Source organism: Thalassophryne amazonica, chromosome 10 (genome assembly GCF_902500255.1).
Source record: "Thalassophryne amazonica chromosome 10, fThaAma1.1, whole genome shotgun sequence".
In the NCBI taxonomy this organism is placed as follows: domain Eukaryota; kingdom Metazoa; phylum Chordata; class Actinopteri; order Batrachoidiformes; family Batrachoididae; genus Thalassophryne; species Thalassophryne amazonica.
The window spans coordinates 36210775-36315524 of NC_047112.1; the positions used below are offsets into that span (position 1 = coordinate 36210775).

At 44.2% G+C, this 104750-nt stretch overlaps 2 protein-coding genes and 1 pseudogene across 4 annotated transcripts; all 3 read right to left on the reverse strand.

Moving 5' to 3' along the window:
- Positions 1-673: 673 nt before the first annotated feature.
- On the reverse strand, positions 674-88812 carry LOC117518610 (SH2 domain-containing adapter protein D-like). Of its 3 annotated transcripts, none has more exons than XM_034179793.1 (7): positions 88691-88812; positions 87759-88137; positions 84928-85078; positions 67043-67261; positions 15772-15949; positions 10973-11092; positions 674-2960 (listed from the first exon to the last, which is right to left on the reverse strand). In XM_034179793.1, exons 2-7 carry the CDS (start codon positions 88089-88091, stop codon positions 2774-2776), a joined length of 1188 nt encoding a protein of 395 aa, XP_034035684.1. In that variant the 5' UTR covers positions 88092-88137; positions 88691-88812; the 3' UTR covers positions 674-2773. The 3 variants fall into 3 exon arrangements, with proteins under 3 accessions (XP_034035684.1, XP_034035685.1, XP_034035683.1); XM_034179794.1 differs by having other exon boundaries at positions 15772-15946; positions 88687-88812; XM_034179792.1 differs by having other exon boundaries at positions 88687-88812.
- Positions 5687-6703, reverse strand: LOC117518611 (ETS translocation variant 4-like). Its single transcript, XM_034179795.1, has one exon. The coding sequence runs from the start codon at positions 6701-6703 to the stop codon at positions 5918-5920; it is 786 nt and encodes a 261-aa protein (XP_034035686.1). The 3' UTR covers positions 5687-5917.
- A 9790-nt stretch (positions 88813-98602) lies between the features above and the next one.
- Positions 98603-104750, reverse strand: part of LOC117518086 — a 6301-nt pseudogene continuing 153 nt past the window's right edge.

Sequence of the window (104750 nt, forward strand, 5' to 3'; positions counted from 1 at the left end):
TAAGTATGTGTTTCAGTATTTCTATTGAGTAATAATTTAGAATTATTTTATTTGTATGTTAGCACTGTTGGCACTAATGAGCAGGTATCGATAGCTTGGTGACATTTAGTACATTGATGGTGAAATGGTTATAGAGGCAATATGTTGGTCATAGTTTTGAATACCCACACTAACCCTAACCCTGTTATGAAAACTGCTGCCCAGTCTGTTAGCCTTAGCTAGTAAGATAATTTAAATAAAGGTTGATGAATTTGGGCATCACTTGTCATTCACATCATGCCAGTCTTAGCTACACTCCACCTCTTTGCTCATATATGAGTTGGCTAGGAGTTAGGTGGAGTTAATGCATACAGAGCCACCCCATTTGAGTTGCAAATTTCCACCACACTTTTTAGAAAACCTATGGGTGACACCACTGAGCATTTTTCCTGTATATAATTAGTCTATACAAAATACCATAGACTGAATATATACTGGACAGAGCCTCCATATGTGATGGAAAAAGTCTGAACACGCCCCCCCCCTCCCAAGTGCAAGCTAACAGCTAAACTGGGTTTGGGTGTTTATTAAATCATACTATTGGGAACTGCACAGTGGTTCTTACAACGGTTTACTTTGGTGTGGACAGAAAAAGTTATCCGCCATGTATTTCCTCAGTAATTGTGTATTACCGACAGCTGCTAAAAGCACTAACACCATTAGCATACAATATTAAATAAGACGAAAGTTTCACTCAGCATGAATATTGCAACAGGGACGTCTTAGATGATGCGTTAGGGTGTTTTACCATACAACAAGACGTATTATTCCAGGTGTTTGTAATAAAATACTCCAAACAGAGACAAAAGCAAGGGCTCCATTTTGGTCAGAGACTACAAGAGGAGTCCCCTATGGACATAGGCTCTGTCACTCAAATCAACCACGCACACAATTATATAGAATTTTATTAATTGAACATCTTAAACTAAGAACTTAGAAAAAAAAAAATCACCCATTCTACAGTTGTCATAGAGGAGGAAAGTATCTATAGAGACTAAAACCATTTTGTTTTGTTTTTGTTTTTTTGTTTTTTGACCAAGCTGTACACATGTTTATTTGTACTCTAAATTTGGATAGTTTAAGATGGGTTTATATGGGAATGAGCTATGTTTTGGAGCCAGCCTCAAGCAGCCACTCAAAGAACTTCACTTCCTGGTTGGGGTCAAAATGAGAGCTTGAGTGTTGCCACTTGCAAAAAACGCATTTGTCACATTGTTTATACTGCTATTATTATGGACTGGGCATCTAGATATGAGGCCGTTACTTGCATGTGAGAAAGTGTTTACGTCACGAAACAGACATGCACCATTTTTAGTTGTGACCCAAAATCCTACTATGTTTAGACTGGAAACCATGAGTTCCCACAAACATATACTATGTTTTCCGATTTATTAAGGGGCTTCCTGAGCTGGATGTTAAGAAAGGTTTCCTTTTGACTGGAACAGTACAATTTAATTTATGTTTCTTTGTCTCAGTGACAAATTAGTTAGCATTAGCATATGCTATGATGCTAACTGCAACTGATGCAAACCATTTGGATGCATCAAAAGAACATCTTAACAGTAACTGCTAACGTGTGTTCACATATGCTAATGGTAAGCACTAACGTGACCACATATGATAACATTAGTCATGTCAACAGTTTCTTTTATATGGCCTATCTCTTTTTTCAGAAATTATTTCTCATGGGGGAGATGTGCCCAAAAACTGGGCAATTTGACTGTTTTTGTTCAGGGACACTTCAACCCTCAGCTCTCCCTGCAAACCCGTGTAACAGAGGCTTTATAGGAAATCAAACCCTCGCTTCATTATCCAGAGGTGATGATGTGAAAGTCTCCCACTTGCTGTATTTCATATACTGAAAAAAAAAATCAGCAAACTAGGTTTAACTACATTTTCATCTGATGAATGCAATACAAGAATAGCAGCATTTTAATAGTCTTTCACGAATCTTCAGTAAACGGGAGCCACTTTCAGAATATATAAATGTTCAATCAGATGCATTTCAATGAGCTGTGAAAGAAATTACATGAAGTCGAAATTTTTTCGATGCCCTGGAGTCAGCCAGCTTGATTCAGGATGGAGATGAGCTAGAGAGAGCACGAGAGAGGAGTTACTGCAAAGATGTGTTCAAGTTCCGGTGTTAAATTTAATGTAAACTGACGTTATGGGCATTTGGCACATGCACAGCAAAAGTGGTGATGGTGGTGATTCATGAAAAATGGTCCAGTCCAGCAAGAACAGGGCACTGGCATTGCATGTTGAAAATCCTTTTAACAAAATGTAAATGTGTGATTGCAGTGCAACGATGCAGGTCCGGGAGTTGTATTCATGTCAGACATGTCCATTTGCATGGAAGACAAATGCAAACCGCTGTTCCAACACTAAAAACTGCACGGCGGCATATCTCTGCTGCAAAAAGTGCGTTGCTGGTCTGCAGGAAATCACGATAACATGTTCAAAAGTACATGCAGCAACGATCAGCAGCATATCAGTATGCTGCTGCACAGTAAACACGTCCAGTACAATGCAGCGGCTCATCAACAACAAACAGCTCTTTACTGTCAATACAGTGCAATAGAAATAATCCAGGGCATGTTGGGACACACCAAGTAACTGGGAATTCTGAGTGACCAGTTTTAGAAACCATCTGGAAAGTTGATATCATCACGTTCAGCTCTCAACTTTGTGGAAATGTTCTTGAGCTTTTTCGAGCCTTTGTGGAAACGATGCATCAGAGTGTCTGCACGAGCACAGGGAACAGCAGGGAAAGGTGCTCGGCACCTCGGATCGGGAGTTTGTGTGTGGTGTAGAAGTGGATGACCTCTGGTATGGTGTCAAAGGGTGGACTGTTCTGTCCTAGAACATATTTACCATCTTTACACTGTGTGAACTTCATGTGCATGAAGCCCTGGCAGCTCCTGCAAACAAAATTGAGAAGAAAAAAAGAAGGGATTGAGAAGCGAGACAAAGAAAGAGGAAAAAGTGCAGAGACATGGAGTGCGGGATATAAAGCATCATGTAGCCTGGCACACATATTTCACATAGTGACAGCGGGAATGGCCATCAGGATTTATGCCGGCTCCTTTTTCTGCACTTTCAGGAGTTTTTGGGAGCGAAGATTTAACACCACGTGACAAATGAGTTAGAAAGAAAGGCATTGATGAATGGATGAGCAGGCTTAATGGCACTCAGAGGGAACGACAAAGGCGGAGAGAAGGAGAGATGGGAATTCAGTGTGAAAGTTAGCAGAACGCATCAGATTAGTCCTTCCTTTTTTAGAGCAAGGCAGCCAGTCCTGATGGAAGACTAATTATAGAAGCAAAGGGAAACAGGTGGAACCGGTCACCATAAGGCCCTGCGCCTGTAACAGCATAGGATTTGGACAGCAACAATGTAGATGAGTGGCATTTTTATTGTGTGCAGACAATACTGTAACTCAAGAATAGATTTTAAAATTTGATTATTTGTTTTTAAAGGGGAACAGAAACGCTTTTTTGAGAATTTTGTGCATTCCTTGGTAAAAATTAAGTGTTCTTCATACACTTGCAGAATGTTTGAGCGCAGTATAGATAATATTATTTGAATCAAATTTGCTGCTAAATTGACATGTAAATTGCCATTGGCTGAAGTCAATGGAGGGCACTTCCGGCTGACGTCACTGGTTGGGGTCTCCTCTGCTGTTTACTGAGCTCGCTCATTGAAGTTCTATTAGTCTCGTCAAGAAACAGGTGGAATATGCCAGAAAGCTGCACATGTTGGCAAAGCCACAAATGGAGGAACAAGGGAGACAATATTTCCATCCATAAGTAAGTGGTTTTGGTTATTCTTGTCACTTTGTCCATGACATTTGGTTGATGAACAGGTGTATGTTTCGTGCCTGTGCCTGTGTTAACTATAGCACTCAGTCTGGAAAAATGTGCAAAATTAAAAAATAGTGAATTAGTGAATTTTATTGCTCCTTTTATGACTTATTTTAATGATAAAAAAAATAAATCAATAAAATTCAGTTTTTGCACATTCTTCCAAACTGAGTGCTGTAGTATAAGCAGCAGGAGACCACTGATGTGTTCAGTGAATTTGGTGACACCACACCTGAATTTATTGAATATTTTTCTGGTGTCTTGTTTTTACACTTTGTAGACGGGCCCTGCACTTCCGTTTCCTCCTCGTTCAGGTCAGCATTATTTTTTTTCCAGCTCAGAGGATGGCTCATATGGATAAAAATAAGGTTGTAGCTTGTTGTCTACCTTCCTGAGGTTAGAAACTAGTGTTTGTTTTTTTTACAATGTTTGTTTTAAGATTATTGAGCCATTTACCGGAGGGAGACGTTTCTGTCCTCTGTGAGTTTGACAGGTGGACCGTCCCTCACCTGACACCGTCCCCGGAGCGGGACGCACCCAGCAGGGTCAGGCGCACCACACCAAAAAGAGCTGCTCAGATCACAGGCTGGAGTGACCCCCCCCCCCAAAAAAATAACATTTTTGTGGAGATCGGGTTTGCGATCAAGATTTTCTGCAGCAATTGAGCCATAATCTGAAATCCATAAACTACTTAAACTGAAAAAAAAAAAAAAAAAAAAAAAATATATATATATATATATATATATATATATATATATATATATATTAACGGTTTGCGACTAATTCACGATTTGCAGCTGATTCACATTTAGGGGTTAACAATGGCATTTTGACACAAATTTTGTGAGTGTTTTTCTGTGTGTGTTCAGTCACGAATCCCCATTGAAAATGCATTAACATCCGGGAACTTTGTCAATATTTTGGCCAGTTAGGAGGCGTCATGTGTCTGTCCATGAAGGGACGTTCGCGTTTCGTGGGCAGCATTGGGAGTGCAGACTCTAGTAGTCATATATAACCTCTTTGTTGGTGCCCCTGGCAGGGAATCTCAGAATCTCAGTGACGTCACCCGCCTGACCTGCATAAATGGCGGCAGCCAGCTGATATCAAAGCCTCTCAGACCACGACTAAAACAAGGTTTTCTGGAGCTGTTTTATGGTCTTTAGTGTTTCTTGAACAATCAAGAGAATGCATTTTTTTGTGTTTATTCATGCTATAAATAATCCATGGGTGTTTCTGTTCCCCTTTAAGGCTCTTAGTGGCCTAGCCCGCCAGTACTTGGCTGAGCTCCTTCATGTCTATGCCCCTGCCAGAGCGCTGACATCCACGAATCAACTGCTACTGGTCACCCCAAAAATGAGGGTAAAAACTAAACTAAAGTTGACTTGTGGCTGTGGCCCCTAGGCTCTGGAATAGCCTGCCCTGGCATATCCGCTCTGCGGGATCGATCGAAGTTTTTAAACCTTGCCTAAAGTCTCACCTCTTCTGTCTGGCTTTTAATCAAGTTTAAGTGGGCTTCTGGCAAAATTTTATTTAAATTTTATTTGAATTGAATTTGAATTCATTTATTCAATTCTATTTATAGCACTGTGTTATGTATTTTATTACTATTTATTGTAATTGCTGCATTTTATTGATTATCCTTTTTTCACATGTACAGCGCTTTGGTCAACCCCGGTTGTTTTAAATGTGCTCTATAAATAAAGTCACGTCAAACTCAGACATGTTGCTGTGGTGCTCTGATCGCTCCCCCGCCTTTTTTTATGAAGACTTTATGTGGAAATCTCTTCAACCACAGTCGTGTTTGTGGATTGAATAAGCCTCAGACATAAGAGGAATGCAGGTCTTAAAAACTCAAAAAGGAAAACAAACAAACAAAACCCTAATGAGATTAATTTAAAATAAAAACACCATAGCCTTATATACAAGTGGGTGGGTTGGGCATGTGCAAGAGGTGCATGGGGGCGGGGTGTATGCTGATGGGTTGTTACAACAGGAAGATTCTGGGAGGGGTGGCCTTAGTACATGTAGCCTTTGGAGTAGGGCTGGGGGCCCACATTTTGTGGGGCTTGTTGTGTGGTGTAGGGCACGCCCTCGTCCAAGTGGGACAGGGGCACCGTGTCCTCCTCGTTAACATAACGCTCAAACTCGGCCTTCAGGCTGGGCCGCTGATTGTCAGGAAAGGCCAGGGAGATGAGCACCTCGGGCTCACAGACAAACTTGTAAATGTAGCGCTCCCCAGCCACCTTCTGCATGATTCCCTTCTCGTAGTAATAGCGCAGCGAGCGACTGAGCTTGTCATAGTTCATGGCTGGACGGTTCTTCTGCATGCCCCACAGCCTGGCCAGTTTGAATTCCATGCCGCGCTCTGTCCAGGCGATGAAGTGGGCGTTGCCTGGGTCATCCAACAGGGCCACTAGGAACTGCCAGAGCTGCAAAGAGCCACGGCGCTGATACGGTGTCCCTTCTCGAAAAACTCCGCCCCCTTCCTGCTTTACCTCACCTTCGAACTTCTCTGGAACCACACGGGAATCACTTTCAAACAGATAACCTTCATTGCTGTGCTGGGGATTTGGGTAGACCTCGTTGTGGTGGTACATAGAGGGACATCCAGGCACATCGGGATCGTAGGAGTAGTCTGTGGGCTCCTGCTTCACCATCATGTGGGCTGATGGGAACCGGTGCGGGTGCGAGTGAGGATGCGGCGCGTGTCTTGGTACATGTCCGGGCCCTGGCATATGAGCCGCCCGCTCATAAAGAGAGTCCAGGTATTCTTGCTTAAAGCTCTGCTGCAGGTACGGCATGCAAATAATTGTTGTACCAAAGCTTCAGATATCTGTCGTTGAGATAGATTGGTGGTGAGATCACAACAAGTACAGCCAGGGTTGGGAGGGTTACTTTAAAAATGTATTCCGATACAGTTACTAGTTACCTGTTGAAAAATGTAGTCAGTAATGTAATCTAAGTACCATAATATTAAAGTAATGTAATTTGACACTTTCAATTACTTCTGGATTACTCCAATATCAAATATGCTAATACAGACAAAAGAAACTAAATATAAATAGTCTTGACCACATAGTACAGTTTATTAAGCAAAAATAAAACTGTTTCTTTTACATGGGATGCTCTGTTTTACTTCACATTATGAATTAAGAGCGCCACAATATTGTTTTAAACACACCCAGTGTTCACTTGCTAAATTTTCACCAAAAAATGCCAAACAAATGAAGGATAATGAAAACTCAGGCGTGTGCGGATGAATTTGTAATTAAAAGTGGCTTGCAGAACAATATACAAAACAAAACAAAAAATCTGCTACTTGTTCAGTAAACATAAAATTATCTTACTTTAGTCTTTCACATGGCATTCGCACCATGTTTAACATATCAGTCCACTTATTGAACTTTCAAAATAAGAACAAAAGCATAATGAAAACCATTAAGTAAATACTGTCAGTAAGGAGGCGTGATCGCCATTTTAATTCCAGGCAAGTTAGTGATTTGCGTGCATAGAAGTTCAAGAAACAGGTGGAATATGCTGGAAAGCTGCGCATGTTGGCAAAGCCACAAACAGAGGAACAAGGGAGACAATATTTCCTTCCATAAGTAAGTGGTTTTGGTTATTCTTGTCACGTTGTCCGTGATATATGGATGACAAACAGCTGTATATCTCCTGCCGTACCTGTGTCGGCCGATGACACGGACCATTAACTCTTCACTTATGTCTAGTTGATATTTTCCACTGCTAGACCAATGTCTAGTTAAAATACTTGTCGTTAGTGATTAAAACTGTTTGACAAGACTGGGGATTTCTTTTTAATTTGCACCTTAAAATAATGAGATTATAATGACCCGCGCTGTGCCGCTCACCGTCACATCCACACATAGAGATGTGTACACACACCACTGACTTCAAGAATGAAACTCGGTCAATAAAGGATAATTGTGTAAAAATATAATATGTATATAAATATATTGTAATGGTTTTAGGAGCCGCGCTGCGTTGAACAGCTGCAGCAGGACGCCTCAGCTCAGCAGCTTGAACAGCGCAGATCCGTGTAACTTTCAACACTAATATTTGGGAATGTGTGTGTGTCAGAGTAAGTTTAATACTTTCCTGACATAATTTAATTTTACTGGCTCGATATCCAGGTAAAAATGACATTTTAACACGTATTTTGTGAGCATTTTTCTGAGTGTATTCAGTCGCAAATCTCTATTGAAAATGCATTAACATCCGGGAACTTTGTCAATATTTTGCCCGGTTAGGAGACGTCATGCTGTCCACGTTTTTCTTTCAAAGAAAAAAAAATATTATATACAGATAATATCATAAAATGCATTAAAATTGTAATCCTGCGAACTAATCCCCATTTTTACTAAATATACCTGTAATCTGAATACATCTTTTTTCTGTAACTGTAGCGGAATAGTTACCTTTTTTTGTATCCTAATTACGTAACTCCGTTACATGTATTCCGTTACTCCCCAAGCCTGAGTACAGCACACCATCGGTTGCCACTAACACACCATACACCCACTTTCTGTGTGAGAGTAGCTAAAGGCGCCACACAGGTTACGTCCCAAGCCAAGGAAGATACATATTTGTAGTTGGGTGTTCTGAAGCAATGCAGATGAAGTGTCTTGTATAAGGACACAGACAGGTAGCCTGACTAGGAATCAAACCAAGTCTACATATTGGGAGCCAAACACATCCTACTGAGCTACCTGCTCTACTTATAATAAGGCATATGAATTATATCTCTTACAGGTGCAACTCTTTCCAAGTAAAATTATTTCACATTTTTGCTTATCTGGCCTAATATTACACAAATATATATTTTTTTGAAATAAATAGGTATCAGGTTGATATTCTTAACAGTGTTAAAATCTTAGGGCCCCTTCACACATAGTATGAGTAAGTACAACTCAGGGCAAACCACGAAAACATCAAGCTGATGGGCAGGCATGAACGATGCTGCTGCGACGGTTTCGTGCACGTGGGAACACAGTGCGAGCAGCTGCAGCATGTGTAACCACATCAGGCAGCTGCTGTGAAAAAAATAAATATATGCCACCCACGGGATTCAAACCCGCAATTTCCAAAAGCTCTGATTGCCAGCCAGAAATGTTACCACTGAGCTACCATTACTGCCCTGTAAAAGGTGTGGGAAAATGCCTGATATCAAGGACATGGAGGTATTTAAGAAAAATAAAACCACACACCATATAAAAACACAGCATTTCATTGAATCCCTGTTATCAAGCAGGCAATACAAATATGATCTTTTATCATCTTTAACTGGTGCAGACAGGACGCCAGAGGGGCGCCAGAGGGCATGCTATTGTGCACAGAGAATTTTGAAATGTTCAAAAAATCTTTCACGCGGAAATGTTGTGCTATGTGGCGTGATCTAATCTTCAACACGGCGTGCAGCTCGTCACGTGGAGTAAACAAGAAGTGAATAGAGTGAGTGGTGGATCGCATCAGAGCGCAGCTCATCTGATGGATTATAACAAGAAGTTAAATCTGTTATAAACATAAAAATAAATACTTTAACAGCTGCACACAAGAAGGAAAAAACACACAACGTTTTTTATCAAGCCATGACAAAGTAAACAAGTCAAATAATTACCTTTTTAGATGGCTCAAAATGCTTTCTGCAGCTTGTTAGGTGCGCGCGTGCACGCGAACGGCTCCAGCTGCAGCCTCCTCTGTGATTCAGGAAGTGATTAGAGCTGCTTTCAACAGCCAATTTGCAGAAAAAATGATTAATCCACCACAAAGTAATTATTTTATATACACAGCATCCAGCACAGAGCACGTAGCAGCTGGTAGAACAAAGAACGGCGTCCAGCTGTGAATATGGCGGGTGGGATCATCACGACACAGGTTGTGTTGCTGCGTGAATCAAAAACATGCTCGTGTCAGGGCACCTTTCGATGTTCGTGTGTATCAGCTGGAATTTGGCCGACACCTGCCGGGAGAAGGTTTGATGGGCTCTCACAGCGCACACTCTGTCTTTCAGCCGCTGATGTGTGCAAATAGTTGTAGCAACAGGTGTATGAGGCGCTGGAGGTAGCTACGATTTTACACGTATTGCATACGATTCTGCTTCATGTGCAATATGACCACATTCATACTATGTGTGAAGAGGCCTTTAAACCAAACAGAAAACCTGTGACAACACCCTTAGCTCTTTATCTAATCTAAACACAAAGAGATATTTGCCAGCAAAACAGGCGACATTAAGCTGCAGCCGTGAACCGTATCTGAGATTTAACCTTTGATAATATGCTTCGAATGCCACGTTACTCTTTCTGAAGGTCGGGACTCACTGTGAGATGTTTCTGTTAAATGAAAATAAGCAGGACTGTGGGACTTTGACTTCTTCTGGTGTACTGGGGCCATTTGTGACCTTGGCGTTTAATGAAATATGCGAGAATGTGTAGATGTGTGCATGTCAGATCCACTCTATCCATCAAAATGAGCAACACATGAGGATGTTTGTATGTCAGCACAACACGGCGACACTCCCCCTCCTCTCTCTGTCCCCCTTCCCTGCCTGATCCTGTTCTTCCACAGCCCACTGAAGGTAATTCATATTCATTAGTGATTATGGGGAGGATGATGTGTGCACTGAAGTGTGCTCTACCTGCTTGATTACCACTTAGAGGGCCCGCTGGGGCCAGGGAAGAATGCCACAGACAGAGGGGCCAAGGATGAAGTGAGCACTGAGGGATGATGGGAGAGTGGTGCGAGAGACCAAGGTAGTAGATCATCGGAGTAATTACAAAGGAGAGCTGATAAGCAGAACTGTAGCCTGAAAATGAGCATCAGGAGAGGAGTCGTCGCAACAGTGATCTTAAGTACGGGTCACGGACAAGAGGAAGAGGAGAATATTGGAGAGAGATAGATGGAAAGGTAAAATCAGCAGCTGCAGTGTCTTCACACACTCCTCACACACACGGCACAAAAATATGGTTAAATCTCAGTAAATAGGAAGATAATCATGAAGGTGGTTTGGTGTTTCCTGGTTTGTTGTGGCCATCGTGGTGTGACTATCGTACCGTAGTGACAGGGAATAGTCAGAGCGGTTGTTCTGGCTGCTCCTCACCAGGTAGCTGCATTCTTTACACAGCGTGAGCAGAGACTCTGCTTCACAACGTGACAGCGAACCGTGGTACCAGCTGACAGACATGACACACACAACAACATGAACGAGAGAAAGAGGTTAAGTGTCGCTTTGCCATCTGTGGAAAACTTCAATCACATAATATCCTATGTTTGCCACCCAAAAAAAAAACCTGTTTCAGTTGAATTAAATGTTATACAGATATGTTTTAAGCCTCATGTTGACCGAAGTTGTTGTGCCTACTATTGATGGCAAGTTGTCAATGGTGGGAACAGCCAACCTACAACTTACCTTGTATGACTGCTAATCTGCTAACGCTCAGCTAACCTACAATTTAGCTCCGATAACCACTAATCTGCTCATGCTCAGCTAACCTAAAACCTAGTGTCATAACCGCTAATACGTTAACTGAACAGTTAAACAAAACAGTGCTAAACTGAAAAACTGCTTAAACATTTAGATAACTGCTAACTTCTGTTACATGAATTTAGCTTTGGCCTGGGTTTTTTAACACTAGAATCTTGAACAATAGACAAATGAACTGAACTTTAAAATGTTGAAGTGTAAACATGGAAGTTCCCAAAAATGCTTAGCATGCCAATGTCAGATGATGATAAAGATGGATATAAACAATAATATATTTCACTTATTGGATTAGTGTATGAACTCCAACAGGAGCAAACATGAATGATTTTGCTGTATATATACAGTGTTATTGACTGTTAAACTTCATTCAAAAAATATCAGCTGACTTAAACTTAGCAAAACTGCAATTCAGTGGAAGGTAATTCATTTGCAAATTGTTTTCTCAAAGTTAGCTGTAAAGCTAATCTGCTAACGAAAATGTTCACTTCGCTAATTAGCTGATTAGCTGAACTGTGCCTAACACACACTGGAAATACATTTTTAGATTAGTCAGTCACAGACAAATGTTAAGCAGTAACATGGTTAACAGTATTTCCAGTACGAGCATTTAACTGTATAAACATTCTTCAGTATTCATATTTAAAATTCACATTTTACTGCACTGAATGCTGCCGGTTGACACTGATGCTGTTTGTCTGTTTAAAAAAAAGCTGGACGGCACAGTAAACCTCACAGCAGCCTTTAAAAGAACATCAGGAAGTAATGGGCCAGAATAATCAACTCCCATTCTCAAGTGTAGTTTTACATGTCTGTGTGTTTGTGTATACAGCTGTGTGTGTGCATGTAAATGTGTGCTTAAAGAATGCCGTGTTTGGATTTCATTAGTAAAACGGCACTTTTATTTGCTCAAAAACTGCACATAAATTACATCAATGATGTCTGAAATTACTAGACCACAGTAATTGTGTGTTTTTAAAGTTCTGACTTAATTAGGTCTCATCCTAACCTTTGCCAATTCTCCAAGCTTTGGTGAGTGCTGTTTAGCTGAAACACGTAATTGTTACGTTTTAATCTGTCCACACCTTTCATAAGTCACAGTGATGCGGTAAAATTGATTTTTGGCTTTGTTTGTGGGATGTAAAGGTGCTTTCTCCTCAGTGAAATGACTTTCATAGCAATGATTTGAGAATTTAATAGGTGGAACCAATTGTATTTACATGCTCAAACAACTATATGCTTAATACATTGTAGTTATTCAAATTACCTACATCAGTTTGATGTAGAATAATTCTCATGTAAACCGCTTTCAGAACTTTACATGTTTTTCTTTGCTGAAGAGGTTTTTGTTTTGTTTTTTTGCTGATGTTTTTTATTTCTGTCTATCTGCTTATTTTATTTCATTAAAGTGGTTTGAATTATATCTTACAGGTTGGACACAGCTTGTAGATGGTACACTATCCAGTGCTCAAGAGTATATTGTGTGGTGTGCCTCAGGGTTCCATTCTTGGGCCTCTTCTATTTATGATATATGTAAATGATATGAAGGCGTCAGTGAAGTGCAAACTATTGATGTACGCGATTGACTCGGTTTTGTTGGTGTTAGGAAAGGATGTATCAGAGACTGAAGATGCTATGAGAATGGGCCATGAATCTGTGCATGAGTGGTTGACCCATAATAGGTTATTATTACATTGAGGTACGATTATTGTCTAAGAAATAATCACAATTATAACGATTATTGTGCAATAATTAAACCTCACCAAAAAAGTACCAGAAATCACAGGAACAATGCACAATTTCTTATGTTTGTTATTTATTGAATATAAACACGCCACAAGATTGTGTTATCGAAAAAGATAATGCAATGGCTGTGATTAATTTCTGCTATAACTGTGTCTTTTCAGCCATCTTGGTGTATTAAATATGAATCAGTTTTAGGGTTCTCTTTTAATATTTAAATTTATAGTGTAATACAATAAAAAAAGGCTTTGTTCTATGTTGTAATGTTCAGAAGCAATGTTAACAAAATATTAAGGCAATAAAAATGAAAAATGAAATCAGTTATGACATTGTGAGACTTTATATTTTGTACTAAGAGTAAACGGTTTGGGAAAGAGTTCTTTTATGTATACAGGAAATGATTGGTATGTTGGATAGTTCAACTTAGTGCTTCAAGACACGTTTTTAAAAAAACAAGTTAGTTTTTATGGAGTAAAATAGAAAATCAGCCAGAAATGTGTATTTAAAAAACTTTTGTTACATTTGGTGTTTTTATTTTAGCCTGTTTGCTGTGATTTTGATTATACTATTTTAGAGCATTTTTATATTTATATATTTATAAATACATTTATATTTTGCATTTTATGTATTTCTGTTATTTTACTTAAGTATTTATGTATTTTATTTGATATCATTATTTGTTGTTATCAAGAGGACCACATTGAAAATAAGTGTGTTTTACACTTTATGTGTTGCCCTTTGTAACTTATTTGTATGTGTATTTTACATGTATGAATTTTGTTTTTTACCAAATCAAAACCAAACCAAAAAAGTCAACAAGATATCTCAAAAGCATGAACCAATTTCAAATAAATTTGGTGGTGAGGAAGACTGGAGGGCTGAGTTTAGAGAAAAACAGCTCATATTTGGAGATGCGCTTTTTCTCTGCATGTGATCCAGTATGACGTTGCCTCAATGTTGAGGACTCCAGCAGCCGCTGAAAGCCAAGAGGACGCTTATATTTTACCTGACCACAGCAAGCAGATGGTTACTTTTGAGCGGTGGGGATAGACTGATTGTCTACCTGGATGGTTGCCATACAGCATACAACATGGTTCTGTAGTGTGGTGGACTCTACAATGTGATGCTACGGAATCACCCTTGGGCATTGATGGAAACTATCCAGGCAGTCATCCTTCCCCACCTCCCAAAAGTAAAACTCTCTTAGTCCCCTTCTTGTTATTTGACGTGTAATTTGTGTTGATTTTTGACGTACTGTATTTGTGACATTCGTGTCGCCAAAAATTGTTTAGATTTCTTAAAATTTCTTATTTTTTAACAACCAACATTACTCTCTGTCAGCAACAAGCTTTCCTGAGAGCTAATTTGAAGGGTTTTTTTTATTATTATTACTAATATATCTACTCTGTCTGGTTGGAGGTGTGACTATCTGTAGGGGAAGCTGGGGCACAGTGGATCAGAAATGTTGTTTTGTGGCAGCATAAACACATTATGCATAGGTTTAGGTCATTCTATTGTGGATTTAATACAGCAAGTTATTGTTTATAAGGCTGTGTTATTTATGTCTCCCCAAGTGTAATTTACAGGTGTTTAAAACTGATTTAAAAAATTTTGATTCACTGTGCCCCGTGAATTAGTGTAGAATATAATAATAAAAATAAAAACATGATTATAAAGAGTTTTTCAAAATTATTAAATATATGCGGATGCATATACAAACTATAATCCAGCAAACCAGCTATGTAATGTGTGAGTGTCTTATATAGTGATATAAGTCCTTTAGAAACTATTATATATACAACTGTCATAATTTCTGTTCAAACTTGAAAACAGTTGTTTATACACACAAATTATAGAAATGATTTGTGGAAAAATAAATGTATAAGCTTCAACAAGTAATATTTGTCATCGACTTGATACTGGGGCTTAGTAAATCCCTTTCTAGACTGATTCACTGTGCCCCAGGTGCATATGACACACGAGTCATGTTGTCAAATAGCTGATTGTCTGGAGAAGACATAACACATTTGGACGGGGTAGTCTTCTAACTAATAACAATTTTTTGGGCCACCTTTCCTCTGTTGTGAGAAATAAATACAAAGACACTGACATCCACAAAATTTACTTTTTATAGGAAAAAAAACTGGCTTCACTTGCCATTTAGTTTTACCCTTACTGTATCCAAAAACAAAACACTAATTTATAAGGGGGATGTATTTATGCATAAAATATGGCATAACTGCTGCAAATATATATGTAGTTTTGCAGATATAGCTACTGATTCAATGTGCCCTAGTTTCCCCTATACTTGAGTCATGCATTTTCCCTAAGTCCTGAGTTGCCATGTATTCAGTTTGACAATGTATTATGCACTATTTAGCCACGCATGAACTGCTAAATAAAAGTCATATATAGGCCTGTGATCGATTGGTAACAGTGTTTATCCCGGATTCTGAAACGTGAACTGAGTACCTGTTTTACATTAAAAAGAAAGTTGTTTTTTTTTTTCGAATGTATCCACACTTTACTTACTCACACGTTACTTTAAGGGCTGCAATGGATCATGGAATTGGTGAGATCAAGTGAAAACTACGTTCATGGTCCTTGTAGGATTAACAGCATACATACACCTGCTTCGCTAGGGGAAGGGTCGGGTCCACTCGCTCCCCCATCAGGGCGTGGCCGTCTTGTGGCATTCGGAACTTCATCCCATCTCCTGCCAGCGGGCTGGACCTGAGTCCCGGAGGACGCAGTCGCTCTGTGGGAGATGAGGAATGGTCCCACTCTGCTCCATCAAACTGCACTGCTGGTGTACAGGCACAGAAAAAGGACAAGTTATTTACACTGTATTCTGACAAAGAGGGCTTAACCATTACAGTCAGACCAGGGTGAACATCAGAGATCCTGCTCCTGCAAAAACCACTCATGCAACTCAGAGACATCTCACTGATTAACAACCATTAGTCTTCCATGGCACACAGACAGACACAAAAAGGAATTCCCAACTTCGTCCTGTGGAATCTTTGAGACACATTACTTCCTGCTTTACACAACAGCTGCTTGTCTCCCAGCTGATTGGATCAATCCAAATTATTTAGTTAATTAATTGATTGGGTTTGAGAGGTACAGAATGGACAACTATTGCCGCATTCCAGTTGCACCCGAAGTCATAATTTGCGACTGAAAATGACATCACACCCAGCTTAAATGTGTTCCAGTTTTCACAAAACACTGCATATCGGATGCTTCCAAGAAAGCCTTTATTGTGCTTGTTCTTTTGGAGTACAGAGAGCTACGAAACAAATATGACTTCACCAAAGACCAGTCACCGAAGAGGACAGATGCTACAGAAGGTATGCCAGCGTTTGTATTTACTGCACAGTTTGTAGCGTGGTGTAGTTGTTGTTAGCAACACAGTTACACAGTTACACAGTTACACAGTTACACAGTTAGGTTATATTAGATTAGTTCATTACACTTAACCACAGACATTCAATGGACAATACATATAGAACTGAGTACTTTAAAACCATGGTAACAACAGAAAATAGACAAAAACACCACAAAATGAAAATATACCACAAACATCAAATTACTGAAAATGTTAAAAACCCACTAAACTATTTTTCTAATTAGCACTAACAATACTAAAAAAAAAACAGGTATACAGCACCTGTGCAAGCCATCCCGCCAAATGCCAAAAGAGTGAAAAATACGAAAGGAAATATTTTAATTTTTATTTAGTTATATTTAACAATGTATTATTGTTATTTATTCAGAGATCATTTATATGAAAGTAAAGATTAAGTTGGTATAATTTGAACAGTGGCAGAATGATACCCACATACAACAATTCGACACATCATATTCTGCACTGAAATGTTATTGGTTATTATGTTGTTAGTATTGGTTAGGCAAAAATAATCAAGGTACCACTTGATAAACGACACATTATGCAATTATTTCACACAGAAATACTTGTCCATAGACAGCAGTATAGGATAGCACTGTGTGTACGGCTTTTTAAATTGGACAAAACAGAGCGAAGTGCTTAAAACTCCATAAAAACTCCAGCTTTCCCTCAGTGTTGATGTTTGGGTTATGAACTCAGGGTTATGTGGTCTTCAAATTAGCTGGAATTCAAACATTTTACTCTTAACTGGGTAATTACGACCTTTGAGTGCAACTGGAATGCACCATTCTCTCTTTTTTTTTTTTTTTGGCTGATTCTCCAATGGTTGTCTGGGTTGCTGTGGCAGCACACTAAGCAGCTCAACCCACACTTCCTTATTATTGGCCAAGTCTCCTAACTCTTCCTAGGGGATCCTGATTCATTCCCAAGCTAACAGAGAGATATACTTCCTCTATGTCCTAGGTCTTCCTCGAGGTCTCCTCCCAGGTCTCTTCACCAGTTGCCCAAACCACCTCAGCTGGCTCCTTTCAATGTGAAAGGGCAGTGACTCTCCTCCAGTTGCCAAGTTACCCAACAATCACTAACAAAAGCTCATGACCATAGGTGAAGATAGGACTGTAAATTGAGACCCTTGCTTTTTGGCTCTGCTCTTTTTTCACCATGACGGTCCAGTAGATTATCAGCAGGAAGCTCACAGGACCTCAGATGCGTCATGTGTGCACACTGCATGCATTCAGTTCAATCAAGACCCTCAGTAGGTGATCCTAGCTGTGATGAACCTCTCTTTTTGTGCAGTGTGTGCTGCAAACTACTCGCTGCAAATGCTGCACTGTGCTCATCCTATTCTGAAGCACATTCAGTGTTCCTCTGTGCCTAATTTTGGTCGAATGAAATCCAGAGAAGCAGTGATTAAAGAGTACCACAAAACTCCCGGGTCCTTTTTTAACATGAACAAGGCAGACGACCTAATTCACAGGGAACTTCCCCGTGCATGACTGGTAGAAAGAGGGAGTGCTTTAAATCTGACAACCACAGCAGACGGGCAGATGCAGGCCACTTTGACGTAATGATACAGCAGATGTGCAACAACAGCATGGGTCATGGAGCACAGGGCGAATGCGGGTGAGTGTGTGGTGAGGTGATAAAGGAAGGCGGCATGGGTGTTGTTCGGGGTGACAGGTCACCTTGCTCTCTGATGGGAAGCTCCTCCTCCATCTGGCCCACTGGGGCGGGCCAGGGCAACTTTGGAAACTCCTTCATTTCTAAGCAGGTGGAGGCGTGAGAGAATAGAGTGGAAGAGAAACAAATTAAGGTGCATGAGAGAAGCGATGGCGATCAAGAATCAGATGCAAGATTTAATTAGTGTTTGCAGAAAGGAAAATCATGTTCTAAGTGAAAAGGGAAGCATGCGGTTGTTTCTCTGTGCACAGACAGCAGGGATGTGGTGTCACGAAACGTAGTTAACGACAGGTCTGATGAAGAGAAGGAAAACACATTCTGAGCTATTTCGGAGCCTATATTTAGTCGTTCATCACATAAGAGCGTGCAAAGATGATAAGACTGAGTACAGCAGGAGTCAAAGGCTGCATTATTTATAGGCATCTGAACGACTCCACTTCTCCAAATTGCCCGGCAGCATTAGATGCAATGCCTCTTGTCGAGACATTCACTTATCACGGCAGTGACATTCATGTCTCTGGGCCCTCGGTATCCTACATGGAGAAATGACTGGAAAGAGTTTGTGGAGTCACAGCGGTCGCTGAGCAGAAGCATTTGACGATACAGAGATCTTATCAGGAGAATGAAGGTCCACGTTTTAAGGGCTCTGGAGCCTCGTTAAAAACAGTGCAGTGGATTCATGCTAAAATATATGTACGGAAAAAAGAGCCAAACAAATTAGAGTTATAAAATTGTTTGTATGAACACCTGCAAGCAAAATCCACTTCATAAAATACACACTACTTAAAACTGCACGCAGGTGGAGCTGCCTCGTAGCCGCACTCTACACGCCCACAAATCAACCATCAATGCAAAACACCTCGTGGATATTCAAAGATAGACACAAAGCCCAACAGGTGTACTTCTCATGGTAACCGTAAGGAAGAGGAGGAAAAGAAACGTTTTCCGAAAGAGAAATCAAGGTAGGCTTGTGCAGTCACAGCAGTGGGATGATTAAAAACAAACAATAAATGGCTGATGAGAAGTCATCAAGGAGTTTTCTTCCCAACCACTTGTAACAGCCATTCACTCATGGTTCTACATTTAAGCTGCAAAAATGGTGTGGGCCTATTTTAAACATAAAATTGCAGGAAGGAAACGATTTGCTTCATGGCAGTATTGTAGCAGGTACGACTTCATACATTGCTCAAATGATCACAATAATTCCGTCATGTCCACCACTAATATAATAACACTAGTGCGTTGCCCGTGGGGATCCATGGGCTCTAGATAGGGTGCAAAGTTTCTGTAATAAGTTGGAATGGTGTATGAATCCAGAAAGTGTTTTGAACCTTTCAAAGCTTTTATTTCCTGTTAATTTACTGTCTTATTGTATTTATAAATTGTTTAGGTTCTTGTTATCATATACACACTATTATTATTATTATTATTATTATTCTTATTATTATTATTATTATTATTATTATCATCATGTTATTATTATTGTAATTATCAGTGATATTATTATAAATATTATTCATATTTTATTTTATTATTACTTCTGTTTTGTTATTTGATTTTTAAATGGACCACAGTGGAAATAAGTGTTTTCACTTTCTTGTGTCATCCATTTATTTTTAAAGTATTTAAAATTATATTATGTACTTACACTGAACTTCCATCCATCCATTTTCTTCCGCTTTATCCGGAGTCGGGTCACAGCGGCAGCAACTCAAGCAAAGCCACCCAGCCCTCCCGATCCACACACAACTCCCCCAGCTCCTCCAGGGGAACCCCAAGGCATTCCCAAGCCAGCCAAGAGACGTAGTCCCTCCAGCATGTCCTGGGTCTTCCCCGGGGCCTCCTCCCAATGGGACGTGCCCGGACAAGATGCCCGAACCACCTCAGCTGGCTCCTTTCGATGTGGAGGAGCAGCAGCTCGACTCCAAGCTCCTCCCGAGTGACCGAGCTCCTCACCCTATCTCTAAGGGAGCGCCCAGCCACCCTGTGGAGGAAACTCATCTCGGTGGCTTGTACTCGCAATCTCGTTCTTTCGGTCATGAGCCAAATCTCATGACTATAGGTGAGGGTCGGAACGTAGATCAATCGGTAAATCGAGAGCTTTGCCCCCCTGCTCAGCTCTCTCTTCACCACGACAGTCCGATACAGCGACCGCATCACTGCAGACGCCGCACCGAAGAGGGCAAGGCACCTTTTTTTGGCCGAGAACCATGGCCTTGGATTTGGGGGTGCTGATTTTCATCCCGGACGCTTCACACTCGGCTGCAAACCGCCCCAGGGCAAACTGAAGGTCCTGATTTGACGAACCCAACAAACCACATCGTCCGCAAATAGCAGAGATGAGATTCTGTGGTTCCCAAACCGGACCCCCGCTACACCCTGGCTGTGCCTAGAAATTCTGTCCATAAAGGTAATGAACAGAACCGGTAACAAAGGGCAGCCCTGGTGGAGGTCAACGTGCACTGGAAACAGATTTGACTTACTACCGGCAATCCAAACCAAGCTCCTGCTGCGGTCGTACAGGGACCAGATAGCCCTTAGCAAAGGACCCCGTACTCCCGGAGCACCCCCCACAGGGTGCCCCGAGGGACACAGTCGAGCGCCTTCTCCAGATCCACAAAGCACATGTGGACTGATTGGGTGAACTCCCATGAACCCTCGAGCACCTGATGGAGGGTGTAGAGCTGGACCAGTGTGCCGCGACCAGGATGAAAACCACACTGCTCCTCCTGAATCCAAGGTTCGACTATCGGTCAAATTCTCCTCTCCAGTACTCTGGAATAGACCTTACCGGGGAGGCTGAGGAGTGTGATCCCCCTGTAGTTGGAACACACCCTCCGGCCCCCCTTCCTAAACAGAGGGACCACCACCCCGGTCTGCCAATGCACCTACACTCACCTGCTCCTGCCCTCCCCCCGCCCCCACCTGGTCCCCGCACCACTCCACTCACTGTAAAAGAGCATGATGTCAGGCGAGTGTTCCTCACAGTGAATCCCAGGAAAGCTGCTGGCCCAGACGGAGTACCTGGCAAGGTGCTCAGAGCGTGTGCCAACCAGCTCGCCCCCACCTTCACCAGGATCTTCAACCTCTCCCTGGACCAAGCAGTCATCCTGTCCTGCCTGAAAACCTCCACTATAATCCCGGTGCCGACGAAGTCTCCCATCACCAGCCTGAATGATTACCGCCCGGTGGCCCTCACTCCAGTAATCATGAAGTGTTTTGAGATACTGGTTCTTCAGCACATCAAGGACCACCTAACCCCAGTCCTCGAGTCTCACCAGTTTGCATACAGGGCAAACAGATCCACAGAGGACGCCATCGCCGTAGCTCTCCACTCTGCTCTAAACCACCTGGAGCAGCCGCAGAGCTACGTCCGAATGCTCTTTGTGGATTATAGTTCTGCCTACAACACAATAATCCCAGACAGACTCACCACAAAACTGGATACTCTCGGCTTCCACCCTCTCACATGTGCCTGGATTAAAGACTTTCTTTCCAACCGTCCCCAGACTGTGAGACTCGGCACCCACCTCTCCTCCACCTGCACGCTGAGCATCGGCTCTCCACAGGGCTGCGTGCTGAGCCCCCTCCTCTACTGCCTCTACACCTACGACTGCAGACCGGCCCACAAGAACAACTTATCATCAAGTTTGCAGACGATACCACAGTGGTCGGTCTCATCTCCGGAGGTGATGAGGCTGCCTACAGAGAGGAGATCCAGCAGCTGGCAGCCTGGTGCTCAGAGAACAACCTCGCTCTGAACACTAGGAAGGCCGTGCCCCCCTTTTCATCAACGGCAAGCGTGTGGAAAGGGTCCACACCTTCAGGTATCTCAGCGTTCTCATCTCAGACTGCATCTCCTGGTCCAACAACATCTCCTCTATCCTCAAGAAGGCTCAGCAGCGGCTACACTTCCTGAGAGTCCTCAGGAAGTACAACCTCAACACCAACCTGCTGCTGGCCTTCTACCGCTCATCCATTGAGAGCCTGCTGACATACTGCATCACAGTATGGTTTGGCAGCTCCATCGCTGCTGACAGGGAGAGAATGCAGAGGGTTGTTAAGGCAGCACAGAAGATCATCGGCCGCCCTCTCCCCTCCCTGTTGGATATTTACACCTCCCGCTGCCTCAGCAGAGCCAAAGCGATCTCCAAAGACTGCTTTCACCCTGGCTCTGCCCTGTTTGACCTGATGCCCTCAGGGAGGCGCTACAGGCTCACAAGGACAAAAACAAACAGACTGAAAAACAGTTTCTTCCCCAAAGCCATAACCACATTGAACTCTAGCATGCACTGATCCTCCTCGTGCAGTCCTAACCATGTGCAATAACCCAATCACCCATGGACAATATATATTTCTGTGCAATATATTTATATCCTAGTCGCACCTTGCACTAGTGTCAATTGTATATATATATATATTTTTCCTTATATTGTTGAATTTTTCTTTATACCTTGTTTTTGATACATACTCTTGCACTATTTTTATCTCTTTTCTTGCACTATTTTTATTTTTATTCTATTTTATTGCACTGCAACTGGATGGCCCTAATCTCGTTGTACCAATGTATAATGACAATAAAAGGCATTCTGATTCTGATTCTGATTCTGATCCTCCTGAGGCATTGAATGGTTTGCCAGAATTTCTTTGAGGCCAACCGATAGTCCTCCTCCATGGCCTCCCCGAACTCCTCCCAGACCCAGGTTTTTGCCTCTGCGACCACACAGACTGCAGCACGCTTGGCCTGCCAGTACCTGTCAGCTGCCTCCGGGGTCCCACTTATCAACAACGCCAAGTAGGACTCCTTCTTCAGCTTGACGGCATTTCTTACTTCCGGCGTCCACCACCGGGATCGGGGATTGCCTCCGCGACAGGCACCAGAGACCTTGCGACGACAGCTACAAGCGGCTGCATTGACAATGGAGGTGGAGAACATGGTCCACTCGGACTCCATGTCTCCAACCTCCCCCGAACTCTGGGAGAAGCTCTCCCAGAGGTGGGAGTTGAAGACCTCATTGACACAGGGTTCCGCCAGTCGTTCCCAGCAGACCCTCATGATACGTTTGGACATGCCAGGTCTGACCGGCTTTCTCCCCTACCAGCGGATCCAACTTACCACCAGGTGGTGATCGGTTGACAGCTCAGCCCCTCTCTTCACCCGAGGGTCTGAGACACGTGGCCGAAGGTCAGATGATACAACTACAAAGTCGATCATCGACCTCCGACTAAAGGTGTCCTGGTGCCACATGCACTTATGGACACGCTTGTGCTCAAACATGGTGTTTGTGATGGACAAACTGTGACTAGCACAGAAGTCCAACAACTGAACACCACTCGGGTTCAGATCGGGAAGGCTGTGCTTCCCGATCACCCCTCTCCAGGTCTCACTGTCACCGCCCACATGGGCACTGAAATCCCCCAGGAGAACAATGGACTCCCCAGTCGGAGCACTATCTAGTACCCCTCCTAGGGACTCCAAGAAGGTCAGGTAGTCTGCACTGCCCCTTGGCCCCATAGGCCGAGACAAAAGTGAGAGACCTGTCCCCGACCCGAAGGTGTAGGGACGCGACCCTCTAGTTCACCAGGGTGAACTCCAGCACATGGTGACTGAGCTGGGGAGCAATAAGCAATGCTACCCCAGCTCTCCGCCTCTCCCCGTGGGCAACACCAGAAAAGTGGAGCGTCCAGCCCCTCTCCGGGAGTTGGGTACCAGAGCCCAAGCTGTGCATGGAGGTGAGCCCAACTATCTCTAGTCGGTATCTCTCAACCTCCCGCACAAGCTCAGGCTCCTTCCCCCCCCAGTGAGGTGACATTCCACATCCCAACAGTCAGGGGCTGTGAGCGCGGACTGGGCCACCAGGCCACCCGCCCTCGACTGCCACCCAATCATCTCTGCACCTGACACCCATGGCCCCCTCTGCAAGTGGTGAACCCACAGGAGGGCGGGCCCACGTCGCTCTTTTGGACTGAGCCTGGCCAGGCCCCGTGGGCTAAAGCCTGACCACCAGGCGCTCACGTGCGAGCCCCAACCCCAGGCCTGGCTCCAGGGTTGGGCCCCTGCTCCACCATACTGGGCAACGTCTCGGTGCTTGATTTTGTACTGGTCATGGGAGATTCTGAACTGCCCTTAGTCTGACCTGTCACCTAGGACCTGTTTGCCTTGGGAGACAATTGAAATTTACTGGGGCACAAAGCGGGGGCTACATTGAACTTACTAAAGAAAATCATGCGTGTACACATATACACACACAGACGGCACCTTGCTTTTAATATATAGATGATTTACTGCCCCCTGCAGGAATGGCGTGTGAGTCCAAAATGTAAATATCACAGCAGCATTATTTTGTAATCACAAAATTCTAAAAGTCTGTCTTCATCCACCCACCCATTTTCTATACCTGCTTACTCCAATTAAGGGTCACAGTGAGGCTGGATCCTATTGCAGCAGTCATAGGGTGTGAGGCGGATACACCCTGAACAGGACGCCAGTCTATCACAGGGCCACATGTAGATGAACAGACATATTCATACCTTCAGCCAATTTAAAGTTTGCAGTCCACCTAACCTGCATGTCTTTGGATGGGGGAGGAAGCCGGAGCACCCGGACGGAACTCACACAAACACGGGGAGTACACGCAAACTCCACACAGAAAGAACCAGGTGGAATAATCTAATAATGTTCGTACACATGGGTCACATGGGTTTCCATACAGATACACACATTTTGCCATCTAGTTTGCTGTTATAAATCAAAATGTATGTGTTTAAATTATTGTGCACCTCTTTTAGGGTTCTGTTTTGTGCATACACGATGGTTACCAATCAGTATGGTTATGAGTTGTTAACCAGTGATCTAAGGTGACGGCTAGTCTTGAGCACTAGGTCACTTCGGCGGTTCCTTGGGTACCTCTGGAATGATTTTGTGTCACATGAGCAGTTATTTTGGGAGATTCAGAGCACAGACTTATAAAGTGAAGGAACGTCAGCTACAACAGTACAGAGGCGTTCCAGCACACACGTGCCTCAATATGGAGGGTGTCAGTGGATGAAGAAGACCGGGGGACACCTACATTTCAGATAGCTGATTACTTTCATAAGATGGGGATGGATCAAGTGTCTGCCTGGTTGGTTGCCATCTAGGACCCAAGGTGGTTCACTGGTGTGGTGAATGCGGCACCAGTGCACGCTCGCAGAATTGACTTCATTAGCTCCAATGACAACAAGATGTGACTTTGGTGCACACTGGGACCTGATGGCCACCACCCAGTCAACATAATGCTCCATTCACCGTCCCACCTACAGCAGGTAGGAGGCCAGCAGAGACTCCACCATGAGACAGACCTGAAAATAGCTTATTATCTCCCGAGGAGGGTAAACATCTACTATAACAGCCATTAGCAGCACCAAAACGCACACGCACACACATTACACAAGTGGCCTGTTTCACACGAAGCTTTCATTCGTTGCATACAGTAAAGACAGGATTACAAAACAAATAAGAGGAAAAGAGCGGTGACATCTTAATGAGCCGACAAATCTGAAGACCCCCCCCCAGGCCGGGGACATCAAAGCCCATTTGAACGGGCTTTTGGTGTAAGACCCGGCCTGTACACACATGGCGCACTCCTCCTTGGTTAATTATTAAAGAGGCAGACACACTCTGCCACTTTCTCTGGCTCTCTGTGAATTATTGATGCACAGTGCAGTACAATTGCCCCATCTAGAGCGAGCCACACCTCCGCTAAAGCCAGGATTAAAGTGTGGCCCGGCACCCCTCAGTTCTGTACGTGTACAGGCGTCGAACGTCCCTGAACGCCACACTCTGCTGCCCGTCCCCTCACAACCACATCACATTTCACACCTCCACATTTTCAGGATCCACGCAAGGAAGCAGAGGGGAGTAAATAAGAAGCACAGAAAATGAAGTCAAGGGTAACAAGAAAAGGGGGAGAGAAAGGAGACGGCCAAGGCGATTACAGATGGGAAATGTGCTCAGCCATCTGAGCGAGAGATAAACGTAGAGGTGGAGGAGAAAATTCCATTTGTGTTTGGGTGGCTGCTCTCCTCCTTTATGTCATTTTGTTCCCTAAAATCTGACAATAATGAAGAAAATCAACAGGATTTGATTCTTTAATTTCAAATGCAGTTGTGTTTGTTTTTTAGTCTAAGGCTGTTTTCACACCTGAAAGGGCCAAAATCCACTATAATGTTGATGTTTTAAATCCTTCCATTTGATAAACTTTTTTTTTGCATCTTGTCAAGTTGACTCTTCTTCTTTGCACCAAATCACAATTAAAAACGTTGTCTTTTCCTCTCTCCATGTGCTCCCATGACTGATTTCTTTTTTCTTCTACTTATCAGGCTGGATGGTCAGGAATGGCAGGACACAAATGCACAGCTCAAGCAGACAGCTCTGGTTTTCAGAAGACTTTATGAATGTGGTTAGCAGAGGTCGGTACACGAGTAAGCAGTCCAGGAAAAACAACAGTACAAAAATCATCAGGCAAGCAAGCATGGTCAAAGCAACAGGCGGGAGGTCAGGTACACACAAGGAAGCAGGCAAAAACTATGGAACACGGATACAGAGCTGGAATGAAGGCACAGGGCACGACAAACTGGCGAGAGACAAACAACCTCAGTGAGCTTATATCACCCCAGGTGGCAATCAGCAAATCAGAAACAGGTGTGCCAGGAAAGCACCAGAACCAGGGCGTGGCCAGAGAGAGAGAGACAGACAACCTCAAGCAGAAAAACCCAGCAAGAGAATAAACAAACCAGGCCCAACGAAATACACAAAATAACAGAACAAAATAAAACAGACAACCAAAAACTCAACTCCTGACACGACTGTATAATGCCCTGGTTCTCAACCTGGGGTTTGAGTCCCCCAAAGATCACAGGGGCTGCCAAAGGTTTTGCTTGCTCTGAAGTTATCAACATTAAAAGTTCACCTATTTGATAAAATCATAATAACACACTTGACAATCAAAACTAATTAAAATAGATAAAAAGATTATTTTCTCAGGAAGAACTAAAGAGAAAAGGGGAAAACCTATGTCTACTCTCCCCTTTCTTAAGTCCGTGTGTGTGTGTGGGGGGGATCATTGGTTTAAGGAACTGTTCCAACTTCCTTTTCTTTTCTTCTTCTGCTGCTTCATGGGTTCCATAACCTGCCTTAATGTCCTGTAATTGGTCAAGAAAGTCTAAACTATCAAAAAAGCTTTTTCACATTGCAAATGAAATAGACAACCACAGTTCAGTTTGAAATGGACCGAGAACATCTCTTTTTGTCAAACCAAATTTTGCTCCTTTGGTCTGGAGCGCAGGCAAGGAGCAAGGAGGTCATAGGACTGATTCCCACCTGTTGCCTTTCTGTGTGGAGTTTGCATGTTCTCCCCGTGTCTGTGTGTGTTCCGTCCGGCTTCCTCCCACATCCAAAGATATGCAGGTTAGGTGGACTGGAAACTTTCAATTGTCCATAGTTGTGGATGTGTTTGTTTGTCTATATGCGGCCCTCTGACAGACTGGCGTCCTGTCCAGGTTGTACCCCGCCTCACGCTCCAGGACTGCTGGGATAGGCTCCAGCCTCCCTGTGACCATTATTTGCAGTAAGCAGTGGTAGATGAGTGAGTGAGTGGTTTGGAGCATAGTTCGAGGCAGATTTCACTCCTGCTATTATGATTCACACCAAACTGAAAAGTCTGCTGTTCTGGCTCAACCACGGTAGGTGTGAAATCCCTCTGATAGAGTGTTTGTTTGTTCTCGACCAAAAATCAAATGTTTCGATGCTGTACTTTTCCAGTGGTTCTGTTTACTTCCACACAGCAATATTTCCAAGAAAACCAAAACCTGTAAGCAAAACCCACATGGGGACACATTGTTCCCCCACTGGACGGAATGTTTCTGTTTCTATTGCAGGATATACGAGGTCTGTTAGAAAACTATCCAACCTTTTTATTTTTTGCAAAAACTATATGGATTTGAATCATGTGCGCTTGCATCAGCCAAACTTGAACCTTTGTGTGTATGTGTGAGTTTTTTCACGCCTGTTGGTTGCGTCATTCGCCTGTGAGCACGCTTTGAGTGAGCAGTGGTCCACCCCCCTCGTCGGATTTTCATTGCGAGGAAAATGTCTGAATGATTTGAAGCTTTGCTGCATTAAATTTTTCCAGAAACTGTGAGAGACAGCCAGGTGGAAACCATTCGGAAGATTCAGACGGCTTTCAGGGACGATTCTATGAGGATCACACAGATTAAGGAGTGTTACAACCGGTTTAAAGACGGAGCACAATGGCGGAGGGCGCGCCGCGCTCCGAGCGGTGATCGACAGGCTGAAACGACCAGATCATTTCCAAACTGAATGCTGTGTTGATCCGGGATGTTGTCTGACTACCAGAGAAATGGCAGAAGATGTGCACATAGCACCTTTTCGCCACATTCCACTGTTACAGGAGTATTTGTCATGAAAAGACGTGCGGAGGAATTAGCGCGTCGGGACGGAGCCGCTAATGGCGCGGGACAAAAAACAACGCCGTGATGAAGCCTCACAGGACATGTTGTGGCATGTCCAGCTCGTCCACAATTTCTCAGATAGTCACACGACTGAAAAGCCACCGAAAGCCGTCTGAATCTTCCGAATGGTGCAAGAGCTGGACATGTTACAACATGTCCTGTGAGACCAACACGGAGGTGCTTTTGTCCCGCACCATTAGCGGCTCCGTGGCGAATTCCTCCGCTCCTCTTTCCATGACAAAAACTCCTGTAACAGTGGAATGTGGTGAAAAAGTGCTATGTGCACATCTTCTGCCATTTCTCTGGTAGTCAGACGACGTCCCGGATCAACACAGCCTTCAGTTTGGAAATGATCTGGTCGTTTCAGCCTGTCGATCGCCGCTCAGAGCGCGGCGCGCCCTCAGCCATTGTGCACCGTCTTTAAACTGGTTGTAACACTCTTTAATCTGTGTGATCCCCATAGAATCGTCCCTGAAAGCCGTCTGAATCTTCCGAATGGTTTCCACCTGGCTGTCTCTCACAGTTTCTGGAAAAATTTGATGCAGGAAAGCTCCAAATCGTTCAGATATTTTCCTCGCAATGAAAATCCGACGAGGGGGGTGGACCACTGCTCACTCAAAGCGTGCTCACAGGTGAATGACGCAACCGACAGGCGTGAAAAAACTCACGCATGCGCACGAAGGTTCAAGCTTGGCTGATGCAAGTGCACATGATTCAAATCCATATAGTTTTTGCAAAAAATAAAAAGGTTGGATAGTTTTGTAACAGAACTCGTACAACAAATGTAACTTCAGGAAACTGTTAAAAAGAGATACTCAGAGTTTTTGTGAGCCTTGACTGTTTTCAACAAGTTATTTTGTTTTGTTGCATGATATCACACTGTGTTACAGACTGGAGAAAACTATTCCGAAAACTATTCAACTATTTTCTCAAAGTAGTTCACAAAACACTTTATACAGTGGCTACAGAAATTCTAAATACTTTTGGACAATTATACATTTGAATTGCTTTATGCCATTTAAAAAAGAATTCCATCCATCCATCCATTCCAATTATGGGTCACAGGGGGCTGGAAAAGGGGAAATTAATAACTTAGTGACTATGCAAGTAGGAGACTCATGAGAGAAGCCATTTGGACAACATGACAGCTCTGAAGGGGTTAAATTATCTGGCTAAGATTGCAGAAAGTATAGGAACTTTTATATTTTGCATTCCAGTTACATAACATCATGGTGGATTTTCTTAAAAAGAAGTCTTGAAATTTCAGATTCAGTTTGCCAGACGTGAGTTTAGATTTGTTCTGTTTCCTCGTATGAAACTCTTTTTCTGTTCCGCTCCACTGTGATGCTGCGACGTGATGCAACAGACAAAAGTTGCATTATTCCCACTAAACCCCAGAGCTTTCCTAGTGCCACTTAAAGATAACTCCTTCTGCTCGGAGTCGACACTAAAATTATCATCTACTTTTCTTGTCATTTTAGTTGTGACAAGAAAATTAGAAGTTCCTGAAAAACGGCATGACTGCATGCATGTTTCAGTCTGTTTGCAGGTTATATTTTGTCTTGTGTGCGAAGAATGAAGATAAATAGAAGCCAGATATCAAGAAGACAGGAAAAACAAGCCAGGAGGAAAAAAGTGAAAGTATGCTGATGTACTGGGAATGGTTGGGTGATTGCTCACGCTGTCTGGATCCTGGACCAAGGACACTGACTGCACCTGTGTATGTCTTATATATGTTTGAAAAAGTGAATTTGCATATGTGTTGACAAAGTAAGACAGATTCATTGCTGCGTGGAACTAGTGAAGCTCCAACTTTCACATTATACCAAAAACAAGGAAGATTCTGATTGCATTTGAAATTGTTTCCAAGCAGCAGCGGCCTTGACGGGAGCAGCAGCCTTCAGTGCTGAAAAATGAAGCCAAGTGCCAAAACCTGCAGTTTCTTGAATGACCACTTGGTGGTGGCTCTAAGACTAAGTCACTCCCCATCTCCAATTTTACAGCAGATAGATATAAACATGTTTACAGCCTAGTAGAAAAACTGGCTTTTGGTCTCTGTAGGGGGACTTTTACAGAAATAACTTATCTGTATACAGTAAAGTTTGCAGAGTAAAATATACTCTGCCAGGATAACATTTGGTCCCAGTCCAAATAGAGTTAAATATACTCTACGAGGTCTGTTAGAAAAGTATGGGACCTTTTTATTTTTTCAAAAACCTGATGGATTTGAATCAGGTGTGTTTGCATGAGCAAACCTTGAACCTTGCAAGCACACATGATTCAAATCCATCAGGTTTTTGTAAAAAAGGTCTGATACTTTTCTAACAGACCTCGTATCGCAGTGCTAAATCAATTCTATCACAGTGTAAAATCAACTCTATCATGCTGTGAATGACTCTTATTAGACTGAAAAACTTGATTTGACAAGAAGGTAGAGCTGATTTCACTCTATAATAGAGTGTATTTAACTCTATTTGGACTGGGACCAAATGTTATCCTGGCAGAGCATATTTTACTCTGCAAAATGAGCTATTTCAAGCCATAAAGTTATGATTCTAATCCAATTACATTTGTTCTGCAAATCTGATTGGTTAATTGTGTGAGATTTCAGACCATAAAATATCACCGTGATGGTGGCAAAATATTCGACCGTTCCACATTTGATGTATTACTTCGCGCCCTGACCGTGTTGCTATGCAGGTGTCAATAATGGTGCAGTCAGCTGAGAGTGAGAGAAACTGGTGGAGCGATGATGATGCAGAAATGTGTGGATTTAAGCTACCATACGAAAGTATTGATGTGGATTCTGATACAGAATTACTCAATGCAGCCAACAAAATGGAGAAATCTGTGGGTCTGCTCACAGAATTTCCAGTTTGGCATGAAGACGCTGTGGCTACGGTAAGCACTGACTAGCTGACCACACCCTTTGACAACTTACAGAAAAATACACCATGCAAAAGATGGAATTGGATGTGTCTGATGATTAGCGGACGCTAATGCTGGATTATGGTCGCAAATATCCATTTACCGGCGCCGCGTAACATGGATATTTGCAACCGTAACACCATGAGACACAACAGGGTTATTCCCTAAATAATGAAGGTGCTCTTTTCGAGTGACATCTAGTGTTCCGGGTTCAACCTCTAGCACGCAACAGTTTTTGTCCTTTCTGAGTGATCTGGGTGATTGAGGCAATATTTTTTAATAGCCACACCCAAACCTCTCGTTATAAGAACCACCACCCATTCAGCAAAAATATGTGTCAATCAAATACCTAAAACCACGGTTACCTACACTCACAGAAATATTTAACCCTAACTTTTAAGATTTATGTAATTTTATTACATGACTAATTCCCATTTACTTTTTTAGATAATTTTAATACAAACCTAACAAATAAACCTTACATGATGCATATTCATTACTGTAATAAATCCTATTCATTTGAAATGCATAATCCTCAGCTTTATGTATTTAGTATTAATAAAATCTAATTACTCTAAATCAATAATAATGACAGTATTTATTTAAAATACATAAAGTATATTGTCTAATTGCATAATTATTATGTTACCTATACAAGATAAATGGCATAGGGAACATAATTATTATGCAATTCAAACAATATACTTTGTAAATACTGTCATTATTATTGATTTAGAGTAACTAGATTTTATTAATACTAAATACATAAAGCTGAGGATTATGCATTTCAAATGAATAGGATTAATGAATATCCATCATGTATGGTTTATTTGGTAGGTTTGTATTAAAATTATCTAAAAAAGTAAATGGGAATTTGTCATGTAATAAAATTACATAAATCTTAAAAGTTAGGGTAAATATTTCTGTGAGTGTAGCTTGTTAGCTTTAGCTAGATTGGTAAGTTCAAGACAGGTGAATGCATTCAGACTTCATTTGTCCTATTCAGGTCAAGGCAGTTTATTACATGAGTAAAAAAATAAACTTGCTTTTGTAATTGACCTGGTGCATCAGTGTTCACCGAATTATAATCAGTTTATCCACATCACATGCCCTTTCTGCCATGGAGATGTATAAGATGATGTAATATATTATTTTTGAGTTATCATGTTAACAACCTGGAAGGGATAGACTCATCTATCTATCTATCTATGGATTTTGATTTTATAGGGTACAAATCCAGTTTAAGACTATTAAAATAATATATTTTACATAATTTATTTTTGCCAAATTCATGCAACCAATCCTAAACCTGCAGATCACCCAACCCAGCAAGTAACTAGTTGATTTCTGTTGGGGTGTCAGGTTGCAACACTGACTACACAGCTGGGAGCTGTTTCCACTGTAACAAGAGAGAATAACAAGAAACATGTCACTCATTCACCAGCAGTGAACATCTGGCTTCCATTCATTTCTAATGAGAACCTGTGGATCTGTGCAGGCTGTTAATGCTGTGCTTTGTTCTCCAGTTCGAGACAATGAGACACAATCATGGTCAAAGGACAAGCGTGCGCTCACATCGGTGCTATTAACCTATATTCATGAACTGCATTCATAATCTAAGAAAGTATATTCATTATTCATCATGAAACTGAATTTTAAACAAAATTTGTTCTCGTTTCTATTTTAAGCCATCTGAAAAGCAGGTGAGAGTAATTCAGTCATTTGTGGTCTGGCAAAAATCCTACGTGCACCTGGGAGAGGCGCAATTACCAGAAATGATCTGAGGGGGAGGGAGCGCAATGAACAGGTTTCCCTTCCCCAACGCACACAGGATGTATTGATTTGACTGATGGATGAGTGACTTTCCGAGTGCACCGGCTGCTCGCTTTATTGTCCCTGCAATAAAGGAGACGCAAACAAAGACAATGCAGCAGCTTCATCACGTCCATTAATGAAGACATCTGTTTTTCAAACAGCCCTGGCATCCCGTACTCTCGCCTCACACAAAGACCCTCTGTTGAGCAAAACGGACCCTGAAGATTTGACATTTAACAGCTTACACCAGTGCAACAAAAACATACAATCAGCAACGTTTGCGTCTCATTACACGAACACTCGCCTTCTGATTTCAATATAAAAAGCAGCCCACATTCCACTCATCCATTTTCATGCATTTTGCAGATGTTCAATCTATCCATTCCCACGTGGCGTCTTGTCATGCTTTTTTTACTGAACATCCCTCACACCATCTCTTCCTTCACCTATCTCTGTAAGTGGGGCATTATGTCTCTCTCTCTCTCTTCACATTCCCATGCTCCTGTCCTCACTCGCCCTACTCTACTTCCATCATCTCTCCCTCGTCTCCAGCAAAGGTTTGGTGAGATGGAATCATGAAGGACAAGCCTTTTCATTAATGTCAGTGAGGGCTCACAGTGACGGAGGAAGAAAAGCAGTGAGCAGTGGGAAAGAGGAAGAGGTAAGAGAGAGAGAGGTGACAAAGAGAGGAGTGGTAATGGTAGGGAGAAACAAAGAGACAGTCCGTTGTATGCACCAGTAAATTGATGAAGAAGTGAGTCAGATGCCCCCAGGACCTGCTTAGAGCAACAGAGAGCAGCATCACGCCACAAATGGAAATTCCATCTCCTCTGCTCTGCTTTGCTCGCATGTCTGTTTGCATCCAAACATTGCACACGCTCAAGATGTATGTGCTCAGGGTCCTACAGGAACAGACTCTCAGAATAACTCAGAAAACCTGGTCCTGTCCTGTCAAAGACCGTGAATCTACTCAACCAGACACAGAACATACACGCAGGGAACATCTGTCGAGGTGCAAGCTTTGCTTCTGTGTTCACTAATTCTATGTCCACATTATAAGCTGAATGTACCCAAATCAGAGGTTTTTCTGTGAGAGCAGGGGGATTTTTTTTTCATCTGGAAAGTTCATGTGATTTTATATAATTTGATCACTGTCACACCAGTTATATATGCATATATCACATCTGAATCAGATTTATAAAAATATACGCAATGGTCCCATATCTGGGACACACACACACACACACACACACACACACACACACACACACACACACACACACACACACACACACACACACACACACACACACACACACACACACACACACACACACACACACACACACACACACACACAAGGGAATATTGCAGACTCGCCTGAAGTGTACAAAAAAAACCCAGAGAAATATGCCTGCTTTTCACGTTTTATATTAATCAATTAATCAAGCAAAACTAAGAGGGGAACTGTTTATTAATAACTTATCAAGGTCCTGAGATATGGTCCTTAATGTATTTTAGACAATGACCTCTGATTTGACCTCATCCTTTGACCTTGACAGGACCTATACTGTGAGGCGATGGTCCACCGAGTTTATCCACCAAGTTTGAGTCAAGCTGCTCTTTGCCTGTTGAAATAGCAATGGAGAGCAGATGATGGTTTATGATTTGACCTTGATCTTTGAAGTATGACCTTGTTATTACTTATGTTGCTAGAATATGATCCACTGAGTTTATGCACAAAGTTTGATTGAAATTGCACTTTGTGTTTCAAAGATATCAGATAGGTAGCTGACAATGAAGATACAGCACGTCCAGAAAGTATTCACAGCGTTTCACTTTTTCACATTTTGTTATGCTACAGCCTTATTCCAAACTGGAGCAAATTAAAAATTTCCCAAAAAAATTCTACTCACAACACCCCATAATGACTACATGAAAAGTTTGTTTTAACTCATTTATTAAAAATATAAAACTAAGAAATCACATGTATGTAAGTATTCACACCCTTTGTTCAATACTTTGTTGATGCACCTTTGGCAGCAATTACAGCCTCAAGTCATCTTAAATATGATGCCACAAGCTTGGCACAACTATCTTTGGGCAGTTTTACCCATTCCTCTTTCAGCACCTCTCAAGCTCCATCAGGTTGGATGGGGAGCATCAGTGCACAGCCATTTTCAGATCTCTCCAGAGATGTCAGGCTTCGTGGGTGTGTCATATAGAAAGTGGTTAGACACAGCATGCAGACTCTGACAAGGTGTTGGAGTAAAAAAAGGACTTCATCTTTAATACAAGCTGAGGTTCGGTACACAGGTAAACAGTCAGTGAGGCAGAGGTATCAAGAGTGGTCAAATAAACAGGCAGGTTTCACTTGCACATACAAAGAATGTTACCAGGGCTGAGACAAAATGCAGGATCCGAAAAAAACAAAACAAAGCAGGGTCAAAACACAGCAAGGCAAAACAGGACTGTGACAAAAAAGGCTGGAACGTGGATTCAAAAGCTCTCAATGAACTAGTGGGGAGGTGGTGAACTCAAAAGGCATAAATAGGACAGGTGATGATCAGAAGAACATGCTACGGGTGTGGGAAAACAATCTGGAAGGGGGTGTGGCAAAGAGAAAGGACAAGACCAAACCCCGAACACCAGACAAGAGTGTGCAGTAAGACAAAAGCAAAGAGAACAGGACCCAACTAAACAATGAACCTAAAACTGCGGTGATCCAAATAAAATACCATAACCATGATGAACAAAACCAAGTTCAAATCAATAAGAAATACATTATTACATTAATTAGACAACGTAGAAAAAAAACAAAAACAAAGGCTGGACAGAAACTAGAACAGAACTAGACACATGACTAAAGTATGATAAACAGAGAACAAATGATTAACAGAAAACTAAACCAGTGACTACAGTATTACACACAGAAAGGGGATAATCAGAACCAAATGAAGATGAGACTGAACCAGTAACTAAAATATATTGACCAGATAAATACAGTCAGTGACTAGGATAATGATGAACACAAAATCAAAGACAACTGGCTCACAGACAAAAGACAAAGCAGAATGAAAGAGAGGGAAGCGGACTAAGACAGGGGACAAAACATGACAAGAGATGTTCAATCAGATTTAGGTCTGGGCTCTGGATGGGAAACTCAAGGACACAGAGTTGTCCTGAAACCACTGCTTTCATACCTTGACTGTGGGTTTGGGTCATTGTCCTGCTGAAAGATGAACCCTCGCCCCAGTTTGTTAGTTTAGACGGGCAGCCAGCTCGAGGGAGAGTCTGAATGGAACTGAATTCCTTACATTTATGGATGATGGAGGCCACTGTGCTCATTAGGACATTCAAACCAGCAGAAATGTTTCTGTACTCTTCCCCAGATTTGTGCCATGAGACAATCCTGTCTTGGAGGTCTACAGACAATTCTTTTGACTTCATGCTTGGTTTGTGCTCTGACATGCACTGTCAACTGTGGGACCTTATGTAGACAGAAGTGTGCCTTTCCAAATCATGTCCAATCAACTGAATTCAGATTCTGATTGGTGGATTGCTGCAGGGATGGTTGTCCTTCTGGAAGGTTCTCCTCTCTCCACAGAAGAATGCTGGAGCTCTCACAGAGTGACCATCGGGTTCTTGGTCACCTCCCTGACTAAGACTCTTCTCCCCTGATTGCTCAGTTTAGATGGGTGGCCAGCTCAAGGAAGAGTCCTGGTGGATCTGAATGTCTTCTATTTACTGATGATGGAGGCCACTGTGCTCACTGGGACTGCAGAAACATCTTAAGGATGATCAGTGGATTTGGAGCTTCATGGCAAAGGATGTGAATACTTAGATGTGATTTCTTTGTGTTTTGGTTGTTTTTTTTTTCTTCCATTTTTAATAATAATTAATAATAATAGGAAAAAATAATTTAATAAATTTTAATAATTTCCAAAATCTAAAAAAAAGAAAAAAAAAAATGTTTTTCACATTGCCATTACTGGATATTGTGTGTAGATGTTTGGGGGGAAAAAAATTAATCAATTTTGTAATAAGGCTGTAATAACAAAATGTGGACAAAGTGAAGCGCTGTGAATGCACTGTATAGGCCTTTTGAAGTTATAGGAATGAGAGAAGACAATGCATATGATGTGATCTTGACCTGTGAACTATAGGTTTGACATGACCTATGTTGTGAGGATTGTCCACTGAAGAAATTTAGCTGAGGAAGCTTCTGCGATTAGAAGCGAAACGTCCTTGCATCAAGCAACCCAGTCCAGTCGAAGATTCAAGCTTCTCTACTATGGAAGCCACCAGGACAACTGAGAGCCTACACAGAAACATATTCACCTTTTGTGATAATCTTATAAAGTGCAGGTAACACTCATTTCCTAATATTAAGAGTGTGATTTACGAAGATCCCATGTAACGAGTGTTAAATTGTGTGGACTTAACAGATTTTTGTGTGATGGGTTGGAAAATGTTTTATATACGAAGATACACAAAGAATAATTATGAACATGACAGCGAGTGGTAACATGACATCGACAGCTCTATGAAAATGTGGATTTTACACGAGTTAATGACCATCAGCACAAAATGAAATCCAATCAGCCACTCGCAGGCCTTGTGCATGAACTGAAATGAACACATGCATTAACACATAACTGAAAATGTTCACATGCTGGCAGTTTACACAAAAACAAAACAAAAAAATAAAACTAATTATTTCAGACATGTAATTATTGTTCTACTGTGGTATATGTAAGCTAAATGGCATACAAATTATGCGCCACATGAAATGGAACATTTCATTTTTTACCTCATGAAATATTCTTACCATTGCACAAATGAAAAAAAAAAAAAACATTCATTATTTGTTTTATATAACACCTAAAATAGATCCTTGTTATTTGACACTTTAATTTGACATGAACTTTAAATAGCAATCCATTCACTCGTAACTCATCTTCAACCACTTATCCAGGACCAGGTCACAGGGCAACGGCTCCAGCAGGTGACCCCAGACTTCCCTTTCCCATGCCACATTGACGACCTATGACTGGGGGATCTCGAGGCATTCCCAGGCCAGTGTGGAGATATAATCTCTGCGCCTAGTCCTGGGTGTTCCCTGGGGTCTCCTCCCAGATGGACATGCCTAGAACACCTCTACGGAGGCACCCAGGGGGCATCCTTACCAGATGCACGAACCACATCAGCTGGCTCCTATCAACACGAAGGAGCAGCGGCTCTACTCCGAGCTCCTCAAGGATGACCGAGCTTCTCATCTTATCTCTAAAGGAGACACCAGCCACCCTCCTAAGGAAGCCCATTTCAGCCACTTGTATGCACCATCTAGTTCTTTCAGTCATGACCCAACCCTCATGACCATAGGTGAGAGCAGGAACGAAGATTGACCTTTCGGCTCAGCTCCTTTTTAATCACAACAGTACAGTAGAGTGAAAGCAACACCATCCTTGCTGTGCCAATTCTATAGCCAATCTCATGCTCCATTATCCCCTCACTCATGAACAAGACCCCAAGGTACTTGAACGCCTTTACTTGGGGTAAGACCTCATTCCCTACCCGGAGTAGGCAATCCATCAGTTTCAAGGATTCAAGGATTCAAAAGAATTTTATTGTCATATGCACAGAAGAACATGTTCCCTGCACAATGAAATGTGTCTACTGCATTTAACCCATCCTAATTGCCAGTAGGAGCAGAAGTCGCCATTAGGCGCCCGGGGACCAGCTCCACATGTACATCCCTGCCTTGGTCAACAGCAGGGCTGAGCAAACCAAGACCGACCCATAACAAACGACACACACATAACACACAACACACATAGGCCGGCCCGGTACATAAACATATATTGAAAAGCAAAACACGAGGGAAAAGGAGAAAAAAAAACCCTCATAGCTGCTGCGTTACACAGCAGCAATGAGGAAAAAAATCCCCATCAGCACAGAAAAACAATAATCACACAGACAAAACAAGGACGCAGGACGACAACCGAGATTTGAAGGTCCAGTTTATCAGAACACTCCGGAGGCAGCCTATTTGGCGCCGTCAACGGCCTTGTCCGACAATCCTGGAGAGGGAGGGGCTCAGCCCTGAGCAGTCCACTGTCCACAGTCAACGTCAGAGCTGGAGAAGCTGAGGGGAGGGAGGATGACCAGGGAGCGAGGCTTAAGTGTTGATCTTCTGAGGAGGTTTTTTATCACAGCGACCTTGAAGTGCAGCCGTGTTGGGGAGGCCAAATGAATAACCAGATTAGCAGACGCCTGAAAGATTCCACAGTTCTGAGAACAGAGTGGCTCAATGCATCTGAATGTAGAATGTGGTCTTCACAGATGGTCAAAGCGGGTTTCCAGAGCTGCAATCCTACCCGAGATGTTCCTGCTGAGAACCAAGGCCTCAGGTTTAGAGGTGCAGATCCTCATCCCAGCCGCTTCACACTCGGCTCTGAACCGATCCAGTGAGTGTTGGAGGTCACAGGCCGATGAAGCCAACAGGACCACATCATCTGCAAAAAGCACTGATATGACCTGACCCCACCAAACTGAAGACCTTCCTGCCACAACTACACCTCGATTTCCTGTCCATTAATATCAAATCAAATCAAATCAATTTTATTTATATAGCACCAAATCACAACAAACAGCTGCCCCAAGGTGCTTTATATTGTAAGGCAAAAGCCATACAATAATTACAGAAAAACCCCAATGGTCAAAACAACCCCCTATGAGCAAGCACTTGGCTACAGTGGGAAGGAAAAACTCCCTTTTAACAGGAAGAAACCTCCAGCAGAACCAGGCTCAGGGAGGGGCAGTCTTCTGCTGGGACTGGTTGGGGCTGAGGGGAGAGAATCAGGAAAAAGACATGCTGTGGAAGACAGCAGAGATCAATCACCAATGATTAAATGCAGAGTGGTGCATACAGAGCAAAAAGAGAAAGAAACAGTGCATCATGGGAACCCCCCAGCAGTCTATGTCTATAGCAGCATAACTAAGGGATGGTTCAGGGTCACCTGATCCAACCCTAACTATAAGCTTTAGCAAAAAGGAAAGTTTTAAGCCTAATCTTAAAAGTAGAGAGGGTGTCTGTCTCCCTGATCTGAATTGGGAGCTGGTTCCACAAGAGAGGAGCCTGAAAGCTGAAGGCTCTGCCTCCCATTCTACTCTTACAAACCCTAGGAACTACAAGTAAGCCTGCAGTCTGAGAGCGAAGCGCTCTATTGGGGTGATATGGTACTATGAGGTCCCTAAGATAAGATGGGACCTGATTATTCAAAACCTTATAAGTAAGAAGAAGAATTTTAAATTCTATTCTGGAATTAACAGGAAGCCAATGAAGAGAGGCCAATATGGGTGAAATATGCTCTCTCCTACTAGTCCCTGTCAGTTGAATTAACTGAAGGCTTTTCAGGGAACTTTTAGGACAACCTGATAATAATGAAATACAATAGTCCAGCCTAGAGGAAATAAATGCATGAATTAGTTTTTCAGCATCACTCTGAGACAAGACCATTCTAATTTTAGAGATATTGCTCAAATGCAAAAAAAGCAGTCCTACATATTTGCTTAATATACGCATTGAAGGACATATCTTGATCAAAAATGACTCCAAGATTTCTCACAGTATTACTATTAATATCACAAACAGAATTGGTGACAAGGTGATAACAAGGCAAAAGCAATCCAATCCAAAATTGTCCTCAGTCAACTTGCAAAAACAGTCTTAAAATGATGATGATGTAGTCCGCTGCGTCAAAGGTTGCGAGAGTGCTAGTGTGAAACGCGCAGCCTGTCAATGCTTGATTGTTGCATGCACGTAAATACAATACACTGTGTTTTTACATTAAGGTGTTCGCGGCATGCAAACGTCATGGAACCAAAATTGCACGGTAAATGGAACAAAATTGAAAATGGGACAAATGATCAATATCATGCAACATACAAATCACAAATCGAATGACAATAATCTATTTAGGTATTATAGAATGAATAATTAAGCTGCGTTGTGACAGTGGAACGCAGACAGAACTGTGCACTTCACACACACAGAACAGATCACAACAGCTGTGTTCAACCAGATGTGCATGTTTCTGTGTGTGTTTGTGTTGTGGACAAAGCGTGACATGGGGTGAATACAAAATTAGTTAATTGGAATTTGACTGTGGTTTGTGCTCAGTGCAGAAAAGCACAGAACTATGGTCCGCCTGCTCAGCATTACTGTTTGCTCTTTAAATATGCCTGACATTCACCATTAATGATTTTTATATTGGATCTATGAGGAGCCATCAGTGTCTCGGCTGTTGAAACACCATTTTGTCAAGATCAACATGTTAACGCCCAGGTTTCAAAGCACAGTGTACAGACAGAATCAGAACCCACTAAATTTCTTTTTGATCTTTTGAAATCTCACGGCGTGCACAAAGTTCACCTACAGTATTGTTCAAATAATAGTAGTGTTATGTGACTAAAAAGATTAATCCAGGTTTTGAGTATATTTCTTATTGTTACATGGGAAACAAGGTACCAGTAGATTCAGTAGATTCTCACAAATCCAACAAGACCAATCATTCATGATATGCACACTCTTAAGGCTATGAAATTGGGCTATTAGTAAAAAAAGTAGAAAAGGGGGTGTTCACAATAATAGTAGCATCTGCTGTTGATGCTACAAACTCAAAACTATTATGTTCAAACTGCTTTTTTAGCAATCCTGTGAATCACTAAACTAGTATTTAGTTATATAACCACAGTTTTTCATGATTTCTTCACATCTGTGAGGCATTCATTTTGTTGGTTTGAAACCAAGATTTTGCTCGTTTACTAGTGTGCTTGGGGTCATTGTCTTGTTGAAACACCCATTTCAAGGGCATGTCCTCTTCAGCATAAGGCAACATGACCTCTTCAAGTATTTTGACATATCCAAACTGATCCATGATACCTGGTATGCGATATATAGGCCCAACACCATAGTAGGAGAAACATGCCCATATCATGATGCTTGCACCACCATGCTTCACTGTCTTCACTGTGAACTGTGGCTTGAATTCAGAGTTTGGGGGTCGTCTCACAAACTGTCTGTGGCCTTTGGACCCAAAAAGAACAATTTTACTCTCATCAGTCCACAAAATATTCCTCCATTTCTCTTTAGGCCAGTTGATGTGTTCTTTGGCAAATTGTAACCTCTTCTGCACATCTTTTATTTAACAGAGGGACTTTGCAGGGGATTCTTGCAAATAAATTAGCTTCACACAGGCGTCTTCTAACTGTCACGGCACTTACAGGTAACTCCAGACTGTCTTTGATCATCCTGGAGCTGATCAATGGGTGAGCCTTTGCCATTCTGGTTATTCTTCTATCCATTTTGATGGTTGTTTTCCGTTTTCTTCCACGCGTCTCTGGTTTTTTTGTCCATTTTAAAGCATTGGAGATCACTGTAGATGAACAGCCTATAATTTTTTGCACCTGCGTGTAAGTTTTCCCCTCTCCAATCAACTTTTTAATCAAACTACACTGTTCTTGTGAACAATGTCTTGAAAGTCCCATTTTCCTCAGGCTTTCAAAGAGAAAAGCATGTTCAACAGGTGCTGGCTTCAACCTTAAATAGGGGACACCTGATTCACACCTGTTTGTTCCACAAAATTGATGAACTCACTGACTGAATGCCACACTACTATTATTGTGAACACCCGCTTTTCTACCTTTTTTTTACTAATAGCCCAATTTCATAGCATTAAGAGTGTGCATATCATGAATGCTTGGTCTTGTTGGATTTGTGAGAATCTACTGAATCTACTGGTACCTTGTTTCCCATGTAACAATAAGAAATATACTCAAAACCTGGATTAATCTTTGTAGTCACATAGCACTACTATTATTCTGAACACTACTGTATTACCATATTCACATCCCACAAAATTGAGCAGTCGAGTAGACACACCTCAAAATGCAAATTCATGAAGGCAAATGTGTTAAATGGACAATATGCACTACTTTGCAAATAAGCGAAGTGCGCATCGCATCTGCACATGCATGGGTCAAACGGGGGCAAAAATCCCAGCTACCACACTCACACTGCTCCCATTGAATTTCGTATACAGGAGCATTAGCAGACTGTAAAAGTTAAGGCTTACAGGGATTGTTTCAAAGGCTTTAAGCCTTAAGTGACACATACAATAATGACAATTATGCTGTTTTCAAATGCTCGAATGGAATTTATAGGCTTGAAAGTTGGCTGAAAACACACGATTGCAAACCTCCGCCAAGTCCAAACAAAGACGGAAAAAAGAAGAAATGTGGTCGTAAACCTCCGTTCATTCTACACAATTTCGCCACAGAAAAGAAAGATCCAGACGGACGTAAAAGATGTACTAAAATTGTTTCTTGCACATTTATTTTGTCAATATCCTGAAACCGTGCCGCCGTTTTCATGCATCAGCTTATGACTGTAATGTCGTGCCATGAATGACGTGGCGCGTAATATTGTAAAATTGACATGTTCTATAAACAGCAGGGGTGGTGGCCAAGTGGTTAATGCGCTTGGTTTCAGTTCAGAAGGTTCCGGGTTCAGAAGGATCCAGGGGGCGCAAATGAACGGACAATGAGTAAGCCAAAAGGTAACAATTTAATGTTGTGATATTACACAACGAAACGTGTCTTAATTTTCACAGTCAATAAACACCAGGTGACGTGTGGGCAGGCTCAAAGATAGAAGACGCCCGACGAGAGAGAAGCCGCGTCCCACACGGCCTCCACCACCAACGGCCTGAAGAACACCGGAGCCGCCAAGTCCCGAGTCCCCAGGTGGCCTCTGTCTTCGGCTGTCGACCCTGGTACTGCTGGCAGAAAACAGAAAGATGATGTGTGAGTGTGAGTCCGCACACTCAGTAATTAACAGTCCAAACACAGTTGGGAGGAAGCACCTCCACCTCCAACCTAGGAACACACTAGCAGCTCCTGTAACCACTTATCTGGATGGAGTGAGAGGCGAAGACGTCGCTTCTCTCACTGACCGCCAACCCAGTTGAAAGGGCACCACAGGACAACGGCTGCAAACAGATCAGGCGTAAGTCACAGTTTAAATTCAGCAGAGAAATTACCTTAGTACTGGTAGTCGATTTCTCGGCGGGGAGGTGGAGTTGCAGTCCGGCTTATATGGTGGTGTAGATGAGTGACAGCTGGAGTAATGAGTGACAGCTGTCACTTCCTCTGGGTCTGGCGCCCTCTCGTGCTTGGAGCCCGCACTCCAAGCAGGGCGCCCTCTGGTGGTAGTGGGCCAGCAGTACCTCCTCTTCAGCGGCCCACACAACAGGACCCCCCCCCTCAACGGGCGCCTCCTGGCGCCCGACCAGGCTTGTCCGGGTGTCGTCTGTAGAAATCGGCCAGGAGGGCCGGGTCCAGGATGAAGCTCCTCTTCACCCAGGAGTGTTCTTCAGGTCCATACCCCTCCCAGTCCACCAGATATTGGAACCCCCGGCCCTTACGACGGACGTCCAGGAGCCTGCGGACCGTCCAAGCAGGCTCCCCGTCGATGAGCCGGGCAGGAGGCGGCGGAGGTCCAGGTGCACAGAGGGGCGAGGAGTGGTGTGGCTTAATACGGGACACGTGGAAGACAGGGTGGATCCGCAGTGAAGCCGGGAGTCGGAGCTTCACTGCGGCCGGGTTGATGATCTTGAGGATGGGGAATGGTCCAATGTACCTGTCCTTTAATTTGGGTGAGTATATCGTCCAGATATACGAAGACGAACCGATGCAGGAAGTCCCGCAAGATGTCATTTACCAAAGCTTGGAACGTCGCGGGGGCGTTAGTGAGGCCGAACGGCATGACCAGGTACTCAAAATGACCTAACGGGGTGTTGAATGCCGTCTTCCATTCGTCTCCCTTCCGGACCCGAACCAGGTGGTACGCGTTTCTAAGATCCAATTTTGTGAAAATTCGGGCTCCATGCAGGGGCGTGAACACTGAATCCAACAGAGGTAACGGGTATCGGTTGCGAACCGTGATCTCGTTCAGCCCTCTGTAATCAATGCATGGACGGAGTCCGCCGTCTTTCTTGCCCACAAAAAAGAAACCAGCACCCATCGGGGAGGTGGAGTTCCGGATCAGCCCGGCAGCTAAGGAGTCCCGGATGTAGGTCTCCATTGATTCGCGTTCCGGACGTGAGAGATTGTACAACCTACTGGACGGGTACTCAGCGCCCGGGACCAAATCGATGGCACAATCATACGGTCGGTGCGGGGGAAGAGTGAGTGCCAGATCTTTGCTGAAAACGTCAGCAAGATCGTGGTACTCCCTTGGCACCGCCGATAGATTGGGGGGAACTTTGACCTCCTCATTAGCCGTGGTGCCGGGAGGAACCGAGGATCCTAAGCACTCCCGGTGGCAGGTTTCGCTCCACTGCGTCACAACCCCAGACGGCCAATCAATCCGGGGATTGTGCTTCACCATCCATGGAAAGCCCAAAATCACTCGGTAGGTAGAAGGTGTTACATGGAACACTATCTCCTCCCTGTGATTCCCAGACACAACCAAAGTCACTGGTTGTGTCTGATGTGTGATTAATGGAAGCAGGGTGCCATCTAGTGCTCGCACCTGCAATGGTGCCGGCAGAGCCACCAGAGGGAGCCCTACTTCCTTTACCCATCTGCTGTCCAGCAGATTCCCTTCAGACCCTGTGTCTATCAGTGCTGGGGCATGAAGGGTTAAATCCCCACAAAGGATTGTTACTGGGATTCGTGCTGATTTGCGGGGTTTTCCCGCGTGCGTGTTATGACCCACCCTTAGCCCAGTTCCTAAGGACGGGCGTTGTAGATTGACCGTTTTAGGGCAGTCCTTCTGCATGTGCTCGCGAGAGCCGCAGACAAAACACTCCCCGCGGGCCAGCCTCCTTTGTCTGATTTTTGATCTTAATTTGGCCCTGCTCGTGTCCCTAGCCTCCTCAGCAGGGGGAGCCGTAGCCACACGGAGCTCTCTGGCAGTGAAGCGTGGGGACGACGTCACCTTGTCGGAACCGGAAGGGGGAGGGACGGCTCGTGCCCGGTCACGCCCCCCGGCCTGCTCCCGACGATGCTCATTCAAACGGTTGTCTAAACGTATAACCAAATCGATCAGCCCGTCGAATTCCCGCGGTTCATCCTTGGCCAGTAGGTGCTCCTTAAGGACCGGGGACAGTCCATTTACAAAGGCGGCGCGGAGCGCAACGTTATTCCAGCCGGACCTCGCTGCCGCGATGCGGAAGTCGACTGCATACTCGGCTGCGCTACGGCGCCCCTGTCTCATCGACAGCAGCACGTTCGAAGCGGTCTCGCCTCTGTTGGGATGATCAAACACTTGTTTGAATTCCCGTATGAACCCAGTATAAGACGTTAGGAGCCGTGAATTCTGCTCCCAAAGCGCCGTAGCCCATGCGCGTGCCTGTCCTCGAAGCAAATTAATAACATAAGCCACCCGGCTAGCGTCTGATGCGTACATGACGGGGCGCTGTGAAAAGACGAGCGAACACTGCATGAGGAAGTCCGCGCACGTCTCGACACAGCCCCCGTACGGTTCCGGAGGGCTTATGTATGCTTCAGGGGACGGTGGGGGGGTTCGTTGAACGACCAGTGGAACGTCTGATACGGGCCCAGGACCAGCCAGAGGAGTGGCTGCAGCGGCGCCCTGATCGCGCGCTTCCACCCTGGCGGTGAGAGCCTCCACCCTCCGATTAAGGAGGACACTCTGCTCGGTCACTAATTCTAACCAGGCCTTGAAGGCGGTTAAGATCTGCTGCAGCTCACTCAACCCGCCTCCCGCTGACACCTGCGCTCCTGGCTCTTCCATTGGCCGTTCAAGCTGGAGTTGACGCCCCTCGGAGTCCATGACGATTGGCCGAGAAATCCTGTTGGGAAGGTGTCGTAACACGGACCCACAACAGGGGGCGCAAATGAACGGACAATGAGTAAGCCAAAAGGTAACAATTTAATGTTGTGATATTACACAACGAAACGTGTCTTAATTTTCACAGTCAATAAACACCAGGTGACGTGTGGGCAGGCTCGAAGATAGAAGACGCCCGACGAGAGAGAAGCCGCGTCCCACACGGCCTCCACCACCAACGGCCTGAAGAACACCGGAGCCGCCAAGTCCCGAGTCCCCAGGTGGCCTCTGTCTTCGGCTGTCGACCCTGGTACTGCTGGCAGAAAACAGAAAGATGATGTGTGAGTGTGAGTCCGCACACTCAGTAATTAACAGTCCAAACACAGTTGGGAGGAAGCACCTCCACCTCCAACCTAGGAACACACTAGCAGCTCCTGTAACCACTTATCTGGATGGAGTGAGAGGCGAAGACGTCGCTTCTCTCACTGACCGCCAACCCAGTTGAAAGGGCACCACAGGACAACGGCTGCAAACAGATCAGACGTAAGTCACAGTTTAAATTCAGCAGAGAAATTACCTTAGTACTGGTAGTCGATTTCTCGGCGGGGAGGTGGAGTTGCAGTCCGGCTTATATGGTGGTGTAGATGAGTGACAGCTGGAGTAATGAGTGACAGCTGTCACTTCCTCTGGGTCTGGCGCCCTCTCGTGCTTGGAGCCCGCACTCCAAGCAGGGCGCCCTCTGGTGGTAGTGGGCCAGCAGTACCTCCTCTTCAGCGGCCCACACAACAGGATCCGGCGTAAAACTTGTGCCAATTCAACATGCAGATCCACTTTGGATTTGCTGTGGCGACCCCAAGTGCAAACAAGGGAGCAGCCGAAGGGACTTACTTTATTGACATGTTCTATAAACAAACTGCATGCATGCACATATCATTGTATGTCTGTCAACTTATCAAAACAAACGTGACAGCAAAGAGGTTATATGTGAGACTCACCATCATTGTCGTCATTATGAAGCCGGCGGAGTCGCAATTTCTCATCCCTGCTTAGCAAATATTCTGCAATATCCACAGTTTCAGTCTCTGGACCTCGTCTAACCATCCATCAGTTGCCTTCAAGGGGTCAGAAATTTGTTTTTCGCCAACTATCAACAAGCACGGGTCATTTTCGACAGCAGCGCGCTCTACCTCCTTTGTCGGCACTAATGGTACATCTGTACTTTCTGTACAGATGCAGCACACGCAAGCACAACCAGCTCTTCTTTCCATTTTCTGTCCACTGCTGTACGTAGTCCTGGTTGTAACAGGCAATCTGCGGAGCTTACAAAAATGCTTTAAATCGTCAACTTTCCAGCGGTTGAAATGATCCAAATCACAGCACTCTTCACTGCTTTCCGCCGGCATAGCTTGTGGGTTGGTAGCTGAAAACTTTAGCCTGCCCATAATGCACCGCGCGGCCTGAGATGTGCACTTGGCTTATTGGAAGAACACAATCTGTAGTGTGCACTGTTAAGATGTGCTGACATTTGCATGACTTTGATGCACGCACGGCATCATGTGCTGGACGCTGCACATATAAAATAACTATTTCATAGCGGATTAATCATTTTCTCTGCAAGTTGGCTGCTGAAAATGGCTCTAATCACTTCCTGAATCACAGAGGACTGCTCCAGCAGCAGCCATTTTCACTCACACTGAATGAGCTGGAGAAAGTATTTGGAGGCATCTAAAAAGGTACTTATTTGTCATGTTTACATTGTCATGGCTTGGTAAAATAGTTGCATGTTCTTTCCTTCTTATGTGCAGCTGTAAAAGTATGTTTGTGATTTAACTTCTCGTTATAATCCTTCAGACAAGCTGCACTCTGATACGGTGCGCTGATGCAACCACTCGCTCTGTTCACTTCTTCTTTACTTGACTTGATGAGCTGCACATAGTGTTGGTGAGCAGATTGTGCCACGTGGCACAACATTTATGAGTGAAAGATTTTTGAACATTTCAAAATTGTCTTTGTGCAGTTGCTCTCACGTTCAGTCTACACCCATTAAAATGACTTTACTCTCCTGCACGACACAGGTCATGCAAGTGTGTGCATGAAAGTCGTGCAAGTGTCAGTGCACATTTAGTAAACCAGCATGCACTTCTTTTTCCTTTTTTTTTTATTTGCGGGAAGTATAGGTTTGTGCATGTTTTTACAAACGCAAACATTTCGTAAATGGAGCTCTCGGGAAGGTCCTTAATCCCTAGTTGCTCCCAGTGTGTAGTGAGCACCTTATGTGGCAGCACCTTGACATCAGGGTGAATGTGAGGCATTATTGTAAAGCACTTTGCATGTCTGATGCAGATGGAAAAGCGGTATATAAATGCAGCCCATGTACCATTTAAGTATTGTTTTCATTGATGTTTGTAGCTGCAGGGACTTCAAAAAGCTTTTGTGACAAGTCACTTATTCCCAAGAAACACCTTAGAGGAACTGATGCGGTTTACATTTCCAGCAACAGACATTTGTTTTGAGGAAGGCAACAATTACACGTCATTAAATGTCATTCAAAAGAGGAAACTTAATTACAAGATCACACCAATTCCCAATTCAATATCCTTTTATCCCACAATGGTAGGAGAAAATAAATAAATAAATCCAGTCTATATATTAGTCTCTTCCTTCAAGGCCCAACAGTTAAATATATTCATGCTTCAACAGAACAGTCCTCTGCTGTCGGCTAATGAGCAGCTGCGCTCAAACAAGTGCAGGATAAGTGCTTTGCTCAATGGCACCGTAATAGTAATTTCTTGGGGTGGGAAAGTTATTAATTCGCCTTCCGCACACTGATTTACAGCTCTCTCCCATCACGTGCACACTTCCCCAATCTTTAGACTGCCAATCATCTGCATCAAAGAGCTCAGAGCTCCTGCACTGGGCGAGGGAAAGCTAAAAGTATAAAATACCTAAAATACCCATTTGTCTGTTCATTAGCTGCGGCTATCACACTCCTATGAGACTATGCCTTTTCATTAAATCACTAATTGGTAGTGAATGGTTATAGGGCCAATCTCTCACTTCTGGACTGTCTATTGACTTCCAGGAATTAACGACTGCTGTAATTTGAGCTGGATGGAGGTGACTGGCAAACAGCTTTTTCTCGCTCTATAATTAAAACCCACCAGAGTGAGAGCGAGTGAAGGAGCGCTAGTTAGAGAGACCTGTCACATTCGACCCTTGAAGTACTGCCACACTTCCACTTACACAGCTGGCATCCAATAGAAAACAAGAGCCGCTTGGGATGGATAATGCCAAGATGCTGAGATACACTGATCACCAAGATGGAATATGTCATCTGTTTCTCCATAGAAAGAAAGATAGAAATTATGGTTGTTAGATATGATATGGTGGAGCCAAATATTTCAGTGGGGAAAACAAGTGTCCGGGCTTGCGATTATCTTGGATCAAGGACAAGATCAACGTTTTGAATGATTTCCTGGATCTGGCCATCAGAAATTCCTTTGTAAGAGGTGAAAGTTTTCAACACACTCAAAAAAAATAAAAAAAAGACTCATTGGATGAACTCAATTCAATTATGTGCAGGATTTCCATCTAATAAATACATATAGCCCCAACTCAAATAAAGCACATCTGTAAAAGATAATTTAATTTAGTTGGGACTACATATATTTATTAGATGGAAATCCAATCCAATGAGCCAGTTTTTTGAGTGCATGGACAGACATTCACTTATCTCGGCAGTGATGTTCTCCTCTCTGGGAGAAGCATGGGAAGACCTTACAGATGCATGAAGTTGATGGACAGAGGTGTTTGGTGATGCTGATATCTTTGCAAAAAAAGAAGGTCCAAGTCTTCAGTGTCCTGGTGTCTCCTGGCAAACTGTATGTTTGTGAGACTGGAGATGAACCACTGACCTAAGAGATGAACTCGATGGTACCAGTGTGATGACTTTGTGTCAAATGAACGGGAGACTCAGAAGAGGAGTATCACCTGCATTGTGAAGATACGTCAGCTATGCAATTGTGGCCATGTGGTATGTTTCTCTATGCATGCAGCATGTAGATGCCTCAGTGTTGAGAACTACAATGTCTGGAGAAGGCCAAGGTGGCCCCCATATTTTACTTGGCTGCAGCAGGTAGGTGCTGAGGATGGACCACAAGACCCTGCCTGGATAGTTACCATTGAGAACCCAAGATGATTCCGTCATGTCTGACCTGAAAGGCTGTTAGGTATATAGTGATAAGCACCATCTACAACTCTACATGAGGTACCACGGTGTAAATATGATGCTTCCACCATCAGCACGACTGAAAGATCATGTTCCCCACTTTAAAGTGCAAACACATCCACAGACCTTCACCAAATCCCATTGGCTCAGTCTTGTTTATATGAAGTGTCTAACATGTACACAATGAGGAAAAGGAAACCACAGATCTTGAGTTATCATATTTACAAGATTGTTCTTGGGCAGACACACACATGCAGACGCACAACAACACATCCCACATGCTATGCCCAAAAGAGTGAGACATAATAAGTAAAGTGACATGTTTAGCCGCATGTTCTCCTTGAATTGCTGGCTGTCTGAGTGGTGTCCAAAAAATGAGGTGGGCTTCATAGATAATTGGCAAAGCTTCTGGGGAAAACCTGGTCTTGTTAGGAGAGACGGCATCCATCCCACTTTGGATGGAGCAGCTCTCATTTCTAGAAATCTGGCCAATTTTCTTAAATCCTCCAAACCGTGACTATCCAGGGTTGGGACCAGGAAGCAGAGTTGTAGTCTTACACACCTCTCTGCAGCTTCTCTCCCCCTGCCATCCCCTCATTACCCCATCCCCCGTAGAGACGGTGCCTGCTCCCAGACTACCAATAACCAGCAAAAATCTATTTAAGCATAAAAATTCAAAAAGAAAAAATAATATAGCACCTTCAACTGCACCACAGACTAAAACAGTTAAATGTGGTCTATTAAACATTAGGCCTCTCTCTTCTAAGTCCCTGTTGGTAAATGATATAATAATTGATCAACATATTGATTTATTCTGCCTAACGAAAACCTGGTTTACAGCAGGATGAATATGTTAGTTTAAATGAGGTCAACACCCCCGAGTCACACTAACTGTCAGAATGCTCGTAGCATGGGCCGGGGCGGAGGATTAGCAAGGCAATCTTACATTCCAGCTTATTAATTAATCAAAACCCAGACAGAGCTTTAATTCATTTGAAAGCTTGTCTCTTAGTCTTGTCCATCCAAATTGGAAGTCCCAAAAACCAGTTTTATTTGTTATTATCTATCGTCCACCTGGTCGTTACTGTGAGTTTCTCTGTGAATTTTCAGACCTTTTTGTCTGACTTAGTGCTTAGCTCAGATAAGATAATATAGTGGGCGATTTTAACATCCACACAGATGCTGAGAATGACAGCCTCAACACTGCATTTAATCTATTATTAGACTCTTATGGCTTTGCTCAAAAAAGTAAATGAGTCCACCCACCACTTTAATCATATCTTAGATCTTGTTCTGACTTATGGTATGGAAATAGAAGACTTAACAGTATTCCCTGAAAACTCCCTTCTGTCGATCATTTCTTAATAACATTTACATTTACTCTGATGGACTACCCAGCAGTAGGGAATAAGTTTCATTACACTAGAAGTCTTTCAGAAAGCGCTGTAACTAGGTTTAAGGATATGATTCCTTCTTATGTTCTCTAATGCCATATAACAACACAGTGCAGAGTAGCTACCTAAACTCTGTAAGGGAGTTAGAGTATCTTGTCAATAGTTTTACATCCTCATTGAAGACAACTTTGGATGCTGTAGCTCCTCTGAAAAAGAGAGCTTTAAAATCAAAGTGTCTGACTCCGTGGTATAACTCACAAACTCGTAGCTTAAAGCAGATAACCCGTAAGTTGGAGAGGAAATGGCGTCTCACTAATTTAGAAGATCTTCACTTAGCCTGGAAAGAGTCTGTTGCTCTATAAAAAAGCCCTCCGTAAAGCTAGGACATCTTTCTACTCATCACTAATTGAAGAAAATAAGAACAACCCCAGGTTTCTTTTCAGCACTGTAGCCAGGCTGACAAAGAGTCAGAGCTCTATTGAGCTGAGTATTCCATTAACTTTAACTAGTAATGACTTCATGACTTTCTTTGCTAACAAAATTTTAACTATTAGAGAAAAAATTACTCATAACCATCCCAAAGACGTATCGTTATCTTTGGCTGCTTTCAGTGATGCCGGTATTTGGTTAGACTCTTTCTCTCCGATTGTTCTGTCTGAGTTATTTTCATTAGTTACTTCATCCAAACCATCAACATGTTTTAGACCCCATTCCTACCAGGCTGCTCAAGGAAGCCCTACCATTTTAATGCTTCGATCTTAAATATGATCAATCTATCTTTGTTAGTTGGCTATGTACCACAGGCTTTTAAGGTGGCAGTAATTAAACCATTACTTAAAAAGCCATCACTTGACCCAGCTATCTTAGCTAATTATAGGCCAATCTCCAACTTCCTTTTCTCTCAAAATTCTTGAAAGGGTAGTTGTAAAACAGCTAACTGATCATCTGCAGAGGAATGGTCTATTTGAAGAGTTTCAGTCAGGTTTTAGAATTCATCATAGTACAGAAACAGCATTAGTGAAGGTTACAAATGATCTTCTTATGGCCGGACAGTGGACTCATCTCTGTGCTTGTTCTGTTAGACCTCAGTGCTGCTTTTGATACTGTTGACCATAAAATTTTATTACAGAGATTAGAGCATGCCATAGGTATTAAAGGCACTGCGCTGCGGTGGTTTGAATCATATTTGTCTAATAGATTACAATTTGTTCATGTAAATGGGGAATCTTCTTCACAGACTAAAGTTAATTATGGAGTTCCACAAGGTTCTGTGCTAGGACCAATTTTATTCACTTTATATATGCTTCCCTTAGGCAGTATTATTAGACGGTATTGCTTAAATTTTCATTGTTACGCAGATGATACCCAGCTTTATCTATCCATGAAGCCAGAGGACACACACCAATTAGCTAAACTGCAGGATTGTCTTACAGACATAAAGACATGGATGACCTCTAATTTCCTGCTTTTAAACTCAGATAAAACTGAAGTTATTGTACTTGGCCCCACAAATCTTAGAAACATGGTGTCTAACCAGATCCTTACTCTGGATGGCATTACCCTGACCTCTAGTAATACTGTGAGAAATCTTGGAGTCATTTTTGATCAGGATATGTCATTCAAAGCGCATATTAAACAAATATGTAGGACTGCTTTTTTGCATTTACGCAATATCTCTAAAATAGAAAGGTCTTGTCTCAGAGGGGGGGGGGGGGGGGGGGGGGGGGGGGGGGGGGGGGGGGGGGGGGGGGGGGGGGGGGGGGGGGGGGGGGGGGGGGGGGGGGGGGGGGGGGGTGGGAAAAACTAATTCATGCATTTATTTCCTCTAGGCTGGACTATTGTAATTCATTATTATCAGGTTGTCCTAAAAGTTCCCTAAAAAGCCTTCAGTTAATTCAAAATGCTGCAGCTAGAGTACTGACGGGGACTAGAAGGAGAGAGCATCTCTCACCCATATTGGCCTCTCTTCATTGGCTTCCTGTTAATTCTAGAATAGAATTTAAAATTCTTCTTCTTACTTATAAGGTTTTGAATAATCAGGTCCCATCTTATCTTAGGGACCTCGTAGTACCATATCACCCCAATAGAGCGCTTCGCTCTCAGACTGCAGGCTTACTTGTAGTTCCTAGGGTTTGTAAGAGTAGAATGGGAGGCAGAGCCTTCAGCTTTCAGGCTCCTCTCCTGTGGAACCAGCTCCCAATTCAGATCAGGGAGACAGACACCCTCTCTACTTTTAAGATTAGGCTTAAAACTTTCCTTTTTGGCTAAAGCTTATAGTTAGGGCTGGATCAGGTGACCCTGAACCATCCCCTTAGTTATGCTGCTATAGACCGTAGACTGCTGGGGGGTTCCCATGATGCACTGTTTCTTTCTCTTTTTGCTCTGTATGCACCACTCTGCATTTAATCATTAGTGATCGATCTCTGCTCCCCCTCCACAGCATGTCTTTTTCCTGGTTCTCTCCCTCAGCCCCAACCAGTCCCAGCAGAAGACTGCCCCTCCCTGAGCCTGGTTCTGCTGGAGGTTTCTTCCTGTTAAAAGGGAGTTTTTCCTTCCCACTGTAGCCAAGTGCTTGCTCACAGGGGGTCGTTTTGACCGTTGGGGTTTTACATAATTATTGTATGGCCTTGCCTTACAATATAAAGCGCCTTGGGGCAACTGTTTGTTGTGATTTGGCGCTATATAAAAAAATTGATTGATTGATTGATTGATTGAAAATACTTGAGGGTCCAGCTTAGTTTTGACACTGTCTGGACAAAACCACAGTCATGCAATAGTCAGAAATACCCCGGTGATGCATGTAAGACGGGATAAGCTGTGAAAACCATATTCATTGTGCACTTGCATGAAAGCAGTGCACACAAATCCATGTGCAGTATGCACACACACACACACACACACACACACACACAAGCTCTTCTCGCCCTTGAATTAATTAGTTGCTGATATCAGATGTGGGAAATCCACATCTGTAATGTGTGTGTGTGTGTGTGTGAAGGTGCTGATGAGGATGACGGGTGAGATGGCAATCCCCCCCTCCCCCCACCGCCCTGATTTGCCCCCTGTGGAGGGTTATCTGAGTGATTGTGTTACATCAGCAGGGAGGGCAGCCCTGTCACCACTGTTGCCGTGTTGCCGTGTGAGTTTGTGTGTCAGCAGATGACTGATTGCAGCCTGCCACAATGGCCCTGACTCCCCCTCTCCCCTCTCTTCGCCTCACTTCACCACAACCCACGACCATTAATTCTCCACAGCGCCCCTCCCCTCTGAAGCAGTGGGCCTCCACAAACATCCAGCGAGCTCCCACCAAAACCTCCCGTAACCTTGGCTGTCCCTCGCTCGCTCCCTTCAGCTACTTTTCTCTGCAGCCTCTCTTCATCTCTTTTGCTGTGTTTTCTCTTTCAGTCCCGTAACTCGCGCAGCGCCGAGCACCGCGCTAAGTGTTTTCTGGGGAGTATGGATTAAATGTGAGAATGGAAAATAGTGTTTGTGTGTTTACACTTCAGTGCATCGGTCGGCTGAGGCAGACAGCACGCCGGCTCAGAGTGCTGACTCCAAATGGAAAAAACACACCGAGGGTCAGACAGCTTGAGCCGCGCGAGTGTTTTTCTCCACTGCACTAAGCACTGCTAACACAGAGCACAGCATCAGTGTGTGAATGACTGCAGCGAAGGTGCTGTGATGTCCTGCACCTTCCTCTGTTGTCCAGTAAGTTGTGTCTGATATGAGCAGACATGTGCATGAGAGTATTCAGACATTTTTGTGCTGACCATGACTCTCTTATTAGCACTCAATCAGTCGTTCACATGCAGGCATGCAATTAACGGCGGAAGGGAGGAGAGTGAGACTGGAGCAGAGTGTGTACAAGGCTGATTTATTATCCCGTCACCTTAACCTTGGTGACTTGGACATGCAACTCAATTTAGCTTACATGGCCTGGACTCCCTTTAACTGATCCACTACTAACCGACCCGTCAGTCTACTCCAGCTCTAATTACTTTCCCTTTCATTTTATTCTCTGCTGCTAGTTATTTCCGTGAATTGTACCATCAAGGAAGAGATGGTGTCAGTGCAACTTTAAACAAGAGGCACTTTAATTTCCAGATGCTACTTGTAGGTATCCTGGAATTTTGTTTTTAAGAAGAACAGTGCTTTTTTTTTTTTTCCTCTGGGTATTGGACAGGATTGTGGAAACCACCGGCTAAGATGTTTGTGCTGCCAAGGGAAGGTTTACCGACCTTGAATTCATGAACAATGTTGTGATGTTTGCGGAATCAATGGTTACTCTGATTGCAGAACTTGAGATGGTGGGTGAGGAATCAGAGTGCCTGGATTTGTGATAATCCTGGATGAAGAGTAAATCCAGGCTTTCAATGACTTACTAGACTCGGCCGTCAGAAGTGTATCTGTACATGGTAAACATGTTGAACTTGTGGAGACATTCACTTTTCCCTGCAGTGACATTCATGCCTCTGGGACCTCAAGACTTAGAGATTGAGAGACATCTTGTAAAAACTGAAGGAGTCATGATGCCACTGGACAGATGTCTTTGGTGATGTCAACATCTTTGTAGGATATACTGGACACTAAAGTGTCCTAAAGGGACGACTGGATGTCTTTGGTACTAGGTTTTTTCAGAGACTCCTTGGGTACCTCTTGAATTACTTTGTGTCAAACAAGCAGTTATTTGATTGCTTTGGCAGTAAGATGAGGAGTATCACATGCAATGTGATGGAGCATGAGCTATGGGATTTTGGCCATGTGATGCATTTCTCTGTGTTTCTCTGTGTGTGATGCAACATGCGGGCCCCTCAACACTGAGACAGGTGCCTCAGTGTTGAGGGGCCCCAGAGATAAGGCGAAAAAGATGCCCACTTTTCACCTGGCAGTGGAAGATTCAGCAGCTAAAATAACTATTGAACACGTCCCCATTTTCCTCACTAAATATGTTTCCGAAGATGCTGTTGACAGAAAATTTTCACCAGATGTCATAGCAACCCAAGTAATCCACACATACAAAGAAACCAAATCATAGATGTCCATAAATTAAGTTGTGTAATAATATGAAATGACACAGGAAAAAGGTTTTGAACACCTGAAGAAAGGAAGGTGCAAAAAGGTTTGTTGAAAGCAAAGACACCAGTTGAAATCTATCAGTAGTTAGAAAGCAATCCTGCCCCTTGTCAGCGCAAATTAATATCAGCTGGTTCAGTCCTAACTGATGGCCAACAAAAAGGTGTCTCATTACCAAGATGTCACACAAGAAACCTCTCATGATGAGTAAAAGCAAAGAGCTTTCTCAAGATCTTCTCGACCTTATAGTTGCAAAACGTACTGATGGCATTGGTTACAGCAGGATTTCTAAACTTCTAGAATGTTCTAGTGAGCACTGTGGGGCCATAATCTGAAAGTGGACAGATCATCATTTCACCATAAACAGGCCATGACAAGGTGCTCCTCACAAGATTTCTGACAGAGGATGAAAAGAATTGTCAGAAGAGTTGTCCAAGAGCCAATGACATCTTCTGGAGAACTTCAGAAAGACCTGGACTGAGCAGGTACAATTGTTTAAAAATGCAATAAGTAATGCACTCAACCACCATGGCCTATAGGCATGCTCACTATGAAAGACTCCATTGCTGAAGAAAAAGCATGTTGAAAATCATTTAAAGTTTGCTGCACAACATTTCAACATACCTGTGAAATACTGGGAGAATATAGTGTGGTCAGATGAGACCAAAATTGAACTCTTTGGATGACATAAATGGCACCTCACATCACTCCAAAAACACCATACCAATAGTGAAGTTTGGATGTGGGAACATCAAGGTGTGGGCTGTTTTTCAGCATCCGGCATTGACAAACTTCATGTAACTGAAGGAGGAATGGAAAAAGGTAACAAGAGATTCTTGATAAAAAGCTACTGCCATCTACCATGATGATAAAGATGAACCGAGGGTTGACATTTCAGCAAGACAATTATCCCAAACACACAGCCAAGGAAACTCTCAGTTGGTTTCACAGAATGAAAATAAAACTGCTAGAATCCCAGCCAATCACTTAACTTGAATCCAATAGAAAATATATAGAAAGAACTAAAGACCAGAGTTCATAGAAGAGGTCCAGGGAACCTTCAACATTTGAAGACTGTTTGTTTGTTTGTCTGTAAGGGAAAATGTTCCAAAAGCACACCCAAGCAATGCATGCAACTTTTTCCACACAGGAGGTCATTTTAAGCTGTCATTACCAACAAACGCTTTTGTATGAAGTATATATAAAAAAAAATCAGTACGCGTGGTCAATATTTTTTTCCCTGTGTTGTTCCATTATATTACACATAACTTAATTTTTGTACTTATTTGTTTTGTTTTCTTTGTATGTGTGGCTTACTTGGTTGTTACTGACATCTGGTGAAAAGTTCATGTCAATAGCACCTTTAGAAATATATTTACTGAGAAACATGGTGGCGTGTTCAAAACTCATTTTACCTTCTGTAAATGGCTACTCTTGAGAGGTGATCGGATTGGTTGCCACCCATGGCCCAAAGTGGTTCTGTGGTTTGATGATATGGTGACCAGACTTGACTTGTAGCTCCAAAGCATAGGCTTGAGCTACCAGTATGCAGACCTGCATTCAATTCCCAGTCAGGTGTCCTGTCTATGCTATTGGACAAGACACTTCACCTACATTGCCCCTTGTCCACTCAGTGGTAAAATTGAGGTAGTAACCCAAAATAGACTGACATCCTATCCACAGGGAGTCTCATCTACTTCACAATATGGTACATAGGGATAAACACCAACACAATATATATATTTATACGTCAACACAGTATTAATACACTAACTGGCCCCTCATTAGGTGTACGTGTTCAGCTGTGTTTGAAATCAATTATCTAAGGCATATGAACACATTCAGATAATGTGCTGAAGTTCACACAGTGTATTAGAATGGTAAAGAAAGCTGATTTCAGGAACTTTAAATGTGGTACGAGACAGGCTGGTTTTGAGTATTTCAGAAACTGCCAATCTACTGTGATTTTCACGTAGAATAGCCTCAAAGCTGTGGCTCTCTGGGCAAAAAATGCCTGGTTGATGTCACAAATCAGAGAAAAATGGCCAGAAGCTGATATAAAGTCACTAGTAACTCACCCATTTCATCCAAAGTGTGCAGAAGAACATTTGTGAATGCACAAGATGTCAAACCTTGAAAGAGATGGGTTGCAGTAGAAAATCACCACATTCAAGAATTTGGAATGCACAGCATGAAAGCATGGGTCCATATGTATGTACACACACACACACACACACACACACACACACTGAGGATAGGCACTGTCCAAGATAGGCCTCAGGACATATATCAGGACCCTGTGGCAAACAATCATTTTTTAAAGTGGAATAATAAAAGGAATATTATGAAAAGTATGCAGAATAAAAAGGGCTTGGGAGGTCCACTTTTGTTCTTTGCCTCAGTGCAGCAATTCACAAATTAAATGTTAGGCATGAGGAAAGAAGGTACAGTGAGGAAAATAAGTATTTGAACACCCTGCGATTTTGCAAGTTCCCCCACGTAGAAATCATGGAGGGGTCTGAAATTTTCATCTTAGGTGCGTGTCCACTGTGAGAGACAATCTAAAAAAAATTCCGGAAATCACAATGTATGATTTTTTAAATAATTTATTTGTATGTTACTGCTGCAAATAAGTATTTCAACACCTGTGAAAATCAATGTTAATATTTGGTACAGTAGCCTTTGTTTGCAATTACAGAGGTCAAACGTTTCCTGTAGTTTTTCTCCAGGTTTGCACACACAACACACAACAGCAGGGATTTTGGTCCACTCCTCCATACAGATCTTCTCTAGATCTTTCAGGTTTGGAGTTTCAGCTCCCTCCAAAGATTTTCTATTGAGTTCAGGTCTGGAGACTGGCCAGGCCACTCCAGGACCTTGAAATGCTTCTTATGCTTCTAATGCTGTGTGTTTGGGGTCGTCAGTCTTCAGTGCTCTTACTGAGGGAAGGAGGTTGTTTGCCAAAATCTCGCAATACATGACCCATCCATCCTCCCTTCAATACGGTGCAATTGTCCTGTCCCCTTTGCAGAAGAGCACCCCCAGAGTATGATGTTTCCACCCCATGCTTCACGGTTGGGATGGTTTTCTTGGGGTTGGTCTCATCCTCTAAACATGGTAAGTGGAGTTGATTCCAAAAAGATCTATTCTTGTCTCATCTGACCAGATGACCTTTTCCCATGCCTCCTCTAGATCATCCAGATGGTCACTGGTGAACTTCAAACAGGCCTGGACATGTGCTGGCTTGAGCAGGGGGACCTTGCTGCCCTGCAGGACTTTAAACCATGACAGCATCATGTGTTATGTAGTCTTTGTGACTGTGGTCCCAGCTCTCTTCAGGTCATTGACCAGGTCCTCCTGTGTAGTTCTGAGCTTTCTCAGAATCATCCTTAACCCACAAAGTGAAATCTTGCATGGAATCCCAGACCGAGGGAGATTGACAGTCATCTTGTGTTTCTTCCACTTTCTAATAAATAATCATAACAGTTGTTGTCTTCTACCAAGCTGCTTGCCTGTTGTCCTGTAGTCCATCCCAGCCTTGTGCAGATCTACAGTTTTGTCCCTGGTGTCTTTAGACAGCTCTTTGGTCTTGGCTATGGTGGACAGATTGGAGTGTGATTGATTGAGTGTGTGAACAGGTGTCTTTTATACAGGTAACAAGTTCAAACAGGTACAATTAATACAGTTAAAGAGTGCAGAATAAGAGGGCTTCTTAAAGAAAAATTAACAGGTCTGTGTGAGCCAGAATTCTTGCTGGTTGTTATAGTGCAGCAGCTAAGAGAATATTTAGAGCAAAATCATGGAAATGGTGATACAAGCACCAAAGTTGCCACAAATACTCCTTAGACATTACTCATTTGAAAAAACCGACTGGCCACTTGAATTTTCAATAGGCGGCCAGGTAGGGGTCAATTGAAGAATTACACAGGGGTCAAAATTAAAAAATGCTCAAATCATTTTGAAAACTACACCACATTATTTGTCTGATCGTAAAGATTCCAAAAAGGTATAGTTTGGACTATCTATGGCTGACTGATCAGGAGTTATGGAGCAAAAACAGCAAAAATGGTGACAAAGGTCAGTTTCAGTTTGTACAGGAGTCAAAGGTTAAAGTTGCTCCAATTTTGGTAAAAGAAATTATGCAAATTATTAGTTGAGTTAACAGGGTTTTAAAAAGTTATAGTTTGGACCATGTATCATGCTTAGTTATCATGTTACGGGGTAACATATGTCACATGTCATAGAATCCAATGGATGTTGACCTTGTTTGACCTTTACTTTGGAGACCAAACATTCAACACAATCAAAACTATTCCATTTATTAACCCTATTAGCTCGACCAATAATTTGCATCACTTTTTACCAAAACTGAAGGAACTTTAACTTTTGACCCCTGTACAAACTGAAACTGACCTTTGTCACCATTTTTGCTGTTTTTACTCCATAACTCTTGATCATTCAGCCATAGATCGTCCAAACTATACCTTTTTGGAATCTTTACGATAAGACAAATAATGTAGTGTAGTTTTCAAAATGATATGAGCATTTTTAATTTTGACCCCTGTGTAATTCTTCAATTGACCCCTACCTAGACGCCTATTGAAAATTCAAGTGGCCAGTAGGTTTTTTCAAAAGAGTAATGTCTAAGGAGCATTTGTGCCAACTTTGGTGCTTGTATCACCATTTGCACAATTGTTTCAGTTATTTGCTGCACTATTAGGGATCAATACTTATTTGCAGCAGTAACATACAAATAAATTATTAAAAAATCATACATTGTGATTTCCAGATTTTTTTTTTTTTTTTAGATTATGTCTCTCACAGTGGACATGCACCTAAGATGAAAATTTCAGACCCCTCCATGATTTCTAAGTGGGAGAACTTGCAAAATTGCAGGGTGTTCAAATACTTATTTTCCTCACTGTAGCATTCTTAAGATTCCCCAGCAATGAGCACCAAAACAAAGCTATCAGCAGAAATGAGGCAGGCGGGACACCTTGAATTCCAGAGAAGCGTTCAAGGACTTGCAGTGAATACTTTAAAGGTATATTTATGTGATTAACTTTATTACTTTGCTGTATTTTTAAACTAAAATAATGTTTTATTTTCAAAAAAAGCAAGTGATTAGTCCTGTGTTAGACTGGAAAAAATATCACTAACATATTCCTAATTCAACATGGAATCAAAGCAGGTTAAACAAAACAACATCAAATATTTCTTGTCTAATTGTGTATGAAACCGATAGAATGACACTAACCATCACACAACTAATGACATTAAATGACTGAAACTTAACTATACAATCACATTTCTTCAGTAGAAAATTCTATTTTGTTACATTAGGAGGTCTACAGACAATTCCTTTGACTTCATGCTTGGTTTGTGCTCTGACATGCACTGTCAACTGTGGGACCTTATATAGACAGAAGTGTGCCTTTCCAAATCATGTCCAATCATCTGAATTCGGATTCTGATTGGCGGATTGCTGCAGGGATGGTTGTCCTTCTGGAAGGTTCTCCTCTCTCCACAGAGGAATGCTAGAGCTCTGACAGAGTGACCATCGGGTTCTTGGTCACCTCCCTGACTTAGGCTCTTCTCCCCTGATTACTCAGTTTAGATGGGCGGCCAGCTCAAGGAAGAGTCCTGGTGGATCTGAATGTCTTCTATTTACTGATGATGGAGGCCACTGTGCTCACTGGGACCTTCAAAGCAGCAGAAATGTTTCTGTGCCCTTCCCTAGATTTGTGCCATGAGACAATCCTGTCTCGGAGGTCAACAGACAATTCCTTTGACTTCATGCTTGGTTTGTGCTCTGACATGCACTGCCACCTGTCTCCTTCTTCTTCTTCATTAATATACAAACATACTGTATGCATCAAAGAATATAACTGAGTAGTAAGTTCAGTTACTCTTTGCTAACTATGGCCTTAAATATCAAGTGTGTTCCATGTAATTTTAGTAAATTATCGTGTTCAAAATATCAATAATTTCACCCTCATAAATATGTAAAACACACCAAAAATTCACCAAACAGCACAAAAAAATTTGATCAGCTCAGGGTATCTACAGTGTCAGTGTGGAGTTTCTAACAAGTAATGTTAATGAGTTATCATCTTCAGAAAACTACTACTTTAACCCCAGTAAAATAAGAATATATGCAACAAACAATACAAAAAAGTAATCAACTCATCTACTACCTGGGGGGTGTAGCTATGGTGTAAATGTGAAGTGTCTACAAGTATTGTTAATGAGTTATCGTCTTCACAATACAATGACTTCACATGCAAATAACTGCAACAAACAACAAAATGAAATCAACTCAGGTATTCCCAATACAGTACATAGAGTGTGAGTTTCACCGAGTCCATACAAGCACATTCACACCTGCACACACGCCTAAGGACAATTTAAAGTTTCCAGTCCACCTATCCTGCATGTCTTTGGATGTGGGAGGATGTCAGAGCACCAGGAAGGAACCCACGCAAACACGGGTAGAACATGCAAACTCCATGCAGAAAGGCCAGAGGTGGGAATCGAACCCATGACCTTCTTGCTGTGACGCAACAGTGCTAACCACTAAGCCTCCATGCTGCCCTAAACAACTAAATTTGAGAAGACAAATTTGTTTTGAAGTATTACAAACAGTACGTCAATTTTAAACTTCTCAAATTCAGTCAACTTTTTTTAAAATTTTGTCTTCACGTCCACCGCAGTGACTATACACAGACCAGACACAACATCATGGCTGTCAGGTCTCATGAGCTTCTCTCAGGCAGTTCTGCAGTCACGCAAAATCAATAGTGACCGAAGGTGTGTGAATGTAGGAAAAGGGAAGCAGACAAGTCAATCAAGGACTCAGCAGTGTCAGTAACAAGATGTTGGAGCTGCAACAGTCGGAAAGCAGATGCAGTAGTAAAGTCAGGACAGATAGATATTTCAGTATCACTAGTTGTGCTCTGTGCACGTGTGGAAGGAGTCTGACATTTCAAAACAGATATCTTCTTAACCCGTTTCATTAAGTGTTCCAAGATGTTCCAAGAACTCACATGTAGAGATAGAGATTCACTGTTTTGGTCCAAGACAATTCAAGATGCTATGCACCTTTTTCTCACGTTGCCAGACCAATTACACAGTTTACAGTCAGATATTAACATTTTCATCTAAAAAATGACATTGCAACGACCTAACCCTGTTGTGATTAGTGCTATAATTGACTCGAGTAGAACCCCAAGATGTAGGTCAGCCAGGACACAGAAGATGAGTTTCCAAAATCCAAGATACTTTAATTTCCACAATGGGTGAGTAAAAAATAACACAAACAGTTGCAGGAAAGCCAAAAACCAAAATACAACGTCCAACCCTGACAGAGGGTGGAGAAATACCAGGAGGGGAGACCATGAGCAGATAACTCAAAAGCCACTGATGACAAAAAGGAGTGAATGACAAAAAACAGGATACTTAAAAATGCCGGAAATCACAAGGGAAAACATAAAGTACGATGACACCAGTAACACTCGAGACATGTACCGAAAGGTAATGGACCCGCAAATCAAAGACAAACAGGAATGACTTAAATAAACAGGCAAATGATCAACAGGTGCAATAATCACGGCAGACAGAAACACATGAATAACTAAAGGAACACAAGGGGGCGGCAAACCAGGACATCCACAAATGACAGAAAATAAAGCCTAACAATGACACATAACCAAAATACACCTGAAGTACTAAAAGCAAACACAACATAACTTATACACTCTCAATAAAGAAAAACTGATGAACAAAAAAGACAAATGCAAGTAACCAAAATATGAAACCACTGCAAGGGTGACAAACACTGAGACACACACACAGTGAAACAAGACACACATGAATGACACGCTGGACATCCACATAACACACATGCACAAGACTCACACAGGACTTGGACACGAAGCAGACATCAGACACACCAGACGTGGAGGGTGGAGGCAACGAAGACACGACAGGGAACGGGACGACAAGTGCACACACGCAGACAGGATGACAGGGCACACATACACAGACAATACGACCGGTGAACACAAACACACACACACACATACACATGCAGACAACAGCAGGTGAGGCGCATATGAAGAGATGGACAAGGGTCTCACCTGTAAACACAGGCTGGGAACGCGCACATCCACACGCCCGGCCCACACAAAAAGGACTCAGAAAAAGACGCAACAAGGACCAAAAATCCATAAAACCCCACGAACAGACAACCCCACAACAAACCCTGTCTTTTCTGCTCTGTGACAGAATAGATCCATCTTGACAGTCAGTCTCTATCATCTTGTTAAAGCTACAGTGCGTAGGACAAAATGTGTCCGTCTTTACCTAAACACATACTCAAATATGCTCTGTGTGTGTGTGTGTGTGTGTGTGTGTGTGTGTGTGTGTGTGTGTGTGTGTGTGTGTGTGTGTGTGTGTGTGTGTGTGTGTGTGAGTGCACAAGTGCGCATGCGCATGGGAATACATGTGAAAGTGCTTTGAACAAATCTGTCCATTGAGGTGGGGGGATGAATTTGTGTGTTTGGTGGGGGGGGGCAGTGACTTTCGGCACCATGGACAGCGATCAGCACATTTCACAGATCAGTCTACAGACTGCGCCACACTTGCACTCCATCACTGAGGTCTCTACTAGATACAACCGCATGATAAATCAATACAGTCATTACTACGTCCTTATTAAGTTCCTACTGTGTCCTGATTTGACCCTGTCCTCATTATGCATTTTTTGAACGTGTCCAAAGTTCTCCACATTCATGGAGACATACTACAACCTTATCAGTTTGTACTATGTTCCCACTACGGCTTACTGCGTCCACCCAATTATTTTGTGGATGTAGCAGATATGTGGCTGAGTCTTACGGCGGTATAACCTAATTAACTCAGCCTCACCACATCCAGAAGACTGAAGCCGATTTTGCTGCAGGTGTCTTTTCACCTTTCTGACATTTTTAAGTTACCAGCAAATGCTTTGGAGATGTGGTCCTTCTTCCACTCCCATGGTTGGTCGTACTCATCCGCTGGCCTCTCGTCATCTTGCGGCAGCCTGCTGCTCTCCTTGCCCTCCTCCTGTAGTTCTCCATACGACAGTCCTGCTCGCTGGCCTTGTTGATCCTCGTAGGGGGTGTCGTAGAGCTGCACTCCAGCGCGCGACCGTCCGGCCGGGCCACGCTGCAGTTCTGCCAACACACATAAAAAACACTGCTATCAACACAAATCCACGCATCCTAACATCCAGATTGTTGTCTGACTGATGTCACGTTTAAGCAGTCTGCAAGGAACACAGACATCATAACATTTGCCGTGAGCGATGAGGCTCATCTAAACACAACACAGGTATTATTCTGAGCCATAAAGTAAAACAAAAAGCCTGTTGAGCTCTGACATGACTAGAATTAATGGAGACAGACAAATGATGTTTGCACAGCTTGATGTGGACTCAGAATCTCATATGGGGGCTTAACAAGGCCTTGGGCTAGATGCTGGATAGGAACGCGGTAGACGGCCTCACGCCCCCGCCTCTCGCTCATCCACAATTCCAGCAGCAATCATGGCTCACACCAGCACCTACACTCCCTTCCTAACAGTTTCATCAATTTCTCAGTGGGTTCCATCCAAGAAGTGTTTTTTCAGCAGCTATTATGTGAAGTCAAATATGGCCATGAGATAAAAGGCTTTAAGGTTATTGATGCAACAAGAGGATAAAATCAGATTATTGAAGACATCTATGGGAGCCTCAAAGAGGCAACAGCACCCGTCAACTCAATTCTAGTAGTGTTAAAATGGAGTGATGTACAAGAGGGGAAATTTCTGAACTAGAAGAGCACTCATTAAACAATACGGCCAAAAAACAGCCCATCTTACAATGTAAAAGAGTCATTTCTGTTTCTTCACCGTGGATCTGCTCTAAAACCTAAAGGTACCTATTCCATGTCAGGATCCACCCTTCGACAAAGTGTTAGGAAAAACGGTTTCATTACCAACCCTATTCCATAATATATGACAAGACTTGGAGAGCTCGAGAAGGTTTCTCCATGTACAACAGGAAAGGCATTTGGTGTAAAATTTGATATGATTAATGGATACAGTCTGCAAAATTTCTGTCAGTAATTATGTAAAAGGTGATCCATATTCAGCTCTGAAATTTGGGTTCTAATAGATGGACACTTTAAACCCGAATGTTCACATTAATTAAAAAGTTAAGTCATGTAAACTCTAAGTTTTAAGAAAACATTCTACTTACGTAAATATTTCAAGTTTGTGTGACATGGTCTTGCTTTTTGAGTAAATTAAACTCAGAATTTATAATTTACTTAAACTAATTGTATATTAAGTAAGAAAACCTCAAAGCATAACTTTAGCACAACTTAAAAGAATTATGTAATTATATATGAAAATGTTTGAGTTGACTTAAGGGTTTTGGTGCAGAAGGTTCCTGGTTCAAACCCCACCCCTGCCATATTTCTCCATGTAATGTGGAGTTGCGTCGGGAAGGTCATCCGGTGTTAACCATGTACAAATTCGACATGCAAGATCCATCTCAGATCTGCTATGGTGATCCTGAGTGAAAAACAAGGAAGCAGCTAACATAAAATCAAAACTTTTAAGTACTGAGAAAATTTTGATTTTTGAAATTTTTAAATTTTTTGAGAAAATACATTTTGTGGCAATTGATTGCCTCAATAATAACTCTAAGGTTGGGATGGCGTAGTTGCTTGCCTGGGTGGTTGCTATCAAGAAATGAAGGTAAGCACAGCAACACGTGGCACCAGTGCATGCTCCCAGACTTAACCTGACCTGAACTATGAGTCCACATCAGACCATTTCAGACCACACTTTTGCATACAGCAGAGTTTTACAGACACAAACATTGAACTGCGGGATGACTTTAAAGATGTTGCATATGAAATTTAACTGTAGAAGACAAATAAAAATGGATTTTGGATGATACAATCCCCAATGGAAATCCCGCTAATAAACTACTCAACTAATACATAGACACGGCTGAAAACATCTCAGCATCTGGAAACTCCTAGACCATTATGAATGGTCTAGGAGGGGGTTTTGTGGGTGTGTAGATGGCTGATCAATCCAATTCAGGCACAGAACACAATCAGTACAATCAGTTTTGTAGGATTTGGCACGCTGCTTGATTGACGTGCAGCAGGCATTTCGGTCCTTGGCAAGGTCTTCGAGTTGTTGGCGTAGGTATGGCTTGTGTACACAGCTCACAGCCTGTCAGAAGAAACGCACCCACATGAGACAGCAACAGTGCTGGAACTAAAAGTGGGTGCCGCTTCTGAAAGCCAGAGGAAAACTTTAACCTTCAAACAAGAAGACCCTTTATTGGACAGCCCCACAGTCACCATGGCAACCAAGTGGAAGCCCTGCGGATAGACCCTGGGATTAGGAAGAAGAAGGTGGAAGCAAATGGAGAGTGAGTGGAGGGAGAGAAGGAGCCAGGAGAGGGAAGAGGAAGAGACTGAGGGAATAAGGAGAGGAGGAAAGGATAGTAGTGGACTGACACGGGGGGGGGGACTTCTGTCAGTGTTTGATGTTAAGTAGGTGAGACAGAAGCACAGCGTGGACGAGCGCTGTTCCACCCGTGCCGGGAACCAGCAGTGTCAGCAACAGCCTGGAGATGGAGAAGATGAAGGCATAAAAACCAGTATTAAAGAACTAAAAGGAAAAATTTATAGGAAACACGATGGAGAAAAACAGGCAGGGAGGAAAACAAAATAACAGTTTGACAGGTGACAAATAGAAAATTGAGTAGATGATGTTGGAGAATATTTAGGTGTAGGAATGTGTGAGCTCATGGAAGGAGATATTTAAATATTGTTATTTATTTTTTTACAAGAACCGATTCAAAGAATCCTCCCAGAGTCTGACACCTGACACTTCAGACGTGAATAAACAATGAATATATTCCGTCAATAATGCTGTATTTTTTCATCACTGCAAAAGAAAATTCCTGCAAAAAAAGGAAAAAAAAATAACATCCAGATTGGCACTCGCAGCTCTGCTTTGATTTTAAAAGGAAAAAAAAAGAAAGAGAGACTGACAGACAAAAGCAGGCAGATGGACAGCTGTAGACTGACAGGTTCAATTCAAAGTGAGTGAAAGAGGTGTGACAAAGCTTTGACATCACATTCACAGGCGCCGCTGCTGTGAATCTAATCTCACCAACTGCTCCATCTGGCAAGAGAAAGAAAATATTTCCTTTGAAGTATCTGTGATAACAATGAACCTGGAGGAGAAGCTCCAGTTGTTTAAGTCCGATATAGAGCTGTCTAATGTAACATAATTTAAGCCGATTGAAAGATTTTTGCATGAATGCAGATTTTTCTGCTCATAAGCGCATGCAAACACGCAATTGTAAGTTAACTGCAAGTTGGCAAACTTTGTCTGCATCTGTCAGAATTAAATTCTAGTGAACAACATTCCTGGAAACATGACCCAAACATCCCACAAACATGACCTGAAAACTACAATGTTGTGAACAGTTTTATTCTGTCAATCCTTACTACAAGATTCTGAGTTGATGTAAGTTCCCACTGGTCAGCGGCATTTATGTTTATGATTTTCATTGTGAAATGACAGAATGGAAGAACTGTATGTTTCTTTTGCGTTGTATTTATTTGACTGTGAAAGAAGCTCTGCATGGCAGAATTGGCAGAACTGTGCAAAAAATGAGCAAAACAGGAGAAAAAGTGCAGACTATATTTACTGGACAAATCCTCCATGACGTCACATTTTTTTAAAGAGTAGTTTTGAAGCTCAGGTTCTTGTTTGTCTTTTGTTCAGGTTCACCATAGTAGATCCAATTCAGATCTGTACTGGGATTTAGCACAAGTTTTATACTGATGGTCCTTCCTGACGCAACTCCAGTTAGAGAAACATACAGAAGAAGAGGGTTTTTTTTTTTTACCATGGGTAACCAACGAAAGCCCTAAGGTTATTTCTAGAAGGGCCCATGGTACATGTCTGTTACTCCTCCCAAGCACGCCTGTTGATTGTGGCAGTTGGGAGCTTGGCTGCAATTGTGAAGCGAACCCGTATCGCTGGCATTCCAGTCCAACATGGAATCCATTACGCCACCACCTCCCTCCCACTCCATACAGCCCGTGGTCTTCCCAAGTCATCTCCCAGCCTAGTACTAATCTGGACCTACCTACCCTGCTTCAAAGATGAGATCTGATGTGATCAGATGTACACAAAGTAAACTGGCTACTTTGAAGCCAAAATGGGGCAGCTCCAAATGTTGCCATCTTGTCAGTGGTTAACTCCACCTAACCTCTTGCGCAACCCCTAAATATGTGAAGAGGTGGAGCACGGACATAACCTGGGTGGGAATTAATCCAAAAAGACAGAATAACTCTGATTCAGGTGTTGCATTAACAAAAATATTTGTGGACTGGGAGGTGGTTGGCTTGGGTGCAGGTATTATAAATTATGGCTGACATATTGTCTGAGCAACTGTTGCACCATCAGTGTATCTAATGTCACCAAACTACTTAATTTGTGCACATTTGGTGCTAAAGGTGCTGATACTATACTAATAAAAATGGAAATACTGCAGCTACAACTTCTTTGATGGTCTGTACAAAATGCTTAAGGTGCGTTTACACATAAGCAAGACGCGTTACGAATGTCATTTTTCTGTCATTCGTGACACATTCCTGACATTCTTAATGTGACGTAACACATCTGAATAGGTTTCTTAATAGTGCGTGCTGGTGCGTGATATTCTTGATATTCGTGGAGCATGTTTTTGCCTGTCAAAAAATCCTCCACGAATGTCATATACCACACTCATTTCATCTCACGTCGTGGAGGTCGCAACTGAGCGTACTGATCCGTCTTGATGAGTAGTGCTCCTTAATAGAACGTGACAACGTTCGTAGTGGTTGCTGTGATGGTTCTTGGAGCCCAAACTGTCACGCGTTATTACGAAGTGACACGGAAACTGTCAAGTTTTGACACGACTTGTAACGCGGCGTCACATTTCACTGCGCGCCACGACGAATCAGTTTTCTGTCACGTGCGCACAATTAAACTCGGCTCCAAATGTCGTTCCACAGTTCCTGCTGAAGCTCCTCAGGACGCTCCTGCAGGTGTTCCACCTGCTGTTGTAACTGATGAGCGGGAGAACGAGTCTGAGCCAGAGGAGCGAGAGGAGACTCACGTGCAGCCAGACATCTCTGCACCTCCTCCAGTCCAGCGGAGGAAGAAGCGTGTGCACAATTAAACCCTGCTGCATCGCATTCAGTTTGATTGCAGACACCAAGTCGGCTAAAAGTCAAATTTCAGTGCTCTTCAGCGTGCTCCTGCAGGTGTTCCACCTGCTGCATGTGCCTGATGTTTGGGAAAATGCGCCAGACGAGAGCCGCATGAAGCCACACATCTGGCTCTGTCCTTCTCCTCCTCTCTGCGCCACTCCATGGCACAGAGCCCAACTACGCATGCAGTTACAAAGTTCTTCTGAAAAACTGGAACGATCTGAATTCGGTTGGATGAATATGGGTGTGTGTGGAGACAATTCACCTCTTTCACAACGTGACAGAACTTAACGATGCTCTGTTACGTGCAATCGCGTGCAATAGCGCGCGATAGCGCGTAACAACGTGGAACACTATTCTTGATCGTGCGTAATGGTTCCTGATAATTCTCCGGCAACACGTGCCATTAATCGTAACGTGTGGTAACAGGTTGCAGCAGTTCCTGAGGACACCTGACGCCTCTGCCCCGAATAATCACATTTGTGATCAGCGGCCAAGAATGTGTACTTCGTGGCATTCGTGACTTGTCGTCGTTATGTGTAAACGCAGCATTAGACGTACAGCCAATTCAACTGGGTCGAGTCCACATCAGATGGCAGCCTCTGCTGGCAGGTCCTTGACTCCAGCACACAGCTGTAACTCAAAACAACCATGCCCCTAGTTATTCATACCTTTCTGTTTGTGACAACTGTATGAGGGTGGTATATGTCTATATCTATAGATCTAGATAGATATAGACATATATCACACCCATGCAGTTGTCACAAACAGAAAAACTGGCCATAGAGACTTTTTTATTATCAGGTTTTAAGCATGTTTATTTCTGCTTTCAACATGGGGGACTATAGGGAGTGACTCGCTTTTGGAGACCGCCATGATTTGCCATTTCCATGTTGGCTTTATTTCTTAGCATCTGAGATTGTTGCTTGATAAAAATACAGAAATGGTTGCAAAATGCAAAATGAATATAAACTGTAAGGAATTAGCTGATGCACAGAAAGGATGGTTTTGCCCCAAAGCATGTAATTTGTTGAGCTGCTTGCAGAGTCTTAAAGCAGATGTTTAATTTTCTGTGCAAACGCATTCCCCTACAAAATGATCCCAGTCATTCTACAATGAGCCATACTCCCCAAAGTGATATGGGATAAATTCCTGTATATTCTGACAGTATTCTTCACACTTCTATAAATCAAAGAAAAAATAATATAGCAGTGTCAGTTTTTGTACTATTGTGCAGCCCTAGTCTGAGAACCAAATGTATCATAAGGCAGCAGACATGATCAAGGATATATATTTGGTGGTTTTTAAAAAAAAAAAAAAAAGCTTGGAGAGATGTGCAGTCTACCCTCAGGATTAGAGAACCCTGGAGATGGAGAGAGAGATAGACAGAGAGAGAGAGAGGAGGGGGAGGTTTTCACACTAAATGACTGGGACAGACGAGGGGGAGTGTGGGGAAGGAGACAGACAGAGATGTTATAGGAGTCTGGACAAATGGAAAACGATAGAAGGGAGCTCGAGGATGGATGAAAAAAAAATCACAAGGGAGGAGAGTCTGAGATTAAATAGTGATAGACGCGTTTAAAGGGCCATTTTGTGAGGCTGAGAGCAGACTTTGCTGCAAAGAGCTGAAGACACGAGACATTTAAAACGGTCTGGTGCAGAACTATCTGCTTATAAATTGAATCATTAAATAGGCTTTTTAATCCAAGACTGCGTTTAACAGCGCAGTACTCCAGAGGAGCCAGAAACCATCAGAAAATCAGTGAATACACAAGTGGCAAAGAGTGATCACATTTTATCATCTCAGTGTTGATTTCCATCAAAGAACCGCGGACAGGTGTGCAGACAGGTCCGCGATAAAAGACCTGCATGCCCAGGTTTGATATTTTATTCATGATTTAATGTCTCTGAAATGCAATCTTTATGCAAATAAGTAATTTGTGTGGAATAGCCCCATAACAAAAATATGACAATTAGGTGGTGAATGACTCTCTTTTAGGCAGTGGTCGGCACAATTCTGATAGCAGATAATTATCGAAGCTAATGTTTTTGTTAGTGGATTAGCTTTTCAGATAAATTTTAAAACCATCATCGGACCAATTATCTTCCGATAAATTTAGTTCCGATCACTTTCAATCCGATAACATTTTCTTTGCTGGTAATGTTTAACAGTAAAAAACGTTTGTAAACCCTAAAATCAAACATTTTAGTCTGTTTATGGTGTGTTTATAGAGGGTTTTCAATCACATGACCGATTTGCTGCAGGACAGGTGCCGTCTCCATTCTGGATTACAAGGACCCTGGCGCGTGATAGAAAAATGGAAAGAATGTCCGGTTATTACGAGGCTTTAAATCCTCGAGATAAAGCTATTTATCATGATAGATGTGTAGCAGTTGGTTTAATAGATCCGTATCTTGTACCAGATAGTGAATTTAGTGGTGATGTAACAAACTGGCCGACAGTGTCACACTGCGATATTGTGAACTAGGAAGCTGCCGACCAGGTCAGCCTTGCCAGCCTCCTGCAGAGCATCACAGTGGAGCTCTGAAGGTGGAGGTCGTCTTGAAGTCCTGAGCGATTTCTCTCACCAGGCGCTGGAAGGGCAGCTTGCAGATCAGCAGCTCGGTGCTCGAGGACCACAATGTAAATAAGCATCTGTATTGGAAGCATTCTTGTGTTATCCTCAGCAGTATTTTTATGTATTCTTATATAATTTTATTGCCGAATAAAATAAAATAAAATTCTGGGAGCAATGGATTTCTGGTAGTGGCGGATCTCTCTCAGTGCCACGGTGCCGTGAGGTTTCTTCACACCGACGTTGAAGCTTCTGCAATTGTTTGCCAAATGCACGTAGTCTAACACAACGACCACCGCATCGTAATCCAGAATGGCCGCGGGACACAAAATGACATGACCGATATGTCACATGAAAACCTTCTATACCCACTGAGCAGACTGGCTGCCTGTCGCTTGATGATGACTTCATCACTAAGCGCAAAACGTAATTGGCCGGTCGTCGCAGGGAGCATTGTGGGTAGTGTAGTTCAGGTTCACTTTGGATGTTACAGTGACTTGTCCACTTGACAAAAAAACAAAACAGGCTACTTTTAACATTTTTTTATTTTATTTCTTTGTGGCTGTAATTTAATCGCCAAGACTCGGTGTGGGAGAGGAGCTCTCATGGCGCAGCTGTGTGTACAGAGGAAGGGACTTTTCTTCACGTTTCAACACTGTTTTGGATTTTAAAAAAAGACGCTTTATGTGGATTATTTATTCAGATGAATCCCACTGAAACTAACACATAAAAATTTATATTTACTATGTGTATTTTACTCTGCCAATTAATGGATGTATTTCGGTTGTTTAAGACACAGGGCTGAAAGCTTGTGAAAAAAGCGGCAGCTTTTAGTTCATAAATGACGGTGTATCTAATTGTTGTGAAAGTGTAGTGACACGGACCCACAACAGGGGGCGCAAATGAACGGTCAATAGATGAGCCAAAAAGTGACAATTTAATGTTGTGAAATGTGCACAACGAATATACAGACAATCTCAGAATATGATTACAGTCAATCCACAAAGGTGACGTGTGGGCAGGCTCGAGGACAGAAGACATCTGTCCTGAGAAGGGCCGGAACCACACGATTTCTGCCACCACCGAACCTGGTGAATACTGGAGCCGCCAAATCCCGAATTCCCAGGTGATCACCGTCTCCGACTGTCGGATCTGGTACTGCTGGCGAGAACAAAGACAGTCAAGTGTGGGTGTGTGTACACCCAGTAACAACAACGGTGGGAATGCCACCTCCACCTCTCACTCAATATGTGATGAGTACCGCAGTGATTCCTCAGGGGAAAAGAGTGCCGTCCTGCACTCACTCAGCTTCCACAGATAGAGGAACCGGTACTCCTGCAAACACTCACAATATACAGATATATTGTAACACAAAACGGCTGAGGATATTACCTTCAATGAAGTACGATATCTCGGCGATGAGGTGGAGATGACGTCTGGGTTTTATGGAGTGAGGTGATGAAGAATGAGTGACAGCTGTCAGGAAGTAATGAGTAACAGCTGTCACCGGCTGTGTCCGTGGCGGCAGCGCCCTCTCGTGCCTGAAGCCCGCACTTCAGGCAGGACGCCCTCTGGTGCTGGGCCAGCAGTACCTCCTCTTCTGGCGGCCCACACAACAGGACCCCCCCCTCAACGGGCGCCTCCTGGCGCCCGACCAGGTTTGTCGGGGTGTCGGTGGTAGAAGTCGGCCAGGAGGGTCGGATCCAGGATGAAGCTCCTCTTCACCCAGGAGCGTTCTTCGGGTCCATACCCTTCCCAGTCCACCAGATATTGGAACCCCCGGCCCATTCGACGGACGTCCAGGAGCCGGCGCACTGCCCAAGCCGGCTCCCCGTGAATGATCCGGGCAGGAGGCGGCGCCGGACCGGGAGCACAGAGGGGTGAGGTGTGGTGAGGTTTGATCCTGGAAACATGGAAGACCGGGTGGATCTGCAGTGAAGCTGGGAGCTGGAGCTTCACCGCGGCAGGGCTGAGGACTTTGAGGATACGGAAGGGGCCGAAGAACCTGTCCATCAATTTTGGAGACTGTACTTGCAGGGGGATGTCCTTCGTTGACAACCACACCTCCTGCCCGGGCTGGTATGCAGGGGCCGGGGACCGCCGGCGGTCTGCATGGGTCTTGGCCCTCGTCCGGGCTTTCAACAAGGCAGAACGGGCAGTGCGCCACACCCGACGGCACCTCCGAAGATGGGCCCGGACCGAGGGCACACCGACCTCTCCCTCCACCACGAGAAATAATGGGGGCTGGTACCCCAAACACACCTCAAATGGGGAGAGGCCGGTGGCAGAAGACACCTGGCTGTTATGCGCATACTCGATCCAGGCCAGATGGTTACTCCAGGCCGTCGGGTGCGCGGATGTTACGCAGCGAAGGGTCTGTTCCAGTTCCTGGTTGGCCCGCTCTGCCTGTCCGTTCGTCTGTGGATGGTACCCGGACGAGAGGCTCACGGTGGCCCCCAGTTCCCTGCAGAAGCTCCTCCAGACGTGTGAGGAGAACTGGGGACCACGGTCAGAGACGATGTCGGTGGGTATCCCATGCAGACGGACGACATGGTGGACCAGGAGCTCTGCTGTCTCCTGGGCTGTTGGGAGCTTCGGGAGGGCCACGAAGTGGGCCGCCTTGGAGAATCGGTCCACTATCGTGAAGATGGTGGTGTTGCCCTGGGACGGCGGGAGGCCCGTGACGAAATCCAGGCTGATGTGGGACCAGGGGCGATGAGGCACCGGTAATGGCTGGAGAAGTCCTTGGGACCTTTTATGGTCTGCCTTGCCCCTGGCACAGGTGGTGCAGGCCTGGATATACTCCCGGACGTCGGCCTCCATAGACGCCCACCAGAAGCGCTGCCGGACAACTGCCACGGTCCTTCGCACCCCTGGATGACAGGAGAGCTTGGAACCATGACAGAAGTCCAAAACTGCAGCTCTGGCCTCTGGTGGGACGTATAAACGGTTCTTCGGACCTGTTCCTGGGTCCGGGCTCCATGCCAGGGCCTCCCGGACGGTCTTCTCCACGTCCCAGGTGAGGGTGGCCACGATAGTGGACTCCGGCAGGATGGGCTCCGGTGGATCCGACAGTGCAGTTTTGACGTCCTCTTCGTGTACCCGGGACAAGGCATCCGACCTCTGGTTCTTGGTCCCGGGGCGATAGGTGATCCGGAAGTCAAAACGCCCGAAGAACAGTGACCAGCGGGCTTGCCTGGGGTTCAGCCGCTTGGCGGTCCTGATATACTCCAGGTTCCGATGGTCAGTGAAAACCGTGAACGGCACAGACGCTCCCTCCAACAGGTGTCTCCACTCCTCAAGAGCCTCTTTCACCGCAAGGAGTTCTCGATTGCCGACGTCATAGTTCCGTTCAGCCGGGGTCAACCTGCGTGAAAAGTAGGCACACGGGTGAAGAACCTTATCGGTCTCTCCGCTCTGGGACAGCACGGCTCCTATCCCTGAGTCAGAGGTGTCCACTTCAACCATGAACTGGCGGCTAGGGTCGGGCTGCACCAAAACTGGCGCAGTAGAGAACCATCGTTTCAACTCCTTGAACGCGGCTTTGCACCGATCCGACCAGGTGAAGGGGACTTTTGGAGAGGTCAGGGCTGTCAGGGGGCTAACTACCTGACTGTAGCCCTTAATGAACCTCCTATAGAAATTAGCGAAGCCGAGGAACTGTTGCAGCTTCCTACGGCTTGTTGGTTGGGGCCAATCTCTCACCGCCGCAACCTTGGCCGGATCAGGGGCGACGGAGTTAGAGGAGATGATAAACCCCAGGAAGGACAAAGACGTGCGGTGAAACTCGCACTTCTCGCCCTTCACAAACAGTCGGTTCTCTAACAACCGCTGCAGGACCTGACGTACATGCTGGACATGGGTCTCAGGATCCGGAGAAAACATGAGAATATCGTCCAGATATACGAAGAGGAATCGGTGCAGGAAGTCCCGCAAGACGTCGTTAACCAAGGCTTGGAACGTCGCGGGGGCGTTGGTGAGGCCGAACGGCATGACCAGGTACTCAAAGTGACCTAACGGGGTGTTAAATGCCGTCTTCCATTCGTCTCCCTTCCGGATCCAAACCAGGTGATACGCATTTCTAAGATCCAGCTTAGTAAAGATTTTGGCTCCATGCAGGGGGGTGAACACGGAATCCAACAATGGCAACGGGTATCGATTGCGAACCGTAATCTCATTCAGCCCCCTGTAATCAATGCATGGACGGAATCCGCCATCTTTCTTGCCCACAAAGAAGAAACCTGCCCCCATTGGGGAGGTGGAGTTCCGGATCAGCCCAGCAGCTAATGAGTCCCGGATGTAGGTCTCCATTGATTCGCGCTCAGGTCGTGAGAGGTTGTACAGCCTGCTGGACGGGAACTCAGCGCCTTGAACCAAATCAATGGCACAATCGTACGGACGGTGCGGGGGAAGGGTGAGTGCCAGATCCTTGCTGAAGACGTCAGCAAGATCGTGGTACTCAACTGGCACTGCCGTCAGATTGGGAGGGACTTTGACCTCCTCCTTAGCCTGTAAATCGGGAGGAACCGAGGATCCTAAACACACCCGATGGCAGGTTTCGCTCCACTGAACCACCACCCCAGCGGCCAATCAATCCGGGGATTGTGCTTCAACATCCATGGGATGCCCAAAATCACGCGGGAGGTAGAAGGAGTTACAAAAAACTCAATCTCCTCCCGATGGTTTCCAGACACCACCAGAGTTACTGGTTGTGTCTTGTGTGTGAGTAAAGGGAGGAGGGTGCCATCTAGTGCCCGCACCTGCAATGGCGAAGGAAGCGCCACCAGAGGGAGCCCTACCTCCCTTGCCCATCTGCTGTCTAGCAGATTCCCTTCTGACCCCGTGTCCACCAGTGCTGGGGCTTGAAGGGTTAAATCCCCGCTCAGGATTGGGATTGGGAGTCGTGTGGCAATCTCTGTGTGTCTCACTTGAATGTTTTGACCCCCCCTTAGCCCAGTCTCTAAGGGCGAGTGTTGTCGTTTTGGCCGTTTGGGGCAGTTTCTCTGTGTGTGCTCAGTTGAGCTGCAGAGAAAACACTCTCCACGGATCAACCTCCTCATTTTGGCCCTGTGCGTTTCCCTAACAACGTCAGCAGGGGGAGCTGTTGCCCCACAAAGCGCTGCGGCTGTGGAGCGTGGGGAGGGCGGCCCCTTTTCAAACCCGGAAGGGAGAGGGGCGGCGCGTATCCGGTCACGTCCTTCGCCTCGCTCCCGACGGCGTTCCTCCAACCGATTGTCTAACCGTATAACGAGATCGATAAGCCCATCTAAATCCCGCGGTTCCTCCTTAGCTACCAGCTGCTCCTTCAGAACCAACGACAGTCCGTTTATGAAGGCGGCGCGGAGCGCAACGTTATTCCAGCCGGACCTCGCAGCCGCGATGCGGAAGTTGACTGCATAAGCGGCTGCGCTCTCGTGTCCCTGTCTCATTGACAGCAGCACAGTTGAAGCGGTCTCTCCTCTGTTAGGGTGATCAAACACTGTTCTGAACTCCCCCACAAACCCAGTGTATGCTGATAACAATCGTGAGTTCTGTTCCCAGAGCGCCGTAGCCCAGGCGCGTGCTTTACCCCGAAGCAGAGCAATCACATAAGCTGTTTTACTAGCATCTGACGCGTACATGACGGGACGTTGTGCGAAGACGAGCGAACACTGCATAAGAAAGTCCGCGCACGTCTCCACACAACCTCCGTACGGCTCAGGAGGGCTTATGTATGCTTCAGGGGATGGTGGGAGGGGTTGTTGAACCACCACTGGAACGTTCATATCCTGCACAGGGTCGGCAGGAGGACGAGCTGCAGCAGCGCCCTGAGCGCTCGCCGCCATCTGCGCGGAGAGAGCTTCCACCCTGCAGTTCAGGAAGATGTTTTGCTCAGTCATTTGATCCAACCGAGCCGTAAAGGCGGTGAGAATGTGCTGCAGCTCACCAATCACGCCTCCTGCAGACGCCTGCGCTCCCTGCTCTCCCATTGGTCGTTCAACAGCCGGGTGACGCCCCTCGGAGTCCATGACGCTGGCCGAGATATCCTGTTGTGAAAGTGTAGTGACACGGACCCACAACAGGGGGCGCAAATGAACGGTCAATAGATGAGCCAAAAAGTGACAATTTAATGTTGTGAAATGTGCACAACGAATATACAGACAATCTCAGAATATGATTACAGTCAATCCACAAAGGTGACGTGTGGGCAGGCTCGAGGATAGAAGACGTCTGTCCTGAGAAGGGCCGGAACCACACGATTTCTGCCACCACCGAACCTGGTGAATACTGGAGCCGCCAAGTCCCGAATTCCCAGGTGATCACCCTCTCCGACTGTCGGATCTGGTACTGCTGGTGAGAACAAAGACAGTCAAGTGTGGGTGTGTGTACACCCAGTAACAACAACGGTGGGAATGCCACCTCCACCTCTCACTCAATATGTGATGAGTACCGCAGTGATTCCTCAGGAGAAAAGAGTGCCGTCCTGCACTCACTCAGCTTCCACAGATAGAGGAACCGGTACTCCTGCAAACACTCACAATATACAGATATATTGTAACACAAAACGGCTGAGGATATTACCTTCAATGAAGTACGATATCTCAGCGATGAGGTGGAGAAGACGTCTGGGTGTTATGGAGTGAGGTGATGAAGAATGAGTGACAGCTGTCAGGAAGTAATGAGTAACAGCTGTCACTTCCGGCTGTGTCCGTGGCGGCAGCGCCCTCTCGTGCCTGAAGCCCGCACTTCAGGCAGGGCGCCCTCTGGTGGTGGGCCAGCAGTACCTCCTCTTCTGGCGGCCCACACAACATCTAATACCGAGATACAGTAAATTGTGACTTCTAATACTGTGTTTTACTGCTTTTGAAAGATGATGACATCGTTTGGGGTTTTATTTTTTTATTTATTCATTTTTCGTGCATTCTTTGTGTTTGTGATCCTTGAATTTACCCAGCAGCCCCTGCGGTGCTTAAAGTGAAACTGGTTTATCAGAAGCCGAAGCTGATGTGGCCGTGTCCAAATCAATACTAATAGTTATTGTCATCTGTAATAAAGATACATTTTTTTAGCAGTTTATCGGTTTATCGTCATAAAAGATAACTTTTCAGTTATCTGATTAATGGTTATCAAAGCTAACTTTTTGGTTAGCTGTACCCACCACTGCATTTAGGGCATCCTATTTAGACCTGATCATCACCACTGTTGGTTCAGCAAATGGTCAGGATAGCTGATTTAGGTCATTGTATTCTTTGTAAATCCCAGACAAACAATCTCAATATTGCGTTCACATTTTATCAGTTTGTGGCAGATGGTAAATTGGGTGCTGCATTGTTTTCAAAGGTACTATGATGGAAATATTTCAACCTTTTTCTGCTTGCTACAGCAACAAGTACAAACTGAATTATACATGATAATGACAGTACACTGCTGTATGCATACATGCATGTCCTCTGAGCCCGACTGTCCTCACCTCCTTCTAAAGAGGAACAATAGAGAGTGTACTAACCAGTAGTATCTCTCTGTGGCATGAAAGTTGTAGCCTTGCAGAGAGGAAAGCACTGGGGAAGGTTTTGAGGGCAGCAGAGAAAATTACTGGGCCAGACTGCCAACCATTAGTGAACTGGCAGAACAGCGCTGCTTGTCCAGGGCAAGAAGGACAATCGGGGACACTTCATGTCCTTTAAACAATCTGTTTTCCCTCCTCCCCTCAAGTAGACAGTACCATAGCCTGAGGTGCAAAACATGCAGATTCAGGGACAGCTTTTACCCAACCACCAGAAGACAGTTAACACTCTGGGGTCCGAGGGCATTTTTTGGACAGTTCACTCGCCTGGCATAAATGTTTTATTATTGCTGTTAACAGCTCTCCCTGCATCCCACAATCAAGTTTTATATCTCTTTTTTTTTCAGGACAACCTGTGCTTTCAGAATATATATGTTTTTGTTGTGTTTTATAAGTGTAATAAAGGTTTACAATCAAAAATAGGCAAGGAAAAAATAAAGCAAAAAATAATTTTCCACACACATTTATTCAAAACACACAGCAAACTATAATAAACAACTGTTTTGACACTTTATAAAGGTAATTTGACATCTTGTGTGAAAGACTGAACAACAAAAAGGTTCAAACAATAAACACAAATGCACATTTTGAACAATATATACAAAATGGTCTATGCATTTTGTTGTCCATTGATATGATAAACAGTGCTTTATGCAGAGAAAGCAACAGAGTTATCCAGTAACATTCACATGCAAACTAGTGGAGCAATCCTGATAGTTACACACTCTTTGTTTGAGCATGTGAGATTGTCATCAGAGGCTCTCCGTGTGCTCCTGCTTTCACTGATCATTGTGCGTAATGGTGCAGGGTGCACTGCGTATATACTAATAGTATGTGCTCATTGGAGCACCCAGGGGGCTATTCAAACGGGCCAACTAGTACCACATCACTCCTGAAAACAATCTTTGGCTTTTCACGTGAGGTAAATCTGCCCTACAATTGGATTTTGGAAAACCATGTGACGGTGAACTAATTCCGATTGGACACTCACATTGCGCACGTCATCACACAGCTTTTATGAGGAGTACAAAGATAGCCGAGGGCTGGCTCGAAAGTCAGCGGAGTTAACGTTTCAGCAAAAAAAAGTAAGTCTCTATGTCATATCATTCAAAAGTAAAAACGAAGTCCCTTCGGCTGCTCCCTTGTTTGCACTCGGGGTCGCCACAGCAAATCCGAGTTGGATCTGCATGTTGAATTGGCATAGGTTTTACGCCGGATGCCCTTCCTGACGCAACTCCACATTACATGGAGAAATGTGGCAGGGGTGGGATTTGAACCTGGAACCTTCTGCATTGAAACCAAGCGCATTAAATACTTGGCCACCACCCCTATCTCATATCATTCAAAAGTTAAATATAATTTAGTAAAGCTTGGTCTTAGCCATCGTATACCCCAGAGGGTTGGGTACAAATCAATAGAGAGAACTGTGCAATATAGAATGTAGGATATACAAGACAGTGTAGCAAATTTTATCCTTGTAGCATCTTCATATGTGCAATATCCCATGTCCTTTATTTATCTATTGTATGTTGTGTATATACAGATACAGTTATAATAAATAGTATTTTTTAAAACCCTATCTATCATCATCACACACCTTGAACTTTTATTCTGTGTTTTTATTTATTCGTGCAGTGCATCGATATTTTGTTCTGTGACAACATTTGTGATGTTTTTCACTGAATGACAATAAAAACGAGATTACTCTGAATCTTGCTGTGTGCCAGGTTGCAACACTGATTCAGTGTCATCTGGAAAATATGCTTTTATGTCGGGGACAAACTTCATTTCTTTGCTGCGGGCAGCAAGTAAGTCACTAAACCAAACAAGCGATTGCCACAGGTTTGGTAAGAAGGAAATCATTTTCTCCCTCCTTCATTTGAGAAATTGGAATGTCTCAGAAGAGACTAATTGCTTACTTTAATGATATGTGATTCTACCAGAAGGCATGATGTGCAATGCTCTGCAAACTGTGCAAAAACTGTTTCCACTCCAGGTTTCTGATGCTGGAATGTACCACTATCGTGCATGGCAGTGCTGAAGTGTGAAAGGAAACAGCCTTATATCTGGCTCCAAATGTTCCTCAGGATGACACAAAGGTGCAGCAGCACAAAGTTTTCTGTGATTACTAGTGCAAATATGGGATTAAGGGAGGTAGTCGGTCAGTCAGTGCGTCTGCAATATTTCTGCAAGTAACTGTAAAAACTACTGGATATTACGATCTGAAATTTGGGGCTGTGATAGATACAGGTGAGGACCAGACAACCTTCTATTTTGGAACACAATGACATCTTTTAACATGTACAGTGACTATAACATAAACACACATGCCTGTCAAGGTGCTTGTGAAGCCTTGTTGCAAAACGCAGAGTCTGTTATCTATAATACAAACCAGCCTTATTTCTGATAAGATGCTGAATGATGGATGCTGTAGGTTCACTCACCTGTTATGACCCTCTGAGCCTCATATGGTTCCATGTAGCCATTGTTCTCACATGGAACAGGCCCAAGATTTGGTTCTGTCCGGTGGGCCAATCGAGCATCAAATGGGTCTGAATAATCAGTGTCCCCTGCCAGCGGAGCAGATGGCACCACCTAAAGGACAAAGTGCACACTTACTGACAAAGAAATAAAATAATATTGACACACAACCTGAACTTGTGGTGTCTGGCAAACAAAATAACTACATCTCCAGCATTTTCTGACTATGTACATATTTGTATATGTATATATTCCATTGCTTATTTTATATTTTATTTATTATTGTTTAATCTGTATATAGAACTGCTGTTTGCACAATTATTTTCAGGACAGTTGCAATGAAATTCCATTCTAATGTACATGATATGGATACAATCTGAGTGACAATAAAGTCTAAGTGTATTAACAAACTAGTGCACATGCAGACCCTGCACTGACTGCAGCCTTTAAATATGACATTTCATTCCCTTGTGTGGTGTCTTTCTTTTGACATGGATGGAGTCCAGAAAAGTGTTTAAAACAAGTTTTGAAAGAGTCCGGAGCAATGCTTTGAGTTATTAGCACTAATTTTTTGAACCAGCAAAAAGTTGTGACACTATCCCCAGCCAAACGTTCTGTCTCTTGTTTAATTCTGGTTTTACTTTCCCATTCTGCTGTATATTTTGTCTTGAATCTGCTCAACTATTGATGTTGTCCTCTTGATATGGTGTTTGAAACAGTTTTTGAAATACTCCATATCATTTGCCATATCCCAAGCCACACATTCTATCTATAGTTTAATTCAAGATTTATTTTCCTGTTTCCTATTTTCTTGTCTAGAGTTTGCCAAAGTTTCTCACTGTTTTTGCTAGCTTCGGAGCTGTGCGGAATGCATGCCCAAGAAGCAGAGAAGCTAAATGTAAGGTTTAACCACAGCTGTTCATAATTTTTGACAAGTTATCCAGCGTCCACTAACCCTCCATAATAACTTAACGGATGCTCCTGAATCCAGACACTCCCACTAAGCATCCAGCAGGTGTCAGCATCCCTATGGGATATTAGGCAATACAAATTTGCTCTTGAATCAATGTGGTACACCAAAGTTCATTTATCTTTTATGACGATAAATACTCATGTCCTCATTATATGCTCTTTTAAGTTATAAGATGATAGCATTTGTTGTTTGTGAGTTATAATCTACACAATCTGTATGGGATGGACTCACTCACTCGCTCACTCATCTATATTTTTGCCATCCAAGACCTGTTACTAGGACAGCGAAACCGGTGTCTGGCAGGCACGTGCAAAGAGGCACTGATGAAGGAAAGATGACTTTGACTTCCGTCTGTTCAACATTTCATGCAAGTGTGACAAACACACTTCCATGACTTTTTCTCTCCTTTACAATTAGAAAGCAGCGCTGCCCAGACAATAGCTCATCAGTGTTGGAGAGCTTCTAACAAGCCATCACATCCTGACTGATTGGCATATAATGTTTGGTTACAGAGATTTTTTTTTTTTTTTTTTTTTTTGGAGAATATTAATCATAACTGATTTTGTTTTTCAGATGTAATTATTCCACTGTGATTGTGAATCAAAAGGCAAATATTATAGTAGTATTCCAAAAGGCTCAGAGCTGCAGTTCAATTTTGGAGCTTTTGACAAGAGCGCTATTTCTGATATTATTTTGCCCCATGAAAAGAAATGTTTTAAAGCCAAAGAATAAAGTCCAAGCTGGTTATTTGGATGATTTGGAGCATTTGTTCCCTCATACAGGAACAGGATGGAAACACTAGTCAGTTGGCAGAGTGACAGCGACATAGTGACAGAACCACACGTGCACACACACAAGCACATACCTAAAAATGTATTCAGCCTTGACAAAAGGTGCTGTCTTCATACAGTATGTGTCAAGAAAATAGCTGCTGCAAGGCGCGTTTCTCAAATTTTGCTAAACGTACACTCACCTTCACAAAATTAAATCCTAATCCCATGTTGATTCTGTAACAGGTTATTGATGCACATGAATCTGCAATGTTAATTGGAGTGCGGATGTTCCCACAGAGTCTGGGAAATTAATGAGTGCTGGAGGATTGAGCAGAGAAGAGAGATGCTGAATTGACTTGAGACTCAATATGCGTCATAACTTTTGCACTTTTTTATGAGTGGAGACTTCATGATGGAAAGCATAAAACAAAAACACTCACCTTAACTTAGATAAATCAATGTGCAGTCAATTTCTTCTTAAAGGTGCAATCTAAGATGTTTCCTTGACTTCAATTACTTCATGAGCATTAATATTTTAATCGTGTTTTCTGCAGCTGAACATGCACAGATGTACTGCAATCCAGGTGACACCAGCAGAAATGGAACATGAATTATACCCCCCCTGTGCACACTTGTATTGGCACATGGTTTGCTGTATATGGCCCCAACATGTGCTCAAATGGGGGTCTTGCTCAGCTTGCAAAACCAAACCCTATTTATTATTTATGGGAAGACATAAACTCGTGGGACTGTGATGCTCCTCTGACTCAGAGATGTGCTTAAGTCGTCAATAATTCTTTTTTCCATCTTGAGTTGCAAATTCTGGTGGCGCTTGGACCTAATGATATGTGTAAACAATGCATTCCGGTGACACATTTATCAGTGATATTCTTATGGCTCAATAAAACTGTCCTGGTGACTGAAAGCGGAATCAGAGGTAAATGGAATAGTGTTTATTCTCCTCACCCGTTGCACTACACAACAAACGTAAAAATCTTCACTTTTTTATCACCTGTTCCTGTTGAAAGAAAGAGACTGAGGCTCTTACAGGCTCTTGCTGGTCCTCTAAAGAGATGGCACTGAGGAGGATCTTGGTGCGCCCCAGCTCCTGTGAGTCTACTTTGATTAGTCTGTGTTTGGGAGATTTCATGTCCAGGCTAGAGGACTTCATGGGGGATCCATACACAGGGGTGGCGGGCTCAGAAGTCCCAGGCTCACTTCTCAATCGTTTTTCCGAGTCGTCATAGGGATCCTCGAAGTCTAGGTCCCTCTGGAGGCGGTACGCCTTGAGGATCTCGCTCTCTGTGTAGTCTGGTGTGGGTGGCTGTGGAGGCACCTTCCTGCTGCCAAAGCTCAGGTAGTCTTTAAGCCACTTGGCCATAGCAACTGTGCTTCCAAATGCTATGGTGTGCTGTGGAGTGAGGAACCTGCAGGGTGAGGTGGACAGGGAGGGGGGGTTAAGGTCTGAAACCCAATTCTGTTTGCAGCCAGAAGGAAATGGGATCAGACTGTGGCAGGTACAACCAATCAAAATATTAACGTTATTTACTTTATAAGAAAACAATCTACACGTTATAATCATCATATCCGGGTATATATAGTGGGGAAACGTGCAGGAGACACAATCAGCGCGTCTGCATGCGCAAAACTGCAACAGCTGGACTTTACGCACCGCACTCCTTTTGTTTTACGCATGAGCTACTGGCATCTGTACTTTGCCCAAAGATAACAACCACACTCAGGCAATAAAGTCCGACACAACTGCTGATTCTAAAAAGCAAACACAATGAGTGAAACATAATATTCCAAGGAAACATAACTTGCATTCAAATCAAACTTAATTATTGCCTCTTTTTTGGGTTTTATTTACGCGCAGTACACACTTGCGAAACACCAAAAGGGAACTGAAAGTACCTCTTTCATTAAATATATTTTCAAAGAATGACCAATTAAACGGGTTTAAATGCCACACTGACCGACCTTATTCAGTCCTTCAGCCACTTTGGAAGCTTTACTCCGCGTTTCCTCATGTCGTTTCTTCTCCCCACACTGCCAAGTAACAAAGCTTCGCAAACTGATCAGGTTTTTATTTTATTTATTCCTCGAAAGCGACCCAAAGGTGAAACATCGAAGATCTTCTGGCAGAGAAAAAAGAGCGGCGCAACCGTGAGAGTTGCGGTGAACAGTGAGAGCAGCGAGCAGCGGCGCGATGGAAGGGGAGGCGCTTCTCTCCCAGAGGAACATCCGCTCCTCTTTCACATCCATCCAAGCGTTCATTCACTCAAATATCTCCACATCACAGGGGGCTGCTGCCTGCAACACCACAAATTTACACTACAAAAATTAAATCACTAAATGGCACACTAGGAACTGAAAGTAGAAAAAGAAATCAGCTCATAGGAATGCGCTTTTGCATTATTTATTTGGATGACATCACCTGAGAATTCCCCATTTTGACAGCTTAACTCAAGCTTTTGAAAACAGTTATGCAGCTGTAGCCCCCAAAAGAATAAAAACTTAAAGGGGTTTGTGGAATACAAAGAACCCGTCGTCCTCAGGGCAACAAAATGTGTAACAAAGCCAAAGAGCAAAAAATGAAATTGCACAAAATATGGACCCCCCCCTAAAAAAAAAAAAACAATCTGGACATAAGAGGTCTGTGATCAAGCTCTCAAAGTGACCCTCAAAGTACACCCTGGTCAGAATGCCAGTTTGTCACAGGGCTGACGCATGCACACAGACAAACTCATTCACACTCTCACATACATTCATTCCATTTCTATACCAGCATACTCCAATGTAGGGTCGGGGGGGGGGGGGGGGTACAATTAAATTGGGGATGCTCCTGCAGAGCTGCTGTACAACAACCCCAATTCCAATGAAGTTGGGACATGGTGTAAAATGTAAATAAAAACAGAATACAATGATCTCTGCTCCCCTCCACAGCATGTCTTTTTCCTGGTGCTCTCCCTCAGCCCCAACCAGTCCCAGCAGAAGACTGCCCCTCCCTGAGCCTGGTTCTGCTGGAGGTTTCTTCCTGTTAAAAGGGAGTTTTTCCTTCCCACTGTAGCCAAGTGCTTGCTCACAGGGGGTCGTTTTTGACCGTCGGGGTTTTACATAATTATTGTATGGCCTTGCCTTACAATATAAAGCGCCTTGGGGCAACTGTTTGTTGTGATTTGGCGCTATATAAAAAAATTGATTGATTGATTGAATGATTTGCAAATCCTCTTCAACCTATATTCAGTTGAATACACCACAAAGACAAGATATTTAATGTTCAAACTGATAAACTTTATTGTTTTTTGTGCAAATATTTGCTCATTTTGAAATGGATGCCTGCAACACATTTAAAAAAAAAGCTGGGACAGTGGTATGTTTACCACTGTGTTACGTCACCTTTCCTTCTAACAACACTCAATAAGTGTTTGGGAACTGAGGACACTAACTGTTGAAGCTTTGTAGGTGGAATTCTTTCCTATTCTTGCTTGATGCACGACTTCAGTTGTTCAACAGTCCGGGGTCTCTGTTGTCATATTTTGCGCTTCATAATGCGCCACACATTTTCAATGGACAACAGGTCTGGACTGCAGGCAGGCCAGTCTAGTACCCGTTGTTGTGTGGGCCGCTGAAGAGGAGGTACTGCTGGCCCACCACCACCAGTCGGCGCCCTGCTTGGAGTGCGGGCTTCAAGCATGAGAGGGCGCCGAGACAGAGAGTGACAGCTGTCACTCATTTACACCAGCTGTCACCAATCACCTGCAGCTCTACAAAAGCCGGATCATTACTCCACCTCCTCGCCGAGAAATCTACTACGGTCAAAGGTAATCTTCTCTGCTGTATCTAACGATATTATTATCATTATTATTCTGCTTTGCAGCCGTGTTCCTGCGTCTCAGTCCCTGCTGGAGTGGTATACAGTGAGAGTCAGCGACGTCCTCGCCTCTCACTCCTCCTAAGGAAGCGACTGACAGGAGCTGCACGTTTGTTCTTTATTGGAGGTGGAGGTTCTCTCTCCCGAAGGAACTAGTTCCAAGGATTACTGGGTGTGTGGATACACACTCACCTTAACTGTTTTGTCATCTTCTGCCAGCAGTACCAGGGTCTGCAACAGAAGACGGTGACCACCTGGGGACTCAGGACTTGGCGGCTCCGGTGTTCTTCAGGCCGTTGGTGGTGGAAGCTGTGTGGGTCTCGGCTCTCAGATCGCCAGAGGTCTCCTATCTTCGAGCCTGCCCGCACGTCACCTTGTGTACAATTGGCACTATCTGTATCTGTATTTAGTTGTGCGATTCACAACATTAATTGTTACTCTTTGTCTTATCCATTGTCCGTTCTTTTGCGCCCCTGTTGCGGGTTCGTGTTACGACCCTTTCCCAACAGGATTTCTCGGCCATTTGTCATGGATCCCGAGGGGCGTCAACCACAGCTTGAACAGCCAATGGGAGAACAAGGAGCGCAGGCGTCAGCAGGAGGCGTGGTAAGTGATCTGCAGCAAATCCTTACCGCTTTCACTGCTCAGTTAAATGTGGTAACCGAGCAAAATGCAGTCCTCAATCGGAGAGTGGAGGCTCTCACCGCCAGAGTGGAAGCGCGCGACTCGAGCGCTGCTGCAGTGACTCCTCCTGCTGGCTCTGGGCCACGTACAGACGTTCCACTGGCCGTTCAACAAACCCCCCCACCGTCCCCTGAAGCTTACATAAGCCCTCCAGAACCGTACGGAGGCTGTGTCGAAACGTGCGCAGACTTCCTAATGCAGTGTTCGCTCGTTTTTCACAGCGTCCAGTTATGTACGCATCAGATGCCAGCCGGGTGGCTTATGTGATTAATTTGCTTCGAGGTGAGGCACGCGCTTGGGCTACGGCGCTTTGGGAACAGAATTCGTGGCTCCTGACGTCATACGCTGGGTTTGTACGGGAATTCAAACAGGTGTTTGATCATCCCAACAGAGGCGAGACCGCCTCGAGCATGCTGCTGTCAATGAGACAGGGGCGCCGAAGCGCAGCTGATTATGCAGTCGACTTCCGCATTGCGGCTGCGAGGTCCAGCTGGAATGATGTTGCGCTCCGCGTCGCCTTCATAAGCGGACTGTCTCCAGTACTGAAGGAGCATTTATTGGCTAAGGACGAACCGCAAGACTTCGATGGGCTTGTCAGTTTGGTTATACGCTTAGACAACCGGTTGAGTGAACACCGTCGGGAGCAGGCCGGGGGGCGTGGTCGGGCTCAAGCCGTCCCTCTCTCCACACATGTTAAAAGACTGCCCCAAACGATCAAACTCCAACGCCCATCCTTAGGAACTGGGTTAAGGGTGGGTCATAATATTTACACAGAGAAAACCCATAAATCAGCATGAATCCCAGTAACAGTCCTGTATGGAGATTTAACCCTTCATGCCCCAGCACTGGTAGACACGGGGTCAGAAGGGAATCTGCTGGATAGCAGATGGGCTAGGGAAGTAGGGCTTCCTCTGGTGGCCCTGCCTTCACCATTGAATGTACGAGCACTAGATGGCACTCTACTCCCGTTGATTACACATCAGACACAGCCAGTAACCTTGGTTGTGTCTGGGAATCACAGGGAGGAGATTGTGTTTTATGTAACACCTTCTACCTCCCGAGTGATTCTGGGATTTCCATGGATGGTGAAGCACAATCCCCGGATTGATTGGCCGTCTGGGGTGGTGACGCAGTGGAGCGAAACCTGCCACCGGGAGTGTCTTGGATCCTCGGTTCCACCCGGAATTACAGCTAAAGAGGAGGTCACAGTCCCCCCCAATCTGACGGTGGTGCCCGAGGTGTACCACGATCTTCTGACGTCTTCAGCAAAGATCTGGCACTCACTCTTCCCCCGCACCGACCGTACGATTGTGCCATCGATTTGATTCCGGGCGCTGAGTACCCGTCCAGTAGATTGTACAACCTCTCACGTCCGGAACGCGAATCGATGGAGACCTACATCCGGGACTCCTTAGCCGCCGGGTTGATTCGGAACTCCACCTCCCCGATGGGTGCGGGTTTCTTTTTTGTGGGTAAAAAAGACGGCGGACTCCGTCCATGCATTGACTACAGAGGGCTGAACGAGATTACGGTGCGCAATCGATATCCGTTGCCCCTGTTAGATTCGGTGTTCACGCCCCTGCATGGAGCCAAAATGTTCACCAAACTTGATCTTAGGAATGCGTACCACCTGGTTCGGATCCAGAGGGGAGACGAATGGAAGACGGCATTTAACACCCCGTTAGGTCATTTTGAGTACCTGGTCATGCCGTTCGGTCTCACTAACGCCCCTGCGACGTTCCAAGCATTGGTTAATGCCGTTTTGCGGGACTTCCTGCACCGGTTTGTCTTCGTATATCTGGATGATATACTCATCTTTTCTCCGGACCCTGAGTCTCATGTCCAGCATGTACATCAGGTCCTGCAGCGGTTACTAGAAACCGGTTGGTTTGTGAAGGGCGAGAAGTGTGAGTTCCACCGCACTTCTTTGTCCTTCCTGGGGTTCATCATCTCCTCCAACTCCGTCGCCCCGGATCCGGCCAAGGTTGCGGCGGTGAGAGATTGGCCCCAACCAACAAGCCGTAGGAAGCTGCAACAGTTCCCTCGGCTTTGCAAATTTCTATCGGAGGTTCATTAAAGGGTACAGTCAGGTTGTTAGCCCCCTGACTGCCCTGACCTCCACTAAAGTCCCCTTCACTTGGTCGGATCGGTGCGAAGCCGTGTTTAGGGAGTTGAAACGCCGGTATTTCGTCTGCACCATTCTGGTGCAGCCTGACCCTACTCGCCAGTTCATAGTGGAGGTGGACGCCTCTGACTCAGGGATAGGAGCCGTTCTGTCCCAGAGCGGGGAAGTCCAACAAGGTTCTCCATCCATGTGCCTACTTTTCCCGCAGGTTGACCCCCGCAGAACGCAACTATGACGTGGGCAATCGGGAACTCCTCGCGGTGAAGGAGGCTCTTGAAGAGTGGAGGCACCTGTTGGGGGGAGCTACGGTGCCTTTCACGGTTTTCACGGACCATCGGAACCTGGAGTACATCCGGACCGCCAAGCGGCTGAACCCCAGGCAAGCCCGCTGGTCCCTGTTCTTTGGACGCTTGACTTCCCGGATCACCTACCGTCCCGGGACTAAAAACCAACGATCCGACCGCACTGTCCCCGGTGCACGAAGAGGAAGCCAAGGCCGAGTTGTCAGACCCCATCGAGACCATCGTTCCCGAGTCCACTGTCGTGGCCACCCTCACATGGGACGTGGAGAAGACCGTCCGGGAGGCCCTGACCAGGAACCCGGACCCGGGGAACAGTCCAAAGAACAGACTTTACGTCCCACCAGAGCCAGGGCTGCCGTCTTGGACTTCTGCCACGGATCCAAGCTCTCCTGTCATCCCGGGGTGCGTAGGACCGTGGCAGTAGTCCAGCAGCGCTTCTGGTGGGCGTCACTGGAAGCCGACGTCCGGGACTATGTCCAGGCCTGCACCACCTGTGCCAGGGGCAAAGCGGATCATCACAAGATCAGGGGCCTCCTCCAGCCCCTGCCTGTGCCTCATCGCCCCTGGTCTCACATCGGCCTGGACTTCGTTACGGGCCTCCTGCCGTCCCAGGGTAACACAGTCATCCTCACGATAGTGGACCGGTTCTCCAAGGCGGCCCACTTCGTGGCCCTCCCGAAGCTCCGACGGCCCAGGAGACAGCAGACCTCCTGGTCCACCACGTCGTGCGTCTGCATGGGATACCAGCAGACATCGTTTCGGATCGTGGTCCCCAGTTCTCCTCGCAAGTCTGGAGGAGTTTTTAAGGAACTGGGGGCCACCGTGAGTCTCTCGTCCGGGTATCACCCACAGACGAAAGGCCAGGCAGAGCGGGCGAACCAGAGTTGGAGCAGGCTCTCCGCTGCGTAACCTCCGCGCATCCCGGCGCTTGGTGTGACCATCTGGCCTGGATCGAGTACGCCCACAACAGCCAGGTCTCGTCTGCTACCGGCCTCTCCCCTTTCGAGGCGTGTTTGGGGTATCAGCCCCCTTTGTTTCCACTTGTGGAGGGAGAGGTCGGGGGCCCCTCGGTCCAGGCCCACCTGCGAAGGTGCCGCCGGTGTGACGGACCGCCCGTTCTGCCCTGTTGCAGGCCCGGACGAGGGCTAAGGCCCATGCAGATCGCCGGCATTCCCCGGCCCCTGCATACCAGCCTGGGCAGGAGGTGTGGTTGTCTACAAGGACATCCCACTGCAGGTTGAATCACAGAAGCTCAAAGACCGGTTCATCAGACCCTTCTCTATACTCAAGATCCTCAGTCCGGCCGCAGTGAAGCTGAAACTCCCAGCTTCACTGCGGATTCACCCAGTTTTTCATGTCTCTAGGTTAAAGCCATACCACGCCTCACCACTCTGCACTCCTGGACCCGTACCACCTCCTACCCGTATCATCGACGGGGAGCCGGCATGGACTGTTCGTCGGCTCCTGGACGTCCGTCGGAAGGGCCGGGGTTTTCAATATCTGGTGGACTGGGAGGGGTACGGACCCGAAGAACGCTCTCTGGTGAAGAGGAGCTTCATCCTGGACCCGGCCCTCCTGGCCGATTTCTACCACGCCGACACCCGACAAGCCTGGTCGGGCGCCAGGAGGCGCCCGTTGAGGGGGGGGTCCTGTTGTGTGGCCGCTGAAGAGGAGGTACTGCTGGCCCACCACCACCAGTCGGCGCCCTGCTTGGAGTGCGGGCTTCAAGCATGAGAGGGCGCCGATACAACAGAGAGTGACAGCTGTCACTCATTTACACCAGCTGTCACCAATCACCTGCAGCTCTACAAAAGCCGGATCATTACTCCACCTCCTCGCCGAGAAATCTACTACCGTCAAAGGTAATCTTCTCTGCTGTATCTAACGATATTATCATTTATTCTGCTTTGCAGCCGTGTTCCTGCGTCTCAGTCCCTGCTGGAGTGGTATACAGTGAGAGTCAGCGAAGTCCTCGCCTCTCACTCCTCCTAAGGAAGCGACTGACAGGAGCTGCACGTTTGTTCTTTATTGGAGGTGGAGGTTCTCCCTCCCGAAGGAACTAGTTCCAAGGATTACTGGGTGTGGATACACACTCACCTTAACTGTTTTGTCATCTTCTGCCAGTACCAGGTCTGCAACAGAAGACGGTGACCACCTGGGGACTCAGGACTTGGCGGCTCCGGTGTTTCTTCAGGCCGTTGGTGGTGGAAGCTGTGTGGGTCCGGCTCAGATCGCCAGAGGTCTCCTTCTTCGAGCCTGCCCGCACATCACCTTGTGTACAATTGGCACTATCTGTATCTGTATTTATTTGTTGCGATTCACAACATTAAAGTTACTCTTTTCTTATCCATTGCCGTCTTTTGCGCCCCCTGTTGCGGGTCGTGTTACGACCCTTCCCACACCCGTACTCTTTTACTATGAGCCACGTGTTGTAAGTGCAGAATTTGTTTCTGTGAAGGCTCGTTCCAGTTGTTGGGTTTCCATAGTAGAGAAGCTTGAATCTTCGCTGGACTGGTTGCTTGACGCGAGGACGTTTCGCTTCAAATTGCAGAAGCTTCCTCAGCTAAATTCTTGCTCTGGTAGTCTGACTTCTGTCTTGACTCTTGTAGAATACTAAAGCCCAAAAAGCTGGAGTTTGAAACCTAACCAGACCCCCCTACTGAGAGGCAGAATGCTATTGGCTAGTGACTAAACAATTCTCTAGCCGGACCTCGCAGCCGCGATGCGGAAGTTGACTGCATAAGCGGCTGCGCTCTCGCGTCCCTGTCTCATTGACAGCAGCACAGTTGAAGCGGTCTCTCCTCTGTTAGGGTGATCAAACACTGTTCTGAACTCCCCCACAAACCCAGTGTATGCTGATAACAATCGTGAGTTCTGTTCCCAGAGCGCCGTAGCCCAGGCGCGTGCTTTACCCCGAAGCAGAGCAATCACATAAGCTGTTTTACTAGCATCTGACGCGTACATGACGGGACGTTGTGCGAAGACGAGCGAACACTGCATAAGAAAGTCCGCGCACGTCTCCACACAACCTCCGTACGGCTCAGGAGGGCTTATGTATGCTTCAGGGGATGGTGGGAGGGGTTGTTGAACCACCACTGGAACGTTCATATCCTGCACAGGGTCGGCAGGAGGACGAGCTGCAGCAGCGCCCTGAGCGCTCGCCGCCATCTGCGCGGAGAGAGCTTCCACCCTGCAGTTCAGGAAGATGTTTTGCTCAGTCATTTGATCCAACCGAGCCGTAAAGGCGGTGAGAATGTGCTGCAGCTCACCAATCACGCCTCCTGCAGACGCCTGCGCTCCCTGCTCTCCATTGGTCGTTCAACAGCCGGGTGACGCCCCTCGGAGTCCATGACGCTGGCCGAGATATCCTGTTGTGAAAGTGTAGTGACACGGACCCACAACAGGGGGCGCAAATGAACGGTCAATAGATGAGCCAAAAAGTGACAATTTAATGTTGTGAAATGTGCACAACGAATATACAGACAATCTCAGAATATGATTACAGTCAATCCACAAAGGTGACGTGTGGGCAGGCTCGAGGATAGAAGACGTCTGTCCTGAGAAGGGCCGGAACCACACGATTTCTGCCACCACCGAACCTGGTGAATACTGGAGCCGCCAAGTCCCGAATTCCCAGGTGATCACCCTCTCCGACTGTCGGATCTGGTACTGCTGGTGAGAACAAAGACAGTCAAGTGTGGGTGTGTGTACACCCAGTAACAACAACGGTGGGAATGCCACCTCCACCTCTCACTCAATATGTGATGAGTACCGCAGTGATTCCTCAGGAGAAAAGAGTGCCGTCCTGCACTCACTCAGCTTCCACAGATAGAGGAACCGGTACTCCTGCAAACACTCACAATATACAGTATATTGTAACACAAAACGGCTGAGGATATTACCTTCAATGAAGTACGATATCTCAGCGATGAGGTGGAGAAGACGTCTGGGTGTTATGGAGTGAGGTGATGAAGAATGAGTGACAGCTGTCAGGAAGTAATGAGTAACAGCTGTCACTTCCGGCTGTGTCCGTGGCGGCAGCGCCCTCTCGTGCCTGAAGCCCGCACTTCAGGCAGGGCGCCCTCTGGTGGTGGGCCAGCAGTACCTCCTCTTCTGGCGGCCCACACAACATCTAATACCGAGATACAGTAAATTGTGACTTCTAATACTGTGTTTTACTGCTTTTGAAAGATGATGACATCGTTTGGGGTTTTATTTTTTTATTTATTCATTTTTCGTGCATTCTTTGTGTTTGTGATCCTTGAATTTACCCAGCAGCCCCTGCGTGCTTAAAGTGAAACTGGTTTATCAGAAGCCGAAGCTGATGTGGCCGTGTCCAAATCAATACTAATAGTTATTGTCATCTGTAATAAAGATACATTTTTTTAGCAGTTTATCGGTTTATCGTCATAAAAGATAACTTTTCAGTTATCTGATTAATGGTTATCAAAGCTAACTTTTTGGTTAGCTGTACCCACCACTGCATTTAGGGCATCCTATTTAGACCTGATCATCACCACTGTTGGTTCAGCAAATGGTCAGGATAGCTGATTTAGGTCATTGTATTCTTTGTAAATCCCAGACAAACAATCTCAATATTGCGTTCACATTTTATCAGTTTGTGGCAGATGGTAAATTGGGTGCTGCATTGTTTTCAAAGGTACTATGATGGAAATATTTCAACCTTTTTCTGCTTGCTACAGCAACAAGTACAAACTGAATTATACATGATAATGACATACACTGCTGTATGCATACATGCATGTCCTCTGAGCCCGACTGTCCTCACCTCCTTCTAAAGAGGAACAATAGAGAGTGTACTAACCAGTAGTATATCTCTGTGGCATGAAAGTTGTAGCCTTGCAGAGAGGAAAGCACTGGGGAAGGTTTTGAGGGCAGCAGAGAAATTACTGGGCCAGACTGCCAACCATTAGTGAACTGGCAGAACAGCGCTGCTTGTCCAGGGCAAGAAGGACAATCGGGGACAACTTCATGTCCTTTAAACAATCTGTTTTCCCTCCTCCCCTCAAGTGACAGTACCATAGCCTGAGGTGCAAAACATGCAGATTCAGGGACAGCTTTTTACCCAACCACCAGAAGACAGTTAACACTCTGGGGTCCGAGGGCACTTTTTTGGACAGTTCACTCGCCTGGATAATGTTTTATATTGCTGTTAACAGCTCTCCCTGCATCCCACAATCAAGTTTATATCTCTTTTTTTTTCAGGACAACCTGTGCTTTCAGACTATATATGTTTTTGTTGTGTTTTATAAGTGTAATAAAGGTTTACAATCAAAATAGGCAAGGAAAAAATAAAGCAAAAAATAAATTTTCCACACACATTTATTCAAAACCACAGCAAACTATATAAACAACTGTTTTGACACTTTATAAAGGTAATTTGACATCTTGTGTGAAAAGACTGAACAACAAAAGGTTCAACAATAAACACAATGCAATTTTGAACAATATATACAAATGGCTCTATGCATTTTGTTGTCCATGATATGATAAACAGTGCTTTATGCAGGAGAAAGCAACAGAGTTATCCAGTAACATTCACATGCAAACTAGTGGAGCAATCCTGATAGTACACACTCTTTGTTGAGCATGTGAGATTGTCATCAGAGGCTCTCCGTGTGCTCCTGCTTTTCACTGATCATTGTGCGTAATGGTGCAGGGTGCACTGCGTATATACTAATAGATGTGCTCATTGGAGCACCCAGGGGCTATTCAAACGGGCCAACTAGTACCACATCACTCCTGAAAACAATCTTTGGCTTTTCACGTGAGGTAAATCTGCCCTACAATTGGATTTTGGAAAACCATGTGACGGTGAACTAATTCCGATGGACACTCACATTGCGCACGTCATCACACAGCTTTTATGAGGAGTACAAAGATAGCCGAGGGCTGGCTCGAAAGTCAGCGGAGTTAACGTTTCAGCAAAAAAAAGTAAGTCTCTATGTCATATCATTCAAAAGTAAAAACGAAGTCCCTTCGGCTGCTCCCTTGTTGCACTCGGGGTCGCCACAGCAAATCCGAGTTGGATCTGCATGTTGAATTGGCATAGGTTTTACGCCGGATGCCCTTCCTGACGCAACTCCACATTACATGGAGAAATGTGGCAGGGGTGGGATTTGAACCTGGAACCTTCTGCATTGAAACCAAGCGCATTAAATACTTGGCCACCACCCCTATCTCATATCATTCAAAAGTTAAATATAATTTAGTAAAGCTTGGTCTTAGCCATCGTATACCCCAGAGGGTTGGGTACAAATCAATAGAGAGAACTGTGCAATATAGAATGTAGGATATACAAGACAGTGGTAGCAAATTTTATCCTTGTAGCATCTTCATATGTGCAATATCCCATGTCCTTTATTTATCTATTGTATGTTGTGTATATACAGATACAGTTATAATAAATAGTATTTTTTAAAACCCTATCTATCATCATCACACACCTTGAACTTTTATTCTGTGTTTTTATTTATTCGTGCAGTGCATCGATATTTTGTTCTGTGACAACATTTGTGATGTTTTTCACTGAATGACAATAAAACGAGATTACTCTGAATCTTGCTGTGTGCCAGGTTGCAACACTGATTCAGTGTCATCTGGAAAATATGCTTTTATGTCGGGGACAAACTTCATTTCTTTGCTGCGGGCAGCAAGTAAGTCACTAACCAAACAAGCGATTGCCACAGGTTTGGTAAGAAGGAAATCATTTTCTCCCTCCTTCATTTGAGAAATTGGAATGTCTCAGAAGAGACTAATTGCTTACTTTAATGATATGTGATTCTACCAGAAGGCATGATGTGCAATGCTCTGCAAACTGTGCAAAAACTGTTTCCACTCCAGGTTTCTGATGCTGGAATGTACCACTATCGTGCATGGCAGTGCTGAAGTGTGAAAGGAAACAGCCTTATATCTGGCTCCAAATGTTCCTCAGGATGACACAAAGGTGCAGCAGCACAAAGTTTTTCCTGTGATTACTAGTGCAAATATGGGATTAAGGGAGGTAGTCGGTCAGTCAGTGCGTCTGCAATATTTCTGCAAGTAACTGTAAAAACTACTGGATATTACGATCTGAATTTGGGGCTGTGATAGATACAGGTTAGGACCAGACAACCTTCTATTTTGGAACACAATGACATCTTTTAACATGTACAGTGACTATAACATAAACACACATGCCTGTCAAGGTGCTTGTGAAGCCTGTTGCAAAACGCAGAGTCTGTTATCTATAATACAAACCAGCCTTATTTCTGATAAGATGCTGAATGATGGATGCTGTAGGTTCACTCACCTTGTTATGACCCTCTGAGCCTCATATGGTTCCATTGTAGCCATTGTTCTCACATGGAACAGGCCCAAGATTTGGTTCTGTCCGGTGGGCCAATCGAGCATCAAATGGGTCTGAATAATCAGTGTCCCCTGCCAGCGGAGCAGATGGCACCACCTAAAGGACAAAGTGCACACTTACTGACAAAAGAAATAAATAATATTGACACACAACCTGAACTTGTGGTGTCTGGCAAACAAAATAACTACATCTCCAGCATTTTCTGACTATGTACATATTTGTTATATGTATATATCCATTGCTTATTTTATATTTTATTTATTATTGTTTAATCTGTATATAGAACTGCTGTTTGCACAATTATTTTCAGGACAGTTGCAATGAAATTCCATTCTAATGTAAATGATATGGATACAATCTGAGTGACAATAAAGTCTAAGTGTATTAACAAACTAGTGCACATGCAGACCCTGCACTGACTGCAGCCTTTAAATATGACATTTCATTCCCTTGTGTGGTGTCTTTCTTTTGACATGGATGGAGTCCAGAAAAGTGTTTAAAACAAGTTTTGAAAGAGTCCGGAGCAATGCTTTGAGTTATTAGCACTAATTTTTTGAACCAGCAAAAAGTTGTGACACTATCCCCAGCCAACGTTCTGTCTCTTGTTTAATTTCTGGTTTTACTTTTCCCATTCTGCTGTATATTTTGTCTTGAATCTGCTCAAACTATTGATGTTGTCCTCTTGATATGGTGTTTGAAACAGTTTTTGAAATACTCCATATCATTTGCCATATCCCAAGCCACACATTCTATCTATAGTTTAATTCAAGATTTATTTTCCTGTTTCCTATTTTCTTGTCTAGAGTTTGCCAAAGTTTCTCACTGTTTTTGCTAGCTTCGGAGCTGTGCGGAATGCATGCCCAAGAAGCAGAGAAGCTAAATGTAAGGTTTAACCCACAGCTGTTCATAATTTTGACAAGTTATCCAGCGTCCACTAACCCTCCATAATAACTAACGGTATGCTCCCTGAATCCAGACACTTCCCACTAAGCATCCCAGCAGGTGTCAGCATCCCTATGGGATATTAGGCAATACAAATTTGCTCTTGAATCAATTTGGTACACCAAGTTCATTTATCTTTTATGAGCTATAAATACTCATGTCCTCATTATATGCTCTTTTAAGTTATAAGATGCTAGCATTTTGTTGTTTGTGAGTTATAATCTACACAATCTGTATGGGATGGACTCACTCACTCGCTCACTCATCTATATTTTTTGCCATCCAAGACCTGTTACTAGGACAGCGAAACCGGTGGTCTGGCAGGCACGTGCAAAGAGGCACTGATGAAGGAAAGATGACTTTGACTTCCGTCCTGTTCAACATTCATGCAAGTGTGACAAACACACTCCATGACTTTTTCTCTCCTTTACAATTAGAAAGCAGCGCTGCCCAGACAATAGCTCATCAGTGTTGGAGAGCTTCTACAAGCCATCACATCCTGACTGATTGGCATATAATGTTTGGTTACAGAGATTTTTTTTTTTTTTTTTTTTTTTTGGAGAATATTAATCATAACTGATTTTGTTTTTCAGATGTAATTATTCCACTGTGATTGTGAATCAAAAGGCAAATATTATAGTAGTATTCCAAAAGGCTCAGAGCTGCAGTTCAATTTTGGAGCTTTTGACAAGAGCGCTATTTCTGATATTATTTTGCCCCATGAAAAGAAATGTTTTAAAGCCAAAGAATAAAGTCCAAGCTGGTTATTTGGATGATTTGGAGCATTTGTTCCCTCATACAGGAACAGGATGGAAACACTAGTCAGTTGGCAGAGTGACAGCGACATAGTGACAGAACCACACGTGCACACACACAAGCACATACCTAAAAATGTATTCAGCCTTGACAAAAGGTGCTGTCTTCATACAGTATGTGTCAAGAAAATAGCTGCTGCAAGGCGCGTTTCTCAAATTTTGCTAAACGTACACTCACCTTCACAAAATTAAATCCTAATCCCATGTTGATTCTGTAACAGGTTATTGATGCACATGAATCTGCAATGTTAATTGGAGTGCGGATGTTCCCACAGAGTCTGGGAAATTAATGAGTGCTGGAGGATTGAGCAGAGAAGAGAGATGCTGAATTGACTTGAGACTCAATATGCGTCATAACTTTTGCACTTTTTTATGAGTGGAGACTTCATGATGGAAAGCATAAAACAAAAACACTCACCTTAACTTAGATAAATCAATGTGCAGTCAATTTCTTCTTAAAGGTGCAATCTAAGATGTTTCCTTGACTTCAATTACTTCATGAGCATTAATATTTTAATCGTGTTTTCTGCAGCTGAACATGCACAGATGTACTGCAATCCAGGTGACACCAGCAGAAATGGAACATGAATTATACCCCCCCTGTGCACACTTGTATTGGCACATGGTTTGCTGTATATGGCCCCAACATGTGCTCAAATGGGGGTCTTGCTCAGCTTGCAAAACCAAACCCTATTTATTATTTATGGGAAGACATAAACTCGTGGGACTGTGATGCTCCTCTGACTCAGAGATGTGCTTAAGTCGTCAATAATTCTTTTTTCCATCTTGAGTTGCAAATTCTGGTGGCGCTTGGACCTAATGATATGTGTAAACAATGCATTCCGGTGACACATTTATCAGTGATATTCTTATGGCTCAATAAAACTGTCCTGGTGACTGAAAGCGGAATCAGAGGTAAATGGAATAGTGTTTATTCTCCTCACCCGTTGCACTACACAACAAACGTAAAAATCTTCACTTTTTTATCACCTGTTCCTGTTGAAAGAAAGAGACTGAGGCTCTTACAGGCTCTTGCTGGTCCTCTAAAGAGATGGCACTGAGGAGGATCTTGGTGCGCCCCAGCTCCTGTGAGTCTACTTTGATTAGTCTGTGTTTGGGAGATTTCATGTCCAGGCTAGAGGACTTCATGGGGGGATCCATACACAGGGGTGGCGGGCTCAGAAGTCCCAGGCTCACTTCTCAATCGTTTTTCCGAGTCGTCATAGGGATCCTCGAAGTCTAGGTCCCTCTGGAGGCGGTACGCCTTGAGGATCTCGCTCTCTGTGTAGTCTGGTGTGGGTGGGCTGTGGAGGCACCTTCCTGCTGCCAAAGCTCAGGTAGTCTTTAAGCCACTTGGCCATAGCAACTGTGCTTCCAAATGCTATGGTGTGCTGTGGAGTGAGGAACCTGCAGGGTGAGGTGGACAGGGAGGGGGGGTTAAGGTCTGAAACCCAATTCTGTTTGCAGCCAGAAGGAAATGGGATCAGACTGTGGCAGGTACAACCAATCAAAATATTAACGTTATTTACTTTATAAGAAAACAATCTACACGTTATAATCATCATATCCGGGTATATATAGTGGGGAAACGTGCAGGAGACACAATCAGCGCGTCTGCATGCGCAAAACTGCAACAGCTGGACTTTACGCACCGCACTCCTTTTGTTTTACGCATGAGCTACTGGCATCTGTACTTTGCCCAAAGATAACAACCACACTCAGGCAATAAAGTCCGACACAACTGCTGATTCTAAAAAGCAAACACAATGAGTGAAACATAATATTCCAAGGAAACATAACTTGCATTCAAATCAAACTTAATTATTGCCTCTTTTTTGGGTTTTATTTACGCGCAGTACACACTTGCGAAACACCAAAAGGGAACTGAAAGTACCTCTTTCATTAAATATATTTTCAAAGAATGACCAA

Bases quoted from the DNA above. Each gene is read 5' to 3' on its own strand.
- LOC117518611 (XM_034179795.1), bottom strand. From the start codon at position 6,703: ATGCCGTACCTGCAGCAGAGCTTTAAGCAAGAATACCTGGACTCTCTT.
- LOC117518610 (XM_034179793.1), bottom strand. From the start codon at position 88,091: ATGGCCAAGTGGCTTAAAGACTACCTGAGCTTTGGCAGCAGGAAGGTG. The intron at 85,079-87,758 runs GTAAGAGCCTCA...TTTGTCCTTTAG, and splicing joins TAGAGGACCAGCAAGAGCCT to GTGGTGCCATCTGCTCCGCT. The intron at 67,262-84,927 runs GTGAGTGAACCT...GTGTGTTGGCAG, and splicing joins GGCTCAGAGGGTCATAACAG to AACTGCAGCGTGGCCCGGCC.